Genomic DNA, 139,761 nt, shown 5'->3' with positions numbered 1-139,761 from the left:
ACAAACTGCCAAGAAACTAATAATAGCAATCTGGTTAAGGATGCTACAAACTACCTTTAGACAGACACGCTCCTAAGTCCAGACAGACTTTTATATTATTGTTCTTTTTTTAAAAAAAAAAAAATCTCAATTTTTTGGCCTTTTCGAAAATGTACCAGTACAAAATGTCCGTGCTGCCACTGAGGATTAAACTTCTTCTCCAAGGCCTTTAGAATTAAATCTCTATCAAATTAAATGCTCGTGAAGACCGTGACCGAGCTTGCCATTTCAACCGCAACCCCAGGCCTTGTGTGAAATGATACGAGATTGCGTGGCCATCTTAATCAGGTTGGGGTCTGGTAAGTACTGAGTGGGAAGCCTCCTGCCCACCGAGTGGCATTCAGTAAATGCTGCTTGGAGTTCCTATTATACACAGAAGATGGATTGTAGCTCTGAAGGATTAATGCACTTTTCCTTTTGAAGTGTATTTCTGAACTGCTCCTAGCCTAAAGCCAATTAACGTTGTGTTGTTTTATCTTTAACCAAATGAGAACCTTAGTATTAGAATTGGAATTAGGGCTCTGGGTGCAGAGTGTTACTGCTTAGATGTGGTCTTCACGAGGCACATCACGTTACACGTATGACATTATTTTAAGGTAGGTACCGTATTTTTCGGAGTATAAGACGCACCTTAGTTTTTGGGGAGGAAAATAAGAAAAAAGCTGATTGGTGGGTGGATCGGCCTCCCGGAATACCCCCCAATCAGCTGTTTCCAGAGGTGAATTTCAGCAACAGGTTCCTTGGTTGTGAGCTCTGTGCCTTGCTTTTTTTTTCAGCCTCAGAAAGCCTCCAAAACAGAGCTTCAGAAAAAAGCCTCTGAAGCTCTGTTTGGGGGCTTTTTTTCTGAAGCTTTCAGCCTCTGAAACCTCCGTTTGAGAAGCTGGGCGGGGCTACATTTGGAGTATAAGATGCATTTGGAGTATAAGATCCAGATTTTCACCCTCTTTTTTGGGGGGGAAAAGGTGCGTCTTATACTCTGAAAAATACGGTATTTGTAGTTCCAAACAGTGTCGACTGGCGGCCCCCAGGGGGAGAGCCTTTTCTGTGAGGGCACCCACCATCTGGAACGAGCTCCCCCCAGAGATACAGAAGATTCCGGATCTGCGCACTTTCCGCCGTGCCCTCAAAACATTCCTGTTTCAGCAGGCCGGCCTGGCCTAACTTTCCCTTTATATTGCTTTTTGATTTTATTTTAAACTGGGATGTCTTGAATTATCTAGGACCAGAGTGTTTAGTATATTTTAATTGGGTTTTTTTTAACCTTTGTATTACATGTATTTTTATCGTTCGCTGTTCACCGCCCTGAGTCCCTCAGGAATAGGGCGGTATATAAATTTAATAAATAAATAAATAAATAAAATAAATAAATAAAATAAATAAATAAATAAATAAATAAATAAATAAATAAATAAATAAATAAATAAATAAATAAATAAATAAATGTATATATGTCTGTGTCAGGGGTGGGTTCTACTTACCTTTACTACCGGTTCGCAACAGGATCGCGCATGCACAGATCGTCTATGACGACATCTGGGTGGGTGGGTGGAGCCTGCCCCCGGTTTTACTACTGGTTCGCAAGAACTTTTCCGAACCGGGGGCAACCCACCACAGGTCTGTATTTATTTAATTAATTTGTATCCCGTCGTTATTATTTTTACAAATAACAGAAGGCAGCAAATGTGTTCAACATACCTTCCTTCTTCTATTTTCCCCACAATAAGAACACTGTGAGGTGAGTCGAGCTCCCCAATCTCCTCACTGTCCGAATCTGCTGCCAGCTTTGCTGGCTGCTGGCGGGCCACAATATCCACCATTCAGTCAGAACTGAAGAAGCTTCCTGGATGAGAAGCGAAACGTCTCCAAGGAAAAAAAAAAAGAAAGGCCAGTTGCCTTAAAAAAAAAAAAAAAAACCACCATCTTTGGGACTCCAGCTGTTGTCGTTTACAAGCCCAAGGCTTACGATTTAGCAAGCCAGATAAATCCAGACAACTTGCGCTTTTGAATCCATGCTAAACAAGCCATGGCTTGCTGTGAATGAGGAACTAGTTGGCGCTACTGGTTAAAAAACGCTCCTTGTTCCCGCATAGGAAGTTGAGCTGCCATGTCTGCTCTTGATTTGTTTGCTGTTGAGGAATTGTGCCGGGGTGTTTTATTTATTTTTTTATTTATTTTCCTCCTCCAGCATAAACTTTAAGTGAAAGAGTACATATCCTAGTTGTAAAAACCGCAGCGCTGCCTCTTGAAGAATAAATAAATAAGAACAGATGGCGAAGAACTCCATCAGTGTATAATTAGAGGAGAAAATAGACGCCTCCAGCTATATGCCTGGGCATGAGAAGAGGCCTTATTCGCAGGTATGTTCCTATATTTATAAATTAAATGTCGGAAGATCTGCTATTTTCCTTCAGCTGCGCTTGGACTTGGTGCAGGATGTATTGACAGGGCTAGAGCAAGGTCATCCGGACTCTCTCGCTACTATTTGAGACTCTGCGGAACTTAATTTTCACCTGGTGAGTAGCCTTCTTTTATTCCCCCAGCTGTGGTCGGAAAGCTAGCTTTCCATTTAACTGGATTTGATTTTTATAGCTGGGGGGGGGGGTTCCTTCCAATCCAAATTGTTACTTTCTGAAGCTACCTGGGTTTTCCATTACAATCAATCAGAATAGAGCTGGAAGGGACCTTGGAGGTCTTCTAGTCCAACCCCCTGCTCAAACAACCGGGCAGAGAACCCCTTGATAAAATTTTTGAAGCCCACCCCTGAGTTACAGTATAGTCATCAGCTTACAACCATTTAGAGACATTAAAGCGACATTGAAAAAAGTGACTTATGATCATTATTCACACTTATGACCATTGCAGCATCCCCATGGTCACATGATTTACATTCGGATCAGGGGTGAAATGCTCCTGGTTCGGACCGGATCACCCGATCCGGTAGTGATGGCGGAGGGTGGTTCGGAGAACTGCTAGCAAAAATCCCTACGCCCCCCACCCACCATGCTCAGCTGAGCCGCACGATCATCAGAGGCTTTTTTTTTTTTTACTTTTCAAAGCATTTTTTCTAAACCTCTTCCGACGAAAAAATGCTTTAAAAAAAAAAAAGCCTCTGATGATCGCGCAGCTCAGCTGGGATCATCAGAGGCTTTTCAAAGCATTTTTTTCTGCAACCTCTTGGCCGAAGAGGTGGTTTAAAAAAAATGCTTTGAAAAGTCTCTGACGATCCTAGCTGAGTTGCCTGATCGGCAGAGGCTTTTCAAAGCATTAGAAAAAATGCTTTGAAAAGTTAAAAAAAAACAAAACTTGGCCATGCCCACCCACATTACTCCCCCCCACCAAGCCACGCCCACAGAACCGGTAGTAACAAATTTTACATTTCACCCCTGATTCGGATGCTTGACAACTGATTCATATTTATGATGGATGCAGTGTCCCCGGGTCATGACTTCCTCAAAGTCAGTAGGGATGCCAAATTTACTTAACAACTGCAATGGTTCACTTAACCACCGTGGCAAGAGAAGTCATAAAATGAGGGAAAATTCGCTTAACAACTCTCTTACTTAGCAACAGAAATTTTGGCTTTGATCGCGGTTGTAAATCGAGGATGACCTCCAAACCCAGGGTCTGGTTCGCTTCCTCTGTGGTCTGTAAGGAATACAGGAGACATAGTTAACAGACTTTCCTTTATCCAGGAATAAAGGATAAACATATACTAGAATAGAATAAGTGTTGGAAGGGACCCTGGAGGTCTTCTAGTCCAACCCTCTGCTTAGGCAGGAAACCCTACACCACTTCAGACAAATGGTTATCCAACATCTTCTTAAAAACTTCCAGTGTTGGAGGTTTTCACAACTTCTGGAGGCAAGTCGTTCCACTGGTTAATTGTTCTAACTGTCAGGAAATTTCTCCTTAGTTCTAAATTGCTTCTCTCCTTGATTAGTTTCCACCCGTTGCTTCTTGTTCTACCCTCAGGTGCTTTGGAGAACAGCTTGACTCCCTCTTCTTTGGGGCAGCCCCTGAGATATTGGAACACTATTATCATGTCTCCCCTCGTTCTTCTTTTCATTAAACTAGACATACCCAGTTCCTGCAACTGTTCTTCATATGTTTTAGCCTCCAGTCTCCTCATCATCTTTGTTGCTCTTCTCTGCACTCTTTCTATATATAAAGCTCTTTTTAGAAAAATATTCCGAAAGCTGGAATCAGCCACCGTTCTGATCCTTTTCCAAGGTCTGTCGTCAGCTTCTCGCCGGAGCCATTTCCAGCCATATGCACAGCACGCTGGGGACCCCATTTCCTGGCACACAAGCGGTGGCTTTCTCGATATGAAAGCCTATTTAGAAAGCCATTACGAGAGCAAAGTTTGTCCTCTGTATTGAGTATAGGTTCAATGCCTCTAATTGCAAATGAGAGTCTTAAATCTCCTGCAGGCCAGCGTAGAGCGCTGATGACACTCTGCACTCCAGACACACCGAAGGGCCAAGTGAGATCTCAGGGCTGGGGAAAGATCCCCCGGGGTTGCCAAGAGGACGGCCATTTTGTGAAATCAGCTTGCCAACCATCCTAATGGCCGTCCTTGGCAACCATGCTAGAGGTCACCCTGTCTTGGAGACCTGATAATTGTCAGGTGGTCAAAGGGACAAGAGAGAGGGAGAGAGGGAGGGGGAGAGAGAGGGGGGGAGAGGGAGGAAGAGAGGGAGAGAGAGAAAGAGGGATGGAGAGAGTGTGCATGAGAGAGAGGGAGAGGGAGAGTGGGAGAGGGAGAGGGAGAAAGGGGGAGAGGAAGAGAGGGAGGGGGAGGGAGAGAGGGTGTCAAGTTCCGAGGTTGTCTCGAATAGAATGCATTTCAAACAAAATCTTTGTGAAGAAAAAACTCCTATTTATTGAGCATGACATCCTAACCTGACTCCAAATGAAGCCAACACTGACTTCCAGCCCCAAAAGCCTCCCTTTCCATTCCCCACTCCCCTGCACTCATTGGCCATCTTCCAAGTCATTCTACCCCTAATCTACTCCAGCTCAAAGGAATTCCTCCCTCCCATTTCATCTCCTCGGAAACATTATCTCCAGGGAAAATAAGTAGGTGAAAAGTCAGCCGTCCCTTTCCAGACGCCTTCGCTTCTCCTTCTTATGTCAGCACTAGAGTAAATGCAGGTTGAAGTGCTGACATCCGGCCCCTCCCCCTTCAGTAGGAGGGAGAGAGAGGGAGAGAGAGAGGGAGGGAGGGAGAGAGGGAGAGAGAGAGGGAGGGAGGGAGAGGGTGGGAGGGGGAGAGGGGAGAGAGAGAGGGAGATATATATATATATATATGGGGATATATGGATATATGGGGATGCTGCTGCAAAGGTCGTAAGTGTGAAAAGCACTTTTGCAAACTGTTGTAAGTTGAGGACTGCCTGCATTTGAAGTTACAACAGGACTGAAAAAGAGTGACTTTGGACCGTTTTTCACACTTACGACCGTTGCAGCATCCCCATGGTCACATGATCAACATTCAGATGCTTGGCAACTGACTCATATTTATGACCGTTGCAGTGTCCCGGGGGTCAGGTGATTCCCCTTTTGCGACCTTCTGACAAGCAACATCAATGGGGAAGCCAGGTTCACTTAACAACCGTGGCAAGAGAGGTGGTAAAACAGAGACGACAACACTCCCTTGACCGCTGTCTTGGTTAGCCACGGAAAATTTGGGCTCAATTGTAAGTCGGTGAGTATCTGTATTTTGGTATTTACCTCATTTCGTACCTTTCAGTAGCTGCTCCAAGAAGAGACGACCACTCCGTCCTGTCTTCTCCTGAATATGGCGGCCAAGGGGCTGGGCAGGACAAGCCGCCTACACAGTTTAGGCTAGAACAGGGGTCTGCAACATTAAACGCTCAAAGAGCCATTTGGACCCGTTTCCCACAGAAAAGAAAACACCGGGAGCTACAAATCCTGCTTCTTCTGCTTTCTTCTGAAACTTTTCTTTTCTTGGATTTATCCATGGTTGGTCTTCCAGGGGTTGAAAACTCAATAAATTGTGTGTCGGGCGAGTGTCGCACATTGGCGGTTGTGACACATATTTTGAGTGACAGGGAGCCGCAGCAGAGGGGTGAAAGAGCCACATGCGGCTCCAGAGCCGCAGGTTGCTGACCCCTGGGCTAGAATAATTCAATTCCAAGGCATCTCGGAAGATTAGCGTGCAGATATAAGCGTAAATTCAGGAAGTGGGTGGGAAAGGTGGCATTTGTTTTAACACTCTTTAACCGCGCCGGTTGTACGAACTGAACAATCTGTGTGCTTACAAGATCATTAATCCACCCTGAGCAGCACGGAGAGTGCGCTCGTGCCAGCCAAACAAATAAAAACAGATGTAAACCAAGAGCGTGAAGATATTACTTCCTCTCTCGTTGTGTGTGCGGACAGTTCCTTGTATTATTATTTTTTTCCCTCCGTCGCATGCTCTTCCGTGAATTAAAATTCCCAATTTCCACCAATCCGCACATAGCTGGCAGGCAGAAGAACCAATCAGACCCCACAATGGGGTACAAAATGTAAACAACCCCAAACCTGTGTGTCTGCAAAAATGCAAAACTGAAAATACAAAATGCAAAAGTCAAGCCAGGGTGAGCCCCCCCCCAACCCTCACCCCAGAGAAGCCCATTCCTGTTTTTTCTGGACACTTGGTACCATGATGACAATTTTTCCAGAACCTTCCATCATTGCAAAGGCCTTCCCTGAGCCACTTTAAAGTCCAGTATCACAGCGTTTCTCAACCTGAACTTTAAGTTCATTAAGACTTTAAGATGTATGGACTTTAACTCCCAGAATTCTTTAAAACGCACCGAGCCTTTTATTGTCACAGAATATGGTGAGGACTAGTAGTTTATGTCAGTGTTTCTCAATCTCAGCTGCTTTAAGGTGAGTGGAGAGCAAGTCCCAGAATCCTGGCTGGCTGGGGAATTCTGGGAATTGAAGTCCACACATCTTAAAGGCTGCAGAGATTGAGAAAGCTTGGTTTAGATCAGGTTACTCCAAACTTGGCAACATTAAGACTTGTGCACTTCAACTCCCAGAATTCTGGGAATTCTGGGAGTTGGAAGTCCACAAGTCTTAAAGTTGCCAAGAGACCCGTGGTTTAACTACTAAGTTAACTACTAAATTAACTACTAAGACTGTATTACTATTCTTCTCATCCTTACTAGTACCTATCTCTAGCTATATCCATGTTGCTTGTATCTTTACAACTTATATTGTTTTTATTGTTCCCTAGTATGATTTGATTGCTCATTTAGTATCCTATGACTATCACTGTCGTATCTTATGATTCTTGACGAATATATTTTATTTTTTCTTTATGTACACTGAGAGCATATGCACCAAAGACAAATTCCTTGTGTGTCCAATCACACTTGGCCAATAAAGAATTCTATTTAGATGACGTGGAAAAAGGACAAGTTTATCAGTTACACACTAATGGCACTAACGAAACAGAACATCAATCTATAGGTGCATTGTCTCTTCATATATAGCTTCTTGCAAGTATTTGATCACAAAAGGAATCAGTGCTGGATTAGAATGATAGATTTGGACACAGAGAATGTTCTCCTTTCTGTTCAGGGTTAGTTAAGTTTTCTGTTGTGGTTCGCCAGCAGCCTGCGGAGCTGGCAGCAAAGTCGGACAATGAAGAGGCTGGGGAGGAACATGGGTCAGTCCTGAAGTCTGGGGAAGGCCCAGATGAGGGCTCTGCGTTGGAGGCAGAGATGGGGCCAGGGCCATCTGGGAGTGATGCGCGCACTCCGGAGCCCCCAGAGTCGGACAGTAGAGAGGCAGAGGAACAGGAGGAGCCTGTTCCTAGTGCACGCATGCGCCAGAAGGCAAGAACAGCTAAAACAAAAGGGATGACTTGGGAGTAAGGTCAGGAGATGATTGGCCCCTCCCATAAGGCTTTAAAAGAGAAACAAAGGCACTTGGGCCTTTTTGCAACATTGCTAACTCTGCTTCTAGTCGGCATCTGTTGTTTGTTTCTGAACTTTGTGGGGCTTTGCCAAGTAAGGCCTTTGGCAGGGTGTCAAAGGAGATAAAGGTTGGTGATTATCCCGAAGGATTTCTTCCGAAGGACTTTGCGTCCTTCAGATTACCTTTGTGTGGCCTTTATAAATTATGTGCATCTTTAAAATTACACTCAGCAGCCAACATGAAGAAACATCTTCTCTCAAAACCCAAGCCTTTCCCCAAGTTATCGACATACGTTTTATAATATTCTATGACCGGGACTGCATTAAATGCACAATATTGAAGGGCTTAGAAGCATCTGAAAGTCTTAAGAAGTATCCAGTGTGTGTGTGTCTGTTTTTCCTCCCTTTCCTTTTAAAGATAAAACCATGACTATCACAGCTCTTACAAGGTCTAATTTCAGGGTTTTCAAATCTACCAAAGTACTTGTGAGAAGCGCCATTATCTCGCTTTTTCAGATTTAAAGACTATACATTCAAGATATCAGACTGTATAGTCATGGACAGGCGGCATGAATAGAAAAATGCTTTTTAAAAAATTAGGCTGACATGCTCTTCACTCCGCTGAGAAAAAATTTAGAGGAAAAATGTCACCATTATTAGCAAAGCTTTCTACAAGGAGAAATCGCTAAACAAAAGGAAAGAAAAAGGAACTGAAGTATCTTTCTCTCGGCAGCGTGACAGATGACACATTCAATACAAACGCCACCCGCTCGCAACAGAGAAGGGTATTTAGTTTTCAAAGTTGCAGAAGAATCCCCGTTAATCAGTGGTGGGTTTCAAATTTTTATACTACCGGTTCTGTGGGTGTGGCTTGGTGGGCGTGGCATGGCTTGGTGGGCGTGGCACGGGAAGGTTACTGTAAAATCTCCATTCCCACCCCACTCCAGGGGAAGGATACTGTAAAATCTCCATTTCCTCCTGATCAACTGGGACTTGATGGGGGAGGGGCCAGTCAGAATTTTTACTACCAGTTCTCCGAGCTACTCCAAATTTCCGCTACCGGTTCTCCAGAACTGGTCAGAACCTGCTGAAACCACCTCTGCCGTTAATAAATAATTCTTAAAATGTATATAACAAATGGAAGGGAAAATGCAACCCCCTCCAGAAAGGAGGAGAAACCAGCTCTCCAAAAATACCAACTAATAATATTATTATTTAATATTAAATGTATTAATTAATATTTATTAACTATGAATATCATTTTGGCTCCATCCTCCGGGGAATCCTCTAAGCGATCAATTGAAAACACAAAATTCATACAGCACTCTTTGAATAAATTATACATATTCAAAAATGAGGTCTAACTACCATAGCAAAAAAACTCTCAAGAATAATTAAACAAAGCATGCATATATTAATACAAATGAGTGTCTCTTACCATGGAGGAGATAATATTACAGATTTATCTCCTGGGGATATAGTAAAAATTACAATTAGTTCATGAAAGTGAGTGTCTGAATGAGCTGGCTGAAGAAATTTTGTGGACCAAGGACAAGGACAAGTTCCTTTGTCCATGCCAAATACAATAGCCAGGTGTACTAAAGCAACTAAATTTTATTTTATTTATACATTTTATTTCATTAATTTTATAGCGACCTACGACCAAAATGGAGCCCAAAATTACCTTTGCCAAGCAAGACAGTCGTTAAGGGAGTTTTGCCCCATTTTACAACCTTTCTTGCCACCGTTGTTAAATGAATCATCGCAGCTGTTAAGTTAGTCACATGGTTGTTAAGTGAATCTGGCTTCCCCATTGACTTTGCTTGTCAGAAGATCACAAAAGGGAGATCACGTGACCCTGGGATGCTGCAAGCATCATAAACAGTGGTGGGATTCAAATAATTTAACAACTGGTTCTCTGCCCTAATGACCAGCTGGGTAAGCGTGGCTCGGTGGTCATGTGACTGTGTGCGCGTGGTCAACTCAACGTTACTCATGTCGATGGGCGCTTCGCCTTAGCTGTTACAATGTAACAAGGGTTAACCAGAGAGGCAGTTTCCGTAAGCAGGGCAATAAAGATTAGGCTAGAAACAACACCAGAATGTTTCCTTCCTGTCTTCCTTACAGGATTAGTCCCGTAAAGTGGAAAAAAACAAAATAAGATTTCTTCCAACAACCGGTTCTCCAAACTGCTTAGAAAGTTAACAACTGGTTCTCCCGAATAGGTACGAACTGGCTGAATCCCACCACTGATCATAAATACGTGCCAGTTGCTAAACATCCAAATTTTGATCATGGGGAGCTACTACAGTCATAAGTATGAAAAACGGTAATAAATCACTTTTTTCAGTGCTGTTTTAACTTCAAATGGTCACTAAATGAATGTTCGTAAATTGAGGGCCGCCTGTAGTTATTGTTGGACATGAACAACTGATGCAAGACAGATTTGGGAGTCTCACAGCTGTGAACAACCATGCAGCTCCTGCCATGTGGAGTAGCTGCCATGTCCTACCTAATCATGAGCCGTGGTGACGCAGTGGTTAGAACGCATTATTGCAGGCTGACTCTGCCCACTGCCAGTAGTTCGATCCTGACCGGCTCAAGGTTGACTCAGCCTTCCATCCTTCTGAGGACAGTAAAATGAGGACCCAGATTGTTGGGAGCCATATGCTGACTCTGTAAGCCGCTTAGAGAGGGCTGTGAAGCAGTATATAAGTCTAAGTGCTGTTGCTATTGCTAATGTTAGGGCTGGCCCCAAACTCTTGAAAGCATTGCTATCTTTGGCTATCTTCTCTAAGACGCTGAGCTTATCGATCGAAAAGTCGGCAGTTCAGCGGTTCGAATCCCTAGTGCCGCGTAACGGGGTGAGCTCCTTTTCCTTGTCCCAGCTTCTACCAACCTAGCAGTTCAAAAGCACATTAAAAAAAATGCAAGTAGAAAAATAGGGACCACCTTTGGTGGGAAGGTAACAGCGTTCTGTGCGCCTTTGGCGTTTAGTCATGCTGGGCACATGACTACGGAGACGTCTTCAGACAGTGCTGGCTCTTCAGCTTTGAAACGGAGATGAACACCACCCCCTAGAGTCGGGAACGACTAGCACATATGTGCGAGGGGAACCTTTACCTTTACCTTTACTATGCCAAGATGAATTAATCTGCCTGAACATCCCTCAAGTCTCCATCATTCATGGCTGCGCACAGCCTCCAGTTTTTCCCTAGCTGAGTTCAACGCTACTAAATGTCTATTTTCAGAGTCTTTCTGCCCCCTTCTAAACTCAGCCTCAGGCGACGAAAATTCGAGGATCATTTTTACTCAGATGACTTCCAAGGAGCGACATCTTTCTAAAGCTTTGCTCTAGAAAGCAAATCTCCTTCTTGATGGAGGTTCTTTCTCATCGCTAGATACCAAGCAGCAGAAGTTGTGGAGACAGCTTTCTCTCGTGGTTGGTTGCAGGCTACTGAAAGACCCCACAGCCGGAAGAACTGCCCTAAACCCTAGGGGGTTAAAAATCTCCTTTTTGGGGGTAAGCAGACCTGAAAAGATTCACTCGAGTGCCACCTGGTGGATCACCTCAAGCCCCACAGTCTTCAATCTCTACGGAGGGAATTGTCTTGGAAAATCAACCATGCCTCCTTCACAAGCCAGCTTGTACCAACTCTACATATGTCATACTCACTCTTATTAAATGTCAGCTCCGTCGGAAAATCAGAAGCCTGTAGGTTCAAGCGGCACATATTTTGGGCCTTGAACATGACAATTTGAAAGTCAAATTAAAAAACCATGTCTTTCTGAGTGGAAGAAGGAACGTTCGTGCCTTAACGTCTTCTTTTGGCTGAGCAGTGAGTTCCTAATCACGAGGAACCAAACTTTTCAACCTGGTGATATTTTAAAACTGGGAAGGGAGCATTTCCCCAATCCAAATGCAGGAAGCATCCCCGATTTTTTTGCCCGAGCTCCGTTGGCAAGAAGATCTGCTCATTTGAAATCTCTCCTGCATCCTTCCCACCTTGGTATTTAAGCCAGACTAATCCCAATGAAACCGTAATGATGTTCAAAACATCATTGGAGCCATTTACTCAATCATGCCCTGTGTTGATGATGGCTACAACTACGGAATGAATCATGATCCTGCCTTGTTGATGAAGATTTATCCCTGTTTCCTTGTTCCTTCTTTCCAGCTCTAATTATTTAAATCGGGGGCAGGCAATTAATTTTCCCAAGGGGCCGCCACATCAAAAACTGGGACTGTTGTGGCAGGCCAAACCTGGAGGGCTGTGAAGGTTCCTGGAATGCATACATGCACATATGTGAACTGGAAAAAAAAAATAGCAGTCGCTTGCAAATTAAAAGCAATGCCGTTGTATTGCATACGTGGTGTACACTTAACAGTAATCCTCGACTTATGAGCACAATTCAACCCAAAATTTCTGTTGCTGAGGGACATTGGCTAAGTCAATTCTGCCCCGTTTTACGCCTTTTCTTTGCCAGAGTTGTAAAGTGAATTACTGCAGTTGTTAAGTTAGTAACATGGTCGTTAAATGAATCTGGGCTTCCCCATTGACTTTGCTTGTCAGATGGTCGCAAAAGGGGATCACACAACCAGAGAGACACTGCAGCCGTCATAAATAGGAGTCAGTTGCCAAATATCTGAATTTTGATCACCTGGGGGTGCTACAAGCGGTTGGAAGTGTGAAAAACGATCAAAAGTCACTTTTTTCAGTGCCGTTGTTGTAACTTCGGTCACTAAATGAACTGTTGTAAGTTGAGGACTACCTGTATTAACATATGATTTCTGGTTTCCAACTGACCTCATGTGATCTGGACAGAAAGAGCCAAAGGGCCAGAGGGCCATAAAATGCCACAGGTCTGATTTAAATGGAAGGCAAAGAGGCAGCCACCTTGTCAACTCAGGGCCCACCCCAGAGTTATAAAGATAAAGGTAAAGGTTCCCCTCGCACATATGTGCTAGTCATTCCCGACTCTAGGGGGCGGTGCTCATCTCCGTTTCCAAGCCGAAGAGCCAGCGCTGTCCGAAGACGTCTCCCTGGTCATACAGCTGGCACGACTCAACGCCAAAGGCGCACGGAACGCTGTTACCTTCCCACCAAAAGTGGTCCCTATTTTTTCTACTTGCATTTTTTACTTGCTTTCGAACTGCTAGGTTGGCAGAAGCTGGGACAAGTCACAGGAGCTCACCCCGTTCCGCGGCACTAGGGATTCGAACCGCTGAACTGCCGACCTTTCGATCGACAAGCTCAGCATCGTAGCCACTGAGCCACCGCTCAGAGTTATAGGGTATCATTAAAAGGCAGCACCCCGAAGGCCCCTGCAGAACTCTTTTGCCTCCCCACATAAATCTCGCCCGCAACAGTCGTGTCCGTCCCCCCTCCCACAAGCCATGCAGTGGTACACAACAGCTGCTGCGTACAGGCTGTTTCCAGATCCTCTGCCACTGTATTCGCAAGGCAACGACTTTGCTACCGTAGCTGGAGGAAGGCGCCATTTTAAAAAACATTTGCAATGCTCCTCCATGCTGAAGGCTGTAAATCTCTCCATTTTCATGCCTCTTTATGGGTTGCGAAGGAGCGACAGGTGCGGGGGGGAAAGGCCTATCGCCCCCCCCCTGCCAGGTATATTGAATTAACCATTCTTAGTAGCTCTAATTATTTCCAGAAGGGGCTCTCTCTCTCTCTCTCTCCAAAGGCGGCCGAGGAGAGGCTGCAGCATATTAAAAAAAAAATTGTTCCACACGATTTCCCCTCACTCCCGTGCGCAAGCATCTCCAGACTTGCTTGCCGAGAGATCCCGTTCGGCGTTTAGCAAGCAGGTCTTGTCCAGGCTTCTGAGAGCCAATTTTTCATGCAACCCAAAGTGCTTTTTACTGAGAACCCTTTTAGCCAGGAGGTAGCTAAACCTTGGCTTTGCCAGAGCTCTACTCATTAGCTATGTCAAGATCGGAAGTTTATCTTCGGCGGTCTTTGACGGAAACAAATGACAAACAAACACCTTCTAATAACAAGAAGCTCAGTTCCTTCCTCCTCTCCTCTTGACGCTTTGCTAAAGTCGGTTTAGCTGCAAAGCTGCAGAGCTGGGGCTCCTATACCTGCACATTTCCTCCCATTTCTGGTTCCTTCTGCCCCGCTTTTCAGCTGCGTTAGCCAGAAAAAGTTTTAGTGGCATCCTTGAAGACCAACGAGGGAATCCTTTTTAGCCAAACAAGAATCAGGAAAGGTTGCAGAAACCAACCATGTGGATTTTTTCCCACTCTTTAGTCATAGGTCTGCTCTAGCGGCATGGTGGCCTAGTGGTGGAGATGCTCCCCTCCCAACTCAGAAGGTTGAGAATTCAATCCTAGGTAGCAGCAGATGTTTGTCTCCTAGGGCGCCAAGAAAAAAATATTTGCTGCGGACTCTGTGTAGGTGTCAGGAAGGGCATCTGGTCAATAAATTTTCAGCTCCATCTAACTGCCCTGAATTTTCCCTATAAATTAAGATGTTTGTCTCCTAGGGCGTCAAGAAAAAATATTTGCTGCAGACTCTGTGTAGGTGTCAGGAACGGCATCCGGTCAACTCTTATCTCTCTATCTCCCTGACTCTACTCTGAATTAAGGGGCAGTGGTGGGTTTCAAATTTTTTTACTACCAGTTCTGTGGGTGTGGCTTGGTGGGCATGGCATGGTTTGGTGGGCATGGCTTGGTGGGCGTGGCAGCGGAAGGATACTGTAAGATCTCCATTCCCTCCCCAATCCAGGGGAAGGTTACTGCAAAATCCCCATTTCCTCCCGATCAGCTGGGACTTGGGAGGCAGAGAATAGATGGGGTAGGGCCAGTCAGAATTTTTACTACCGGTTCTCCGAACTACTCAAAATTTCTGCTACCAATTCTCCAGAACTGATCAGAACTTGCTGAAACCCATCTCTGGCCCAGCCTCAAAAACGTGCCTAAATAGGATGGCATAGAGCCGGGGTGGGGGCACGGGGGCCCCACCCGCGATTTCCACTACCGGTTCGGGTGAACCAGTCTGAACCGGCTGAATACCACCTCTGCTTCTCGCCACCCAAAACCAGACCAAGAGTTATTCCACTGAGACACAGTACAGAAATCTGAGCATCTTTGCATTCCCCCCCCCCCAAAAAAATTGTTTTGGCTTTGAAAGGATAAGAGATGTTAAGAGTAAGGCCATCAATACTAAAACATTTCTGCAGCCCGTGTTCCTATATCTGGAACCCAGATTTCTATTAATGTAGAATTATGCTCAGCTATTTTCTAATGTCATACATGTAATGCTTAGATGTGCACTTATTGGTAAATAACCCTACCCATTACCAACCTTATTTTTTTAAAAAATTCCCTTGGAAGCCACCTAATTGCTGTAGAATCACAATCCTATCCTATTGAACAAGGGTGCAAAAGCCAAAACCCAGGGTCACAAGAAATTCTATTGTAGTTTCACAGGATCTCCAGAGGTTATTCCTAAATTGCACTTTGTAAATGTTAAATGGGGAGTTAACCTACTAGCTGTGTGCAATTACTTAGTAGATACGGAACATTTCTCCTCCAATGTTTTCCCCAAATTCCGAGGAATGTTGGGCTGTTTTGCCCAGTTACTCTGTGACCCTCCATGACTGAAAACGGTGGCATTCATTACTAAACAGTTATAATGATGGTGACTCATGAGCTCTGCCATTAACTGAGATCCTCACGCCGTGCCTCATGTGCGCTCCTAAGCATGCCAACATTCCCTCTTCGATAAGCTAGGATACTTTAGACACAAAGTATATCCCAATCATCCGGAAGACGCTTAGTCATCTCTCTGATCCAGCATTTTACTACTGTAGCAACTTTAAGGAATGTGAAAGTATCTTAACCCCCAGAAATTCAATTATCTTCAAGTTGCTAAGGTTGAAAAACACTGCTCCGATCAATTAATTGGAGTTTTAAAAATGTAATTCCAAATGGCGAGCGGGGGGAGGTGAGGGTGGGAGAGAAACCCATGCAACTACAAGCCATGGCTGACCCTGCTTAGCTTTTTCAAAATCAGCAATGCTGAGAGAGAGGGGTTACCACCTGCTACTTTGTTTGAAGTTATGACCACCAACTTCTAGAGTGAAGTAAGCATGGATGTACACACTTTCTTCTCTGTAGACGTCAGAAGAATTCCAAGCGGGTATGAAGTATTGTCTCCTTTCCCATCGAGTTCAACAAACGGAGCATCCAATAGGCTCAGTCTGCCAACCATTAAGGGACGTGGTGGCTCAGTGGCTAAGATGCTGAGCTTGTCGATCGAAAGGTCGGCCAGTTCAGCGGTTCAAATCCCGAATGCCGCATAACAGGGTGAGCTCCCGTTACTTGTCTCAGCTTCTGCCAATCTATCAAGTAGAAAAATAGGGACCACCTTTGGTGGGAAGATAACAGTGTTCCGTGTGCCTTTGGCATTGAGTCATGCCGGCCACATGACCATGGAGACGTCTTCGGATAGCGCTGGCTCTTCGGCTTTGAAACGGAGATGAGCATCACCCCCTAGAGTCGGGAACAACCAGCACATATGTGCGAGGGGACCCCTTAACCAACCATTAAGATTAGGGTTGCTGCCAGAGGGCTAGAAACTTCTCCAAAATGGAAGGATGGTTCCAGTAGTGAAAATACCCCGTTCTGCAGAAGGAAACATTTAAATGAGAAAAATCTTATCTGTTTCTCCATGGGCTGTTTATCAAGCATCTAAAGGCTATAAAAAGAGGATATAGATAGCCCTTGACTTAGGACCACAATTGAGCCCAAAATTTCCATTGCAAAGGAAGACAATTAAGGGAGTTGTGTCCCATTTTACAAACTTTTTTCCAGTTGTTAAACAAATCACTGCAGTGAAGTGAATCATGCAGTTAAGCAAATTGGGCTTTCCTCTTTGACTTTGTCAGAAGCCAGCTGTGAGTTACAAATGGGGGGGGCACATGACCTCGGGACCCTGCAACCGTCATAAGTACATGCCAGTTGCCAAGCATCCTAATATTTGATCATTGACCATGGGGATGCTGCAACGGTTGTGAAAAAAACGGTCATAAGCCACTTTTTACAGCCCCATTGTGACTTTGAAGTCACTAAGCAAATGGTTTTAAGTCGAGGAGTAGATGTACACAAAGCCAGTGGTAAATCCGCTTGCCTTTTTTCTATTACAGGAAATTGTGGTTTTTGTTATCAGCAGACTCCAATCCCCTGGAGTTTTCCTTACAAACTGTTGTGTAACTTCCAATGGTCACTAAATGAATGGCTGTAAGTTTGAGCAAGCTTTGTGTACGACCCAATTTCTCCGTTGTGTCCTCATCTCGACTGCACAGCATCTTGAGATATCTCCGTTTTTCCCAGGAGTGGCACAAATTCTTAATTGAGTTTGTAAAATGCTGAGCTCTTGAGAGAGATTCTGAAAGAACGCATTAGCATCAAGCTATGGAGAACACTGGGGGGGGGAGAGGGGGGGGCTTCAGCCCCATCCTTAAAGCTACAGTTAAGGCTGAAAAGAGGCAGTTTTCATTCCAGAATCAGATCTCTTAAATCATTCATCAACTTGAAGGGGAAGAAAACCCCTGGGGTTAGCCCCCCCCCATGCAGTCTCCAAGGGAGGGTAATTTATGTTCTTTGAAAGAGCCAGTGCCGGAGCTGTTCTGTAAAGATGGGATACGAAAACAGATACTGAAAGCTGATATTTTTCTTTGGAAGGCCCACAGAGGAAAAATGAAACCGGGTTTTTTTTTTTAAAAAAATCCAAAACAGTCTCTTATCTGCCGTGTTCTCCAAGCCAGTGATGAGTTTATGTTAAGAATATACGGATGTGCTGCATTTAGAGGGGGTGAAATTAAGGAAGAGCACAAGGCACTCTCGTGCTCTTGACGTTTAGGGTCATTCTGTCCCCATTTTGAAAAAAAAACGAAAGCTGACAAACTAAAGATAGGTAAAAGCAGAAGACAGAAATGATAAAATTGGCAGTCAGAGAGGACTGTCACACTGGGTGATGTAAAAAGCTGTTGGCAAAATAATTTTTTCCCCTGCAGCAAAAAAAAAAAAAAAAAAAGATTATGCAAACAAAATGAGAACTGCATGGTGGAATAGAGATGCCATTTGATAATGATTTAATAAAGCTGTTAGGTATCAGTTTTCCAATATACAGACCAATATACAGAACCATCAGAAACAGTGTTTTTTAACATAGACAATATTAAGATGTGTGGACTTCAACTCCCAGAATTCCCCCCATTCCAGGAGAATTCTGGGTGCTGAAGTCAACACATCTTAAATATTGTCAAGGTTGAGAAACGATGCTCAGAAATAGGATTTTCAACTAAAAAGTTACAAGTCTTCTGATTCCTGATCGATGTTTAGAACTGCGAGATGGAAGAAAATATTGACCTGGCTTGTTTTGAGTGCAGAAAGACCAGCTTTATTTTCCAGGCCTTTTTAAAAGTAGCCCTTAAAAACAGAAATCTTTTAAACCAGAGTTTCAATTAGATTTTGCCCTCTCCAGTTAAGATTGACTGGCAAACAATTTATCTGTTAATCTACCAATTAAAGATTGCGGCACAGAAGTGTGCTCAGCTCACAGGTTACCAAGGAGGCAATTATTTTAAAACGAGCAATAAACACTCGCACAAAGCTACAATTGTTTGTGTAAATACAGAGGATTCATAGCTAACTATATATATATATATATATTCTGAATTCAAAGTTTTTTGTCCTTGTGGTGCCAAATAAATATGTGAACAGAGGAAGGCCATTTATAATTACACCTTAATTATATAAAAAATGATAGGGTTAGTAAGGGAGGAGGATAAATAGTCTTTCGCAAAAAAGAAAACATTCAGCTTCAGTATATAAAGAACTTTATTTTTAAACTGAACTCCATTTTAATGTTTCTTGCTCGCAGCTGCCACCTAGGAAAGAAGAAAAAAGCTATTCTAAATGTATTTACATATTCAAATGATTTACCTGTGCATAACTTCCCAGTATTCAAAGGACCATTTCCACCACTGCCTTAATTCAAATACCATCCATCTATAGCACGAATGCTTTAATTCCAATCTGGTTTTTATGTCCCCTTGCTTTTGATTAACATTTTGACAAAAAGGTCACAAACACCGCATTTCAGGCAATTTACTGCTGGGAAAATAGAAAAATGTGCTGTCCACAGGCTAACACCTTAACTCATGGCCATCACCCACCAGCTTCCAACACAATTTATCAAGATAGGTAAAAGAGTCTAACTATGCATACCGGTTACACCTTGTTCAAAGCAAGAATTTGAATCGTGCTTTGTTGAACAAGCCATGGTGAACCAATTATATTCTGGCTTTGTGTTGAAGGGTCCTCCTCTGAGCTTAGCTGTTTTCTTGCAAACATTTCATTGCCCAAACTAGGTAACACCCCTAGTAAGGAGTGGGGTTTGGTCTCAGTTTATATTCTAGTAGCTTGCCCTTTCAGTGTTGGTGGGGGTGATCTTAGAGGTTCTTTGGTTGGACTGTTTACTATTGGTTTGTTTGGCAATTCCTCGATTGGAGTATAATTTACTTGATGTCGGTCTGATGTCAACCTTGGAGTCACTTGTGAAATCTTGTGTTACTGGAGAGAAAGACAAGCTTTCTTAGGGCAGGTAAACATCCTTTCTTTCCTGCAAATGCTCATTTGCCTTGTCCACTAAAGGAACCCACAATAGATCTTTATATGGGCTGCTACAGGCATTTTCAGGAGTGATCAAGAAAGAGTCAAGATATTTGACTTGATTCACACTTCAGCTCGACAATCAGCAGTGAGAAAAACCTGTTAAGCGCGAGAGATGCACGATCTGTATTCTGGTGTTTGTTGGACATGCTCTGTGCAATCGTAAAGGGAATAATTTGTTAAGAAATAACTCGCCAACAGTACATTGTACAGCACACAGACCTAGTTAACGTGCAATCAACTCGGCACTTTATCGAACGGCGATGGGGCTGTTAAAAACAGTTTTATTGGGGGGGTAGATGATCAAGAACAAGTTTTAACAGCAAAACGGTGATGCAATATGCAGCTCTTTCTAATGAGATTCATAGAGTGGGGTCTTTAGGGGTACATTTAGGCCCTAGCAAAAAGGCTGCTCGGAAATACTCCTACAAGTTGCTGATTCCAACTCTCATTTATTATCTATTTTGCTTTTGCTTGCACAGCTTTAAAAGCAAGGCTGTCCGATTCTTTAGGAAGTGAAGATCATTGGGGGGTGGGGGGGAGAGAGCAATCTGCTGCCTTTCAAGTGTTATTGATTTTTAGTTCCTGTGAGTTCCAGACATCCTATCTGATGGGTTTTTTTTTAAAAAAAAAAAAACCCAACTCTATAGAATGTATATACCAAAAAATCCTGATGAATACTCAAGTAGCCAAAATCCCTGCTTTAAATCAAGGTAAATGAGAAAATATAACAGAATTAATTTCGAGAATTCTTCCTTCTTATCCTCATCTCCTACCTCATGTAAATCAAAAGTAGAGAGACCTATTTCACCCCATCCTGCAATATTCAACAAAGAGTGTAGCATTGCGGTAAGGGAAGAAGAAAACAGGCCAAGGGTTAAAAGCCGTTTTTTTTTTTTTTGTCATGATGCAAAACCTGCAACTTTATGTACCTGTATTAAATGCAGGTATGTAACGATCGCATTTACATTAGATCATCACAGTAACAGAGTAAGAACAGAGTTGGAAGGGACCTTGTAGGTCATCTAGTCCAACCCCCTGCTCAAACAGGAAACCCTATAGCATTTCAGACAAATGGTTGTCCAATCTCCTCTTAAAAACCTCCAGTGTTGGAGCATTCCATTAATTGTTCTCACGGTCATTAAATTTCTCCTTCATTCTAAGTTACTTCTCTCCTTGATTAGTTTCCATCCATTGCTTCTTGTCCTGCCCTCAGGTGCCTTGGAGAAGAGCTTGACCCCCCTCTTCTTTGAGACAGCCTCATAGATATCGGAACACCGCTATCATGTCTCCCCTAGTCCTTCTTTTCATTAAACTAGACTCATGGCCTGTTATTTAGTGGACTGGAGACCTCATGTTTCTTGCAACATATGAATGAGTTGCTTTAAGACAACAGATTTATGTATGGATGATTACAATGAAACATGGTCATCCTCTACTAACACTGCAGTGTAACAATTTACATAGATGGGAACATGGATAAGAAGCCTTCGTGCAATTCCAGTTGTGTTGTTTTTGTGCTGTTCCCTTTTGCTGTTTTTTCTTTTGTGTCCCTTTTTTTCCTCACTTTTTAAAAACAATCTCCCAACACCTGTGCCTAAATACAGGATTTTCTATGTTAAAATTTACCGCATCAAATGCAACTGATTTAACTTAACAGTACTTCCAATATAAGTGAAAACTCATTTTAAAAGATTAACGGGAGGCATGCTTATTAATGAATGCCCCTTAAATTGGAGAGTATTCACCCATGCCAATTCACATTATTTACATAATGAAGTCATTTGTAGAATACGATCAATGCATAATTGTCATTAATGAGAATGCGCCATCAGTCCATTCTCTGCAAAGAATAGATATCTTTTATTCAGTCTGCCCATGAATGATTAGGCTATTTGTGATTTTAAGGAGGGAGAAGGGAAACATGGCTACTTTAAGTTTCCGGATTGCCATTTTAAATGCCACAAGAAAGCTGTAACTTCTAAATCTGCATTAAGGGGCAAGATTAATGGTCTGATGCAGTAACACCCCCTTATTCAAATTTCTCCTTATGCAATTGTAGATTTTACCTGTCCAGCAATCCTGTCCAGGTCTCTCTGTCCCTGAGGAGTAAGCTTGCGACCTCTGAAAGAAACCAGTGTCAAAGATCAGCCTCTTCTAAAATTAAACTACTAACACACACTGATCATTCCCAGTTTTGGTTACAAGCAATATAGCAGTGCAAAGATCACAATTCAAAAGAGAAGATGTGATTCAAAACACGCGGTCCTGCATCCAACACCCCTAAGAACATCTTAAAGCTGATGTACTATTACATGAAAGTTTTTTTTTTGCAAAACATGTCTTCACATTGCCATTTCCCTATAATCCTAAATTAAAATCATTCTTCAAGGACTACTGTTTTTTCACACCACCTGTATGAATTTTTGAAGTTTCCCAAGGCTTTAACACTACTTGGGGATAAATATAGGCCATGGAGATGTTGCTTAATTGTAACCTTCAGTAATTCTAGCCAGTGAAGAATACAGGAAGCTACAGTTCAACAATATAGAAGCACCATAGAATCCCATAACAATCTTGCCCCTCTTCATTAAGATGGAACATATTTGAATGAAAGATCATTGTCCAAAGATACCCACCGAGGCAATGCAACCAACAGTATCAGTATTCAAGAAGACATTCTACCACACATACTCATGTCATAGGGAAGACTTGGCCATAAGGTAAAGGTAAAGGCTCCCCTCGCACATATGTGCCAGACGTTCCTGACTCTAGGGGGTGATGCTCATCTCCATTTCAAAGCCAAAGAGCCAGTGCTGTCCGAAGACATCTCTGTGGTCATGTGGCTGGCATGACTAAACGCCAAAGGCGCACGGAACGCTGTTACCTTCCCACCAAAGGTGATCCCTATTTTTCTACTTGTATTTTTTATGTGCTTTCGAATTGCTAGGTTGGCAGAAGCTGAGACAAGTAACGGGAGCTCACCCCATTATGCGGTACTAGGGATTTAAACTGCTGAACTGCCGACCTTTCGATTGACAAGCTCAGCGTCTTAGCCACTCAGCCACCGCATCCCTCCTTTATTATGACTTGGCCATAATATTGTTTGCACAATCTTTGGAAACCCTCATGTAGGCCACGAAGGCAAAAGACTTCTATAACTGTCCAGCAATATATATTCAAAGTCACACTGCCTCTGAACGCAGAGCTTCCAGTATGGTCTTTATAAACAGGTTCCCACAGACGGTATCCAATGCGTTGTGCCCAACTGTGCTTTTGTGAGCCTGCCACAATACACATGTATTTACTTAGGCTTCCACGTTCTCTGCACCTGGTAGGAACTCACCCATCCTGGTCCTTCTCCACCATTTTGAGCCCTTCCAAAGCCTGGAGCACCCTCCTGGCAACACTTTTGGAACCCCGGCTGAAGTGACTGGGCATCACACCATTGCGCTGGCGCCCTCCATAGATCTTGGTCATGGAGCCAACTCCAGCACCACCCCGAAGATAAAGGTGGCGGGCTGTGGATGCTGCAAACAAAAAGAAACCATCACTTTTTGACCTTCTAACTGGTCATTTCAACCACAGCCTTCTGGCACGAGAAAGACGGAGCCGTTTCCAAAGTTTCACAGGACTTGAATGTATCTTACCACTTCCTTAAAGAACCAAGCTTGACTGCTCACAAGTACAGTTTTCTTGGTAACAATTCACAAGTGGTTTGCCAGTGCCTTTTTTTTTTTTTTGGGTTCCCACCCCGCCCCCCAAAAAATGACCACCCTGGGCAAATCTATAAACGTGAACCACATCAAGCCAAAACGACATCTTCAAAACAGCCACACCTATCTTCTCCTACTGAAGGTTGCTAAAGACAAGAACTTTCCATTTATGCCAAGATGTTGCATGCCCAAGTAAATTATCCTCCTTCAATGAAAGGCCCCAATGAAAGTAATTAAAATTAACGAGCACAGTACCCTCAACTGCTTTCAGTCCAATGCCGTCTCCAACTGAAGAAGTGTCAGCACGGCATCGCTTGGAGACAAACAGGCAAACGGCATGAAAACCCTCAATTTTCACCTGGAACGGAGTTCTGCAGAAGCAGAGTAGCTGTGCTATTTCACCAGCAGGCAGCTTTTCTACGCACTGCCTGCCTTCTCCTTTGAGGCTACTCCACAGGCCCAGACAAAAGGAGAAACCCTGAGGCTATATTCCTGCAAGTCAGAAACCTACTTCCCTCCCTTACATTTCAGTTCAGCAGTGACAAGAGCAAGTTAACCAGGCTGAACAGCCATCCTGACAGCAACAACGGAAGGGGGAAGCAGGGTTCGGACTTCAGGGCATCTACAAAACTCTTGCCACAGCAGAGGCCCATTTGAAAAAGCAAGAATATTGGTTAGCTGTCATTTACTGTGAATACAAACAGATGCGAGAAGGGCATTTTGGTTCCCTGTGAAATAATAGATCAAGATCTCCATGAAGAGCATCTCCAGGGCTCTCCAACCATCTGAAGTCACGAATAAAGCCATCTTGCGTAGGGGTGAGATGGAGGCAGCCAAAAGACTATTGGTAGACAGCCAAACGGTTGCTTGCATCCGCTGTTTTATAGGCAGGCAAATCAAATGCAAAGGGTTTGAGGCCTGTTGGAAAAAATGATTTCCATACTGGCCAGGAGCGCTGCCCACTCGACCGCGGATGGTGATTGTCCAAAGTATCTAGCAGCGATTTGTAATAGATTAGAGGGCTGACAGAAAAACAAGCCACAAAAGATATTTTAGAATTAACTGAGGCTTTTAATGAGACGTCATATTAAAGAGCTGGGCAACAAAGCATCTGTGCTTCTGATTGGTCCCCAAGATATAAATGCTTTATAATTATGGGCAGAGAAGTCAATTATCTTCTTGATTGATAACATTACCAAAGTCTCCAATTGCTAGCCAACCATAGAGTTTATAGCAAAGCTACAGACATTACTTCATGTGTATCTTGGTGCTGGTGGCTATTTCCTGGGAAAATGAGAAAGGATTCTGTTCTTTTCATTGAACGTCACGTCCCTCCCAGGACATGCACAGACCAGAGTCTAAACAGGACAGTTGTGACATAAGAGGACTATTCGTTGTCCCAAAAGACACACTCTTCTTTAAAAGTAATTGTTTTAAACCGTGCAGTATCATCAGAACGCAGAGGCAAAAAAAGACACTTCCAAGGATGTCAGGGATTGGATTAGAAAAGTAGAAATTGCAGCATTCTGTCCAGCAAAGTGTCTTCAAAACCCATTATTTATAGACTTACTCTAGCAACAGTACGTAAATCACTGTTGTTCCTTAACACAAATAAAAGCTAACGCTATAAAGCCAGTTTGGTATAATGACTAAGGCACCAGGCTAGAAGTCAGGAGATCTCGAGTTCTAATCCTGTTTTAGGCACAAAGTCTGCTGAGTGACCTTGGCCAGTCACACTGTCTCTCAGGCCTAGAGAGAAGGCAAGGGCAAATGACTTCTGAAAATGCTGCCAAGAGAATTGCAGAGATTCATCCAGGCAACTACCAGAAGTCAAGATTGGAACACACAAAACAAGCATCACCCCTCAAACAGCCTCAGCAACTCTCCCCAGCAATGTTGCAAGTAGCACTAATTCATTTTAATAGGACAATTGATGTATTAAATTGCAGTAAGCCATGATTTTGACCACAATCATGGTTTATTTTGATTTTATTTATAGCCACCCACATAGACACTGAGCATTTCACATATACAAAACAAGAAAGGCATTATTTATCAAATTTGGAAAAACCCCGTCTCCCTCACAGAGTTTTGAACAAGACTCTCTACCACAGATCCATGCAAAATGCTAAGGAACCAAACCTTATTTTAAAATCTGCAATGGCTAATATGCATACCACCCTTAGTCAAAACCAAACAAATTACAGTATGGCCTGTTATTGCATGTTAACCAGATATTGAAACTAAGCCATGAATGTTTACTACATTTCCCTATTTTCATCTCTTCTTCTACTGCCCTTCCCCTTCCCATTGTAAGCTTCTTAGGAGGATGAACTTATTTTCATCCATAGGTACTAATGCAGGGTGTGCAACTTTATAACCTGTGGACTTCAACTCCCAGAATTCCTGAGCCAACATTGCCCAAGAAGAAGCACATTACAATATCTACCTACAGGTAATTTCAATAAAACAATATTCATTTTGGCCCCTCTTACCCAAAGAACACGTTGTAGAAAAAGTACAATTAGCATAGCCCTGAAATTATTTCATTCCTTACCAGCTCTGGTATAAAACCAGTTTTCATCATATGGAGCCAATTCTTTGTGCTTGGCTAGTTTGACTGTGTCCACCCATTCAGGTACCTTTAGTTTACCTGACCTGCAAAACAATTCAAGTATCAGTTATGAGGACTGTGAATTGCTTCCTAGTCCTTTCCAAAAAGGTAGTTCAAAGCAAATGGGATACAAACACAACACTGTAACTCTTTCAAGCAGCTGGCATTTTTCTGGGATCACACAGTGACTTCAGAGGGCTGCTTTAAAGGATTGCAGAGAGATACAATAAGCGTCTTAAAATTTAGGCAGCCGATTAATCCAAATATATTCATGAAATAATTCAAAGGGAAAACAACTGAAGCACAGATCTACTAAAGCTACAAAGCACTACTTGGAAGAAAAAACAGTCCTGTTCTAAGGTAGGATTTTTTAAAATTTGAATTACTCAACTTGTATGGCACCTGCCACACTCATCAATCAAACCCCAGATAAGAGAGAACGTTTTGTGATCTGAAATATCAATGGTAGTACACACTAGGTACCCCGGATTTTTAAAAAATAAAAGATGCTTTGGTTTAAATACCTGTTTAGCTATACATCTTATTGCATCACTATTTATTGAACCTCAAATAATTAATTCACATACATATATGCGATTTGTACCCCATGTTATTATCCAGGAAGTACTTAAGGCAGTTATCAGTATATTAGAGAAGTGCAAAACAGTTTGTGCATGAACTATTCTATACATGAAATGTGAATTATTCCAAACATGAAACAGCTACTTCTGGTGGTTCCTCTCCAAAATGAAGCATGTGTGGTTTGGTCCAGAAACCAAAATGAAACAGGACTCAAGTCTAACTTCTAGCCTGAAACATGAACTGTTCTGGGAAGAAGCACTGATGGGAGAGGAAGGGGAAGAAAATGCCAGGAACATCAGCAATAGCAGTTAAGGAGAAGCAAGGAAGAGAGGCACCAGGAAGATTGGGTGGGAAGGTAGATTAATAGAATATGCTGTGCTGAGAACGGACAGTAGCCGCTGAGCAGAGGGAAGGAACTGAATAGATTTTTGACTGATCAGACATATCATTTTAGGGTATCAGCAATGTGGTTGAGAAGCAAGAAAGGGAAGGATGTAAGGATATGTCGTGTTGGGAGTTATGAAGAATTTCCATTTTGGACACATTCCTACACAATCCCTTAATGATGTTTTTGTTTAGAAAATCAAATTTATAAAAACTAATTTATTTGGTAATAATAGGTGCAGACCCCACAGCATCTTAATGGGACACAAATTCGCATTTGCACACCAATTCCATTCTGGCATGATTAGTTGCATGGAAGTATACTTCTAAACATTCATAAAGCTGATTCCAGTGAGAAGGAATATACTTTAAACTATTTATCTTATTATTAAGCAACCAAAATAATATGGTGCTTTTAACTCCCTATTCATTTCCTGCCTGGATTTACAGGAATCATAGTTTTTAACACCCACCTTTATTTCTTGAAATATTACTACTGCAAAGGGAATTTCTGTCTTTTATTTATGTGTTATTTTCTGCCAAAATCATTAAAATATACTAATCTAAAAATACTATACTAAAAATGCTTTATAGATTAGCATAGACTCAGAAAAGAGTGCTACCTTTTGGGAAAATACAACTCACTACATCAAAAGTCCAATTTGTATGTGCTAATTAATTTTTCACATAACTTACTTTTTGAGAAAGGCTGCAAGGGCCCGTACAAACTCCTGCTGGTTGACGTCTTTTACAGTTACTCCAGGCATCTGCAGAGGGGGGAAAATATGTAATCTCACCAATTTAGAAAAATTAATCATAGTTTCATACTTCTGGGAACTGAACCAGCACTGCCAAGGAGAGGCCAGGAGAGCACCCCCCTCTTCACAATATTTATTCATTTGTTTATTACCTGTTTATTAATATTATCATTATAATTCCTAAGGACCTCCAGCAGCAGGAATAAAGCACACCCAATAAACAATATAATATACAAGTAATAACTATTGGAGCAGTCAAGCAAAAATAGACAGCTCTATTGCCAGCAGATTCCACAGCAGGAGAAAATCCATATTGTCCCATCTAATGACGCCTCACACCCTGGACATAAACTGTTTCAACTCCTACCCTCAAAACGATGCTATAGAGCACAGCACACCAGAACTAGACAGAAGAACAATTTTTTCCCGAACGCCATCACTCTGCTAAACAAATAATTTCCTCAACACTGTCAAACTATTTACTAAGTCTTGCACTACTATTAATCTTCTCATCGTTCCCACCACCCATCTCTTTCCACTTACGACTGTATGACTGTAACTTTATTGCTTGTATCCTTAAGATTTATATTGATAGTTTCCTGATTGCTTATTTTGTACCTTATGACTATCCTTAAGTGTTGTACTTTATGATTCTTGTTGAACGTATCTTTTCTTTTATGTACACTGAGAGCATATGCACCAAGACAAATTCCTTGTGTGTCCAATCACACTTGGCCAATAAAAAATTCTATTCTATTCTATATTCTATTCTATTCTAAGGTCCAGAAAAGGAATATGAGTTTGCTTTTCCCAGAAACCCCACTCTGAGGCAATTGCCTTCAGAGAAAAATGGGGAAATATTTTGCACAGGTGACCAAGGATTGCAATACTCAATGTTTGTAATCCTGAATCCTACAATTGCAGTTACTGGAATTAATAAGTAGAACAATTATTACACTATGAGTTTACAGGCAAGGATCATTGTATGTTTTAGTATCTGTAATAATGGTGAATATTTTAGTATTAGTGTTTTCTATTAGTATTTAATACCTGTAGAATTTCTAAGGAACAGGATCTTTTTTCTTTACTCTATAGCAGATCATATTGTCGCCACTATCAAAAATCCTATCTATTCCTGTTCCTTCTCAATGAAAACCAAGTACTGCATCATAAAATATGATGTTGGTGATTGTTAAAGAGATCCTCCAGGTCCCTCCATTTCTGGTTTCAATTTCTGTTAAGTATCTCTTGTACAACTTTTTAATCAGAAATATAAACTTCACAGATCCCTAAGGGGTGTTTTATAAGATACTGCAAACATCGGATTTTAATAATCATTTGTCTTTCAAATTATTGTCTTTTAATAATAATTAGCTTCTGCCTACCAGCTGCGTTTCATTGAGAAGGCCCTTGGTTTTGCTAGCTTTTTAAGGATCCACAAAGGATCCAGGCATCGAATACTACTATAAATGGATATAAATGTATTTTTCTTCTAAGCAAAGGCTTCAAAGCAAATAACCAACACACTGTTTATATAGACAGTGAAACTGTTGCTTTCTTTATATAGTAAAAATATTTTTTTAAAAAAAAATAGAAATAACCAATAGGAACAATGGTGATATTTAAGATGTTTAAGCTTCGCAATTTTTTTTTAAAAAATGAGTATCAATAATATTAAATATTATTAATATGAATATATTTCCTAATATATAAAAATAGGAATATGCATCTTTCCTTGCAGTTACGCTGAAACGTAATAAACTATAACTGAGGTAAAATAAATCCAGTCAAACCATGGTTTTTATTCTTGTCTTCCCCACATATATTTTCTTCCTTTCCACCCGCTTCTTCCACCAGAGCCGCTTCCCTCCCACGCCGCCACATGGCCTGGCCTTGCCCGGCAAGCCAGACCCAAGGGAGGCTAGGCCAGAGCACCGAGAAAAATTAGGAAAGCCGGAGTCGGCCCCGCCGGGGGTCAGCCGGACTCCCGGCCTGCCTCCCCACGAGCCGCCACCTCGCTCACCGTGTTGCCGCCTCAGCGCTACCGGGCAGGAAAAAGAACGCACGGGGCTCCCCACCCGCTCCTCGCAGGGCTCCAAGCGTCGCGAGGTTTGTCTCGACCAATGGTCATTCGCGAGATCCTTACCTCGCCCAATCGTTACCCGGAGGGTGGGAGGGAGGGAAGAGGCAGGCATCGCGCGACTTCCCGCCAAACGACGAGAACGGGTTTGCCAAGACGGAAGTTGAGGAGGCAATTTGCCCATCGAAGGGCGGAAGTCGGTTCACTTTTTTTTTTTTATTCTTGTTTTCCTAACCATGATAATAGGTTTGTAGTTTGTAGAGATGCTCAGTCATCCAGGGCAGGGTTGTCCCAAAGATGCTTTTTCAGGAGGCAACTGGACTTTTTTGTTTTTTTCTTGACATTTCTTCTTTTGATATCTATATATCTATATCTATATCTAGATAGATAGATAGATAGATAGATAGATAGATAGATAGATAGATAGATAGATAGATAGATAGATAGATAGATACACACACAGAGAGAGAGAGAGAGAGAGAGAGAGAGAGATCTAGGGTTTCCTGCCTAAGCATGGGGTGGGACTAGAAGACCTCCAAGGTCCCTTCCAACTCTGTTATACTATTCTATAATAAGTTTCTTGATTCTGTTTGTTAACTGCGTTCGCATTTCCTTGGTCTTCCTTTTCTAAGCCGTGGTATCTATTGTTGCTGAAGTTCTGTAATAAATATTAAAGGTCTCCCCAAGTTCCTGAAGTATGATTGCTTAATTGCAATTAATTGCTTAATTTTTTAAAAACAAATAATTCCCTCAAAACTGTCAAACTATTCACTAAGTCTGCATTACTATTAATCTTCTCATCGTTCCTATCACCCATCTCCTCCCACTTATGACTGTAACCTGTTGCTGTATCCTTACGATTTATATTGATTGTTTCCTAGTATAATTTGATTGCTTATTTGTACCCTGTGACTGTCATTAAGTGTTCTACCTTATGATTCTTAACGAATATATCTTTTCTTTTTATGTACACTGAGAGCATAGGCACCAAAGACAAATTCCTTGCGTGTCCAATCACACTTGGCCAATAAAGAATTCTAATTCTAACTGGGACACAGCAACGGTCATAAGTATGAACCAGTTGCCAAGAATTTTGATCACAGGATCATGGGGGTGCTGCAAAGGTCGAAACTGTGAAAAAAGGGTCATAAGACAATTTTTTCAGAGCCGTTGTAACTTTGGTCACCAAACGAACTGTTGTAAATCGAGGACTATCTATACCCACAAAGGCAGGCATGAAGGTGTCTGAATAGTGCAGTGGATATTAACTTTAATAGGGGTAGATAGAGGATGAGAGACACATTTGGACTGTTTTACAAAGCAGAGGATCTTGGAGTAAGCTGCCAGGTCATATGTAAACACCCCGTTCCAAGATTGGAAAGCTAGAAATTGGAGTGGTTGAGTTATCTGAAAGGCCCATGAATTACCTGCAGCCAGAAGTATCCAATGCTATTGAGGCTGAAATGGAAGTACTGAGGATTGATGGCTTTTCCTAGCAACTGCCTGGAGCCAGCTTTATTAAGGACGGCTGCAACAGATGGAAATCAATAGGCAAATCTTGCCAGCTAAAGTTCCATTATTGATTTACGTCTGCTAGTTAGCCCTGGGGGGCACACAGCCTCTGTTGGTAGAAAGTTAATAGGGAGAACAACATCACAAGGCAAGAACCCTGGAGGTAAATTATCTGAGGAATGAAAGTTGTTGGGTATCCCAAGCATTATAAGAACCAGAGATCAATAACTCAAACCCACATTTTCTGGCACTAATTTCTCCCTTCCTTCCTTCCTTCCTTCCTTCCTTCCTTCCTTCCTTCCTTCCTTCCTTCCTTCCTTCCTTCCTCCCTCCCTCCCTCCCTCCCCAAGATAACAATAAGATTTATTGCACTGAATTTTAAACCAAATCAATTTCATCTCTTTATTTAAGGGTTTAAAAATAGGGGCCAACCTACCACCTTTGTTTAAATAATGGGCTTATCGACATTCACTGATGTCCATTATGTGCCTTAATGTCGCAATATTCAATAGCTTTGTGCAGTTCAACTCCCTCATTTTCAATAATTGCTTGTGGGTGGAAGCGATTTTCCTGTTGCTGTCTTAAGTGGGCCTCGGTCTATTGCATTCAGCTGACGACACCCAGAAGCAGACAAAGCACACAGATAGAAACGAATAAAGGAGGGGTAGCCAAATTATCCATTCCGCACCATTAGAAAAGTGGGGCTATTTTGTCCTCGTTGGCTTATTCAGAGCTAGCATCAACAGGCATCAGCATCAGGACTATTCAGAATAACCGAATAACAGAAGGGACCTTGGAGGTCTTCTAGTCCAACCCGCTGGTTGAGCAGGAAACTCTATCATTACAAAGAAACGGCTGCCCAATCTCTTCATCAAAACGTCCAGTGTTGGAGCGCCCACAACTTCTGAAGGCAAGCTGTCCCACTGGTTAATTGTGGTCACTGTCAGGAAATTTCAAGCAATGTACATTCTCTTCCTCTTTTTTTGCTGTTGCTCTATTTACAAGTTTTCCTCGAATTACGACAGTAATTAAGCCCGCAGTTATGGTCCTAAATCGTGACAATCATTAAGTGAGTGAGTCATCATGTTCTTGTGCCCAATTTTACACTTTTTGTCACTGTCGTTAAGTCAACACATTGATGAGAATGCCTTGATCATTAAGCGAAGGCCACAGTCGTTAAGCAAACCCATTGGTCACTATGGGGAGCTTTTTCCCGGAAGTAAACTCCAGTTTCCGGGAAAAAATATTATAAATCGCAGTCAAATGTCAATGGGACACTGCAAATGGCCATACATGCAGGCTGCACCCCAAATACAGTCATATGACCGTGGGTGGGGGGAAGGAAACCAGCTGTTCAAACTGCAATAGTGGGTTGTAAGTAACTTTTTGGGGGTTTGTCATAACTTCGATCAGTCATTAAGTAATCGGTCATAAGTGGAGGACTACCTAAACTTGCTTCCCTAAGAATTAGGAGAAGAACCAATCACTTACCGTGTCCTCATTTGCTGGGCAAGGCCATCTTAGGGTCAAGAGGCAGAGAACAAGCCTTTCCCCCAAAATTTAATCAGCACAAGATTGATCTATTGCTTATAAATCTTGCTTTTTTTCAACAGACAAACAGGCAATATTTCTATTAGTCCAGTGGGTCTATCTGCTAGCTACACAGCGACCACATATTTAACGTAATTTATAGCTTGACCCCCCAAAGAAATAAGGTCAGAATTCATCTGGCTAGCGACAGTTAAGAGATATTATATCCCATAAGCAAAAATGATTTGGATCTGATGTACCTTATTGTTATTTGTTTTCATTTAGTTAATTGGTCAATGTAATTGTTTCTAATGAATGAAACAAATAAATATTTTTCAGGCTTAATTGGGCTTTCAAGGGATTGCTGATCTGCCTCTTTTTTCAATTATCGTTGAACGCTGCAAATATTTTAGGCTGTTCTATGCCTCGTCCTTATTTCTGCTCAGCAATACATTGCAAAACAAATTGGAGTTGAGTATTACGCTCTTGAGTTTCTCCGTTCCCATCAGATGCTGCCAATGAGTGAGAACAGGGATGGGGAAAACCAGAATGAATTTAATTCTTTGATCCTCCCGCTATTTCACATTTCACAGTAAAACCTCAGGTCATCATCATGCAGATACAGATAAAGATTAACAGAGTTGGAAGGGACTTGGAGGTCATCTAGTCCAACCTCCCACCCAAGCAGGAGACCCTACACCATTTCTGACAGATGGCAGTCCAGTCTCTTCTTGAAAGCCTCCAGTGATGAAGGTCCCACAACTTCTGAAGGCAACTTCTGTTCCATTGATTGATTGCTGTCACATGTCAGAAAATTTATCCTTATTTCTAGGTTGAATCTCACCTTGTTTAGTCTCCATCCATTGTTCCTTGTCTGGCCTTCAGGTGCTTTGGAAAATAGCCTAACGTTCAAATAAAGAAGACAGGGAATAGCCATTTGGAGATACTTGACGCTTCTGCAGAATAGAGTACAGGTAGTCCTCAATTTACAATGATTCATTTAGTGACCATAGTTACAATGGCAGTCAAAGAGAACCGGTTCGGTGACATCACATCGTCATCACTACCAGTTCGGCCGAACCGGGCTGAACCGGGAGAATCCCATCACTGGTCTGGACTTCTCCGGGGTCTTCCAGTAGCTCTTTTCTTGTTTCACTGTAGAACCAATGCATGGAATTCAACCAAGTTGTCTGTGCATCCATGAAGAGTCATTTAAGAATGATGCTTTATAACTTCAGGCTGAGGATGGATTTTGGGGCTAGGACCACAGCAGGTCTTCATGGAAGGCCAGTGCAAGACTCGATAGAGGAACACAGACCGGAGGGCCAGTCCTAAATTTTTCTTCCTCAAAGCATAGACCAGTGGGTTGGCCAAAGAGTTCAGATGAGAGAGCAACACCGCCAGATGTTCCAAAGACTCATACTGTTCACAGCTGGGACACAGCAGCTGGATGCAGTAGATCATATGCAGAGGCATCCAGCAGATGAAGAAGACGCCCACCAGGAGAAGAAGGGTGCAAGCCATCTGCATTTCCTTCCTCTTGGTTGGCCAAAGCGGCTGTGAGCGGAAATGATCATGGACGACTCGGAAGATGTCGCCGTAGATACCCAGCATGGCTGCCAAGGGCAGCAAAGTGCAGATTAAGAAAATGAAATAAACCAGAAACTCAGGACTAAAGATAGAGGTGAACGAACAGCGGCCTAGATGTTCGACTGGGCCGTGACTGTAGTTCAGAATCTCTGGATCTTGATAGGCTTGAGAGAGGAGGTCTCTGGGAGGTTTATCCCGGATTACGAAAACGAAGACGGCTCTCTGGAAGTTGATCACCTTCGACTTGTTTCGGGTCTCTCCGTATTGCTGGAATCGGTTCCACCCCATCATAGGGGAGAGGCCGATCAAGAGGGACAGCAACCAGCAGAAAGCCACGATGAACATCACCCAGCGTTTTTTCACACGCAGGGGGTAGCTGCCCAATGAAAGACATTCATTAGTATCTTTGGACGGAGAGAAAGCAGAAGAACAGAAGAAAGCCCTACTAAGTTAAAGACCTTACTATTTCACCAGGTGGGCCTGGCCTAATTTTCTCCCTCTTTTATAAAAGATTTTTAATTTTTAAATATCTTTTAGTATTTTATACATTCAATTTTAAATTGGTTTTAAAAGTTTGGGGTTTTAAATTTGTCGGGGCCAAAATTATTTAATTTGATTTTATCCAACTTTTAAATTTTGTATGTATGTGTTTTATTGTTTGGCTGTGCACCGCCCTGAGTCCTTCTGGAGTAGGGCGGTATAGAAATAAAATAAAATAAAATAAAATAAAATAAAATAAATAAATAAATAAATAAATAAGTAGGTATATACAAAAGTATGAAGGCTATTGCTTAATGCATTGTAAGCCGCCCTGAATCTCCGGAGAAAGGGCGGCATATAAATCGAATCAATCAATCAATCAATCAATCAATCAATCAATAAAGTTGGAAGGGACCTTGGAGGTCTTCTACTCCAGGTGCCCCCAACCCTCAGGCCGCGGCCTAGTACAAGGCTGTGTGAGTGATGGGCACAAGAGTGCAGGTGCGTGAACCTCCATTCATGCGAGTGGAGAGTGTGTGTGTCTGTGTGTGTCTCAGAGGTGGGTTTCAGCAGGTTCTGACCAGTTCTGGAGAACTGGTAGCGGAAATTTTGAGTAGTTCGGAGAACCGGTAGTAAAAATTCTGACTGACCCCGCCCCCATCTATTCTCTGCCTCCCAAGTCCCAGCCTGATCAGGAGGAAATGGAGATTTTACAGTATCCTTCCCGTGCCACGCCCAAGCCACACCCACCAAGCCATACCCACAGAACTGGTAGTAAAATTTTTTTGAACCCCACTACTGGTGCGTGCGTGTGTGTGTGTGTGTGCCTGCCACTCACAAGCCCCACACCCAGGGGTGAAATGTAAAATCTGTTACTACTGGTTCTCTGGGCGTGGCTTGGTGGGAGGGGTAATGTGACTGGATGGGCGTGGCCAACTTTAAAAAAAAAAAACTTTTCAAAGCATTTTTTCTAATGCTTTGAAAAGCCTCTCTGCCGATCAGGCAACTCAGCTGGGATCGTCAGAGACTTTTCAAAGCATTTTTTTAACCACCTCTTCGGCCAAGAGGTTGCAGAAAAAAATGCTTTGCAAAGCCTCTGAGGATCCCAGCTGAGCAGGGTGATCATCAGAGGCTTTTTTTTTTTTTTACTTTTAAAAGCATTTTTTCATCGGAAGAGGTTGTAGAAAAAATGCTTGTAAAAGAAAAAAAAAAAGCCTCTGATGATCGTGCGGCTCAGCTGGGCATGGGGGTGGGGGGGCGCAGGGATTTTTGCTACCGGTTCTCCAAACCACCCGCTCCCGGTTCGGGCGATCCGGTCTGAATCCGTAGCATTTCACCCCCGCCCATGCCCCCCATGCTGGACAGGGCCTCCAAGGTGGAATGGTTGGGGACCGCTATTCTAATCCAACCCTCTGCTCAATTCTGAAGTCTTTGGTTAGAAGTTGAATGATTCAAGTACCACGAGCATGGCTGGCTGGGGAATTCTGGAAGTTGAGGTCCAGAAGGGACTTCAACTTCCAACCACTGATCCTCCAGCCACTTGTGATATCGTTAATAAACCATGGTTAGATGACGTAATGTCTGAATTTGTCTTAATTGCAATGGGCCAAATTATTTAATTCCTTTTAAACTGTTTTAAATTTTATATGTGTTCGTTTTTTATTTTTGGCTGTGCACTGCCCTGAGTCCTTCGGGAGAAAGGCGGTATAAAAATTAAATAAATAAATAAATCGCTGCTGAGAAATCAGTTCAGTTCTTGCCTTCTCTTAAATTAAAACAAGAACCCGGTTGTCTGAAGCTTCGAAGACGAAACCTGGTTTTGTAGGTTTTTATCACCGTTGTACACCATTAGCTTTTCTCCACAATTACAAACCAGGCAGGTACCTGATAAAATAGCTAAGCGAGCAATTTAACCGGCTGAAAAACAGATGATGTTTTCTGGGTGGATAAGAGCTTTTCCCAACCTCATGACAGTTCATCCTGAAAAAAAGGCAATCTTGTTATTGCCCCCGAAATACAAGATGATAAAACATAGAAGCGGCACTGTTAAAGAGAGAACTGATTTGAGACCAGATATTCTTTGTGTACACCCATCCTTCTTTCATCGCACAATATTATCTCAGGTGTGAAACAACCAAACAAAGATGAATTATCCACCAGCACTGCAGACTGCCCTTAATTCTCTAAACAGAAAGAGAGAGGTGATTCATTATCATTGTGAAATACCGCATTTCCCTGAAAATAAGCCCTCCGCCAAAAATAAAACCTCTCCCAAGAATAAGCCTTCCCCCCCAAAATAAGCCCTCCCTGAAAATATGTAAACACATGCACAGCCAGTCCCCGCCATTTCCTCTGGTTAGGGTTAGGGAGACAGAGCTGGAAATCAGGTAAGACGGCAAGAGGAGCCCCGTCTTGCTCCACGCGCCCCAAAATAATAAGACCTCCCTGAAAATAAGGCCGAGTGCTTATTTCGGGGTTCAAAAAAATATAAGACAGGGTCTTATTTTCGGGGAAACACGGTATATATATATATGTGTGTGTGTGTGTGTGTGTGTGTGTATGTATGTATGTATATCCACAACTTATGACCACAATTAAGCCCAAAATTTCCATTGCTAAGCGAGACACTTGTTAAGTGAATTTTGTCACATTTTACAACTTTTCTTGCCACAGTCGCTAAGCGAATCACTGCAATTGCTAAGTTAGTAACAGGGTCGTTAAGGGATTCTGGCTTTCCCATTGACTTTGCTGGGCAAAAGATTGGCCCCGAGACACTGCAACCGTCATAAATACAGGCCAGTTGCCATTTTGATCCCGTGACCATGGGGGACGCTGCAATGATCATAAGTGTGAAAAATGGTCGTAAGTCATTTTGTTCAGTAACTATGGTCACTAAATGAATCATTGTAAATTGAGGACAACCTGTACTCTATTCTGAAGAAGTGTCAAGTATCTCAAAATGGCTATTCCCCGTCTTCTTTATTTGAACATTAGTTGAAGTAAAAACATAGGAAGAACATACGTTCTTGAAAACATATGAAGAACGGTTGCAGGAACTGGGTATGATTAGTCTAGAGAAAAGAAGGACAAGGACAAGGACATGATAGCAGTATTCCAGGATTTGAGGGGCTGCCACAAAGAGAAAGGGGTCAATTTATTTTCCAAAGCACCAGAAGGCAGGACAAGAAACAATGGATGGAAACTGATCAGGGAGAGAAGCAATCTAGAACTAAAGAGAAATGTCCTACAAGTGAGAACAATTAACCAGTGGAACAGCTTGCCTCCAGAAGTTGTGAGTGCTTCATCACTGGAGGTTTTTTTAAAAAAGAGCCTGGATAGCCACGTGTCTGGAATGCTATGGGATCTCCTACTTGAGACCCCATAGCGTGTTGGACTAGAAGACCTCCATGGTCCCTTCCAACTCTATTTTGACTGATTGATTGAAACATGTCCCACTGGCATTTGCAGAACCTCTGAGTACCACCCAGATGGCTGTGACTATGAATAATCTCTCTCTTTCTCTCTCTCACACACACACATTCAAACTTCACACTCTGGATTCCGATCCAAGAACATGACTTGCCTGTTGGGTAGCTTGATCTTCAGGTGGGTATGGATGGCTATCACCAACAAGAGGAGGATGGAGAACTGGGTGGTGACCAGTGGGAAGCAAGTGAGGAAGAGACAGGTGTAGAAATACAAGGTGTACTCCATGCTGAGCACCATGGAGAAGGGGATCGCTAGAGCGCCCACGCCAAAGTCAGCCACCGCCAAGGAGACAATCAGGTAGTTGGTGATACATCTCAGTTCCTTGTGCAGATAGATGGTGACACACACCAGCAGGTTGATTGTGATGATGGCCATGGCTAGGATGCTCTCAAGGACCACAAAACCAAAATCCATGGTGGCTCTTGTTCTCGGGGATCATCTGATAGCAAAGTCACTTCTTCTTCCAGAGAAAAATCTCCCTGAACTTGATCTCTTCCAGCCAAATATCTTAAATCCAAAAGGCACCTCAACATCCAGATATTTCTCTGACTTCGGCAGCTCGAAATCTCAGCTCCTGGCTTTCCATGACCAATAACAGGGAGCTATCTCTGTTTGCTTAGCGCATTGCCAACACATAGATCAGACATGTCATGGACACGAGATAACTTTTTATGTCAGGTAGTGCATTAACGTCCATGTATTAGAAGATGTATTTCCAGAGTAAACCAATCAATGTAAGAGCTTAAGTGAATTGGGATAGGCAGAGCTATAGATAATAAAACAAGCGAACTGAAGGATATAATTCGCAGGGGGAGGTTATCATGCCAATTCTCAGATTAAAATATCCCTTGTATTAAATGTCTACCTTTCAAATATAGCCAAAGAGAAAAATAGAGTAAAATTACAATTAAATTGTGAGTGTGAGTGTGTAAATAAGCACAAAATAGTTTGGTAGCTGCCTTGTTCAGTGGCCCAGATATCAAGATTGGAAAAACCATATAGGAATTAATTAATCCTGACATTATCTGACTTACTACCACCTTCAAATGGCATATTATTTCCACACAGTGATAGGTGTCCTCCAATCAAGGGATATCTGGAAGATGGGGTCCAAAAAGTCAAGATGGCAGCCATCATGATGTGATCTAAGCCAGGGGTGAAATCCAGCAGGTTCTGGCAGGTTCTGGAGAACCAGCAGCGGAAATTTTGAGTAGTTTTGGAGAACCGGCAAATACCACCTCTGACCGTCCCCAGAGTGGGATGGGAATGGAGATTTTGCAATATCCTTCTCCCGAGTGGGGAGGGAATGGGGATTTTGCAGTATTCTTCCCCTGCCACGCCCACCAAGCCATGCCCACCAAGCCACACCACACCCACAGAACCGATAATAAAAAAAAATGATTTTCACCACTGATCTAAGCTCCTCCCATTTATATACAACACATAAAAATAGGAGGAGCATTTTGGCTTGGTAGACCTTTCCTTTTGGTCCCTATTGTTCCATGCCATTATCTCTTTTTCCTAACTTTACCACCATCAATTTTGTCCATTTATTTCTAAGAGGCAGCTTGGTCTTAGAGCAGGGGTATCAAACTCAAGCTACGGGATGCTTAGATCCGGCCTGCGGGGCCGGCCTGGAAATATCAAAGGACTGGCTTGTGCTGCCTCTGCCACCCAAAACGGGCATCGGGGCGGGGGGACTCATGAGGCCCCTGCATGTCCCATTTTCAGCCTGCAGAGTGCTGCAGGAGGCTGTCCAGGCTGAAAACAGTCCGTGGGGGAGGGGGGGTGCGAGAGGCTCTCCTGCCACCTGCTTTGGCCAGCAAAGTGCTGCAGGAGGCCATCCAGGCCAAAAATGGGGCGCCTAAGCCCCCTCCCCATGCCCCATTTTGACCAGCAGGTTGCTGCAGGAGGCATCCATCCTATCTCCCTCCCACTCTCCACACCCTACACCCCCAGCCGGCCCTGGAGGAGAACTACAATGTTGATCTGGCCCTCAAAGAAATCCAGTTTGAGACCCCTGGTCTAGAGGTTATGAGATCAGGCTAGAAGCTGGGAGTTCTAGTCCAAATCCATCTGGGTGATTTTGGGCCAATTGCTAGGAGATGGTGAGTTCTAGTCCCACCTTAAGGCATGAAAACTGGTTGGGTGACTTTGACCCAGTCCCCCCCCCTCTCTCTCTCTCAGTCCATCCCACCTCACAGGGTTGTTGTTGTTGTGGGGAAAATAGGAGAAGGAAGGAGTGTTAGGCATGTTTGCCACCTTGAGTTGTTTACAAAATTGATAAAGGCAGGATTAAAAAAGAATAAATCTAATCTCCCTTTCATCTACCTCCCTTCCTCCTCCCCCCTTTTTAACTCTTCATTCCTTTACCAGCTTTGGATTCTCTTCTGAGAGAATATATGCATACATACATACAAAATCAAAGTTTCAGTTTGTCTTTTGTAAAGAGCTGAGGTGGCGCAGTGGTTTGAGTGCTGTACTGCAGCTACTTCAGCTGACTGCTAGTTCAGCAGATCAGTGGATCAAATCTCACCGGCTCAAGGTTGACTCAGCCTTCCGAGGTGGGTAAAATGAGGACTCAGATTATTTGGGGCAATATGCTATTTAGTATACTGTCGATTGTTGTAAGCTGCCCAGAGTCCTCGGAGAGTGGGCGGCATAGAAATATGATTAATAAAATAATAAAATAAAATAAATAAATAAATGAAGAGTGAAAACTACTCGAAATAACACCCACTGAGGGAGGGCATCCAGAAGGTGTCCAGGATATCAATTAGCTTAACATCTATTTTTATGAAACTGAATAACAGAGTAACCAAATTGGAAGGGACCTTGGAGATCTTCTAGTCCAACCCTCTTCTCAAGCAGGAAACCCTATACTATTTCAGACAAGTGGCTATCCAGTCTCTTCTTAAAAACTTCCAGTGTTGGAGCATCCACAACTTCTGGAGGCAAGTCGTTCTATTGATTAATTGTTCTGACTGTCAGGAAATTTCTCCTTAGTTCTAAGTTGCTTCTCTCCTTGATTAGTTTCCATCCATTGCTTCTTGTCCTGCCCTCAGGTGCTTTGGAGAACAGTTTGACTCCCTCTTCTTTGGGGCAGCCCCTGAGATATTGGAAGACTGCTATCATATCAACCCTAGTCCTTTTCCTTCTTTCCATTAAACTAGAAATACCTCATTCCTGCCGAATAAAAATCAATTTCTGCAAAAGAAAGATGTGGAAATCAAAAATCAACAACCGGCTGTGGTTTCACCAGAAGCAACTTGCTGGTCTTGTGGGAGCAAAGGCCGGTCTAGAGGCTCCTTGTCTGATGAAGCTGTTCATTTCCCCGCTCCCCACCTTTCCTTTGTACCGTAGCATGTTGTTTAATGGCAGTCTCCAGGTGTAATGAGTTTCTATTTTTTCTCTCATCAGAGTCAGGTTAGTTGCTTAATTTTTAGTACGTAGACACAGACTGCGGAAATGGACAATCTGAATTGGCAAGCCTTCCATTCCACGAATACATTCCATACGTCCCCTAATGGCTGTTCCCCGCATCAGGTGCCTACCTAAATTGGAAACCCCATGCATTCTGGCTCTTTTCCTAATTATGGAAGGGAAAATACAGCTCATCGGGGAAAATGCGCGCTCAAATCTAAGGCAAGCTCGTTAGGAAGATTCTGGATGCGGACAGGTCTGCGCAGATTGCTAACTGCCCTTCTGAGAAACAGGAGTCCGATTAGAATCAGCCGAATAATCCCATGGCCAAAATTGGCAGTGAAAAGAATGGGGGGGGGAATTTCTCCATAATCCCCTATTGCTTCATCGTTAATATGTTAGGATTTAATGTGGCAAAGACCTTCTTGCATGCTCTACAAATAATAGCAGCAGTTCTCCGGAGATTTTCCTTGCAAGCTGTGTGGATAAGGGAAATATATATATATATATGTATAATCTCCATGTCACTGGTGGCTTACTGTAGATGATAAATTATAATAGACTGGAGCAGGAAAAAGCAACCAGTTTGCTTTTTCCTGCGGTAGAGAAGGGCTGGGACTTTAAAAGGCTGGGCTATCTTTCTCAGTTGTGAGCTGTGCAGACAGCACTAAAATGACAAGGAATTATGGACTGTACGATATCTATGCATTTAAAGATAAAGGATTGCCCTGTCCAGTCGTGTCCGGTTCTAGGGGCCAGCACTCATCTCTATTTCTTAGCCAAGGGAGTCAACGTTGTCTGACGACGTTTCCATGGTCATGTGGTCAACATGGCTATAGCCAAAGTGCATGGAATGCTGTTATTTTCCCACCAAAGGGGTACCTATTTATCTACTTGCATTTGCATGCTTTCAAACTGTTAGAACAGCAGCTGAGGCAAGTAATGGGAGTTTACCCCATCTTGTGGCGCTCGGGTCTCGAACCCCTGGCCTGTCAACTTTCTATGCATTTAAAGGGCAGGAAAACTTAAAATCAGCAGGAAAGGGGAAAATCAGAGATAACCATCTTCTCTTCAGCATGATTGTATTTGGGATATAGAGGGCTGCAATGGAACAGAACTGACCCACAACTGGTGACCTACAACACTGGGAGTTTGTTAGCCTTACTAGGTACAGCAGACAGGAAACATAACCAGATGTCCTAATTCTGCTTTATTGCAAAGCTTGCAAGTCCGAAAGGACAATTGTCCTGTCTCCTCCTTTAGAGTCTAAGAAATTAGGGAGGGTCCCTTCTAAGCAACTTGCAGAGGCTCAGGGAGGGTGAAAAACAGGCCTACCAGAAGTTCGACAGGGCCTCTGGAGCCTGGGGACGCCGTTTTCACCCTTCCAGAGGCTCAAAGAAAGCCTCCGGAGCCCGGGAAGGGCAAAAACGCCTCCCCCACCATGGTGCAGGAGGCCGACTAGGCCACACCCACCATGGCCACACCCACCCAGCAACTGGTCAGAGAACTCCTTGCTGAAAATTTTGAAGCCCATCCCTGCCCCCAGGGGAAATGTCATGTGATAGATTGTCCCATCCAATATGATATTCCTTGCAGGCAACCTTCTGCCCTGGAGAGATTTTGGATTACAATTTTTACTGCCATTGAAATCCAGCCCATGCAGAGAGTATCAATAGGGAGGAAGCTGCCTTAAAGTGATAATAACAATCTGTGAAACAACTCTACAGTAGTTTATGTCTAGGTCAGGGGTCAGCAACCTGCGGCTCTGGAGCCACATGTGGCTCTTTCACCCTTCTGCTGCAGCTCCCTGTCTCTCAAAATATGCATCACAACTGCCAATGTGCGACACCCACCGGGACGCAATTTATTGAGCTTTTCAACCCCTGGTAGGCCAACCATGGATAAATCCAAGAAAAGTTTCAGAAGAAAATAGAACATTTAATTCAACTACATATGCTAGTTTTGTGGCCGCTCAAGAAATAGTCAAGCACGGGAAGGGTTTTGTGGCTCCCGGTGTTTTCTTTTCTGTGGGAAACGGCTCCAAATGGCTCTTTGAGTGTTTAAGGTTGTAGACCCCCTGATCTAGGTATATAATAGTCACCATTACCAACTGATCTGCAGCCAGCAGAGGGCAGTGCAGGACAGGAATTGTGGAGTCTGTTTTACTTTTCAATTTCATATTTATTTTTTTGTCCCATGCCTGGTGAACACACTCCTCCTTTCTTCGGCCAGGTGTGAGAAAGACCTTGGTTCACAAGAGAAAGTATTTTACTATGGCTACAAAACTTCAGCTATCTCCAATCCCCCCTCCCTAACCCTCCGCTCCAGGGTGGCAAGGCTAAAGCTCCAAGAGGGCTTCAGCCAGGCCAGCTTCAGGGTTGACACACCCCCAGTTCCAGCAACTGTTCTTTGTATGTTTTAAGCCTCCAGCCCCCTAATCCTCTGTGTTGCTCTTCTCTGCACTCTTTCTAGAGTCTCAACACCTTTTTTACATCATGGCGACCAAAACTGGATGCAGTATTCCAAGTGTGGCCTTACCAGGGCGTTATAAAGTGGAATTAACACTTCACATGATCTTGATTCGATCAAGATCGTAGGAGGAGCTTAACATGAAGCCTGAATTTAACTTACCACAACTCAGGAAGCCTTTCATGAAGCTTTGAAATCAAATCTTAAGCTTCTTAAAAGAAATCCCTAAGGTCCGAGAAAAGAAAACCAACAACTTAGTTGACAAGGAGGGGAAAATAATCTTGGATGAGGATGAAAACTAAAAAGATAGAAGGAATATATTGAAGAACTTTTTGAAGACACCAGGGGTGATATTGATATGGGAAGTATAACAACTGGACCAAACATCACTATGGAGGAGGTTGAACGCGCAATAAAAATAGCAAAAATAAGGAAAGCCACAGGACCTGAGCATATCCCAGAAGAATTTTAAAGTTGCTGGAAGAAAAATGGGAAGAAATTTTTACTGCAGGTCTTCAATCGAATATATGAAACAGGAAAGATACCAAATGATTGGGTAAAGTCAACCTTTGTGACAATCCCCCAAAAAATAATTGCAAAGAAGTGTACCAGGGGTGGGTTCTACTTACCTTTACTACCAGTTTGCAACGGGGCTGCGTGCACACATGAGCAAAGTGTATGCACAGAAGCGTTCTGATGACGTCGGGGTTGGTGTGCGGAGCCTCCCGCCGGTTTTACTACCGGTTCTATAGAACCGGTGTGAACCGGGGGCAACCCACCACTGAAGTGTACTGAATACAGAACAATAAGCTTAATGAGTCATGCCCTGAAAATATTCCTGAGAATAATTCACACAAAAATATACAACAAAAATGAGGAGTGTCTAAGTAACACACAATTTGGTTTCAGAAACTATCTTGGTACACGAGATGCCCTATTCGGCATTCAAGTTCCTGTACAGCGCTGTAGAGATGTCAGTCACAGTGTTTACATGTGCTTCATCGATTTTGAAAAAGCATTTGATAAAATAAGACACAGCAAACTATTCCAAATCCTGAAACAATTGGGACTAGATACGAAGACATCCGAATCATAAAGATGATTCATAATCATCTTTAAGAATCATATTGGCATCAGGTAGCAAATGTGAGACTAGGCCAAAAATACTCAGATGACACAGAAATACGAAGAGGGGTCAGACAGGGCTGTATTCTCTCTCCGATGTTATTTAATATCTACTCTGAGTCAATTTTCAACAAAGCAGTGGAAAACATTGATGCTGGCCTCAAAGTAAATGGTGTTCAGATCAACAATTTAAGATATGCTGATGATACAGTTCTGCTTGCCAGTAAGCATGAAGACCTTCAGCTCCTCGTCAATAGAGTCTCAGAAATTTCTGAAAAATATGGCTTGAAGCTTAACCTCAAAAACCAAGATTATGGTCGTCAGCAAAGAACCCATTAATTTACCACTGATAAATTCGGAAGGAATACCATTAGAAAAAGTTGAAAGGATCATGTACTTTGGTTTTAATTGACATGAAAGCTGGGACATGATCAGGGAAGTAAATACAAGGATAGAGAAAGCTCGTACAGCATTCTTCAAAATAAAAAAGATCTTCTGCAGTCACAACATAAGCCTAAGACTGAAAATCAGGCTTGTCAGATGTTACATCTTTTCTATCCTGCTCTACGGAGTACAGAGTTGGTCTCTGACAGAAAACCACTTGAAGAAACTAGAAGCATTTGAGATGTGGATTTACAGACAACTGTTACATATAAACTGGGTTAACAAAATCACAAATGAGGAGGTGATAAGCCGTCTAGGAAAGCAAAGGGAAATAATCAAAGCCATAAAAAAAACAAAAGTTAAAATATTTTGGACATGTGATGCGACACCCAGAAAAATACGGCATCCTTCACTTAATCCTCCAGGGAAAGATTGAAAGCAAACGAGGTCCAGGTACTAATTATTGTCCTAATTATCTTGTTTTTCTCTTCTAGACCACTTTGAGTTTCTTACTTCTTTTTTTTTAAAAAAAAAAAACCCTGACTCCTGTAAGGTTATACAACTCTTAAAGTGGGGACATCTTTTTTAAAAAATCCATGCAGAAGTTCTGGATTAGAAAAGCTTAAACGATTTAAAAAGTACCAATATAAGGGTGCTTATAATTTGGGGCATTACGCAGATGACTGCTTTTTCCAGAGTTGCAAAAATTGAGATGATCCAACTTGGGTTTTCCATGGCTTCCTTTTTCTTTGTGAGCTTCTGGATCTCCTCCTTCAGTTGGCTCGCTTCCTTCCAGAAACCCATTGCAACTAAAGCCTTCTGTTCCTGCAGACAGAGCAAACATCAACATTATTAGACTGAAAACAAACCCGCCACAAGCTTTGCAGATCAGGTTAGGATGGTGGGGTTGGGTGGGAGGTGATTTTGTTATATTATATTAATTTATTTGATTCTTTTTAAATTAGTTTTATTGTTTTAAATAATGTTATTTATTTATTTATTTATTTATTTATTTATTTATTTATTTATTTATTTATTTATTTATTTATTCATTCATTCATTCATTCATTCATTCATTCTCCGGAGACTCAGGGCGGCTTACAATGCTTTTAAGCAATAGCCTTCATACTTTTGTATATACCTGCTTAGTAGGGTTTTCGGCACCCCCCAAGCGGTGTTCTTTTTTATACAAAGTCAGCTTATTGCCCCCACAAACCGGGTCCTCATTTTACCTACCTCGGAAGGATGGAAGGCTGAGTCAACCTTGAGCCTGGTGAGAATTGAACTCTCAGTAATTGCAGGCAGCTGGCAGCTAAGTGCTACTTTAACAGCACTTTAGTCCGCTACGCCACCAAGGCTCATGCCACCAAGGCTCATGTATATTCTGTAAGCCGCCTTGAATCGCCATGTGCGAATAGGCGGCAATATAAATTCAATAAATAAATAAATACTATGTCAGAGGAACAGTGACAATGACATCCCCTAAACTCTACTGAAGAGGTTACTTAGCCTAGTAACAAAATGTTCAGAATCCGACCCACAATCTCAGAGGACGAACCTCCACCCTTAGGATTTTAAGTGTGAAAAAAGGTCGAAAGTCACTTTTTGCAGTGTCGTCGTCATTTAAATGGTGACTAAAAGAACTGTTGTAAGCCAAATTGCTACACCTATTTTCATTAGATTGGCCCTTTCTATATTTAATCACAGTTCCGTATTTTCACCCTGTTCCTTAACTTTCTTTACTACTTGTGTAACTCTGTAAGTGATATAATTGTGGTGACTAGTTTTTTTCTTCCTTGCTGTTTCACAGCACCTCCTTCTGAGCACTAGAAAGCTTTCGGATGCTCCCTTTTCCACCGATTGTACAATTCGCTTTTCTTATATGGTCCCACTGACTTTAAATTTTACCCACGCAAATAAATGTATTGCAATGTTATCAACATGACATTAAATGGAGAGGATGTGACAAAAATAAAGAAAGAAGCATTTGTGGTATACGTACCTGTTCTAAATCCATTGCTTTTCAGTTTTGAAAGTCTGCATATTTATTAATACCTGACTGCTTAATTACAACAAACCATTGCCAAGAAAATAGTGCTACCTTGAATTTGCTTTTGCTCATCTTCTCAATCTCTGCCTTCATCTGTTTCCTTTCTTTCTCCATCTTCTCCTTTAGCTTCTGAAAGTTCATCTCAAGCCTCTGCTTCTGGTCCTCCAACTTCTGTTGGGACATTTCCGTTCCCTGCTTCTGGAGCTCTTGCTCTATGTCTTTGGCTTTGGCCTTCATTTTTTCATCTAAACCAGGGGGGAAAAAAGAACAAACTCCTGCAACTGGTGTGCAAGATGGCAAGATTTGGTAGCTTGCAAATAATGTGATAAGTAAATAGGCAGCCCTTGCTCAACTCTAGTAACTGGGACCGGAATAAGTCACAACATCACATGACTGGGATGCTTAATGATGGCAGTTACAGTGTCACATCATTAAATGTGATGTCACAGTCCCAGCATCATCTGGCAACTTCTTAACACCTTTACCTGCTTTTTCCTTGTCCTTCTCTTGAAGGCTCACATCACTTTGAAGGATGGTTTTGCTGATGTTTTCCTTGCTCTGGAGGAATTCTTTCAGGATCTTCCCTGCCTGATTGAAGGGGGAAAAAGGAGAATAATCTGGAGCGATATAGTGTTGCCAGCAATGAAAAGGAAGCTTTGCCAAAGTAAACCACCGAATAATCTCCCTGGAGGATGGCACAGCTCTCAAGTGGGTGACAAAATGAGTATTAATTTAGCAACCCTCATCATTTTGTACCATTATTCCTTTCTTAGGTGTCTCCAAGAATTGTTTCTCCACTTTTTGGAGGTCATTTAGAAATTCCTGGTGGCCACCAGGTCGGGAGTAGCTTCCGTTCTTGATGTTCTGCTCCAGGTTCTCAGAGAGTGAGCTCAATAAAGCTGAACAGATTTCAGAAGATTTCAGCTCATTTTTGCTGCAGTACTCTTCCTGTTTGTTCTCCATAGTTTTCTGTTAGGAATAAAACATAACATTTATTCTATGTACCCATTCTTATACAGAAGATACTGGAGGTCAGGATATCAGATCCCAAGAAGCCATAAGCCTTAAATACTATCTATGAATGGAGGACCTATGGAAAACTATAAAGAACCAACACTGAATGGTTGGATCTGGCACCTGGGTCTGGACAAAGTTGAGCAGGATGGAAATCTATATATATAAAAGCGAAACCATTCAAGCCGTAATCACGAAATCTCCAGAACCATAAAGTCTACAATCTTGAAATTTGCTACATATGTTTCTTTTGGCTTTTAGGTGCTCACTAAGAAAGGATTTTTTAAAATGACCATCAGAGCATTAGTATTTCCTATATTATTATTAACATGCTCTGATGCTAAGGAGTTCTACTCCCCCTCCCCACCTGAAAAGAAATCTGTTCCAAATGCAAAACACAAGCAGAGGAGAGGAGTTTCACTTTCAGTTTTACTTTCACAGCAGGAAGCAGCTTTAATACAGAACAGTTGAGCTAAGCCATGCCCAGCCTCCTTCCTGTCTCCTTCTTGCTCATACAACAAATACTGTTTGAGTTTCCAAACACCCCTCAACTCTTTCACTGATAGGATGCTAGCCAGATGAATACCAATGGATGCTGCGGGCTGGGACATTCTATCCCCCTCTCCCTCTGTTCCAACTGCCAGTTCCATTATATTAATACACTCTGATGCTACGGAGTTACAGATTCTACCTTAAGTTTCAGGCTGTGTCAATTTATCAAGCCCGAGCACATAGTTTCGTAGTGAAGCACGGGCGTCCAGCTAGTCTTGAATAAACTGCAAACGGATACAATAAGATCCAGAGACACTCTGAACAAATGGGGCTATCCATGGGCCTCTGCCCTTTGCGATTGTGGTGACATGCAGACAACACCACATATGTACATCTGCCCTTTGTGTCCGAATCTGTGCACACTTCAGAATCTCATGGCAGCGTGACAGACCACAATGTTCCTAGTTTCTGGGAAAAGATCTATTTAACTTGTACATATTTAAATCTTGTATCTTATATTTTAAATTTTATGTGGCATTATATGCCTTATTTTAATTGTGATGCTTCTGACACGAATAAGCAAACATCGTCTATGAAGGTTGGCAGCTTATGATTACCGTATTTTTTGGAGTATAAGACGCACTTTCCCCCCCCAAAAGAGGGTGAAAATTTGGGTGCATCTTATACACCGAAGGTAGCCCCGCCCACATGCCGGCCCCTCGGAAAATGGGGCATGCGGAGGCGGCAATAGGCTATGGCAATCCTTGCAGCCTGAAATGGCTGATCTTCGGGAGGCCAATCCAACTGACAATCACTCGCTTGTGCTAATCAGGCTCAAGCTGAAACGGGTTGTTTGCTGCAAGGAGGCAAATTGCTGGGAGGCAGAGGCAATTTTTTTTTCTTATTTTCCTCCCCAAGAAAGGTAGGTGCATCATATAGTCCGAAGCATCTTATACTCTGAAAAATACAGTACCTACCATGAATTCAGCCTGGAACTGACGTGTATCATCCTTAAAGGAACGAGCCATGAACTTCTCAAGGGCTTGTTCCTCACATTTTTTGTGTACGTCCAGAAGTTCCTGGAGAGTCTCAGTGGGTAGCTGCAAGCTTTGCTCCATCAGTTGTGCATAGTGAGCAACTGCTTCCTGCAAGGCTGCCCTGTTCTCAATCTCCGCCAAGGCCAAGACTGCGTTCTCCAGGCAGGGAACGTTCCCACTGGAGATAGTATCCACATAGGACTTTACTAACTTTGCCAACACTGCATAGACAAACATAATAGATTGTTGGAGCATCAGCTGCATATATGGGTGTAGTCTAGACTTACAACCACAACTGAGCGCAACATCTCTGTTCCTAAGCAAGACGCTGGTTAAGTGAGTTTTGCCCCATTTTATGGTCTGTCTTGCCATAATTGCTAAGTGAATTGCTGGAGTGGTTAAGTTAATAACATAGTTAATAAGTGAATGGCTTCCCCACTGACTTTCTCATGACCCTGGGACACTGCAACCGTCATAAATATGAGCCAGTTGCCAAGCTTCTGAATTTTGACCACAAGAGATGGGGATACCGCAATGATTGTTAAGTGTGAAAAATGGTCATAGGTTATTTTTTTCAGTGCATTGTAACTCCAAACAGTCACTAAATGAATAGTAGAAATTGAGAACTACTTTTATTATTATTATCAGTCAGGGACAGCTGGAAGATTTGAACTCCTTATCGCTCATTCTCTTGAATGAAGCCTCCTCCAGAAAGCTACCCAGGCTGGGAAAATAGGGCAGTCGGCATCCATCCAGATTGGAAAGCAACTTGTGGCATAATGCCTTAGATCAGGGGTGTCAAACTGGCGGCCCGCGGCCCAGATGTATCACACGCAGGCCACGCCCAGCCCAGCTCCACGAATGGAAAAAAGGTCGCGAAATGTCACATGACAGCAACATGATGCAGCGAGTGGTCCATAGTCAACAAAGGCTGTGGTCACATGATCAAAATTCAGGTGCCTGGCAACTGACATGTATTTATGATGGTTGCAGTGTCCCGCGCAGGGATGGAATTGAAAAATTTCAGCAACGGATTCGCTGCCTGGTTGCTGGGTGGACAAGGCCACGCAGGCGTGGCCTACTCGGCTTCCTGCATCATGGTAGCGGGGCGTTTTCGCCCTCCCCAGGCTCCGGAGGCTTTCCTCGAGCCTCCAGGAGGGTGAAAACGGCCTCCGCTGGGGTCCAGAGACTTCCGATAGGTCCGTTTTTCGCCCTCCCAGAGCCTCTGCGCACGCCCTGCACTTACCTGGCATCCAAAACAGGTCGCGTGGAGACTTCTGGGTGGGGAGGACGGGGTCAGCCAGTCCCTGGAACATCCGGTTCAGCGAACCAGATAAAAATTAACAGCCCACATCCGTCCGAACAGGCTGAATCCCACCACTGGTCCTGGGGTGATGTAATCAATTTTTGCAATATTCTGACAAAGCGAAGTTAATGGGGAAACCAGATTCACTTAACACTTAACTGTGACTAGAAAGATTGTAACATCAGGCAAACCTCACTTAACAACTGTCTTGCTTAGCAATAGAAATTCTCGGCTCAGTTATGGTTGTAAGTCAAGAAGTACCTGTAGTAATAGTAGAACTAGAGGCACTTACAGTTGCCAGTGACAATGTGCCCGCCTGGAAGAGTCTTCTCTCGAGAAGCCCAATGGATGAAACTACAGAACATCTTCACTTGTTCCACAAATTCAGGCTCCAGATCTCTGTCCTCCATCTCTTCCAGGTAAGGTAACTTCTTCCTTTTAGTAGGGCAATCAAAGATAAAACACTTCCGGGTGGGGAAGAACAGCCGGATGCATTTGCGTGGCAGATTGAACATCTGATCCTTTTCGGTGTTCCCTAGAAAGCAACATGTCCATCTTGAAGGTAAGTCTGAATTGCATCTGCTAGTGGACATTTCATTGGAGAAGGCAGGACTACAACTCATAGTCTCCTAGCGATTGGCCCAAGCCACCCAACCAACTTTCAAGGCTAAGATGGGACTAGAACTCACCATCTCCTGATGATTGGCCCAAAGTCACCCAGCTAAGATTTCATGGCTAAGGTGGGACTTGAACTCACCATCTCCTGGTTTCTAGCCTGGTGACTTCAAAGAGGGAGATCAAAGAGAAAAATTCAACTGGCTCAAGAGACTCTTTTCACTAATAACTGAGGTCTGTTTTGCTTCTCCCTGAAGAAGGAAAAGTTAGGCCCAACAGCTCCTATTCCTTATCCGAACAACCACATAGATCTTCACACTGCATCTGCCATCAGTACCTTTTTTTAATTCCAGAGCATGTTCAAGATAATCATTCTCCGTGATGGGTTGCCCATCCTCTTCCAGCTGCAGTGTGAAATCTCGCACCGCCCAGACAAAGGTTGGGAAGAAGCCAACAAATTCAGAAGAGTCATCTGTATCTCCAGGGCTGGAGGAAGCCTTTGCCTTGATATGTTCAGACACCTCTGTCACAAAACTATTGGCCCAGTTTAGGAATCAATACATGTACATGAGCAGTGAGTAAAGAGGGTGGCCTGGAAGTGTAGAGAGAAAATCTGCTACCACGGCAATTGTCAAATAAATGACACAACATTATAGCTCTCAAAATGAAAGTGAAATTACCCCTGATGAAGAGCAAAGTGGTTCTAATAACAGGCTTCACCTATTTGTTGCCTCAACCCATTTTCTGCTTCTGCACAATATCCCAAATGTAACCAGTCAATATTCAATCAATCAAGTTTAGCATGCTGGGAAAAAGCAGTGGATGAACTTGGAAATTACATAGGCAAGGATGTTTCTGAAAGATGCCTCACTCCAAATCTGATTACATAGAACAGGGATGGGGAACTTCAGAGCTGTATTTTTTAAAAGACACACACACACACACACACACATATATATATAATTGCTTAAGCAACTCTTAAAGTAGGCAAGAGTTATTGAAAATGTATTTGAGAGTGTCTGTATTAAGAGAAAGTAAAAAAAAAAGATAAATCAGTTTAAAGAAAAACTTAGTTTTTAATAAACATCCTTTATAAAAGGATATTTATAAAATAAATAAATAATTATTCTATAAAGGTTGGAGGGAGGGAGCTAAAGAGAATATTGAAGTTTAAAGCTTGTATGTTAAAGAATAAGATGTAATAGAAGGTTTTGACTTACAAGAAAAAAAGTGTCATTTTTATTTAAAAAATGTTTAGTACCTTTAAAGGGAAAAAAGGAGGGAGAAGGGAGGGGAAGATTCTCCCCCTTTTTTTTTTAGCCAAAGAATTTGAAAGAATATAATAAACTTTGTAAATAAAAACGGTGAGAGTTTATAAAGATTACTAGGTGCAATTAGAAATATATGTTATTTCCATAGCAAGGAAGATAAAGCAGGAATAGTTAACTTGATTACTTTATTTAAAGAGGAAAGTATGTTCTTATTTGGATATCACTTCTGGGATTTGTGCCTGTGAAGGAAAAAAAAATGAAACTTTGATCTTGGTTTTGTTAATTAGAAAGATTTGGTGTTATAGAAATGGCTAGTTATATATTAATGTGTAAAAGCAAGAAGTTGAGGCTGGAATGTGTTTATCTTGTCCTGAGCTAGGAAGAGCTGGGAGTTAATTCCCCTTTTTTCTTTTTCTTTCTCTTTCTCTTCCCCCTTGTATTCCACCCCCCTTTTCCTGTTCCCTTTCCTGCCCTTAATTTCTTATTTTTTTTCTTTTTTTGTATTTTATATAATAATAATTTTAAAAAAACGGTGGGGAACTATGGCCCTTTTATGACCTGTGGACTTCAACTCCCAGAATTCCTCAGCCAGCTATACTTCCCCACCTCTGACATAGATCTACAGAGCTATCCTTGAGAAGGATACTGAAGCTTGTCCAGGGCAGTCTGATCAATGGTCCCCACACTGTTGTAGACCAGGGTGCTGCTCAGCAACACAGCCAAAGCGAAGATCCAGGCATCATTTTGAAAATTGCCCTAAGAAAGAAGAAGTAGTAGTTATGATCTCCTTCTGACTTCTTCAAGGCCCCACTCACATAGGGGGACACACTCTGGACCTGATTTTTATCTCTGGTCAGTGGTTGAATGATCTTGGTAGAGGGGACCTAGATATTAAACCCTTGTCATGGACAGATCATTCACTCCTTCAACTAGACTTTCCTACCGCCTGCCCCCACCGCAGGGAGACGGAACCGACCAGATGGTTCCGTCCCAGGCGCCTGATGGATCCCAAAAGGTTCCTGACGGAGCTTGGGCCGTTTCCTGAGACTCTAACACACGACTCGACTGAAGAGCTGGTGGCCGCCTGGGAAAGGGCGGCCGCTGGAGCTTTGGACCGCGTCGTGCCTTTGCGGCCTCTGACCCGATGCCGATCTCAATTAGCTCCTTGGTTCTCTGAGGAGCTGAGAGAGATGAAGCATCGGAAAAGACGCCTAGAGAGCATTTGGAGGACTAGTCAATCCGATTCCGACCGGACACAGGTGAGGTCTTATATCAAGACCTACCTAGTGGCGATAAAAGCGGCAAAATCTAACCATTTTTCCGCTCTTATCGCATCTGCAGAGAACCGCCCAGCCGCCCTGTTTAGGGTGACCCACTCCCTTCTTCGGGGGGGGAGTGCGGGAAGATCCCTTGCAGGGTCGTGCTGAGGATTTTGTGCAATTCCTGCACGATAAAGTCGCTCGGATTCGGGATGGCTTGGACTCCGATTGGATGAGTCCACGGGAGGAGACCGGGGCAGGTCTTGAGAATGTTATCTGGGAGGAGTTTGATCCTGTGACTCCCGAGGATGTGGACAGGGTTCTGGGTAAGATTAGTGCCGCCACGTGTTTATTGGACCCGTGTCCCTCCTGGTTGGTACTGGCCTCCCGGGAGGTTACACGAGGCTGGCTCCAGGGGATTATAGGTGCTTCTTTGGGTGAGGGTGCCTTTCCTGCTGCCTTGAAAGAGGCAGTAGTGAGGCCCCTCCTCAAGAAGCCTTCCCTGGACCCGGCTGAATTAGCCAACTATCGTCCAGTCTCCAACCTTCGTTTTGTGGCGAAGGTTGTTGAGAGCGTGGTGGCACGACAACTTCCCCGGCACCTGGATGAAGCTATCTATCTAGACCCGTACCAGTCGGGCTTCAGGCAGGGGTACAGCACAGAAACGGCATTGGTCGCGTTGGTGGATGATCTCTGGAGGGCTCGGGACAGGGGTTGTTCCTCTGTCCTAGTCCTATTAGATCTCTCAGCGGCTTTTGATACCATCGACCATGGTATCATGCTGCAGCGGTTGAGGGGGTTAGGAATAGGGGGCACCGTTTTGCGGTGGTTCTCCTCCTTCCTCTCCGACTGCTCGCAGTTCGTGTTGGCAGGGGGGCAGAGGTCGACCTCGAGGCGTCTCGCATGGGGAGTGCCGCAAGGGTCGGTCCTCTCGCCCCTCCTGTTCAACATTTATGTGAAGCCGCTGGGTGAGATCATCCGTGGTTTTGGGGTGAAGTGCCATCTGTACGCTGATGATACTCAGCTGTACATCTCCACCCCAGACCACCCCAATGATGCCCTTGATGTGATGTCCCGCTGCCTGGAGGCCGTGCGGGTCTGGATGGGGAGGAACAGGCTCAGACTCAACCCCTCCAAGACCGAGTGGCTGTGGCTTCCGGCGCCCCGATATAGTCAGCAGGTGCCATCGCTGACTATTGGGGGTGAATCTTTGCCCCCCACGGAGAGGGCTCGCAATCTGGGTGTCCTCCTGGACGCGCGGCTGTCTTTAGAAGAGCACATGACGGCCGTGGCCAGGGGGGCCTTTTATCAGGTTCGCCTGATTCGCCAGTTGCAGCCCTTTCTGGATCGGGACGCCCTGCGCACGGTCACTCATGCCCTTGTTACTTCCCGGTTGGACTATTGTAATGCTCTCTACATGGGGCTCCCCTTGAAGAGCACTCGGAGGCTCCAACTGGTCCAGAATGCGGCCGCGCGGGTGGTTATGGGCGTAACCCGTTATGCCCATGTGACACCCCTCCTGCGCGAGCTGCACTGGCTCCCGGTGGTCTTCCGGGTGCGATTCAAGGTGTTGGTTACCACCTTTAAAGCGCTCCATGGCATAGGACCTGGGTACCTCCGAGACCGTCTTCTGCCACCAATAGCCTCCCACTGACCAGTTCGTTCCCACAGAGAGGGTCTCCTCAGGGTGCCATCAGCCAAGTTATGTCGGCTGGCGGCGCCCAGGGGGAGGGCCTTCTCTGTGGGAGCCCCAGCCCTGTGGAACGAACTGCCCCCGGAAATTCGTACGATCTCCGACTCCGGGTGTTTCGCTGCGCATTGAAGACCATGTTGTTCCGCCAGGCCGGACTATCAACACAATAGTTTTAATTGGGGTATTTAAATTTATTGGGGTTTTAAATTTGAGCCACTTATTTAATTATTTTAAATTTTATATCATTGTTTTTTCTGTGTTTTTAAATAGGCTGTACACCGCCCTGAGTCCTTCGGGAGAAGGGCGGTATAGAAATAAAATTATTATTATTATTATTATTATTATTATTATTATTATTATTATTATTATTATTATTATTCTGAATATATAGCAAAATAACAGAGTTGGAAGGGACCTTGTAGGTCTTCTAGTCCAACCCTCTGCTCAAGCAGGAAACCCATTTCAGACACATGGTTGTCCAAGGTCTTCTTTAAAATCTCTAGTGTTGGAACAGCCACACGTTCGCTAGAAGGTAACTTTTTAGGAGAATGAGATAGCATTCATTCACCAGTCCATAAATTCATTCACTAAATCATTCATCTATACAGGGTGCTGGGAGTTGTAGTTCAGGGACAATTAAAAGCCTTTCGATTTTTATCTTTGGATTTGATAGGGATATATTACAGTGGTGGAATTCAAAAAAATTACTAACGGTACTGTGAGTGTGGCTTGGTGGGCGTGGCTTGGTGGCTGTGGCAGGAATCTCCATTTCCTCCTGATCAACTGGGACTCAGGAGGCAGAGAATAGTTGGGGGCGGGGCCAGTCAGAGTTATTGGTTCTCTGAACTATTCAAAATTTCTGCTATCGGTTCTCCAGAACTGGTCAGAACCTGCTGAAACCCATCTCTGGTATATCAGGCCTGACCCTTGATATTAATATTGAAATCTTCTTTCTGGAAAGTCATATTTAGTGAGATAGTCCTCAACTTATGATCAGAATTGGGACCAGAACTTCCATTGTCAAGCAAGGTGGTTTTTAAGCGAGTCTTACCTACTTTTACAACTTTTTTTTTTTGCCATAGTTTTTTTTTTTTTTTTGCCATAGTTGTTAAGTGAATGACTGCAGTTGTTACATGAATCACACGGTCATTGAAATAATCCAAAGTTTACCCCGTTGACTTTGCTTGTTGGAAGCCAGCTGGGAAGGATCACAAATGGCAATCACACATGATCCAGGGACATTCCAACCATCCTAAATACATGCCGGTTCCCAGTTTTGATCATGTGACTGTTGTAAGTTGAGGACTATGTGTAATGGCATTCTTTTGTAAAAAGAAATATACAAATACAAACTCACCTTTCCTATGTCACCTAATCCTTCAGTATCCAGAAGGACAAGGGTTTGGTTAGGCCTGTCCGGATAGGGAACGCACCACATCCAGATTCCTTTCGTTTTAGCTTGCACTGTGGAGCCCAAACAGAAACCTACAAATGGAAAAAATGCGATAAACTTTAGATCCCAAACAGTCATCTTGTAATATGTAAGCCACAGTTAATAATAAGACAGAGGTTTTCACCACCCGTTTTTCTAGTTGTTTACTGTTTTTGTTAACCCTTTGAAATAGGAAGTTATGCAAGGGTGCCATTTCCCAGATGAAAATGCTTATCAAACATACATCATGTTGAACAGAAGAATCCTCAAAGAAAAGGGGAAGGGGCTACATTTCTCAGAAGCCAAACAGAAACTCAGGAGCAGAAGCATAAATATGCATTGATTAAATCAGCGACTTAAACGGTATGTGGGAAAGGCCTTGGGCGTCTAGCCAAGGAGACACTGCCTAAAAAATGGTCGGACAAGAGGCAGCTCAAGCTGCAGATGGATAATGGGAGGAGCAAGAGGCTCCGAAGAGACCTTCCCTAGTTTCTCCGGTGGTAAAGGAGATGAGTGGAGAATTGTACTTTCATACTTGCAAGATTCTGTCAAGACAGCTTTACAATACAGTAGATTTGTAGATTTGGTTTCCTGTCTGGTTTGCCCAATGAAGCTAATAATAATCGTAAAAACTATGATAAAATTCTGCAAGCTAACATTGGTCCAAAGGGTTCCTTGTCACCAGATGATGATCATTCATAGTGAGCATTTGGGAAAATTGCATCCACACCTGTCCATCGGAGCAGAAAACCCTGGAATTGGGGATGTTCATTTTCCCACCCAGGTTTTAACCTTGTGGATATAACCCTGGTTCATCTCAGACGTTCTCACCGGTAGTTTTGCCAGCCAGCCTGTTCATCAGGTAGGACTTGCCCGTGCGATACAGTCCCACGATGGACACCACCACCACCGGCTTCCGGATTTCAGAGAGCAACTGAAGGGCCTCCGGGCAAGCCCGGAGGCCATTTGGCCCGGTCTCAATCAGGCACACGGGAGCCTCCATCAGCATTGTGGAGAAGATGCAGCTGCAGAGAAGATGTGGCAGGTGCAGGAACTTTCTTCCCAAAGAAGAACTATAAAAGACCCTTCCCCCAAGTTCATGGCCTCACGGTGACATTAAGCCCATCCCAGGTCAGGGAGCACATGGGCTTTGTCATCCCAGATCCCTTCTCAAGCCATCTTCCCCCCAGACTTCCAGAAGCCACTCAGCTGAAGGGCAGTGGGTCTCCAGAGCCAACCCAGCCCCCGATGGCAGACCCATCAAAAGGCAGTGATGGGCCAAAGGGGACTACTCACCCTGCAGCTTCCCCAGAAGCATTTCTGCCCAGGAGCCCCCCAACCTCCCACCCGCCCCTCTCCGAAGACAAGAAACCCTCCTGGCCCCCAACGGACCCTCCTGCCAGCCCTTCACGCCCCCCACCCCGGTTTCTGGGGGCGTCTCTGCCTCCCGCATCCTCCGCAAGTGCTCGGCTAGAGCCGGCAAGGGGGACCCGGGACACCCACCCACCCAGCCTGGCCGGAGGACCCCCAAGTCCAGAAAGCCCCTGCCGCTACGGCGAAGGGCCGGGGGGGGAGAAGCGTCGCCCCCACCCGTTCCCGGGTTCTCCGCCCCACTTTACCGTCTTTGCAAAGGAAATCAGTGGATCGGCCGCCCGGTCTCTTTGCCGTCTGCAGCGATCTCTCTCCCCTCCTGCGCTCATCTCGCTCGGAGGTTTTATAAAGCAGCAGCCGAAAGCGAAAGAGAAGGCTGGAGGGGGCCGGTCCCTTCGCTTCCCCGAAATCGCCTGATTTTGTTTGAAGGATAGAGTCTGTGCCAGGATGGGCCACCGGAAGGCTATAGGGTGGGGACAGATCAACAGATTAACAGAGTTGGAGGGGATCTTATAGGTCATCTGGTCCAACACACACACACACACACACACACACACAGGCTCAAGGAAGAGACCCTGCACCATTTCTGACAGATGGCAGTCCAGTCTCTTCTTGAAAGCCTCCAGGGATGAAGCTCCCACAATTTCTGAAGGCAACTTCTGTTCCATGGGTTGATTGCTCTCCCTGTCAGAAAATTTCTCCTTATTTCTAGATTGAATCTCTCCTGGATCAGTTTCCATCCATTATTCCTTGTCTGGCTTTCAGGTGGCTTGTAAAATAGCTTGACCCCCTCCTCTCTGGGGACTGCGACCATGTCTCCCCTGGTCCTTCTCTTCACTAAACTAGCCATGCCCGGTTCCTTCTTTATATGTTTTAGCCTCCAGAGAAGCGACTGACTTCTCACCAGGGCAGTTAAGATATCTCTCTTTTTACACACACACACACACACACACAGAGGCTCAAGGAAGAGACCCTGCACCATTTCTGACAGATGGCAGTCCAATCTCCTCTTGAAAGCCTCCAGTGATGAAGCTCCCACAACTTCCGAAGGCAACTTCTGTTCCGTGGGTTGATGGGTCTCACTGTCAGAAAATTTCTCCTTATTTCTAGGTTGAATCTCTCCTTGGTCAGTTTGGCAATCATTGGCAATCAATTTATGATGGTTACAATATCCTGGGGTCATGTGATCCCCTTTTGCGATCTTTTGATAAGCAAAGTCATTGGGGAAGCCAGATTCACTTAACAATCGTGTTAGTAATTTAACAACTGCAGTGATTCACTTAACAACGGTGGCAGGACAAGTCATAAAACGAGGCAAAGTTCACTTAACAGGTGTCTCGCTTAGCCACAGAAATTTTGGGCTCCATTGTGTGGTTGTAAGTTAAGAACTATCTGTGTAAAACACAAGTAGTACGTTATATTATTTGAGTTCAGGGGCATTTATAGAATATTGATTAAGATGATTACTGCTCTCCTATTTAAACTTTTTAAAGATAAAAAGAAGCTGATACAATATTCATTAGGGTTTCTGAAATATTAATGGTGACAAAGAGAGATCAACAAATTCCACTGAAGGGATAAATATCTACCTTTTTTTTATTATTTTATTTCATATCAAATTTATATACTGCCCTTCTCCCTGAGGACTCAGGGCGGTGTACAGCCAAATAAAAACATAAACTACAAACATTAAAATACTATTAAAAAGATATATATAAATTTGACCCCATAATTAAAAAAAACAATGACAACCAGTTAAAAACATTTAAAAGTGTTAACGTTAATCTGCATAGCTCCATCCTCGATTAGTTCTAACTTGGATTAGTTAATTGAATGTATCTAAATAACCCAGAGTTTAGAATTCAGTGCTTTTCTGTGTTTTTGTGTGTGTTTTTGTGTGTGTGAGAGAGAGAGAGAGAGAGAGAGAGAATTATCGTCCCTCAAAAAAACTTTTTTTATTTGCTTTATATTAAAGAGGTGACACCCACCCCTTTTACACTGTCTTTGACTGTTTCCCCCCCCCAATGACGTTGCGATGGTTCGGCCCAACTGTTGCTCGTTCCCTCCTTCCCAAATGTTTGAGAGGCCGTCGCCCTTCACCCCGTCGGCGCGAGCTCCAGTCCTTTGGCCTTTTGTATTTCCCCAGCCTGGAAAAGCGACAGTTTATAAATCCCGATCAAAAGCAGGCAAATCAGGAGGATCCTGATTGGCCGCTGGGGTTGAGGGAAAATAACAGGCCGCCGTTGATTGGCCCGCCTTGCCAAGGGAGGATGTTAGGAAAGCTGCGACTGGCTGCTTGGCGGGGAGCTGTTGCAGGGACCGTTTTATGGGGTGGCGGTGGGTGTAGAGAGGTTTCAGAAATGCAGATTTAATTCTTGCGTAAAGTTTCTCTCTCTACCTCGGCGCTCCACGCACAAATAACCTTTTATTATGCAGTATTTTAATGGCACCTCACTGCCTAGTCCCCCAGGAGTGACCTTATCAGAGAGATCCAAGATCCCCCTTGTTGCCTCACAACTATTCTGGTTGAGGTCGACCCGTCTAAATCTTTTCCTCCTCCTGATTGAAAAGCATATATAAAAAAAGTTTTTGAAAAAGGCCTGGTTGCCTTAAAACCCCTGCAAATCCCTTTTTTCCTAGCCAAAATTTTGGGGCACCTCGGGGTGCAGCTGCATCCCTGCTTGTTGGGGGATCCTGATTCCCCCATGGGGCTCTTTCCCAATGTGTGAGATTGTCTGAAGCTTTTGGGTCCTTGGTTTTGGTCTCCTGTGAGACCTGCAGCCTTTGCAAACCATGGTTTATTATGCTTCAGGACAGGGGAAGCCAGCCAGTTGGGTCTTGAGCCAGCAATCCAGGATTAAGCAAACTCTGGCTTAGGTCAAGCCATGATTGCAGTCAGAGCGACCTGAGATCCTTTTAGAAGATGCCACACGCGAGGCGGCCCTCTTAAGACTGCCAACCCGGGTCCAGGCTGCGCCCTTTGTCAAACCTTTGTTGTCCTGGGAGTTCATTTATTTCATTTCATTTCATTTATTACAGCTGCCCAATTTTGATGGACTCCGTCTAATTCCAGCATGATCATTTCAGTCATATATCAAAACAACTCACGGGGTGTCCCCTGAATCTTGCAAACAGGAAATATCCCCAAACAATTTATGGTGGCAATTAATAGACCAGGCTTTTCCCATAAAGGCCCTCGTTTCACAGAAAGAGATTCTAGTATTATTCCTGACCTCTCATTGTTATCTTTATGTGGCCTCAAGCCAACATTTCGCTTATTTAGAAATGACTTTTCTGGACGCAGATTTGGCTCACTTAAAAAAAATAACTTTCATTTAGTTTCCTGTATATGCTAATCCCTCTCTGGCAGTGCTGTTCTAAAGTCAGAAAGCAACTTCAAAATATAGAGGGGAAATGCATGTTTCAAATAAGGAAAAAGATAGAAGATGCATGGCAGGGTTAAATCTCTGGGGAATGTTTCTGATGTGTATAAAACATGGGATGAATTGGAAAAAAATTCAATTTCCTAAACAGTAGCCAACTAACTGTTGTTGGATGTACTCTGACTGAGGAAGGGCTTTTATGTTTTCTTCAAAAGATATTTCCTCCCTCTCTTTCAGGTTCACACGTTATGGGGGACAATGAGGATCTTGATGCTGCAGGTGCCTCAAATGTTCAGAGCAGCCTTTCAGACTCCTCTGTGGAGAACAGTGCCACGCAAGATGACTACCCACTTTCCACCACGGCACGCTCTCCAACCTGCGCCCGCTGCCGTAATCATGGCATCAGGGTGCCATTGAAAGGCCACAAGAACTGTTGCCAATTCATGGACTGCCAGTGTGACAAATGCATCCTTATTCTGTAAGCTGGGAGGGGGAAACATGGTGAAAATGAAATGGCGGGCTTTGCTGTTCTTGTTAGGTGTGCTGCAGCTGACGGCATCATCGGATGGGCCTCAGTGGGAAGCGTAAATAAGAACTGAATTGCTCTTTGCAGGGATTTGGTAGCTTGGAAACATGTTCAGGAGGATAGTGCCTGCTTTTGTTTCCGAATAACAGCCGCTTCTGGTTGAACTAATAGCTTCTTGGCCAGTAACTTGCTCTGAAAATGAAAAGCAATCTTGAAAGTGTTCAGTTTTAATGGGAGGAACATGACTGTATGCTAGCATCTTAAAGGCGTTTTTTAAAGCAGGGATAGACACAATATGGCCCTCTAGATTGTGCTAAATTACAAATGCCATTTGCTTTTGCCAAGGGAAGATAGCAATAGCACTTAGATTTATATACCGCTTCACAGTGTTTTAAAAGCACTCTCTGAGCGGTTTACAGAGTCAGCCTCTTTCCCCCAACAATCTGGGTCTTCGTTTTACCGACCTGGGAAGAATGGAAAGCTGAGTCACAATCTTGACAAGATCGAACTGCTGGCAGTGGGCAGAATTCGCCTTCAATACTGCATTCTAACGACTGTGCCATCATTTGAACAACATGAGGGGGCATTGCAGGTAGTCCTCGACTTGCGACCACAATTGAGCCCAGCATTTCAGTTGCTAAGTGAGTTTGCATTTTACAACTTTTCTTGCCACAGTTGTTAAGTGAATCACGGCATGGTTGTTAAGGGAATTGGGCTTCTCTGTCGACTTTACTCGTCAGAAGGTTGCAAAAGGCGATCATGTGACCCCGGGAGGCTGCAACCATCATAAATACGAGCCAGTTGCCAAGGATCTAAATTTTGATCATGTGACCGTGGGGATGCTGCAACGGTCATGTCAGTCATAAGCCACTTTTTTTTAGGACCATTATAACTTCAAATGGGCTCTAAATGAATGGCTGTAGGTCGAGAACTACCTGTATTAATTACGCATCCCTTATAGAGCCCAAAGCAGATCCAGGAAGCTATTCCTGACTTACAAGCCTCTTTATCTCCATTGGGTTAATTGACAGGTGAACATCAGAGGGAAGTGAAATTGAAGAAGTACAGAAATGTATTTAGTTCCTGATTTATATCCTGTTCTCTAAGCAGTGAAGTGGCTCAGTGGCTAAGACACTGAGCTTGTCAATCAGAAAGGTCGGCAGTTTGGCGGTTCGAATCCCTAGTACAGGTCTCCTGCGTGAGCAGGGGATTGGACTAGATGACCTCCAAGGTCCCTTCCAACTCTGCTACTGTTAAGTTAATTAAAACTCAAGGCAATAAAGTCTCTTTGCTTCTCTTGACCAATTGAACTGCTTCATTTAGCTTTGGAGACAACCAGGCCATTGTCGTGCAGTCAGTGGGAAGGATTATTAGAATAATAGTGCAAACAATGTTTTGTCTTTACTTCTTCTATTATTTGATTGTAAAGATATATATATATTGGGTCTTCTAGGCAAAGACGCCGGGTCATGGCCGCCCAAGTGGCTCTTCGTAGACAACAGGAACTGGAACTGAAACGACACTTTCCCAGTGGTTTGCTACAGCTTCAAGACAGTGGGCCACCAAACTTCCTCCCCTTGGCGAAACCGCTGAAAGCGATTAAACCATGCAGGGGAGGGACAGGTAAAACCATTTCTAGCATCTGATGGAATACAAAAATTTTAAAAAAAAGGCTACAGTGGCTTAGTAATGAGTAGATGTTCTAGATCAGGGGTGTCAAACTCAAGCAGCCCGTGGGGTGCTTAGAGCTGGCCCAAGGGCCGCCCTGGAAACAATGAAGGACCAGCCTACGGTGCTTCTGCCAGCAAAAATGGAGCTCGGGAGAGCCCCCCGCAGCCCTCCCAAGCTCCGTTTTCACTGGCAGAGGGTTGCAGGAAGCCGTCACAGCCGAAAACAGAGCTCGGGAACCTCTTTTCACCGGCAGAATGCATGGGCCATCAAAGGTGCCCCCCACATGAGTGATGTCGAACTAGCCACACCTACCCTGACCACGCCCCGCCCCCCCAAGGTCAAACACAACCCTGATGCGGCCCTCAATGAAATCGAGTTTGACACCCCTGAGCTAGATTCTAGAACAAGTGTTTCTCAGTCTCAGCCACTTTTAAGATGTATGGACTTCAACTGTGTGGATCCCAGGGGAATTCTGGGAGTTGAAGTCCACACATCTTAAAAGTGGCTGAGACCGAGAAACACTTGTTCTAGAAGACGTGACACATCACGACTGAGGAAACTGTTGTGGTTCAGCCTGGGAATCTTGACCATTGGCCAAACAATGATTCATATTGAACCCATTCTCCCCTTTGATTGGATAGACAAGAAGGAAAATGAAGAACCTATGAACGAGTCAGAAGATGGACTCCGAGGAACTTCAGGACTCCTGCGAAGACAAAGGCGGAGAACTGCAAGGAAGGTGAGAAAAGAAGTTCTTATTGACAAAGTCATTGTAAGAGCAGATTCCATGTAGCGCCTCACCTATCATACTTCCCTAAAAACAAGATTCCTTTAAAAAGTTTAACAGAATCCATGGCAAAGGAAACAAAAATAAGGAACGCTATTTATCTCATTCTATGAACTATACAGTACAGGTAGTCCTCGAGTTACAACAGTTCATTTAGCAACCGTTCACAGTTACGACGTCACTGAAAAAAGTGAGTTATGGCCATTTTTCACACTTATGACCGTTGCAGCATCCCCGTAGTGACATGATCAAAATTCAGACACTTGGCAACCGGCTCATATTTATGATGGTTGCAGTGCCTCGGGGGTCACGTGATCCCCTTTTGTGACCATCTGACAAGCAAAATCAATGAGGAAGCCAGATTCACTTAACAACCGCATTACTAACTTAACAACTGCAGTGATTCTCTTAACAATTATGGTAAGAAAAGTCATAAAATGAGACAAAATTCACTTGACAAATGACTCGCTTAATAACAGAAATGTTGGGCTCAATTGCGGTCGTAAATCGAGGATTTTTATGTGGAAAATCTTAATATTTTGTAGAGAAAACATTTACCTCTCAGTATTTTATCAGCAATCACCATGTGGCCATTAATTCTGACAAACTGAAACAGGATTTCCCAATTGGCAATGCTTTCTTCCGGCGTTCCTAAGAGCCTAAGACAAATGTGTTAATACCTATGTAATGAATAGTCTACATACAACAGTGATTTTCTAAGGATAACTAGCTAACATATTTTGTGGCTCAAGTAAGCTTTCCTAAAAATTCCAAAAAACCCCATAAAAGTTATCTTTTAAAATTACAGTACATTATTTTCTGCAAATAAATTTCAGTAAGATGAATGCTGGGGGGTGAGGGGGAAGGAATTCATTGATGTCACAGAATAACGTGTAAGATTACACAGTATAGTATTTACAATATGTTTCTTATACTAATTTATGCTATATGTTGTCCTTTAGGAAAATTCCTGGTTACCTCTGTCTCCTTGTTCAAAAGTGACTGAGCTGCCCTGGGCTCTCGGAGGACATCATGCTCCTCCTCCTTGGTTCCCGCCTCCTCTTGCAATGCCCCCAAGCTCTTTCTCCCCTTTCCTGCCTCAGGAGCATTCCTTTAATCTTCCGTGTATGGAAGGTAGGTAACCTATTATTTTAGTCATTGAAGCTAGCATGAGTGTCCAACCTTTTGGCTTGCCTGGGCTGCATGGAGTGAAGAGGAATTGTTTTGGGCTGCATATACAATATATAAAAGTAAAGGTTCCCCTTGCACATATGTGCTAGTCGTTCCCGACTCCAGGGGGCGGTGCTCATCTCCGTTTCAAAGCCGAAGAGCCAGTGCTGTCCGAAGACATCTCCGTGGTCATGTGGCCGGCATGACTCAACGCCAAAGGCGCACGGAACGCTGTTCCCTTCCCACCAAAGGTGGTCCCTATTTTTCTACTTGCATTTTTTACGTGCTTTCGAACTGCTAGGTTGGCAGAAGCTGTGACAAGGAACGGGAGCTCACCCTGTTAAGCGGCACTAGGGATTCGAACCACTGAACTGCTGACCTTTCGATCGCTCAGCGTCTTAGCCACTGAGCCAACACATCCGTTTTATACACTATATAATAATGTATATAAATCACATAATAAAACTTTACAATCTTTTTATACTGTAAGCCTCTTATTGGCCTTCCTGCTCAGGCTTGACAACAGCCACTTACAACTTTCTTTTTTTCTGCAGGTTGCCATGGAAATGAAGCTTTATACACACCAGAGAGTTATATGCCTGCTCCAGGGCAGATGTTTCATCCGGTGCCTGGTGTCCCCTGGTGTCTACCTCCACCTACTGATCTATCGAGGTACACTGGGCTTGTGAAGGAAGGCAGAATATACCTGTCCCAGGAGAAATGTCTATGGAGATTCAGTCATCCAGGTCATGGTTGTCCGAAAGATGCTTTTCCAAGAGGCAACTGGACTATCTATTTTTTCTTTGAAGATGTTTCGCTTCTCATCCAAGAATATTCTTTGATGAGAAGCAAAATGTCTTCAAAGAAAAAACCTTTGGGTTATTTCACCTTTGGGACTGTGCCAGTTGCAGGATCCAGTTTGAATCAGTCACCGGGACCAGAAGTTTATTCTTCCAAGTTTTTAGACTCGCCCTTGTGGCCCATTGGCTGCCGGCCCCTCCAGCAGCCAAATCAGAGGAGGAGGAGGAGGTGTGGGAGTCAGGGTCAGCATCAAGGCAACCTGAGAGCTCCGAGGGGGAAGAGGGAATGGAGCTGTCAGAGAGAGAGACAGAGGCGGATCCTGGGCTGTCCGTCAGCCCTCAGATGGAGAGTCAACAGCCCCCAGGTCTGGAGGTGGCTGATGATGAAGAGGAGGAACAGCTGGGTCCAGTGCCTGACGCACAGATGCGCAAAAGGCAGAGGAGAGGAGAGCAGTGGAAATCCATGGGCTGATCCTGGGGAAGGAAGAGCCACTGCTGCTAGTGAAGCCCCATCCTAGCTCTGGGGATAAAAGGCAGGGGCAGAGATGAATAGGTGTGGTAGACAACTACCGTATTTCTCAGATTATAAAACGCACCTTTTTCCCACAAAAAAGGGTGAAAACCTGGGTGCGTCTTATACTCCGAATGTAGCCCCGCCCAGCTTTTCAAACGGAGGTTTCAGAGGCTGAAAAAAGCATCAGAAAAGAAGCTTCAGAAAAGAAGCCCCCAGATAGAGCTTCAGAGGCTTTTTTTCTGAAGCTCTGTTTTAGAGGCTTTCAGAGGCAGGAAAAAGTTTTTTCTGAAACAGTTTCAGAAGTTTCAGAGGCAGAAAAAAAAGCAAGGCACAGAGCTCACAACCAAGGAACCTGTTGCTAAAATTCACCTCTGGGAACAGCTGATTGGGGGTATTCCGGGAGGCCCCACCTGCCAATCAGCTTTTTTCTTATTTTCCTCCCCCAAAACTAAGGTGCATCTTATACTCCAGTGCGTCTTATACTCTGTAAAATAACGGTATTCATCTCCCCTGCCGGATAGGCTTGTTAGCTTGAGGTGAAAGAGAAACTTTTTGCCAGGGCTGCCGGCACTCCTAATGAATCTTTTGAGTTCATTTCAGAGGGTTTGTCATGTTTGGGGAGCTGAATCAGAACACCCATCCTCAGGGAACTTCTCTTTCTCCAAAAAGTGACACATTTTGTAGAGAGAGAAGTTTAACGCATTATAAGCCGCCCTGAGTCTCCTGAAAAGGGCGGCATATAAATCAAACTAATAAATAAATAAATAAATAAAGTTCCTTGAGGATGGGCTCCAGCACGAGTCCAAAAGCTCAGAAGAATAAACCTATGGTCCTGATGACCAACTCAGATTGAATCCTGCTACAGTGGGCATCTTTATCATTTCTGCACAGAGAAAGGTTGTGCAGAGACTTCAGAGTGAGCAGCACCTAGCTGATCCTGGGTGATTTTAGAAATGCCAAGCAGAGTCCAATCTGGTTATTACTTGGATGGGAGGAAATCCATCAGGAAATCCCAAGGCTGTGAACAAGATTGGAAAGCTGAAAAGTACCGTCGCAAAAATCAAGCTGGATTGACCCCCTAAATAAATGGGATAAGAGAGTGACCCTGATCTTGCAGGTTTCTAGAGAGGCATTTAAGGCCTCTTTTGCTAGTACTTGGGTCAAGATGAGTAGAGCTCCCAGTTAGAGCTATTTAATTCTGATTGCGATTTAATAGTGGTGTTTTATTTATTAGTCGATTGTTTAGTCCTGATTGCCATTTAATTGTTTTCGTTTGCTTTAATGGTGTGTGTTATTTTTCTTCTGTGTTTTAGTTTAATGATTTTTTGCATGCCACCCAGAGTCGCGTTTGAGTTGGGCAGCCATGAAAACGTTCCAAATAAATTAACAATAAAACTCAACAGGAGTCAAGATTATCTTGAGGGAGAAATGAAGTGAACCGAAATGGGTTTATAGAAATATATTTACAAGAAGCAATTTAAGCTGTGCCAGTTGGATGAACTATGGGAAGTTTTAAATACTCGATTCCTGCAGTTTTGAGAAGGAAGGTTTTTAATGAAAAGAATGAAAACCTGTCGGATTTATAAAAAGAAATTCTGGCAGAATTATTTAAAAAGATAACCAACCCTGATTCTTCATTCCATCTGAACCAGATGAGATAATATAAGGGCTACGCTAGAGCCTAGATACAGATTGCTTAACGCCTTGTAAGCCACCCTGAGTCTCCGGAGAAGGGCAGCATAAAATAAAAAATAAAATAAAATAAACACACACACACACAAAAGCTAGGTTTTATTATAGAAATGTGTGAAATAATGCAGAGAAAATTAACACTTTTTAAAATACCAAGTTATATTGGTAAAGAAAATGCTCAAACTAGTTAGTTGGAACTACTAACTTAGTTCTAGTTGGGTGGTACTCTTCCACCAGAAGAATATAGTGGGAGCATGCAGTCAAAAACATGAACCAAATGTAACAGAAAGAATGAATTAATTGGATAAACAGAAAACAAAACTGCTGGAATAACGATTTTGCAAGCAGTCTTTCTGTCTAAGGCGAAGCCTTACATCCTGGGAGGAAAAAATACTTCAGTGAATGGAATAGCCAACTTAAATTCTGTGTCTTGTATTTTCTGATTCGGCATCTTGTATTTTCTGATCCGAGTACAGGGGCAGATGTCTATACTGACAAACATTTACTCCAAACAGCAAGTTGTGGGTGTATATGTAAGGAGAACTTGGAAGAATGACAGCAGTAGTAGTCTCTTCCCCCTCAACAGTTTGTGTTTTAGCAAGGACAGAAGGCAAGTGGGAGACAAGCTGCCACTTAAGAATGTTACAAACAGACCTCTCTCTTTTTCTTTCTCTCTCTCTCTCCCTCTCTCTCTCTCTCTCTCTCTTTCTCTCTGTCTCTCTCTCACAGCCGCATGGCCCTGAACCCCATCAGTGGCAACATGGATTTGAGCCGACGTTCCAAGGCCCCGTCTCTGGGAGGTCAGGTATTTTGTTTTACCTGTGTTCAGCCCATGAACAGGAGTCATTCTGTTTCCTCTCCTCAGGAGGAACCAACCTGAGGGAAGTTGCGATGAAACGGTGAAAGAGAATTATTTCATCTGTGGGTCTGATATGGGGACAGACTCAAAAAGAGATTCATTTGATTGTGTCTCTCTTGATATCTCCATTTCCAGTTAGTGGCTGATAGGAGTGGGATAGAAGTAAATCCTCGACTTACAACTGCTGGGGAAAAAAGGGACTTATAACTGGTCCCTCACAGTTATGGCCATCTCAGCGTCCCATGGTCACAGGCACAGGCATGTATTTATGACAGTTGCAGCATCCCTGGGATTGCATGATCATCATTGGCGACATTCCCAGAGGGGCTTTTGACAAGCAACGTCAATGGGGAAGCTAGATTTATTTAACGACTGCAGCAAAAAAAAAAAAAAAAGTTTGTAACATTGGCTGCGACTCACTTAACAATTGCATTGCTTAACCAGGGAAGTTCAGGTCCCAAATGTGGTTGCGAGTCGAGGACTACCTGTATTGTCATAAAGAAGTGCAAGGCTTCCCATTTCAGTGCTACTTTTGAATAGATAAAACATATTCCTTCCAAATAACCCACTGGCTGAATTCAACCAGCATGCAAGGTTAAGCTAAAATACCCAGGCCCTTTGTGGCATAGGCATTTGCAGGAGGGGCAAATGGCAAAATGCACATCGCAACATGTGACGCACCTTGAAATCATTGTGGCTAGCCACAGGCATCTCTGGTTTGTGATTGTTGTGCCATGTTGTGGGAAGCTAGTCCCGTTTTAACAGATCTTGGGAACTGGGCCAATCCATTAAGCCATTCATATGGAATATTTGTTTTGGCCTTTTATATAGGCACAGCAATTAAGTTGTTAATGTGGCTGTAGTGTATGTACATTGCATGAAGCCAGGCATTCTCTGTGGGGTTGCTTCCTATTTAGCACAGATCTCTTCCTTGCAAGGATCTTATGCCTGCAGACGATGCAATAACGTGCAATAACTTACAGAATGCACGAATTGAGCAAAATGAATAAAAGAGAATGCCTAACCGGGGGATAAGGCAGCCTAAAACGTATCGATAAAATGATTAATTAAAGCAAATAGTTTTGCTCTTTGTCACTGGCAGGTGGTCAAATGAGTAATTTCTGGGACAGTGTTTCGCACAGGGTACTTACATAAGCGACCAGCGCGTCATCTTTATTCCGCTCGAATTGAAAGTTCTATAAAAGAAGAGCCCAGGTCACGTGCCACCTCCTAAGCCAGCCTTGGGCTCGATTGAAACTAAAGCTAGAAAAAGCCTAGGCTCTGGTATAATTTTGCTCTGTTCTCTTAGGATGAGGTAGTAGGAGAGGATAGGTTTCCCCTGCCTTCACAGTGTTTCCTCACTTGCTGGAAAAAACAGATGGGACAGCCACTTGTCTGGAATGATATTTGGGAGTGGGGGGGGGTGTCTCCTGCTTGAGCAGCGGGTTGGACCGAAGACCTCCGAGGCCCCTTCCAACTCCGTTGTCCTGAATTGAAAAAATATAACTTTGGTCCTGTTGACGTCTCTTTGTTGATCCTGAGGTTAATTGTGTGTCCTGCTCTCTTTCAGCCCAATTCTTCCGCTCACCTTTCAGTCTGGCCCACCCGAGGGTTTTTCTTCTCGCCCCTTTCTGAGCAACAGCTCCAGAAAGAGGCCGCCGAAGCCTTGATGGTGTTAAGGAATGCCCCCCAATCTAGCCCCATGCTTTCCCCTTCGGGCCTCCTGCCCCCTGCCAACACCATCTCTGCCCTCATGGGCCCCCCGAGTTTCTCCCACCCTATAGAAGCCATTCCCAACCCTGCCCTTCCCAGTCCTTTCCAGCCACATCCCTCGTACTTCCTGCCTCCCTACGTTCCACAGGGTATCAAGGCCTCGAGGGACATAGCCTTGAAGCGAGCCCACGTACCCCCAGAGTCGGTCAATGCTCACCCCGAACAAGTTCCAGGGCCCTTCTTCTTTCCACTGTTCCACGGTAGCCCTCATCCCCAGCAATACAAAAACGTCCGCCTGTTCTCGGTCGCTCCGTCTCGAGGGGCTCAGGTAGCGACCTCTCTCATGGTTTCCAGCATCCAGCCGGTCAAACCGAGCCTTGGGACGGCTTCCGGTTACAGCCACCACTACCATTTTGCCCCAAACTTGAGAACTTACCACAGCACCTCAGGCTCCATGCAAAAGACTGTCTGCTTGCCCCAAAGCATGGAGGCCGGCTGGATTTCTGAGACCAGCGTTGAAGTCCTTGCGCCCTCTAGCTCCGCTCCTGGCCATCCGCCGCTGATGCCTTTCTGCGTCTCGCCCATGGACGTCTCGGTCACCGTGCCCTTCCAAGCAGGATCCCCCGTTGGGATGGATCTGCACATGCTCCCTCCCAGTTTGTCTCTGCTGAACCCCGGCCCCTGCCTTCTAGCTCAGCCCTCTTTCCCAGACCCCTTACTTCTCCCAGGGCAGCTGTCTCAGCAGTGCCAGCCCCAGCAGTTCCAAGAAGGAAGGTGTTCCGGCAAAAAGCTCAAAGAAGAAGAGCACGACAAGTGCCGTAAGGGGCCTGACAGCAAGGATGAAAAAGGTCAGATTTCTGCCAGCTGCTCAGAAGTTCATTATTTTACGTTACATTAATGCCGCCCCTGCGTGCATTAAGCACGTAAAGCAACTCCCATCACCTCACCAGTATGGCAGAGGTTGCGATGATGAGAAATGTGGTCCATAATACCCAGTGGATGTTTTATGTATGGATCTTTGCAGTTGTTCAGAAGGCCTGTGGAGCGAGTAGAGAGATCAATAGCAATAGCGCTTAGACTACTATACCGCTTCGTAGTGCTTTATAGCCCTCTTTAAGCAGTTTACAGAGTCAGCTTCCTGCCCCCAACGATTTTACCAACCTCAGAGTGATGGAAGGCTGAGTCAACCTTGAGCCTGTCAGGGCTCTTAAATTTAAAAACAACCAAGCAACTTATGACACTGGTAACCCAATCAAGGCGAAACAATAATTATCTACACCCAACCCATCCTTGATATGGAACTGCCATCTCAAACCAAAGTGCAAATGGTTCCTGTAGTCTGCAGTTTTTCTGGAAATCCGTTCATACTCCTACACCATTCGAAGGGTGTTCCTAACAGCTAGCGTTTTGCCAAAATCCGTGTCTGAATGGCTGTTGTAAGTTCAGTGGAATTGTGATATAGGAGGTGTTGGAAGAAATGTCCATCTGGGCTCAGTCCCAAGTGGGGAAAAAGACACTGGAAACATGGTGGCTGTTTGGAAAAAGATGGTTTAATAGTGGACAGGACCACATGGTTTCCAGGTCCTGGGCAAAAAGGGCACATGGAGTGGAGAGAGAGAGAAATTTATACCCTCTGTTGGGATTTGAATTTGAGCTTGTATTCTGATTGGTTGTCAGGCTCCCATGGGGCCATGCAGGGGTAACTTTGTAGGTTGTCTTTTGAGTCCCAAGCTTGGTTGACTCTTGCTGGGTGATGATATAATAAAAGGCCTTTGGGCAATTTCTACTATGGCTCTGCCTGAAGGAGGTAGATCTTTGTTATGTAGAACAGACTGGCCCAGGCCTTAATGGCCCATTGACAAAAGTGGGGGGAGGGGGGGCTGAGTTTCTGCCTCCCTTTTAGAGGAAATAGTCTGCTCTTTTAATATTTCCTAAAATATTTTCCTAGGAGAGGGGAGGGTGCTAACTTCCTATAGAGCAATAGCTCAGTGACATGTAGTGTCAATGATCTAACAGGCTTCCTCTGTTCCGTTTAGATTCAGCCGCAACAGGCGAGTGCCTGACATCCAAACAAGCGCCTAGCCAGTCTGCTCAGCAGGTCTCAGAAAACCCCCAGCAGCCAAGCCACCTCCACCAGGCCAACGGCTCCCCTTCGGTGTCTTTGAGCATCGGCCAAATGGGCTCCATATCCCTTCCCAGTTAAGTCTTCTGGTTGGGAAAGGACAAGGCTGGCATACACCCAACTGCATCTGCGGAAATCTTTGAGCGGAAGAGGGAGGCTTCCGTTGATTAAGGCCCCACTCCAAGCCAGGAATCTTTGAAAAGGAGAGGGGGCTTCTACACCAGGTTGCAGCCTTGGCATGTTTTTCATTCTACCTGCAACTGAATTATTGCAATTGCCGGTCCCTTTTATTGGCGTAATGCACCAAGTCCAGATCATTTAACACGGTCAATTCATTTTTAACTAGTTCTGTGCCCGATGGAAGGCCGAGTTTGTTTTGACTTGAACCATTGTTATATTTTAGACAACAGGAAGTTTACTTTTAGACACCAAGTTGGTTTGCATTCCTTTTTTGAAAAGGGTATTTTCCCATCGTTTTCTCAAATCAGAGGGATATGATTGATAAGCAAAAACAGGTTTAAGGCGCACTGAGAATTTGATCCACTTACGGGATCTTGCATATTATTGATTCAGGAGAAGAAACGAATGTTGAATTCATGATCCGAAAGTTTGCTGCTAATAAAAATGTTGAGAAGTACTACTGAAGTTTCTACTGTTTTTTATCAAAAGGTTGCAGTTTTCAAAGACTTTTAGAATTTGGTCATGTTTTACAAAGTTAATCAGGGCTCTTTAGATTTTAAACCCAATATCCTTACAGTGTGCACTCCAAGTATTTTGTTAGGTTTATGTGAAAACTTTCAGCTCCATGTTGAAGGTAGCAGAATTCTGGGAACTGAGAAATTAAGCATATTGCTTTGATAAATCTCTAGAAATACCTTTGAGGGTAGGAATGATAGCTATGAATGTATGATTTAAATAATACATGGCAGTCATAAAACCATTTTACATTCAACCATGTATAACCCTCTTCTGTGCACGACTTTATTTAACCTTTCTATGAATTTCTGGTTTTATTTCCATAATCAGATTTCTCTTACCATGTCTACTTCTGCAACACCCTGTGCAGCTAACCCGTGATAGATTTCCCCCCTTAGCTAGCAAATGTCACCTTCTCATAGGGCTGTGATCCCAATTTAAGTGAGCTGTTATTCCCCCCAAATTGCCTTCAGTGCTGACCTTAGGAACCATCCCTTTCGCTTGAAGATTTGTAGAAAACTGGCGCCCTCATGTGGCTGATGGAGAGACTGCAATGATTACTATCGTATTAGTTCCTATTTAACTACAACGGATGGCGCATCTATCTGTGGAACAAGGCAAAACAGTCTTCATTAAACGACTTGAAAGAAATGCAGAGCCTCAAATGCATGTTATAAGATAAGATAACCTTTATTGACATTGACAACCCTAATCCTAACCTGTATACTGCACAAGTGAAAAAGAGGGCTGTGAAAATATTTAGACCCGTCACATCCTGGACATAAACTCTTTCAATTCCTACCCTCAAAACGACGCTATATAGGGCACTGCACACCAGAACAACTAGACACAAGGACAGTTTTTTTCACTCTGCTAAACAAATAATTCCCTCAACACTGTCAAACTATTTACTAAGTCTGCATTGCTATTAATTTTCTCATTGTTCCTTATGATTGTACCTTCTCATTGTTCCTCATTGTACCTTATGATTCTTGACGAATGTATCTTTTCTTTTATGTACACTGAGCGTATGCACCAAAAACAAATTCCTTGTGTGTCCAATCACACTTGGCCAATAAAGAATTCTGTTCTGTTCTGTTCTGTTCTGTTCTGTTCTGTTCTGTTCTATTCTATTCTATTCTATTCTATTCTATTCTATTCTATTCTATTCTATTCTATTCTATTCTCTGTACCTACCTACCTACCTACACACATATATACATATAAATCACAGATAAGAGTCTTATCAAACAGGAAAACAAACTATCCAGCTATCAGCTCTTATCTACTTTATTATGCACACAGAAACTCCGGTTAACCCCGAAAAGGAGGATGCTGGGACATGTAGTTTAATAACAAACGGGAAGGCACCAGGTTGGAGAAAGCAAGTAGATAGATGTAGGCCAGGGGTGGGCAAATATGGCCCTTTTACAACCTGTGGACTTCAACTCCCAGAATTCCTGAGACAGCCAAGCTGTCTCGGGAATTCTGGGAGTTGAAGTCCACAGGTTGTAAAAGGGCCACATTTGCCCACCCCTGATGTAGGCCAACTCAGCCGTAAATCTGACTGAACCAGATGGCTAGAAACGGAAAACAGGACTGCAGAGCACATGATTTTCCCAGGCCGCAGTTCCACCGGGGATGCTCTCAAGCAGCCACGTCGTCGACGGAGCCAAGAAGCGAAAGATGAATGGGACTAGAGCGGGCGATACCATTTGCTTCACCAGGAGGGCGCTGGGAGAGACAAAACGAGCCTCCTCTTCCTCCTCCTCCCCCCCGCTTCCAAGGTCAGGTGGTTCCGCCCAGGTGGCAGGCAGGAAACCGCTTCCAAAGCGGACCTGAAACCGGGCGATCCCAGCAGTTTCTCCGGCAGCTTGAAAGGTCGGGGGGGGACCAGTTTATGACTATTATTTTTCCCCGATTAACACCGTGAGTAGTTCCCCACCCCTTTTTTTCCGAATGGTATCGGCTGTTTGCAAGCAGTCAGCGCTTGCAGGGGGAATGAACCATTGTGCCCCGGGGAGGAGGAAACGGATTAAAAACCCCGCTTTTATTTCCTCTCCGAAAACGGAAAGATTATTAATCCGTTAGAAGGCTTTTTAAAAAAAGGAGACTGGAACATGGGACACATATCAAGAACTATATGTGATGGGGGGGGTGTAATCCTCCTCCGCGTCTGTTCCCCCCCCCTTTCTATGCATTGATGCATTGATCCACTACTATACGGGTTTGATGGAATTGGTGCAAAGGATGGCTGTAATATCAAAATGCTGCAGAGAAATGTCGTCTTTTGCCGGGGTGGAAATGGCAATGGCTGCACAGCTTCGCCGTTACTTCTAGCGCTATTAGCGCCGCATTAAAAAACAAACAAACAAAAAACCAGACAGCCCTACAGGGATTGCAACAGAATAGGTTTACGTTTCCCCCTTCTTTGAGGAATGGGACCGCCCAAGCTTTGTGCGGTGGAAGGGGGGAATGAATGGACGAAACCATTGGCGAGGGAGGAACGGTGACTGGCGCCGCCTGTATTGTTCCTGGGCGAAGTAGTCCTTTCCGGCAGGTCCAGCTGTTCCTTGGCTTTGCCCTCTGGATGTGGGAGCAAGCGGGGTCCATGGTGGGATGTGCTGTGGAGGTGCGGGGAGGGCAAGCTGTTAAACCAGGGATTGAGTCCCTTTCTTCTCTGCTTTGTCTCCGTAGGATCTGCCAGGGACCATGAGTGATGGTGACAAGAACCCCGCCAGCACCCCAACCCCGGTCATCGATGTCCAAGGGGATGGACGATGGATGTCGTTGGTGAGCTGCTTGCTGGGCCGCAGGGATCTAGAGAGAGTCTTGGGGTGGAGGGGAGGCACCCCCCTCTCTGGAACTGCATGGCTTCTCCGATCCCCGTATATTCTGTTAAATAACGGAGTTGGAAGGGACCGTAAGCCACGATGTAAAAAAGATGTTGAGACTCTGGAAAGAGTGCAGAGAAGAACAACGAAGATGATTAGGGGACTGGAGGCTAAAACATATGAAGAACGGTTGCAGGAACTGGGGATGTCTAGTTTAATGAAAAGAAGGACTAGGGGAGACATTATAGCAATGTTCCAATATCTCAGGTGCTGCCACAAAGAAGAGGGAGTCAAGCTATTCTCCAAAGCACCTGAGGGCAGGACAAGAAGCAACGGGTGGAAACTCATCAAGGAGAGAAGCAACATAGAACAAAGGAGAAATTTCCCAACAGCGAGAACAATTAATCAGTGGAACAACTTGCCTCCAGAAGTTGTAAATGCTCCAACACTGGAAGTTTTTAAGAGGAGATTGGATAACCATTTGTCTGAAATGGTAAAGGGTTTCCTGCCTAAGCAAGAGGTTGGACTAGAAGACCTCCAAGGTCCCTTCCAACTCTGTTGTTCTATTCTATTCTTTGGAGGCTGTCTAGTCCAATCCACTGCTCAAGGAAGAAACTCTATACCATTTCAGACAAACTGCCATCCAATTTCTTCATAAAAAACGTTTCAATGATGGAGCACCCTTCTGGGAGGCAAATCGTTCCACTGATTTGTTTAACTTGGGGTTTAACTCTCCCATGCTGGCTGGGGAATTCTGAGAGTTGGAAGTCCACAAGTCTTAAAGTTGCCAGTTTTGGAGACCCCTGACTTAAAGGAAAGACCCAAAATGTTGGTGGCAATTTTGAGCTGACTCGGCTATAGTCTACTCTTGGAGGCACAACTCACTAATTTCCATGAACAGCCAAATGGGAATATATCAATATATATGTCAGAAATCTTGGAGTTAGCACCCATAAATCCCCTGTCTCAATCCACTGAATTTGGCTTTGGATCCCAATTCCTGTGCTATTCCTCAGCTGTTTTCCCCGCTTCCAGAAATTTAGTCTCTCCTCAGCTTCCCCTCTTAAAAACTCTCCAATTTTCTCCACTTTCTGCAGCACCACCGTTTCATTGCCGACAGCAAAGACAAGGAACCTGAAGTCGTCTTTATTGGGGACTCCCTAGTGCAGCTGCTGCACCAGTTTGAGGTAAAGTGTCTCGGAAAAACTCTCCGGGGAAAATCATCAAATGGATCCATCGTTTTTATCATCTGCTCATTGGCCTTTCTCTCTCTTCCCCTCCAGATTTGGAGGGAGCTTTTCTCCCCACTGCATGCCCTCAACTTTGGCATTGGGGGTGATGCCACGCAGCATGTGCTGTGGCGCCTGCAGAACGGAGAACTGCAGCACATCCGTCCAAAGGTAACAAGATGGCGGCTGATGAAATAGGCCTCAAGCCCAGGATCATCTCCCTACAGTTCTGAAAAATGTTACTCAGGCCTGCTCCCTGTATATTTATTTATATCCCACCTTTATTATTTTTATAACTTAACTCGAGGCAGTGAACATATCCAACACACCTTCCTCTTCTTGTTTTCCCCACAACAATCCTGCGAGGTGGGTTGGACCGAGAGTGACTGGCCTAAAGTCCTCTTGTGGGCTTTCATGTCTAAGGCAGAACTAGAACTCACCGTCTCCTGGTGATTGGCCCAAATTCACCCAGCCAGCTTTCATGGCGAAGGCGGAACTAGAACTCACTGTCTCCTGGTGATTAGCCCAAAAAAGAGCCTTGATAGTACAGTGGTCTACGCACCCTGTTATTAACACAGCTGCCTGAAATTTACTGCTGGTTCGAATCTCTCCAAGGTTCAAGGTTGACTCAGCCTTCCATCCTTTCTAAGGTAGTAAAATGAGGACCCAGTTTGTGGGGGCAATAAGCTGACTTTGTATAAATATACAGAAGTATGAAGGCTATTGCTTAACGCATTGTAAGCCGCCCTGAGTCTCCGGAGAAGGGCAGCATATAAATCAAATTAAAAAAAAAAAAAAATCACCCAGCCAGCTTTCATGGCGAAGGCAGAACCAGAACTCACTGTCTCCTGGTGATTAGCCCAAAATCACCCAGCCAGCTTTCATGGCGAAGGCGAAACTAGAACTCATTGTCTCTTACTTTCTAGCCTGGTGCGTTAACTGCTAGATCAAACTGGCTCTCATATATAGGATGGATGGATGGATGGATGGATGGGTAGGTAGGTAGGTAGGTAGGTAGGTAGGTAGGTAGGTAGGTAGGTAGGTAGATAGATAGATAGATAGATAGATAGATAGATAGATGATTGATAGATAGATAGATAGATAGATGTAGATGTAGATAGATAGATAGATAGATAGATAGATAGATAGATAGATAGATAGATAGATAATTAGGGGGTGCTGCAAGGCGTGAGATGCCAGAAATGCGAAGAATGTATTCCATCAGAAAGGACTATTTTCTTAATGGAAGCATCAAATGGGAATCAAAGAGAAGGGCAAGCTAAGGAACCTATGTGCGGATGCAATCTGAAAGATATACCCATTTAGGTTTCTCCAACTCCACCCCTTTAATTTTTCTGCTTAATAATTAGGGAGAACAAACAGACTGAGATTATCTGGGATTCATTGCACGTTTAAAGACTTGAAACTTTTACTTAAAAACATTCTGTTGTAAAATGCTATACGGTACCTCTATGGCAGTGTTTCTCTATGGCTGGGTGTGGAATTCTGGGAGTTGAAGTTCATACATCAAGTTGCCATGGTTGGGAAACACTGCTCTATCGGTTGCGCAGAGATTCCTCAAACTAGACAAACTCCAGAGCAGCATTCAACTTAAGGGTTGCTGAGGGCTACAAGATAAGTTTGTCTTTACTTTTCAGACTCTGTAGTCTTGTCCATCTAAAGATCCAGAATGTACACTTTTTATAGCAACAGGCTTTCCCTGCGCACGAGAGGGTGTTGGGTTGCCATAGCCAGATTTCCTGTCGTGGTGCTAGATGGGTAGCTGTGCGTAAGCACCAGCGTCATTCATTACTTCCTTTCACCCAAGCAATCAAGAGAATGATTTAATTCTTTCCCTCCTCTCCCCTTCCATTGGTTCTAGATTGTGGTACTCTGGGTAGGCACCAATAACCACGGACACACTGCGGAACAGGTGACTGCTGGCATAGAATCCATTGTGCGCGTCATCAATCAGCAACAACCCCAGGCCCGTGTGGTTGTATTGGTGAGTTCCAAGCCCGACTCCGTCTGATAAAAAAATGCCTTTAAAAAATGCCATCCTCTAAGCCAGCCAGAATCATATTGGCCAAAGAAACTAGAATGGTGTGGTTATATAGGGTTATTTTCATATTTATGAAGCTTATAGCTGTGGTCCTCGACTTACGGCTGTCATTGAGCCTGGTATTACGGTTCTAAGCCATGGCCGTCATTAAGTGGGTCACCGTGCCAGGGGTTACGACTTTTGCAGCGGTTATAAAGCAAACAACACAGTCCTTAAAATAAGCTTTTATTTTCTTCAATGGGTGCTTTTTTATTTTATTTTTTGGATGGGAACTGGAATTAAATGCTAGAAAACTGGCAAAAAAAAAAAAAAAAAGAGGCAAAAATCATAGTCACATGACCACGGGCGCTGCAAATGGAAGCCAGTTGCCAAAGCAACCAAATTGTGATCACGTGACTGTAGGTCGGTGGTGCTCCATCGGAACTCCAAAATCAGTTGCTTTTTTTTAAATAGTCCTGGGGAGATGTGTCGGAACGTCGAACGGTCATTAAGTGAGGGCTATCTCTACTAAAGGAAGACTGCTTTCCCAGGTCATTGAGCTGGCTCGCATCAGCCTAGAAACAAATCCCTTTGTGACTTTTAAGATCGTGGGGTTTTTTTTTTTCTGTATCCTGCCCAGGGCTTGCTGCCACGGGGCAAAACCCCCAACCCGTTACGAGAGAAGAACAGGAGGGTGAACGAGTTGCTGGAGAGTAAGGTGCCGCTGCTACCCAATGCCTCCTTCCTCAATGTTGACCCGGGTTTTGTGCATTCAGACGGGACTATAAGTCACCATGACATGTACGACTACCTCCACCTGACCCGCAACGGGTATGCCAGACTCTGCCCTGGACTGCACCGCTTGCTGCTCTACCTACTGGGAGAATGCCATGCTCAAACACCTTGATGGATGCCCTCAATCACACCTAAGATGCTTGTCGTTGGTTTGAGTGACTGCCGGAGGCTTTAGAAGCTAGATTGCTGTTGATTCCAGATAAGCTGTTTTCAACCGACTGTAAGGTAAGTGGACTTCAACTCCCGGAATTCCCCAGCCAGCTGTGCTGGCTGGGGAATTCTGGGAATTGAAGTCCACCCGTCTTAAAACTTGCCAAGGTTGAAGAAACCTGCTCCAGAGTGCCAATAGTGTTTCCCACCCGTCTTCTGCCTGGCATTTGAAACTGGGCACTCCTTTACTAACTCCATAAGCCTCCGTGTGGGTTGTTTTCTTGCAAGGGGTGGGGATGATTGGCACCGTGACCTGCAGCTGCCAAAAAAAAAAAAAAAAAAAAAATGGCACAAGACAAGTTAACGGGAATCTGTCTGTTTTTATGTAATAAAAGTAACTTGGAAGTTTCTCGGCAGACATTTTTGTGTTTCTTTACCTATTAAGTGAGTTTCAGACAGGTAACTAATGGCCTAACGGAGCGAGTCATTCGTCACGTTTGGCTAGTCACCTGACTTTAAAGGGGGGGAAAAAATAAGGTTTTCCCCAGAAGCAATTAGCAACAATTTGCATGCGAAGTCTTTACATTTTGGAGAAATCTTGTTCCTGCTCTCTGCAAACGAGTTTTCCTGGTTGGTCCGTTTCTGAATTCCTTAAGTTTTATCTTCTTGTAGCTAAAAAAAGAGAGGCTGCTTCTGGGTTTTTTTTTAGCCAGCTTTTATACACAATATGAAGCTTATAGCTGTGCTGCTATATAGAACCTTGTAACATTTGCTTTCTCCTTCTCGATGGAACTTTGTGGGAATACAGGTAGTCCTCGGCTTACGACCACAATTGAGCCCAACATTTCTGTTGTTAAGTGAGACATTTGTGAGAGTTTTGCCCTGTTTTATGACCTGCAGTTGTTAAAGTTAGGAACACGGATGTTAAGTGAATCTGGCTTCTCCATTGACTTGTTAGTAAGGTCGCAAAAGGAGATCACGCGACCCAAGGACATCGCATAAATGTGACACTAGTTGCCAAATGTCAGAATTTTGATCACCTGACCACAGGGAAGCTGCAGCAGTCGAAAGTGTGAACAGTTGTCGCTTTTCCATGTCCTTGTCACTCTGAACGGTCACTAAACGAACGGCTGCAAGTTTGAGGATTACCTGAAGATGCAATTCCAGAAATCTGCACTGTGGTGCTGTAGGGAACGCTTTGTTTCAAAGCCCGGAGACAAGATTTGTGTTCTCACTGCCGTTGCAAATCCACAAGGGGAGCCAAGATACTGCTCCCCCCCACAAAAAAAAGCTTTAAAATCTGCCCCAAGGAAGGTCTTTAGTCCCCTTCTCTCCCAACAGACCTTAACCAAAACATTTCAAGTATTATCCTGGCCCCTGCAAGGATGAGAAAAGCGGAGCTGGCCAAAACGGCTGCAGGAACACCCCGTAAAAACGTCATTGCGAAGGAAAAGGAATGCAGAATGCAGAAGGAACCGAATTCTCTGCAGGAACCGAAATTCTACAACCAAGACCAGATTGTTAAAGAGCTTTAATAGTATGTGAGGTGGGGCCACCCCAATACAGAAGGGGTTACACATGGTCAACATGTGGCTGTGGCCACCAGGGCACTCGTACTTGGGAGGGGAGCTCGCCAGGCCAGCTCCCTCTCTCCCAAGACCCCTCTTTTAAACTCCCGTCCAGATTTAGGCTGCGCCACACACAAAAGTCCTCGTTCCCCTCTTTGCAAGGCTCTCTTGGCGAGACTCCACGGAGCCCAGCTTTGCCCTGGATCGACTTCTCTCTCCTCCTCCTCCTTTCTTCCTTCTGGCTTCTCCAAGTGACCCAGCTTGCCAAATGACCAAAGCAATCACCTGTCCGGGAGGCCCAAGCCTCCCACTCTTCCCACTGCAAGGATGGATGGAAAAGGCTCCCTTTCCCCACCCCACCCCCTCCCCCTGCCCCGATGACTTGACACAGAAGCAACAAGTTGGTGGGATCTCCAAATACTTATAACATTATTCGAAGGAGATAAGTGTTTGTGTGTGCGGGGGAGTGGGGGTATGTGGGGAAGAAATTAACACGAGGTCTTATTTTACAGGGGTTTGGTTGGTTGGTGCACCTGGGAGGGCCTTCTGGCAGCCCCCCCTCCTTCCCCAGAGGTCTCCTGGCCTGTGTCCTGGAATGGTCGATAGGTCAGCACCAACTTGAGTTCTTTTGGGAGGAGGGAAGGTGCGGAAGGACCTGTTGGAAGGCCATGGCCCATCCATGTCGGATCAGAATGGCTGAAGAGGCCTGCAAGGAGCCCAGGCAGTGTCTACAGGTTGCGGAAGCTTCTCCCGTACAGTCACAGAAGAGAGCAGGTGAGGTTAGCAAAGGGAGGGGCGCCGGTGAGGAGCAGGGCAAGGGTGTGGGGGAGGGGGTAAAGGTCTGGGGCTCCCCCACCCTCCACGCGGCTGCTTTTCTTGCTTGCTGTTGGGGGCGGCTCTTCATCTGGTGGTGGTGGCAGTGGAGGTGCTACTACCGGCCGTCCCTGGAGAAGACTGCTGGCTACAGTCCCAGCCAGCGGCTGTGGTGGAAGGGCTGGCTGCTGGCGGGGCAGCCTCTGTGCTCTGGGCGGAGTCTTGCGGGAGGCTCAACTCCGCCAGCTGTCCCTCTGCACCGCTGACCCCCATAACGCTGCCTGGGGCGCCTCCGGGCTCTGGCGTGCTGGGGGCTTGCTCCGTAGGAGTGGCTGCCTGCATAATCTTCTGCCTCACTTCCCGGATCTTGAGTTGTAAGCAGACCTTGGTGGGGAAGATGTCCGAGTAGCGGGCTTGGAAAGCTGCAGTGGCTTGGGCTGTGGAAAGCGGAGGGGAAAAAAAAGAACTCAGCGAGGCTCACACAAAATTGAGAACAGATGGGTAAGGGAGCAGCTCCCTGTTAGCAAGTAGTCCTCGACTTATAACCACTCCAACCCAATAAGCAAGACAGTGGTTACGTGGGTTTTGCTCCATTTTACAACCTTTCTCGGCAGAGTTGTGAAGCGAATCCCTGCCGCTGAATAAGTGAGTAACCCGGTTGTTAAGTGAATCTGGCCTCCCCCTCGGCTTTGTCAGAAGGTCACAAAAGGGGATCCCACGACACCCCCAAGGACAATGCAACTGTCATAAATACGAGTCAGTTGTCAAGTATTTGAAGTTTGATTTTTTTTCAGTGCCTTTGTTACTTTGAATGGTGATTAAATGAATGGCTGCATAAGTCCAGGACTACCTGTACAGGAAAATCTTTTCCCTAGAGCAGGGGTCTTCAATCTTGGCAACTTTAAGCCTGGAGGACTTCAACTCCCAGAATTCCCCAGCCAGCTTTGTTTTGGTGGCTGGGGAATTCTGGGAGTTGAAGTCCTCCAGGCTTAAAGTTGCCAAGATTGAAGACCCCTGCCGTAGAGTTTCTCAATGTTGGCCACTTTAAGATGCGTGGACTTCGACTCCCAGAATTCTCCAGCCAGCATTGCCGTGAGTTTTAAAGTGGCCAAAGCTTGGGAAACGCTGCCCTTATTCCTTAAGGAGTTATTCCTTAAAGCCCTTTTTCCCAAATCAAACAATCCAGAAACATGCAGAAATGAGCACGCTCTGGCCGGCAGCTTTCAAGACAGCCGTTCCCTCCCTGGCGAAGTCCAAAAGCTGTCAAAAAGCATCTACTGCAGCATTTAAAAAAAAAAAGAGAGAAGCAAGCTGCCATTTTCTTTAGCACAGTCAAGACTCTGCTGGAGTTACTCTAGGACAGGGGTGTCAAACACGAGGCCCGTAGAATGGATGTGGCCCGTGGGGTGCTTAGATCTGGCCTGTGGGGCAAACCCCGGAAACAATAAAGGACTGGGCCATGGGGCCCTGGCCCGGCCCAGGCCAAGCGGGCGCTGATCTACAATCTAGTGGCAGCTGGCAGCATGCTGTAGGAGGCCATGGCAGCCGAAAGCGGATCCCCCCCAGCCCACAGGCACCAACATGAGTGACATCCAGTTGGCCACGCCCACCCCAGCCATGCCCACCAGGCCCCCTGAGGTCAAACACAACCCTGATGTGGCCCTCAATGAAATTGAGTTTGACATTCCTGCTCTAGGAAATCCAGAGCCCATTGATACTCAAGATGGCCCTTCAGCTGAAAGTCAGGCAGGGCCAAAGCAGTGAATCGGGATTCTAAAGTTGGTCACTCCAAGGCGGCAAAAATTTACTCCTACCTGAAGGGAAGAAGCCATGATCCTGGAAGAGCTGCATGACTAAAGCTCTCCTCTGATCCAGGGTACGTCGGAGTGAAGAGTAGGGCACCTTCTCATACTCCAGTTCTCCAAGTACGTCATCCGTGTCTGTGCCTACAAGAGAGATGGACACGGCTAGAAGAGGGAGTCTGTAAAGACCGTACACTTGCCAATCCCTAAGGAGGTCCATCTAGCAGGACCGAGAAGAAGGGCCTTCTCCGTGATGGCACCCTCCCCTGTGGAACATCATCCCTGTGGAAACAACACTGGCCCCCACTTCGACACGCTTTCCAAAAGCCCTGAAAACGTGGTTCTGCCAATCGGGGTCTGGGGTCCCCAAGAGTGGGATGGAGCCCATCAAATGGTTCGTTTGATTATTGCAGCCAGGGGATGGGGGCTGTTTTATTGTTCTTAAGCAGTGACCAAAATTGTGGAAACCTTTTGGGATCAGTGTTATTTTCTAAAACTAGCTAATAACACCACTTTTTTTTTTTTTGAGAATAGTACCTTAAAATTATATATCAATGGAAAGATAATTTAATCAAGAATGTCATGCAATAACTTTGATGAAGGATTTGCTATTGGAATAGCAGTTATAGTACAAAGAAGAAAAGTGAAACATGTAGAAAAAATGACGTATACAAAAATTATCACCACGTCAGTTAATTCTTAGTTGGGTAATCTTTAGCATGAATGATGGTCTTACAACGTCTTCCCATGGAGTGAACCAAGTCTTTTAGTTCTTCAGCTGTTATAATGTGAAACCAAGATTGAATGATTGCTTCTATTAACTGGGTTTTATTGCTGGGTGGCTTCTGACTAACAAGTTTCTTTAGTCGGCTCCATAGATTTTCAATTGGGTGAAGGTCTGGGCTATTCCCAGGCCATTCCAGCAATGGAATATGATTATCTTGAAACTCCCCCAAAAAAGTGGTGTTATTAGCCATCAAACCTCAAAAATGCACTTTACTTTAAATACACAATATTTACACAATACTGTATATTGGGCTCTTATCCTTGTGAGTTGCTGGGATCACTTATACATTTTCTTAAATAAATTCCTTCAGTGAGCAGAGATGGCCCTCCCTTGGCAGCCTTCTTCCCCTTGTGGCCGGGATTCCCCCTCCAGCTTTCATCTACCTGTTTTGTCAAAAGTGAAGATGTCTCCTTCACACTTGGCGCTCTTGGGAGTGTTGGGCTCCGAACTGCAACTGGAGCGACGGCGCATCTTCCGTTTGGGGGAGATGGGGTCTTCCGTGGAGGAGTCGAGGTCTGAAAAAGGAACTCCAGGTTAGGAGGCAGACACACAAGAGATGCTCACACTCCGGCAACCTGCTCCACACAAAACTCAAATTAAATTTGTCACATTAGAAACATAGTTCGATGCTGCTTGTTTTGCACATTGCTCTACAAGAGGAAAGGGGAGGGGGCTAGCGTGGGAGTAAAGAAAGGAGAAGGATCCAGAAGCATGAGAGAGGCCCCAGAGTGTATTCCCAGGTCCCAAATGCTATGCCAAAAGCTGCCTAAGGCCCTCACCATTCTCAGTGGAGAGCCAGTTTGATGAAGTGGTTAGGATGCTGGCCTAGAAATTAGTACCATAGATAGTGAGTTCTAGTCCTGCCTTAGTGTGACTGGGTGACTTTGGACCAACCACCAGGAGGCAGTGAGTTCTAGACCAACCTTAAGCATGGAAACTAACTAGGTGACTTTGGGCCAATCATTCCCACTTCGCTCAACCAACCTCACAGGGTTGTTGTTGTGGGGGAAATAGGGAGTAGGAAGGCGTGTTGGAGATGCTCACTGCCTTAAGTTATTTGTAAAAATAATAAAGGCAAGATACAAATAAATACCGTATTTTTCAGACTATAAGACACATTGGAGTATAAGATGCACCAAGAATTTGAAAAGGAAAACAAGAAAAAAATTAAGCTTTTGCCCTCCCCAGCCCCCAGGAGCACTCTGCAGGCCTCCCAAACCCTCTGCGTGTCCTGTTTTTGCGAAAAACAGGCCCATTTTTCGCAAAAACGGAATGCGCAGAGGGTTTGGGAGGCCTGCAGAGTGCTCCTGGGGGCTGGGGAGGGCAAAAACGCGACGCGTGGGGGGTTTGGGGGACCAAAAATGGGCCTGGTTTTGGCAAAAATGGTATGGAAGGGGCGGGGTTTCAGGAGGTCAAAAATGGCTGTATTCGGTGTATAAGACGCACCAACATTTCCACCCTCTTTTCTTGGGGGGGGAGTGGGTCTTATACTCCAAAGAGTACGGTAAGTGAACAAATTCCTGCACTACCTCAATCATGTGAAGAAGAAACTTTGCAGTTTATTTCAGGTTAACTCAAATCAATCATTCCACTATGTTTTTTCTTTTTAAAAAAAACATTTTCAAATCACTTTCCAGTAAATCTAGGTCCTTGACTTGCAGAGTTGCCTAGAACCTAGAACCTTGTCAGCAGCAGGACTAAAGACGTCCGTCCTCTCTCCCAAGACTCAGCGACCTTCACGCGCTTCCCTGGCTGCCTCCTTCCCGCTTACCGGTGGAATTCTTGCGCTTCTTGCGGTAGCTACCCAGGATGGCCCGTGGAGAGGTGGCAAGGGACTGAAGCGTAGGTGAAGGCAAGACCTCTTCCGGCTTGAACTCAGGCAACTCGGCAAAGCGCTCCTCAAAATCCACTTCAGAGAGAACCCTGCTGGGGTGAGAGGAGGGCAGGGAGGAGGTATGGGTCAGGCAAGGCAAGGCAGACAAGCGGACGGCCTCCCCTCCCACAGACTCTCCCAACTGCTTCCAAGCCAGCCTCCTGGGCATCCCTCCATACGGCCGTGCTGCCCAATCACTCCAGGAATCCCTCTAGGAATATGGCCTTTTCTGGGGATACCAGGTGGCTTCAAATACAACTTATGAGCCTCAGTGGCGCAGTGGTGAGAGTGCAGTATTGCAGCTCCTCCTATTGACTGCTGGCTGCCTGCAATCTGGCAGTTCAAATCTCACCAGGCTCAAAGTTGACTCAGCCTTCCGTCCTTCCGAGGTAGGTAAAATGAGGACCCAGATTGTTGTTGGGGGCAAGAGGCTGACTCTGTAAACCGCTTAGAGAGGGCTGTGAAGCGGTATATAAGTCTTAAGTGCTATTGCTATTATACATATTATATTAAATATTATATAATATTATATTAAACGCCCTAGCGAGGACTGATGGGTTCTACTGTTTTAAATTGATTTTTAGTCTGTTTTAGTCTGTTTTAATTTGTATTTATTGGGATAGTTTCGTTTGATGTGAGCCGCCCTGAGTCCTTGGAGAGAGGGCGGCATATAAATCCAATAAATAATAATAATAAAATAATAATACGGGTAACAGCCTCTATCCTGCAAGGAAATACGGCCCTGCAACACAGCCATCATAGGACAGGAAAACAGAGGTGGGAAGTTCGTTTCAGCATGTTAAAAGGCGCTTCCAAATAAGCCTGTGGAGGTAGCCGAAATATGCACCAATGTAAAAACTGTCCATGTTAAGGACCTTTGGCTCCTCCCAGTACTGGGTTGTTCCCCAAGCAATAATAGTCTAGTGGTTAAGGCACCAGGCTAGAGAGCAGAAGATTGTGAGTTCTAGTCCTGCCTTAAACCATGAAAACTAGCTGGGTGGTTTGGAGGTAGTCACTTTCTCAGTCCAACCAACCTCATAGGGTTGTTTGTTGTGGGGAAAATAGGAGGCGGAAGAAGGAGTATTGTATTCGCCACCTTGAGTTATTTATAAAAATAATAAAGTTGGGATATAAATAATAAAACAAATAAAATAAAACAAATTAATAAAATAAAATAACGTAGGAATGACTCTCTAAGTTTTTATATATATCCCTCAGAATCTCTTCGTCTTTCCTCTTGAGCCCATCTGGGCCTGTTCCCTGATGAAAAGGAATCTTTTCATGGGTTCGTGTCTTGCAAATATTCTGTTAGTCCTGCACCACGGAAGCTCTAAGGCCAGTGAGGGAATGACTAACCGTCAATAGCGGATTCGGGGAAAGAGTTTTTAACATTCATTCACAGTTCATCCCCAAGTTCAATATCGTTTGCATTTTTAAATTTTTTTTAAATTTGATTTATATGCCGCCCTTCTCCGGAGACTCAGGGTGGCTTACAGTGCGCTAAGCAATAGCCTTCATCCTTTTTGTATATTTATGCAAAGTCAGCTTATTGCCCCCACAAACTGGGTCCTCAATTTACCTACCTTAGAAAGGATGGAAGGCTGAGTCAACCTTGAGCCTGGCGAGATTCGAACCTGCAGTAATTGCAGGCAGCTGGTCTTAATAACAGGGTGCTTTAGACCACTGTACTACCAAGGCTCTTTAAGGCATTTAAGCAGAAGGCCCTCTTAGAACACGACAAAGCCTGGCATGGCCGCCGAAGAGGAGAGACAGATACAGCTGGATGAGCTGCAACTTTTCTATAACTGTAAATCACCACCAGGATCAAGTCACAAAGAAGTCTTGTTGTCGTCCCTGTCCCCCCTCCCCACCACCACCAAAAAAAGAATACAATCCACGTAGTGGGAATCTTGAGGGCTTTGGCCACAGACACTGTCCGCGCTCACCTCCCCGACACTCACTTGTCAACAGAATCGAAGGTTTTCTTCAGCGGGGGAGGCCGGACCTTCACTTTCTTCCCACCTGGACTCTCCTTTGGGTCAAGGCCGTCGGCCGTAGGGGCGGCTGTTGCTGGGGGGAGAGTTGAAGCGCTGCTTCTGGAGCCCTCTCCGGCATTTGACGGGATCGGACTGAGCGAAGAGGAGGAATTGGGAGCCGCAGATGAGGCCGAAGTCTCAGGACGAGCCTCTGGACCGGCTGTTCTCCAGTCAGGGGAGCTGGGGAATTTCGGGGCCTGGACCAGGAGAGAAAGCTAGTGAGCAGGTTGGACGAGAGGACTCCAACTACGGTGAGGAACACAGCAGCAGGTTGCCAAGACACCAACAGGAAGCAGATCCTCTTTGTTTCTTTTAAGAACCAGGGTAAAATAGGATCCAATCTAGCTCGTCACCGGGATCCAGACTGGATCCTACAACATTATCCTGGGACACATATATTCGTCTTCATTCGTCAGGGTAAGACAGAGGTGTCAAACACAAGGCCCGCGGGCCGGATGGAGCCCACAATGTGGTTGGATAATGCCCGTAGCAATGTACTGACTTGCTTAACAACCGTGTGTTCACTTTACAACAGTCACATTTGTTTAGGTCATAAAATGGGGCCTTGTCATGCGGATGCCTCAACTTGTGACCATCCTGAGTTAGGATGAAAATTCCGGGCTCCTTTATGGGTGTAAGTCAAGGACTACCTGTGCTCTGTTAATAGGCTCACCCCCTAAACCTTTCTAAAACAGGAGAAGGCTAACAAAGGAGAATATTTGTAGCTCAGGGTTGACGTGAGGGGTCCTTCGTGCTTGTTTTCTTGCAGACGTTTCATGACCCAACTAGGTAACATCATCAGTGCTAGAAGGGAGTGGGGTTTGCTGTCAGTTTATATTCTGGTGTCTGTCTAGTTTACATTCAACACCCTGTAGGTGTTGGTGGAGGTGATCTGAGAGATTCTACGGTTGGGCTATTTACTGATGGCTCTTTGGCAGTTTCTCGACTGGGGTATTGCTTACTTGATTGTAGGTCTGCAGTTAACCTTGGAGTTGATCTATGCTGACCTGGGTGTTGATTGCTGGTGGAGAGGTGCTGGGGTCTTTCTGTTCTCTTTTGGGCTGGTTGATGGTCTCTTTTGCACTGTGTGTAGATGTTGTTTATGTCTATGTGTCTGTTGATGGCTGATTTGTCAGTGTGCCAGGCTTCTAAAAAATCCCCTGGCGTTTTTGGACTTGGCCTGGTTTAGGATTGTCACATTTTCCCAATTGAAACGAGGGTTAAATCTGTCTATATGTTGTGAAATTAAAAAAAAGGCTGCTTAGTGCACTGCAAGCTGCAGGACATGGTTATGGCGGCCAGAAGTCACCAAGATGGCTTATGGGGAGAGGGAGAGAGGCCGGGGTAAGCCGCCCACCTTTCTTACCATTTCTGTCCCTTTGCTGCCTAACAGAGAGGATGGTGGAGGTTCACGGACAGCACCCTCTTCGCTGGGCGCCGCTGCCATCTCCCGCTGGCTCCAGACGACTTCTGCGGCCGGGGTCTCCGTTACTTGCGATGGCTGGGACGCCGGGGGTGATATTGGCTCCCAGCAATCTCGCTTCAACTCCTGAGCTTTGGCAGGACTCTTTTCGGCGGCGCCATGGCAGGCGGGGGAAGAGGGGGTGTCTTGGGGCCCTGCCTCCCGCGAAGGCCGTTCTAAGGTTTCAGTCTCCCGGTGGTATCGCGCCGCTCCAGAGTCGTGCTGCTGCCCCGCAGGAGGGGGAACGGGGCCTGGTGAATAGACGGCTTCGTAAGAACCAACTGGGATGTTCGCAATGGTGGCTTTGACTTTCTGGGGAGGCTTGAGGGGTGGGCGCTGAGGCCGAGTGGGCGTCGAAGGAATCACTTGTGCGGCTGGCAGGGAAGAACAGAAAAAGGTGATCGTGAGCGATACAGGTTCAGCACAGCCATCCTACTTACAATACAGATAGTCCTCGACTTACAACCACAAATGAGCCCACGAAATTTCTGTCGCTAAGCAAGACAGGTGTTTGGGTGAGTTTTGCCCCCCATTTTAGGACCTTTCTTGCCACGGATGTTAAGTGAATCACTGCAGTTGCTAGGTGAGTAACAACAGTTAAGTGAATCTGACTTCCCCATTGACTGCTTGGCAGAGGATCGCAAAAGAGGATCACGTGACCCCCCCAGGAGACGTCAACCGCCAAACATACCTGGCAGTTGCCAAGCATCTGAATTTGGATCACGTGGCCATGGGAATGCTGCCATGGTCATGTGAAAGACGGTCATAGGTTTCTTCGGTGCCATTGTTAACTTTGAACGGCCACTAAACAAAATGATGATAAGTCGAGGACTAACCTGTAATGGAGACGCCCGCCTCTCCTTTCCCATTATTCCCCCTCCCATTCATTTTCCCCTTCTCAACTCCACTTGTGGATCTGCGTTCAATCCCATATTAAGAAAATGCAAAGAAAACCCTACTATTGCTGGACTAGGCTAGGTGAAATTAAAATGAGGTCGGATGCTTTACGGTCCAGGTGCGTTGCGGGGAACCTGCTCTCCAAACCAGGCCACCGTAATGATCATCATACGATTCATCTGCTTCGGCATCCCGTATTTGGGCAACGAAGATTTTGGCTAGCCTAGTTTTAGGGTTTGATGTCAGCACGTCAAGATGCATTTATCCCAGTGCTGACATAAGAAGGAGAACGCAGGCGTCTGCAACGGGACAGTTGCCTTTCACCTACTTATTTCCTCTGGAGATAATGTCCCCTAGGAGATGGATGGGAGGGGGGAAATTCTTTGAATTGGAGCAGTAGATTAGGGATGAATGATTGGGAAGATGGCCAATGAATGCAGAGGAGTGGGGGAAGAAAGAGGAGGGGTTTTGGGGCAGCACGTCAGTGCCGGCTGCAACGAGTCAATGTAAAAAGTGCTGCGCTTAATAAAATGAAAGTTTGTTTTATAAGAGACTTTGCTTGCGATGCAATTTATTTGAAGACAGCCTGAAAACCTGACATTTAGCTCAGCATTGAGCACCACTTGGGAAGCCAGCCGAATCACACCTGCTGAACCCGAACCAACATGGCGTCAAGAATATTGACAACAGCTGGGAGAGAATGTCCTTGTTTCTCCTTTCCTTCATGACCACCAAAAGCTCAATGAGGACAGGGGTGGGCTTCAAAAATTTTAGCAAGGGGTTCTCTGTCCGGTTGCTGGGTAGGCGTGGCCATGATAGGCGTGGCCTAGTCAGACTCCTGCACCACGACAGGGTGGGGTGTTTTTGCCCTCCCCGGGCTCCAGAGGCTTTCCTTGAGCCTCCAGGAGGGCAAAAACAGCCTCCCCAGGCTCCAGAGGCCGGAAACGAGCCTGTTTCTGCCTTCCTGTAGGCCCATTTTTCACCTTCCCCGAGCCTCCGGGCGCACCCTGCACTTACCTGCGTCCAAAACAGGCTGCGTGGGGACTCCTGGGAGGGGAGGGGGTGGGTGGGGCCAGCCAGGAGTGGGATTTGGGGGTTCTCCGAACTGCACAGAATCTTAAGAGGTTCTCCTGAACCCCTGCGAACCCCCCAGCAACCCACCCCCTGAATGAGGAACATCCTTTTGAGGGAAAGCTCAGAAGAGGTTCTTTTGAGTCCCTGCCTTCGTTCCCCCTTCCTTTTCTCTCTGGGACACGACTCCCACCGCTACTTTCTTTCCCCTTGAGACTCCGAACCCCGTCGCCCACCCCCTACCTGTGGAAATCAGGCTGTGGTTAGAAGTCCCAGCACTCTGACTGGCGCTGCCTCCCTTGGGCAGGATGGCTGTGGGAGAGGAGACCGTGGTAGTGCCCGTGGCGGCCACCGAATAGACCACGCTGTGACTGGCGGACTGAACAGGACTGGTCCCTGTGGGAGTGGGATAGACGGCAGTGATGACCTGTCCTTGTCCGGCACCGGAAACTGGGAGTTGAGGGCTCTGAAGTGGGGACACCCCCACTTGTCCCGAAGCCAGCACAGGATTCTGACCTGAAGGAAACAGAATGCAGGTTTCAAATCAATATTCTTTGGGGTTGATTTTCTCCATGTTGTGTTCTCAGGCCCAGGGCAGCCAAGCAGTCTGTTAGCTTGGCATTCTGGCTGCTTGCGCCCCCCCCCTCCCCCTGGTCCCACAGCTGCCTCCCTGGCCTTACCCGAGAGCAGTGGCCCAATAGCTGTGAAACCCAGGGCCATGGGAGCAGGCCCCACTGGGGACTGGACGTAGGTGGTGGTAGGAGCAGCTGGAGGGATGCTGGGTTGAGAATGAGAAGTTGAGGTGCCCAGGGAGAGAGCATGTCCAGCTGCCGACTGCACATAGGTGATCCTAGAGGCAGAGAGACAGAGAGAGAGAGAGACAAAGAGACAGAGCAAGAGAGACAGAGAGAGAGACAGAGAGAGAGAGTGTGTTTATTTTATGGCAATTGCTACAGGCACATATGTTCTCCATGCCTCGAAGACTCAGTGCAAAGTCCTACCTGGTTGAGGAGGAGGGCAACAGGACTTTCTGGGCCTGGCTCGGGGAACCAATGACAGCGGTGGCCATGGTGCCTTGGAGCGCAGCAGGGCTAAGTGGGGGCACCAAGGTGGCACTGCTCTGGGAAGAGGACTGAGGCTGGACAACTGGCACTGGAGTGAGCTGGATAATCTGAAAGGGCAGAAAGAAGACTCAATTGGCACAGGCAGCCAAGAGGAGCACCAGTGGAGGCTTAGGCTGGAGGTGAGCCCCAAGAGCAAAAAAAAAAAAAAAAAGAAGAAGAATGGATCAAAACCAGACTCAGCCTCAATGTCATTTACCAAATCTGTACTGTTGCGGTAAAGAAATTTAGCAAGTGATAGTATTCAAATACAATTGGAGACAGATGACTAAGTTCTGCATGAGACACAACATAGGGTTTCAGTCTTTACTACAACTGGGAAGAAGAGAGAGGAAGTACAAGCTGGGCAGGAAATGGTGATCACCAGCAAAGAGAGACTGTGGTTCTCTTTAGCAATAGCAATAGCACTTAAGACTTATATACCGCTTCACAGTGCTTTTACAGCCCTCTCTTAGCGGTTTACAGAGTCAGCCTCTTGCCCCCAACAATCTGGGTCCTCATTTTACCCACCTCGGAAGGATGGAAGGCTGAGTTAACCTGAAGCCTGGTGAGATTCGAACTGGTGGCAGCCGGCAATCAGCAGAAGTAGCCTGCAATACTGCATTCTAACCACTGCGTCACCAAGGCTCACTAGGCTCTTTTAGGCATATGAAGCTCTTTTCAGACCTTCTAATACAGGGGTGTCTAACTCAAGGCCCGGGGGTTGGATTCGGGAGGGGCAGTTTCTAGTGTTTATTTCTGGTTTCTACCAAAAAACATCCACTGAGGAAAATGCACTTGTTTAATAACTGTGATGTTCACTTAGCGACTGTCGCCAAAAAAAAAAATTGTAAATGGGTGCAGTTGTGTGGTGAATCACTTAATGACCATGACCTACGACTCTAATTTTAGGCTCAATTATGATCGTAAATCGAGGACTACCTATATATTTCTGAGGCTGCAGTTCTCTGTGTTTATCATTGATAATTTCTCAGTCCCTGGATGTCGTGCCAAACCCTCACTGCCCCTATGCTTGTCTATCACCCTCATGAACCTGACACTCACCTACTTATTAGCACAGGGAATGTGCTTCAGATTCTACATGTCTAAATTGCAGCACAACGAACAATTTGTGACCGTCCTGCACTTCCTGCCAATCACAAAATCTATACTTTGCAGTATACAAATCTGTTTGTGTTAGAAATTCTATTTATATAAAGCACCATAGAGCAAACACAGAGTACAGTCACCATGTGTTTTACTGCTCAACTGTTTTACTGAACAAGGAAACTCTTCTTAGAACAAAAGAGCTTAGAGTATATATCACAGATCCAAACCTGTAAACATTGCCATCTACTGGCTGAATACTACTGTATTTGTTGTAAAGAAATACATTCCAACACTGAATTCCAACAGTACATCACTCTCCCTTTCTTCCACGCGGTCTCTTCTCCCTCCTTACCTCATCCTGTTCTGCAGATACTGACCTTGCTGGCTGGCTGACTCCCATTTTGCACCGGGACAGTGAAAGGCGGAGTAACCAGAGGCAGCTGGGCGGCTGAGGTGGTCCTTACTGTCACTTGGGAGGCTGCCATAGGCACCAAGACTTTGCCTTGTACTTGTAGCCCTGCGGGAGGCATCACCTGCCCAGTCACGAGGTGGGCTGAATTGCTGGGAGACGGCGCCTGGACAGGGGACACGGACTGAACTGTGGGGAGGAGGGAGAAGGAGAGGGAAGAGGGGAGAAGCGCATTTATTTCACTGGTTTTTGTTTTTTCTTTTAACGCACTCCAATTTGCACTCTGGGCAGGATACCACAGTGTAAAGACGTGAAACAATTTTAACAATAAGACAGTTAAAAACAATACACCACACACACACACACACACAAAACTTACTCCCAAGATGGACACCACAAAGCAAAAGAACTAAAAGATCTGGCTGACCAAAGTTATTTCACAGCCTTCCAAAGTTCAAAGCATTCAAATATTTTGCTTGGAAGTAACTCCGCGAGAAATCTTCGGTGGAGGCTGCCCATCGGGGTCAAAGAAATCTCACTGGACTACATCTGGCTCATCAACCGCCAGTTATGTAATTGCAGCTGAAATTACGATGAGGCTACAGTTGTGCAGGCAGTCCTCAACTTATAATTTCAAGTGAACCCCTTCTAAAAGTACAGGTAGTCCCTGACTTACCACCACAACTGAGCTCAACATTCCTGTGGCTAAGCAAGGCATTTAAGTGAATTCTGCCCCATTTCACAACCTTTCTTGCCACATTTGTTAACTGAATCACTGCAGTTAAGTTAGTAACACAGTTGTTCAAAATGAATTGGGCTTCCCCAATTGACTTTGCCAGAAAGTCGCAAAAGGGGATCGAACACATCACCCCGGGACACTGCAACCGTCGCAAACGTGACTCAGTTTGCCAATGGTCTGAATTCTGATCAAGTGTCCATAGGGATGCTGCAATGCTAGTGTAACAAAGTCATAAGCCAATTTTTTTCAGTGCCGTTGTAACTTCAAACGTTCACTAAACAAACGGTTGTAAGTCCAGGACTACCTGTTATCTCCAGATTTGCTGCTTTATCCATATGAGGGGTACCTCATATGAGCTTACATAACGTGTCCGTGGAATTGAAATTTAGCAGACCTGTATTCACTTTGGAGGTGCCACCTCGACATATAATAGACCGGACCTGCCCAAGTTCTCCGGAGGCTGGGTAGACCAACCTGTTGTGGCCCACCAGGGGAGCTGGCGGCCGACTCAGACAGTGAGGAAATTGGGGAGGAACATGGGCCAGTCCTGGAGTCTGGGAAAGCCTCTGATGAGTGCTCTGAGTCGGAGGCAGAGATGGGGCTAGGGCTGTCCGACAGTTATCAGCTGCCTTCAGAGTTGGATATCAGTGGGGCAGAAGAACAGCTGGAGCCTGTTCCCAATGTGCGCATGCGCAGAGCTGCCAGGAGAAGGGAACAGCTAAGGAACAAGGGTCGACTCAGGAGTAAAGCAACAGGTGGATGGTGACTGGCCCCTCCCATAGGGAATAAAGAGGAGCAAAAGGGTGGGGGGAGTTTGCAGGAGACAATTAATTCAATTCATTAGGGTGAAGATCTGTTCCTGACTTCTTGCCAAGTATTGTCTGTTACAGAATGGCGTTTGGAAGATATTGGCCTGGCAGCTCTCCAAGCCTGATAAAGGACCGTAGTTATGAAATCTCTTGAAAGACTGTTGGCCGGGACTTTGCTGGAAAAGAATTCCCTTTAAACTAAATAAAAGGGGTTTTATCGGGACAAGGAGTCAGTTTCGTGCTTTTGGGAAGCCTAGGTCAGAACACAACCCTTCCTTCGCCTAGTACCTGTTCACTCTCAAGCTCCTTTATCCACTATATCTTATCTTATCATCTGCCAGAGATCAGTAGACCAGTCCTGCCCTAACCTTCCGGAGACCAGGTAGACCGGTCCCTCCATTGGCTGCCAAAGTGGGGGGTCAGCAGCAGTCAAGTTTACATAAAGTTGGAAGTTGCTCTGGCTTTCCTTGCCGTTTTGCCCTTGGTCATTCTGTTTCTCTGTGTAGGTAGGGAAATCTCCCTTGAAATAATAATAATAATAATAATAATAATAATAATAATAATAATAATAATAATAATAATAATAATAATAATAATAATAATAATAATTGTTATTATTATTATTATTATTATTATTATTATTTCAATTTATATCAATTTATATTGGGAAATGATGTCCCAAAAGGATTGTCTAGTCCCTAAGAAAAGTTGCCCAAGCTTCAGTTCCATGAAAAGATCCAGAATACTGAGGGGTATCCAACCTTGGCAATTTTAACACCTGTGGACTTGAACTCCCAGAATTCCCCCCAGCCAGCTATGCTGGGGGAATTCTGGGAATTGAAGTCCACAAGACTTAAAAGTTACAGAGATTGGACAAGCTCTGCTCTAAAGCTTACCTTTGGGTGCCGAGGACATGACTGTCACGCTGTTGCTGTTGCTTCCCGGGGCAGGCTGGATGATGGGGATGCCTTGGGGGGCAGTGATGACTTTTCCGTTGGGGGGAGGCAGAGTGAAGTGAATGCTGGCGGCTGCAGGTGTGCCTGCTGCTGCTGGAATCTTCCCGCCGGCTACCTGTAGCTGCTGAGGCAATGTAGGTAGGATGTACTGAACCTGAGTGATGCTCCCAGCCTTTCCTGCTGTGCCTGAAAAAATACCTTGGGGCTGCAGGATGCTAAGTGGCACCGGCCCATTCTGTCCGGAGGGATTCTGGGTAATGAACTGGACAGAAGGCTGTTGGGCAATGGCGCCAGGTGGCAAAACAGTCACGGGAACGCCAGCTCCTCCGGCACCGCTGGCTTGGCTGTAACCTTGAGTTCCTACCAGGAGATTGGTCACGACACTTCCTTGGGTCGGGGGGCACTTCCCCACGGCAGCCAAGCCTTGGCCAAGAAGCGGTCCAGCTACTAAGTGAGGAGAGGTGGCTTGGATTCCAGCCATGGCAGAGGTCTGTGGAACCTTTTTATCGGCGTAGAGCAAGCCGAGTCGACTGACGGAAATCCCTTCGGGCTTCGCATTGCCATCGGAAGGTGGGGGGCTGACCAATGGCAGTGCGTCCCCCGTTCCACGCAGGAAAGGTTTGCTGGCAATAGGTACAGGAGTGCTGCTAACTGGCTTGACCACGTTGGTGACCACGGTGGATGCAGTCCGGACAAAGCTGGGCGATCCGCTGTAGCCGATCACCCCCATGTTTGGGGTGCTGAGAGATGGGGCTGTCACCAGCACGGTGCCAGTGGACAAGCGGGTCGAATCCGGAAGCACCAGAGTCTGCACCGCCCCGCTGGGCGGAGAGATGACGGAGTGGGCGGGGACAGAGAGGGGAGCCGTCCCGGCCTCAGAAGGCCCCTGGGAACCGCCTGCGCTGTCCGCTCTCTTTCGCCTGTAGGGGGCAGCCGCTGGGTCAAAGCGGGCCTCCAACCGCTTGGTTGGGGTGTTGTGGGGACGGAGAGCTGCATGCGAGTCTTGGGACTTGAAGGTGCTGGGGGACATCTGGAAGGAACTGTAAGGTTTGGATGGGGGCTGCTCCTGGTGACTGTGAGGTGGCGGTAGGGGTGGGGGCGGTGGAGGCGGCTCCAAGTCCAGAGGAGGTGGTGGACGACATGGGGCAAAGGCGGCAGAAGAAGGAGGCAGGGCTGCTGACCGGATCACCGGGGCGAAGAGCTTCCGTCCAAAGTCCTACAAGCAAAGGGGAACGCTCTTAAAAAAACAGCCCCAGGAAAATCCTTCTCATGATGTTCTGCCTAACGAAGACCAGCCTTGAAATGGATCGGGTCCCAGCTTGAGTCTCATCAAGAGACATGGTGGCGCAGTGGTTAGAATGGAGTATTGCAAGCTAATTCTGCTTGACTGCCGGCTACCGGCAGTTCGATTCTGACTGGCTCAAGGTTGACTCAGCCTTCCATCCTTCCAAGGTCGGTAAAATGAGGACCTAGATTGCTGTGGGGGCCATATGCTGACTTGGTAAACTACTTAGAGAGGACTGTAAAGCATTGTGAAGCGGTATGTAAATCTAAGTGCTAGTGCTATCACGATGAATTGAGACAAGATTTTCTCCAGCTTCAATCTATCAGATGCACGAGAACGGCACACGGGTTAATGTAAGGTGAATGTTTCCAAACATGATACATAGGTGCTCACACAGAACTCCCTAGTCAGAATGGCCTTTTCATGCCACTGAGTTGTGACCCCTGCCCCCCATTTCTGTTTTACTATTATTACTACTACTGCTGCAGCTGCTGCTACTACCGTACTACTACTACTACATTCATCTCCCAATGCGCTTCCGGGTTGAAAGCATTAGCCAGCGACATCATCATTGCCCCAGGAACATCCAAGGGGGGCTCCTTTCACGTCCCTGTTATTTTCCCACCAAAGTGGTACCTATTGATCTACTTGCATTTGCATGCTTTCAAACTGCCAGGTGGGGTAGGAACTGGGACAGATTTCTGTACTGATCAGTGCACTTAAAAGCTTTTGTGCTTAACCAGCCTCTTGCTACTCACACACCTTGCTGTCAGATTCATCCCCTAACGATCCTTCGCTATCGCTGTCCGTCACTCGTTCTTTGCACTTCAAGTCGACGTCAGCTGGATTGAACCCGTCTTCAGCTGCAGGAGGAAAGCAATGAGTCAGCAAGATCCTGTCTCCCCATCTCACTTCCCCTATGAAAACTCTCCAGGATGTGAGGCAGAGAGGGTGGCTGCCAGGAGATAGTGTTACTGCAGATCTGCAGATCTGCTGACTGCAAAGGCAAGCTCAACGGAACAGGGATTCGGAAGGGAAGCGTGTGTGTTCAGTGCACATACCATGTTTTCCCGAAAATAAGACCCTGTCTTATATATATTTTTGCCACCAAAAAAGGCACCAGGTCTTATTTTCGGGGGTGGGGGCAAGAATGTCATCCACTGACTTACCTCACTTGTGCACGTCAGCCCCCCCCCCTGCGGCCTCCTTTTCGCTATCAGAGGCTTTCAGGAACTTCTTTGGCCAGCAAGACTTTCCTGAAGGCCTCTGCAGCCGATAACAGAGCTCCAGATCGATCCGGAGATCTGTTATCAGCTACAGAGGCCTTCAGGAACAGTCTTGCCGGCTGCAGAAGAAATGATGAAGTTGAGATGTGCAAGGCCTGGTTGCAACTGTCCGAAGATAAATAGTAGGGCAGCTCCACCACCACCCCATTCTCACCCTAGCTTAATTTTTACCCATGCACCCTGGAGTGGGTGGGGTCTTAATTAGGGCTTATTTTGAGGGTAGGGCTTATATTGGGTGCACGTGTAAAAATCAAGCTAGGACTTGCTTTTGGGGTAGATCGGATTTTCGGGGAAACACGGTATTAGAAATCTGAGAAAAGTTTTTTAAAGAAGGAATTCCAAGTCCAGGATACCCAGCTGAACTGAGTACTCAAAGAACTGAGTAAATGCAGGCAATGAAGGTGACAGTCGGCAAATAACTACGGCACAAAAAACCCACTGTAAAGGCAGAGGGGAAGATGGTAGGCCGAAATGCCTGGTTCCTAACCGGCCACCACCTAGCTCTGAAACAGTGCATTCAGACATCTGTGGAGATTCTCAGTCATCCAGGTCATGGTTGTCCCTAAAGTGTTTATTTCAAAAGACAAACTGGACTTTGTTGTTGTTGTTGTTTTTCCTTCAACGACTAGATGACTGCAAGGAATATACATTTTTCCATTCTCAGCATCTTGGATGAGAAACAAAACATCTTCAAGGAAAACAAGAACAACATCACTGGAGGCTTTTAAGAAGAGACGGGACAGCCACTTGCAGTCTGAAATGGAACAGGGATTCCTGCCTGAGGAGGGGGTGGGACTAGATGGTCCCTTCCCCAAGGTCCCTTCCGATTCTATCACTCCATATTCTAGTCTAAGAAAGTCCAGTTGCCTTTTGAAGGGAAAAAAAAAACACTTTTGGGACAGGACATTCAGACCCATTATTATCAAGATTACTAAGAATACAATCAGATCTTCTTTTAAGCAGGAATTGTGGGTTCTCCCAGTCTTATTGCTTTCACACAACCTGAGCTCTGGTGCACAGCTCATTGTTTTCGGCACCGGCAAGCAAGGATTCTTCAGGATTTCTTGGCATACAGTGACTGAACTTTGGGATTTTCTCCACAAAAAATATTTTCACTGCTGCCGAACCACTTATTTTTTGTTCATAATGAAAATAGGCTCTACCTTATATCCAATTTCTATTTCCTAAAACGGATTCCACCTAAGGGAATCTGGTTATTATATTTTATTCTGGCAGCTGTTAAAAGTATTATTATTATTATTCTCTTCCTTACTAGTGTCTATCTCTTCCCACTTATTACTATAACCATGTTGCTTGTATCTTTCAATTTATATTGGTTTTACTTGCTTCCTAGTACAATTTGATAGCTTATTAGTAACCTTGATTATCACTAAGTGTTGTATCTTTTTATTCTTGATGAATGTAATTTATTCTCCTTATGTACACTGAGAGCTTATGCACGGGAGACAAATTCCTTGTGTGTCCAATCACACTTGGCCAATAAAGAATTCTATTCTGTTCTGTTCTGTTCTGTCTGTCTATTCCTATCCTATTCCTATTCCTATTCCTATTCCTAATTCTATTCTAACATGTTTCCCCAAAAATAAGAACCTGTCTTATATTTTTTTGAACACTGAAATAAATGCTTGGCCTTATTGCCATGTGCTCAAAAGCCCAATTGGGCTTATTATCAGGGGATGTCTTATTTTGAGGGAAACAGGGTAATTCTATTCTAAATCCCAATTTAAAAGGAAAGTGGCTCATGCATTACAGTCCTGGAATTAAGTTTGGGTCAGTATTAACAAGTTAAAAATGTTTCTCAGAGATGATCTTGCTGCTAAAAAAAGAAGCGCCTTTTAATTTCTAGCTATCGTTGGTAAATGTCAAACTATGTAGTCAAGGCAATCCAAGGTGCGCTAACATCTTCTATCCACAAGTATTTATTTCACATCTCTCCCTTATCTCATCCTATGTACGTCTCTACTTGGCAGAGTTAATTTTTTAGCTTCTGGAGAGCAATTTTTTCAGAAATCAGCTATTCATAATATAAAGCAGGCCAATTGATTGGGGCCCTCAGAATCCCTTTAATTGACCACCCCTTTAATTGCCCTCAGAGCCTCATCAGAAAGGGTAAAAAGTAAAGGGGACAGTTAAATCTTTGGATGAAAATAGTCCTTCATTTACGACCGTAATAAATCGCAAATCACGTCGGTTGTTAAGTGGATTCATCACACGATCGACCCAATTTGATGACATTTTTTGCAGTGGTTATTAAATGAATCAACACGGTGGTTAAGTGAATTCATGGTTGCTAAGCAAACCCATCATTCACAATGGCGTTTTGTGGGGGGGTGTTTGCCAAAACCCAGAAATAAGCGCTAATTTCTGGTAAAAATAAAACATTATAAATTGTAGCTACCTAATTCTTTGAATCTGGGTGGTAGCCTTTTTGGGGATCTTTCGTAACTTCAGTTGCTAACTGAGCAGTCATAAGTTGTAGACTACCTGTATTGCGTATGGGGAATTTAAGGGGCATTTAAGAAATATTTAAGGCGTGTTTCTTAAAACGACTGAAAACCTCTCTCAAAATGTTGCTGGCTTCTGTTTGTTTCTGGAAGACTCTCCTTGAGCTGCATGAGAAAACCACCTGACTTCTGATTTAAGGTCAAAAGTCTATGCCAGCGATGGTGAACCTGTGGCACACATGCCAGAAGTGGCACACAGAGCCATTTCTCTGGGCACACCAGCCATCACCCGTTGCTCTTCTGGGTTCCGGCCAGCTGGTCTTTGCGTGTCCGGGAGCAATGGAAACAGGAAGAGCAGTTCCCTGGTGCGCTGGGAAGCTGAGCTTGCATGCCAGCAGAAACTGGAAGACCAGGTGACCGGCGCACATGCGCACACAGGAAACCGGAAGCTCAGCTTCCCAGCGTGCGCATGCACGCCAGGGAGCTGCTCTTCCGGTTTCCAGCGCTCCTGCACACACCCCCCCCCGGCAAGCGCTCCCGTTTCGGCATTCAGTGCCAAAAAGTGGTCTATGCTGTAAAAAGCCCAGGAGCAGTTCGGGTATGGGGTCCTCACCAATGACGTCATCGTCCCCTTCCTCCTCACAGATCACCATGCGCTCCTCGTCGCTGGTCATGTCCTCACTGGTTGTGCGTTGAGAACGAGAGGCACGGGAGGAATGTGGGTGCAGGGAATGACGGGGACCCTCGCCTGGGGTTGCAAAGGGGGACCCTGAGGGGCCCAGCCCCCCATACTGACCCTTCCCGCTGGCATACGGAGACTGTCCCGAGCAAATCTGAAAGACCAAGAGAGTCAGCGGTTAAAAGACATGGAGAGGCAACTTCTAATGGTTGTTGAAGGCAAAATCTTGGGGGGGGGGGTTTGCAGTGGGCACACAGAACACCGATATGCCAAGCTCTGTAAAGGGCTGCTAATTCGTTTCCAGGTACAATTCAAGTTCCTGGTTGTGGCTTAGGAAGGCCTTCATGGCTTGGCACCTGTGAGGCCCTCCGAGACCAGCTGCTCCGACAACTGGCTGAAGGAAACGAAAAAGTGCAGTTGATCAGATGACGTTAACAGAAGTTAGAAGCTCCACCTTTCTTGTGTTGTTTAGCGTACCAACTCTGTGCTGCATTTCTGCCATTTCATATTATGTGTATGAGAATGAGAGAGAGAGAGAGAGAGAGAGAGAGAGAGAGAGAGAGAGAGAGAGAGAGAGAGAGAGAGAGAGAGAGGGATGCAGGAGAGAGGATGCAATCGAAGGACATAATGGGCGACCCGCAGATGGACATAAATCTTAAATTGTGATGGACAACCTGACATTCCAAGATAGCCTGCATCCTTCAAACTCTTTTGCTGAGCCTCCACAAAACCCTCCAATCACATTAGGTTTAATCAATGAGGTTAAAAGAGCCTTGGTGGCGCAGTGGACTAAGTGCTGTTAAAGTAGTACTTAGCTGCCAGCTGCCTGCAATTACTGCAAGTTCAAATCTCACCAGGCTCAAGGTTGACTCAGCCTTCCATCCTTTTGAGGTAGGTAAAATGAGGACCTGGATTGTGGGGGCAATAAGCTGACTTTGTATAAAAAAGAACACCGCTTAGGGGGGGCCGAAAGCCGTACTAAGCAGGTATATACAAAAGTATGAAGGCTATTGCTTAACGCATTGTAAGCCGCCCTTAGTCTCCGGAAAAGGGCGGCATATAAATCAAACTAATAAATAAATAAATAAATAATAAATAAAAGAGAAGAGTAGGCCAGTCTAGAATATCTAGGAAATAAATCTCAACCATATGTGTGTATTGTGTAGCTCCACTTTCTTTATGTCATTGTTCCACCCACTGTAGATCTCACAATTTCCAAAAACTTAAGGACGCTCTGCTCTGGCCACCAAATACTTTTCCAACTGAGACAGAAGTCACAGTATTTGCAAACAGCAACATTACCCTCCATGTTGACCCAAAGCCTCCTGAATTCTAAGGACAAGCACAGCCCAACCATCCCATAATAAGCTTCTTCGATTCCCGTTGCCCTGTGGTTCCTTGTGCTGACTTACCTGGGTAAGCTCTTGCAACACCTGATTATCCCGGTCACTGTCCATGCCATGCACACCGCTGTGGGAAAAGGCCCGTGGACGCTGAGCATCAGAGGCTGAGGGCAGGATTCGCTCCCCATGGCAATGCCCGGATCCCATGACACCTGCTTTGACGTCTGGGCCCAACAGCATTTCAGAAGCAACTGATGAAAGGAAAGAAAGGGAAAAAAAAAAAAGGAAGAGGAAAAAAGTAAGAAAAATCTAGAGGAGCCCCACCAGGGGCAGCTGGTGACATGAAAGGAGCTCACCTCCATGTAAAGCAGACGTCTTCAAACTTGGCAGTTTTAAGACTTGTGGACTTCAACTCCCAGAATTCTGGGAGTTGAAGTCCACAAGTCTTCAAGCTGCCAAGTTTGAAGACCTCTGATGTAAAGTAAAAGTACCTGTCTCTGACATGCTACGTTCACGCATCTCTTTGGGGCAACCGCCTGGCCCGGCAGATTTTATATCCGAACTAGACTTCTTCCGATCTTTGTTACACCACTTCCAGTCGGGGTGTGCTTTAAAATGGGCTTCTTTCACCTTTTGGGGGTGGGTGGGGGGAGAAGATGAGGGAAGAAAACAGTGAGGACTGAGAGGAAGATGGGGGAGAATGAGAGAGACTGCAAGCAGAGAGGATCCAGATGTTGAGGGCTCAGCTGGAACCAGTCATTGCTCCCGCTGCAAAGATTCCACACTGTGGAAGATTCTCAACTGCTGTGAAACCACAGCCCCTGTATATCTGCGTAATTCCCATCAATCTGCACAGCTTCACCGAGTTTGAAGCCAGTTTCCTATCTAAATCTGTCTTAAGACAATGACGGCCTGCTGGCCAGCGTTGGAGATCTTTTCTCTGGCCAATTCTGAGATTTCACTTAAGCTTCGTCTACACTCTCATCGTGGTTGCCACCGGAGATAAAGCTCATCTTTTAAAATTGCACAAAAGCCAGGATTTTCTGGGAACTGAAAAGTTCTGCTGAAATGCCCATATTGGATGATTCATTTCAATCCGAGCTGTCATCATATTTCCTCCCTTACTTGGAAATGGGCTGCAGTCACTTCTCAAGAGGCGGAACACCGGACAACGCTGATCCTGAATTACGCCAGCTGTGCCAGCTGAGCTAATAAGACAGTGGCACGCCTGAGCAGAGCTCGGACCCTTGACCTCACTTTCTGACCAAGGCGCTGTACGAGGCTTTACCTGGAAGGCCAAGTCGTGATACTTCTGCTTCTCCTTGGGCCCCAAAGCGTACCACCACTCGCCCAGGATCTTGCTGACGGTACGGTTGTCTTGGTTGGGGTGCCGTTGGTGCACCAGGGCCCGGTGTCGCTTACTGAATATCATGAAAGCGTTCATGGGCCGCCGAATGTGATCCTTTTCTCTCTACCAAAAAAGAAGAGAAGAGACGGAATGTAAGAGAAAAAGAGCCACAGTTACGTTACCCCAAGGCAGAACAAAATGAATTTGGGTAGAACGTTTTCGCAAGTAAAAGCAACGGGGTGGCCGAAGAGTCTTTTTTTAAAAAATTTTCCCTCCTGGAATAGTTCCTACAAAAGTGGGTTAAGGAGATGGAAAGGAGAAGGGGGGGAGGGGAAAAAAGAAAAAAGCCCCCCCACCTTGTTTGGACTGCGACCATCCTTCTCGGAAGAGGAATCGCGCTCTTTCGGCAGTGCGCTCAGGGATTGGGTGCGCCGCTTGCCTGGCAGTAGTGGGATTGAGATCTCAGAAGATGAAATGGATAGGAACCTAGGTATGAAAACATCAGGTGAAGGCCCAAAGGAAGCATCCCCATTTCTTGCCACCTATCCCAGAGACCTCCCAGCAGTTTCAACACTTCTGGGCACCACACCCCTTCCTTCCTTCCTTCCTTCCCTCCGTCCCTCCTGTCCTTCCTTCCTTCCTTCCTTCCCTTCCCCGCTTCCTTCCTTCCTTCCCTCCATCCCTCCTTCCCTTCTGTCCTTCCTTCCGTCTTCCCTTCCTTCCCACATACGAAAAAGAGGTGGGGAAGGTGTCAATCTCTCTGCCACAACTAGCATCTGGGCTTTTTTTGGCCACACCCTCCATTCACTCCTGCTTCTATTTCCCTGTGAGTTCCTTCCCAAGATGTTCTCTCCTAGGCGTGGCTCAATTTCATTCCCTCAAGGGGTTGCCTCCAGCTGCACGTCCAATTCCCACTATGCTTCAAATCACAACCAGCAACCCTCCCGGAATCCAGCAGCAAAGGATCGCTGTGCAAAACGCGAACTGTGCGAAAGGCTGCCACATCATCAAACAGGAGGAAGCGCCGCTACGAAGGGTATGGTGGGTTGTCCGAGCAGCCTAATGAGAGATATAACCACCCAAAACAGGGGTATATACTCACGCGTCGTCATGGTCGCTCTCCGTCTCGCTGTCTAGGCGCGGGTGTCCTGGGAGGTCATCATCATGCTGAGATGGAACTCCGCTTCCTCCTGGGATCACCGTAGAAGGTTGGGCAACTGGAGTGGGACTGTCGGGGTGCGAGGGGGTTGGCCTCCCTGCACTATCGGCCTCTGAAGACAACCCGGGGAGTTCGTGGGCCACAGCAGCCGATTCGGGAGGTTCTGAAAACATAAACGCCAAGGTTGGAATCAGGGGGCTGTTTCTACAGGGATGAGTTATCACAAAGTTTGCCTTACTTATTTGTGCAAGCAAAGGCATCACTTCACTCCCAGAGTGTCTCTTCAGCAGCAGTTCTCCTACCCAAAGACTTTAGGGCAGGGCTCTCCAAACTTGGCAACTTGTGGACTTCAGCTCCCAGAATTCCTCAGCAGCAATGGCTGGCTGAGGAATTCTGGGAGTTGAAGTCTGCAAGTCTTCCGAGTTGCCAGGTTTGGAGACCCCTGCTTTAGAAGGAAATCGGTGCATACGCTCTCTTTTTTCCCCTTGGCCCACCTTACCTTTGTTCTGATTGGATGTGGACGGATGACTGACGGGCTGCTGGCCTTCACTGGGCTGCACGGAGGAATCTGGCTGGCTTGGCGCCAGGAAGGGCACTAGTGAGTGCCATGGGAACACGGCCACAGATCGAGGCTCCACATTTGTCCACACTGGAAGGAGGTGGGGAGAAAAAAAAAACACACACACACAAAATGTTTCATCAGCCAACTCAGTCCGGTAATTCGAAAAAAAAAGAAAAGAAAAGAATAAAAACAGAGTGAGGTTCAATTGCATGGCAAAGAACAGGAGCCCAGAATTGATGAGAGTTGGGTTACTAGGGAACTCGGACTACGCTGCTTTCCCTTCCCTTTAAAAGTTCCCTCCCTTTCTCTGGCAGAGATGCCTTGTTTTTCCCTCTACAATTTTCGGTCCTGCTAGTCACCGTTTGTGCCATGCCTTATCACTGGTTAGTCACTCGAGTCCCCCCGAGGAAGGGGCCCGGGGGGGGGGAGAGATTTTCTTCTCCGCCTGCCAGGAAGCAACCATGGCTGTCCTCCGCCCTTCCCAGCTGGAAGCCAGGCAAAGGAATTTTACAGCTGCAGGAGGGGAAGGGGAGGGAGAGGCTGAGGGGCCCCGCTTGCTCAGACTCCCACGCTCACTTGGGGCAGCCAAGCCGTTTGGCTTCCACCCAACTAGAAAGCTTGGGAGCATCCTCAAGAGCTCAAGCGGTGCAGGGCACAGATAGCCAAACACAACCCAGGCTGTATACAGGGGTTTCGGGGATTGGGGAGGGGGCTCCTTTTGTGTAGACAGAGGTGGTCAGGTCCTACTTGCAGGCAATTTAGAGCCGAAATGAAGAACTTTGTGGTGCACTTGCAAATTCTCCTGCCCTCCCATCGCTTCCTGCTACCCCCATATCAAGCTGAGCAATACTTCCTTCTTGGGGTCTCCAGGAAAAGGCCAAGACAAAGGGACAAATAAGACAGGCCTGAATACACACACACACACACAAAGTTACAACATCCTCAAAACCACATTTCACAACGAACTCTAATTGCCAATAAGCGACATTCCCTTGTCAATACAGACTTACAATTCATTTAAGTGACCGTTCAAAGTTACAACGGAACTTGTGACCCTTTTTTCACAGTTACGGCCTCTGCTGCATCCCCCCGTGGTCAAGTGATCAAAAACTCAGATGCTTGGCCACTTGGTTCATATCTTATGACCGTTGCTGTGTCCAAAAGGGGTGATGGGATCCCCTTTTGCGACTTTCTGACTGCAAGCAAAGTCAATGGGGAAGCCAGATTCACTCAACCAACGTGTTTCTAAGTTAGCGACGGCAGTGGTTCACTTAGCAACTGTGGCTAGAAAGGTCGTAAAATGGGACAAAACTCACTTAACAAATATCTCATGTTAACAACTGAAACTTTGGGCTCCGTTGTGGTCATTAAGTCGAGGACTACCTGTACTATAACTGTGAAATCATAGCTTAACACAGCAACAGGTGTGAACGGACCAGAGTTTTGCATCCAGCCAACAGACCATGACTGTCATGTTTACCAAAAAAAAAAACCCCCAACTCTTAACCCAACACTGATTGTAGTGTAGCCTGTGCAGATCAGCCATATGGACTTTCAATCATCAAAAGCAATAAGAGCGTTCAGTAGGATGGGCAGGAGCCACAACTGGTATCAATCATCCCACCGCAGGATAACACAGTGTTGCAAGGAACATCCAGAGCTGGATAAAGGAAGATTCAGCAACCCTGAAACAATCACGTTTTAGCTACACTCTAGGGCAGTGTTTCTCAACCTTGGAAGCTTGAAGATGGGTGGACTTCAACTCCCAGAAACCCCCAGCCAGCGCTGCTGGCTGGGGGATTCTGGGAGTTGAAGTCCACCCATCTTCAAGCTACCAAGGTTGAGAAACAGTGCTCTAGGGAGTGAAGGGTGTCCAATTCCCAGAGACTGCCAATCGGACACAAATGACTGAATCAACAACAAGAGTGTTGGAGGGTTAGGGATTACAGGGTTGTAAAAGGGAGCGTTGGAAGGGTTAAAGGCCTCCCCAGCACAAGAACACCTCTGTCCTTAGCATTTCAGTTAACGGGGAAGGTTAGGAAACAAACGCAAACCGGGTTTGCATGCGTAAAGAAGGCCCATGTCTTGGCATCCCCATTCAAAAGATCCCGAAAGAGATAATGGGGCAGATGATTCCTTAATTTGCTGCTGCCAGGGATTGAGATATACTAGTAAGCAGCTTGACGGCTGAAGGGACTTAGATCACCTTTGCTACAGATTTGCATCTGCAATTTGTTTCCTGGGGGGGGGGGTTAAAACCCCTTTGAAGTACTTGCTGAAAACTAAAACTTTGCCATTAGTGATTAAATATTGGGGGGGGGGAGAGAATGAAGCAGACCTGCTCCAACAGGGGACGCATTACCTGTCGAACAAAATACCTCTTTCCCCATCCTTCCTCTTCCCTTCCTTGTAGTCCTTAATGGATCAGCTACATTGCTTCCCCTCTCCTCCTCCCCCCCCCTGCACTTGCGTGTAAAGTTAACTCAATTATTAAAAGCACTGAGTGCATCGTGGTCGGACTCTGCCGGGAAGCGCTGGCTCAGTCGCTTCCTGTCCTCCGCTGGTGACCACATCCCTATGCAGGAGGAGGAGGAAGGATTAAAGGGGGAAGGAAGGAGGAGAGTAGAAACAAGGACCAGAAACATTAAAAACACCCACCCACCGCAAAACAAGAAACAAGGATCTTAAATATAACAACCAGAGGCTATCAGGAGTCCTAGCATTAGCCCCACCCCAAGCAAAGAAGTAAAAGATTCAGCTTCCAAGATTGAAGCCACATCAAGTGAAGAAAAAACTACCAAAAACACGTGACCAAAAAAAAGAGAAATAACTGCACACAGGAGTAGTAGTTTGAAGCTATACAAGTTGAATACAAGATTTAAGAGTCCTGGTGTACCGTAAACGCCATCTTCCACATCTGGTCACCTGGAACAACTGCCTTAAGTTTACAAATGCTGTCTTCACACAAAGCAATGGTCTAAAAAATGTGGATTCAAATCCCACTCGTGTCACAAATTATATAATCGTTAACTATATCGTGCAGTCTACGGACACGTCTGCTTCTATAGAGAGAGAAACAATATCTAATACCGCACGTAAACGAACTGCCCTGCCACTTCTCATCACATCCATGAGGCCAGACTATGAATGGCCATGTGCACAAACAGAGCTGTCACTTTAGTTCCCCCACTGCGCTTTTAACAGCATTCCCCCCCCCACCCCACCCACTGGAATTTAATAACTTCTGTTAAATCACATCTCCACTCCAAACAAAAAAAAAATTTAAACTGGGAAATTTCTGGGTAACAGGATCCCAAGATCCATCATGGGACAGCAAAAATAAGCCCAAACCTTACATCCAAGGCTCGCATCTTGTACTGAACGGATGAATTAGAAAAGATGGGAATCTCACTGTATGTTTATTAAGACTAGGATATTTTGAGGCTAATTCCCACTTCTTCTACTGCACGGAACTCAAACCCCAATGAGCACGAGATTAAACAGCAGGCAAGCCAGGACCTGATACAACCAAGGTTAAAGGTTATCCCTTTTGGGGCAAGGGGGCTCTTATCACCTTCACATCACACCACTGAGCATTTCAATGGGATGCATCTCAACCCAGGGATCGCCCTGCCCCTCTCGCTCTCTCCATGCACACACACACACACACAGACAGACATATATATATACCCCACAAGGCACTAACCGAACATGCCTAACCCCCTGGATGGCAAAGGGGGCAACGTTGCCGGGGGTCTTTCTGTGGAGAACATCGCCAAGGCGCAAGACGACTGAGGTCTCTCAGCGAACCTGTCTGGAGACCATTCTCCCCACTCTCCCTCCCCAGAAATGAGGAGGAGGAGGTGTGGCCCAGGCAAATCCGCTTCGGATGTAGGTTTGAAAGGTGTGTGGCGAGGTCAGCAGGCCGGTACTCCTCCTCCTCGGGACCAGGGGCACGCTTTATCTGGATCCATGCGGAAAGCAGGCCGGTTGGAGGTCCAGTCCACCTTTCTAAAGATCAACCACCACCACCATCATCATCACCATGCAATAAAACAGCAAGAGGGGCAACTGTCTTCTTCTTCTTCTCCTCCTACGGCCTGTTCAGATCCTCCTGGCAGGTGGAGCACCTCTGGGTCTCAGCCTGGCGGGCAGCAGGGGCCAAGTCAGAAGGCATATTGTGGGGGGGGGGTGAGGGAGGGAGGGAGGGGAGGAAAGGAGATGAAGAAAGAGGCCAGGTGGGTGGGTTGTGCGAGGGGTGTGGGTGTGCAGGACGAGGAAGGTGTGTGCGTGCACAGGCAACCCCCAAGTTTTCCAAAGGTCAGAAAGGGGGGCGGGGGGGGGCGGGAGGACACACCGAGCTGTGCAAAAGGACCGTCCAGCGGGTGGGGGGTGTGGGGGAAGAAACCCCTTTCCCTCTTCGTCCACCGCGAAAAGGGTCCGCCCCCCCTTCCTCCTCCTCCTCCTCCTCCCCAGGAAAGAAAAGAAGAAAGTGGGGGAAAGGGACGGGGGGGGGTAGTAGAAAAGCAACGGCAGAGGGAAGAGCCGCCGGTCCGCCTGTTCCGTCCCCCGCCAACAGCAGCAGCAGCAGCAGCAGCGACCGTAGCCGGGCAGGATTAAAGGGCGCGCGCAGGGGAAAGGGAGGAAAGCGCGCGCGGGGGGGCGGGGGGCGAGAGAGAGCGAGGGGAGGGGGGCGGAGGGCGAGGGTTCCAAGTTGTCCGGCTGTTCCGTCCCGCCGCCGCCGCCCCTCCGCTTCCTCTTCTCGCTTGGGCTGTCGGCGACAGGCGGGCGGTTGCTGGTCGCGGAGGGAGGGGGGGGTAGAAGAGAGAAGGGAGAAGGGAGGAGGAGGAGGAGGAGAGGAGGCTGTCGCTGCCGCTCCGCCTGTCGCGCCGTCCCCTCCGGTTGTAACCAAACACCATTCACTGCCTTCTCCCGCCTTCCTTCTTCCTCCTCCTCCTCCTCCTCTTTTCCCCGCCGCTCTGGGTTACGAACAAGGGCGGCCTCCCCCCCCCCGCCCGAACCCTCACCCCTCCCTCTCACACACACACACACACAGATACACACTAGGGCGCGCGCACCGCCAGCCCCGTCACGCATGCCCAATTAGCCCTCGGCAGGCTATTGGCTGCCTCCAACGCCGGGTCATTCACATGCAAATGAAGCTTTCCCTCCACCCCACCCAACCCCTCCACGGTCTTTCTCTCTCTTTTTTTTTTTTTCCCCCCCTCCCTCCCTCTCCGCCACACGCGCGCAACCAGGCGGCCTCCCATTGGCCGCCGCTGGAATGTCAGTCATATGCAAAAACAAGAGCGGGTCACGGGGACAAAGAGAAGCCTATTGGCTTGCGGTTTACTCCAAGCTCTTTCTCCCTTTCTTCCAACACCCCCCCCTACTTTCGTCTTTTCTACTCTACCGCCTCAGGCTCGCTCGCTCTCTCGTCAGAACTCCTGGGAGAGGGAGAGACCACGCCCGGGAAAAGGGGGGGGGAGAGAAAAGGAGGAGGAGAAGGAATGGGCGAGGGAAAGATGACGCCTGAAAGAAGGGGGGGGGAAGAGGAGAGAGAGAGAGAGAGAGGGAGGTGGCTAAGGTGAAAGGGGGGGCCGGTGGGGGGAGGAGGGCGCGTGACAGCAAAAATAAAAAGGTGTGTGGGGGGGGCAACGTGGGAAGGAAGGAGGGGGCTGCAGGAGGAGAGCAACTCCGGGGTGGTGAAGAAAAAGGGGGGGCGAGGGCAAGGCTGGGGGGGGCACAAGAGGACACACACACACACACACGCGAGGGGGAGAGGTGAAAAACAGAACAAGCTGCAGAAAAGCAGAACTGGGGGGAGATGAATAGAATAACAAGAGTTGGAAGGGACCTTGGAGGTCTTCTAGTCCAACCCCCTGCTTTACACAGGAAGCCCTACACTAGGGGTGGGCAAATGTGGCCCTTTTACAACCTGTGGACTTCAACTCCCAGAATTCCTGAGCCAGCTTGGCTGGCTCAGGAATTCTGGGAGTTGAAGTCCACAGGTTGTAAAAGGGCCACATTTGCCCACTCCTGTGCCTACACCGCTTCAGACAAACTGTGATCTAACCTCTTCTTAAAAACTTCCAGAGTTGAGTTGGAGCCAGGTTCACACGAACAGGTGACTCGAAACAATACTTTTTCTGGGCCGCCCAGCCCGCTTGGACATGAAAGAATCCGGGCAACCTGGAGTTGCGCGACGTACAAAGCCCGTCTGAAGATCCAATCGCGGTTTATGCGAACCACCACCGAGACCACCGCCCCAACTTCCAAAACTTAACAGGTCGACCGTAAGGAGCACGATGAGCGCAGCGTTTCCTGTTGCTAAGCGAGACGGCCTACGTTTTTGCCCCCGTTTTACGACTTTTGTTGCCACAGCTTGGTTAAGCGAATCGCTGCGGTTTTAAGTTAAGCGAATCCGGCTTCCCCGTTGACTTTGCTCGTTGGAAGGTCGCCCAAGACCCCCGTCTTGCAACAACCTCCATAGACGTACGCCAGTTGTCTGAATTTTAATCATGTGACCATAGAGATGTTGCAACGGCCGTCAGTGTGTGGAAAACAGTTTGTCGCTTTCTTCGGTGCCGTTGTAACTTCATAAAACAGTCACTAGACGAAAGGGTTGTAAGTCGAGGACTGCCTGTATCTGACCTGAAAAAAAGTATGCTTCCTGGGCCCAGCCAGCTGAGGAAAATGCTGAGGGGAGGGGGGGGGAAGAGATTCAATGATGTGGACAATATACAAGCCCACCACACATTCCTTCCCTTTCTCTATGTGGGTTTCTGCATGTTAAAAGAATTTTATGCCTCTCTTATCAGCTCATAAGATTCTGAATAAAGGCTTGTTGAAGTTTACACGCCTATGTTGAAGGTTGAGACTAGGGTCATCAGATCGGCTGACACCCAAAACTGTCTGTACATGCTAAGGTGAGCGCCAGGCTGTCTGTGCACGCACAGGCACACACACAACACACACACACCCCTGCAGGCCAGCATCCTTATTTTACACCTGGCTTCAGCACAGATGTGTTCAGCCAGGCGTGCAAAGGAAGGGTAGAGACCCTGAAATGGGAACCCCATTGTGCAATGCACACTTGTAATGTGCCACTGAATTGAGAGTCACTCCTGTTTGTTTCTTGCTGGCTGGTAGATATCGAAGCGGTTAGTGGCTGGCAGGCAGCCCAGCTGGGGATTAAAAGCTTGCAGCACTGATGCATTCCTGGGATAATCGGCCTACCCTGGGGCAGGGTGGCGAGGAAAGAGAAGCGTATGCATGGGGGGAACGGGTGAATGTCTGAATGCCAGTGTCTGGACCGTTGTGTGATACATGCCCCTCCCCGCCTCCTTTTCCAGAGAAGCGGCCTCCACTTTGTGCTGCTCTCCTTATGACTCACACTCAGCCTCCTCCCTTAGCATCACAATCTCGTCCTGCACGAGGCCTGACTCAAAATACCGCTTCTGCTCATGTCAGGGTGGGTGGGTAGGTGGGATACAGCCAGTCGCCGTCGCCCCCCCCCCACCCAGCGCCCAGCAGGCAGCCAATAGACAATGAGGTGAAGCGAGGAGACGCAAAGGAACACCCCCACATGCACACACTACATCTGGGCCCCAGGCCAGATCAGGCTGGGCCTGGGCGAGAATCCCATTGTTAAAGGAGTGTTTGGAGCGGGGGTGGGGGTGGGGGTAAAGAGACACACAAACATACCACTCCCAGCACGCACTGTACTATCCCCGGACACAATGAGGTAGAGTGGACACGATTCGGTGGGCGAGGACGACAACTATGTATACAGAATAACACCCACACCCTCGCTCACGCTCCACAAGGTACATCCGCCCGCATGGAGGCAACTCATGGAAACCTGAACTTCCTTCTCTTTCTTTCTTGCAAGATGGTCACACAATCAATCAGAATACAGCTGGGAGGGACCTGGGAGGTCTTCTAGTCCAACCCCCTGCTCAAGCACCATTTCAGACAAGTGGTTGTCCAGTCTTTTCTTAAAAACCTCCAGTGATGAAGCACCCACAACTTCTGGAGGCAAATTGTTCCACTGGCTAATTGTTCCAACTGTTAGGGAATTTCTCTCCTTGATTAAGTTTCCATCCATTGCTTCTCATCCTGCCTTCAGGTGCTTTGGAGAAGAGGTTGACCCAGCGGTGAAATCCTCCGCGGATTGCCACCGGTTTACTGCCCGTGCATGGGCGGTGCACACCAAACACATGCTCCTTTTTCCGTGCAAAGTGCGCAGTTGGTGCACAATGTGTATGCACTGTGCGCACCAAACGCACACGTGCATGCACAATGCACACCAAATACACACTTCACGCAGAAAACGGAGGCTTAACAAGGTAAGTAGAACAGTGAGGGGAGGAACAGCTGTGCTGCGCGATTTAGATTCGCTAGAAAGCAGGATTTCCTGCTTACTAGCGAATTTAAATCGCGCGGCACAGCTGATCGTCGGAAATACCGGTTCGGAACTGGTAGCTTTTTTTTTTTACTACCAATTCGTACGAACCGGTGCGAACCGGTAGCATTTCACCACTGGGTTGACCCCATCTTCTTTGGGGCAGCCCCTCAAATATTGGAATACTGCTATCATGTCACCCCTAGTCCTTCTTTTCAAATCCCATCCACACAACAGAGAAGCCTACAGGTTAACCTATCTGTGTTTGGCAAGATACCATATATACAGGTATACCTCAACTTATATCCATTCAGTGTTACAACAACACTGAAAAGGTGACTTATGATCAGCCTTCACATTTACAACTGTCGCAATATCGCCATGGTTGCATGATTAAAATTCAGACTTTTGGCAACTGGCATGTATTTATAACGCTTCTAGCACACAAGTTCATGCGATCGCCATTTGCAACCTTCCCAAACGACTTCCAACAAGCAGTGTCGATGGGGCGGGGGGAGCCAGATTCGCTTAACAACTGTATGATTCACTTAATGACTGCCGTGAATTGCTTAGCAACCATGTCAAAAAGATCACACATTCGAGCATGACTGACTTGGCAACCAAAGTGTCAGAAATTCTAGTTGCAATTGTTGTTGTAAGTCGAGGACTACCCGTAGACAGGACAAAAATTCCACAGGGAATTTACAAGGGTCACCCACAAAATAAAACATGGCAGACCTCCGTGCTGCACACACAAACTCTTGAATGTGCCTCCCAGGGAAGCTTAATTTTGTTAGCCAAGTGGCATTTTCTAAATGGTTTCTGCCCCTCTCAGAGAAAAGCACTGCCCGAGGATAAGGAAGGGCCCTCCGTTGAGTTGTGTCCAGAGATGATCGATGGCAGATGGCGAAAAGAGTTAGGTGTGAATCAGCCAAAGCGAAGGAGGGAGGAACCAGTTTGGTCTTCTGGATGAGCTCTGCTGTGGAGCTCTGTGCGAAGGCTGCCAAATTGCAGCGGGAGAAGTGTCACAGCCCGTTGGCAAGCTGACACGACCTCATCCTTCAGTCTCACCAGTGTGACCAAAAGCGGCTGGCTACGGTGTCTTCCTTCATTCATTATTTTAGTCTCAGGCCTGTTATTTATGTAACCTATCCTCCCTCCAGAGAAGTTCCAGGCCATAGAACTGGAATTATTCCAAGCTCTTCTGAATCTTAATCACATGAATACCATCTCTCTCTCTCTGTGTCTCTCTCTCCCTCTCTCTCTCCCTCTCCTGGTGTCTCTCTCTCCCTCTCTGTCTCTCTCTCTCTGTCTCTCTCCCTCCTCCCTCCCTCCCGTCTCTATCCCTCTCTCCCTCCCTCCCGTCTCTCTCCCTCTCTCCCTCCCTCCGTCTCTCTCTGTCTCTCTCTCCCTCCCTCTCCCTCTCTCCCTGTCTCTTCCTTTCTTTCTCTCCCTCCCCGTCACTCTCCCTCTCTCCCCCCCTCTCTCTCTCCCTCTCCTGGTGTCTCTCTCTCCCTCTCTGTCTCTCTCTCTCTGTCTCTCTCCCTCCTCCCTCCCTCCCGTCTCTATCCCTCTCTCCCTCCCTCCCGTCTCTATCCCTCTCTCCCTCCCTCCCTCGTCTCTCTCTGTCTCTCTCTCCCTCCCTCTCCCTCTCTCCCTGTCTCTTCCTTTCTTTCTCTCCCTCCCCGTCACTCTCCCTCTCTCCCTGTCTCTCTTTCCCTGTCTCTCCCTCCCCCTCTTTCTCTCTCCCTCTCTCTCTCTCCCTCTCTCTCTGTCTCTCTCCCTCCTCCCTCCCTCCCGTCTCTATCCCTCTCCCTCCCTCCCTCGTCTCTCTGTCTCTCTCTCCCTCCCTTTCTCTCCCTCCCTCTCCCTCTCTCCCTGTCTCTCCCTTTCTTTCTCTCCCTCCCCGTCACTCTCCCTCTCTCCCTGTCTCTCTTTCCCTGTCTCTCTCTCCCCCTCTTTCTCTCTCCCTCTCTCTCTCTCCCTCTCTCTCTCTCTGTCTCTATCTCTGTCTCTCTTCCCTCACGCACACACATTTTCACTTTCTGAAGATGCAGGTAGACCTCGACTTACGACAACAACTGAGCCCAACATTTGATGTTGTTAAGCGACACCTCTGTTAAAGTAGAATTTTACCCGAGTTTACAACCTTTCTTGCACCAGTTGTTCAGCGAATCAGTGCAATCGTTAAGTTAAGTGACAAGGTTGTTAAGTGAATCTGGCTTTGCTCATCAGAAGGTTGCAAAAGCGATCGCGTGACCCCCGGGTCAGTGCAACGGTTGCAAATATGAGTCAGTTGCCAAGCTTTTGAATTCTGATCACGTGACTATGGGGACGATGCAGCGGTCGTTAAGTGTGAAAAATGTCACTTTTTTTCAGTGCCTTCGTAACTTCGAGCAGTCACTATAAGCGAACTGTTTTAAGTCGAAAACTGCCTGTATTGTGATCAGGGACAGTAGAACATTACTAAATACATAGAGAATAATCAAACTATTTAATTAACTGAATTTAATTACTGGTAAAAAGTAATTAAATCCTCTGTTTTTTGGAGGATGACCCCCTGGGGCACGCCATTTAAAGATCAAGTGTGGCTACTGACCTTAGAAATGTTGCCAAGCCTTGGTTTACAGTTACGACCGAACTGGGACCGATAGCTTATTGCTCTCTTAACAAGCCAGTGGCATAAAGCAGGATTTATTCTTGGCTTGTGATTTTTGACTTGCCAGGAAAGAACAAAACCATTGATATATCAACCCATTTAAGACCAAGTCAGAGGCTTCCAGCTGTCAGCAAGGGCCAAACTGCTTGTATTAATGGTCCTGAGAAGCCAGAATTCTAAAGAATTTTGATTTAACATCATGGCCAAAATATTTGTTACTTTGCTCTTCGCTTTCTCTCTTCAGCCCGTCTGAAGAGAGAACGCTGGCCCTGTTTTATAGTCTTACATATTAATTAAATAGGGAAGCTCGATCCGCAAGTTTCTTCCAAAACCATAAGAGTCCCGCTCACTTTCCTATTTTGAGGCCGGAGGGAAAATGTTAATAGGATGCCTAAAAACAAAATAAGGCACTGGAAGGAACAGGATGACATAATTTTGGGTATCTTTAATATTTTAAAAACTCAAATATTGCAAAACGGGGTCGCTTGGCTACAGCTTTCTATAGTAGTCCTTGACTTGCGACCGCAATGGGGACCAAAGTTTCCATTGCTAAACAAGGGGATTACCAAGTGAGTCCCACACAATTTACAACTCATTTTTGACAGGGTTGTTAAGTGAATCATGCGGTTGTTACGCGAATCTGGCTTCCCCCATTGACTGGGAAAGTCATGAACCGTTGCCAAGTGTCCAAATTTTGATCATGTGACCGCGGGGCTGTTGTGACACTTTTAAGTGTGTGGACCAGCTGTAAGTCACATTTTCCAGTGTTATTGTAACTTCAAATGGCCATTAAATGAATCATGGTAAGCCGAGGACTACCTGTAACTGGGGGTTCACAAGTCTGTCCGGCCGGGAGATGAATAGTTGTCTGCCACATCTATTCATCTCCGCCCCCTGCCTTTTATCCCCAGAGATAGGGTGGGGCTTCACTAGCAGCGGTGGCTCTTCCGTCCCAAGGGCCGGCCCATAGATTTCCACTGCTCTCCTCTCCTCTGCTTTCTGCACATCCGCACATCAGGCACTGGACCCAGCTGTTCCTCCTCTTCCTCATCAGCCACCTCCAGACCTGGGGGCTGTTGACTCTCCATCTGAGGGCTGACGGACAGCCCAGGCTCCATCTCTTTCTCTCTCTCTGCCAGCTCCATTCCCTCTTCCCCCTCGGAGCTCTCATGCTAACCCTGACTCCCACGCCTCCTCCTCCTCCTCTGATTCGGCTGCTGGAGGGGCCGGCCGCCACAACACTGGGTTAGTCATACATAGCATGGAACTCCATCTGGGGACATTGAATCAGGTGCACAAGAGCCCCTAAATTTACTCCCAATTGCTTCACAAAAGGATCATATGTGAGAAATACACACAGGCGAAAACATGTGTAAGTTCCCGGCAAGGCAGCGCGCGCAGGAAACACATCTTTGTTATGGACACCAAGGGGAAATAATATATACAAGCAAGTCCACTCCACGTGAGGATGTGGTAAAGTCAGCTGGTACCTTTGCGGCGAGTTTCCCAAAACCAAGCCCGCTTCCCTTGCGTTAAAGCCACAGGCGACCATATAGAATGCCACACACACACACACACACCCCACACAAAATCTGGATAAGATCCCTCCCATCGATGATAAAAATAGAGACGGGGCTCTGAGCAGCCGGGAGACGGTAGTCTTGGTTACCAGTTGCCGGGAGACGGCAACTTGCATATGTGATGCTGAAGGGGGGACCGGAGCCCAACCGTAGGAATCAGAAAAGCACACGCCGTACAATTCCTTAGCTTTTAAGCTTCTCCCCAACTATGCACCCCTTTCCTCAGCACATCAGAGACGCTCTCCGCACGTACACACAACAGTGTGTAAAGCCTGGATGTCCTTGAAGCAGTGTTTCTCAACCTTGGCCACTGGACGATGTGTGGACTTCAACTCCCAGAATTCCCCAGCCAGCAGAATTCTGGGAGTTGAAGTCCACACATCGTCCAGCGGCCAAGGTTGAGAAACACTGCGCTTGGTGCATAAATTTCATAGAATCTTCTCACTCCCGGAACCCAAATAACCCTCTGATTAAAGATCTGAATTCAGAGTTCCTGAAGAACACGCCTGCACGATTGAAGGAAGCCAGATAAATGGCAAACATGCTATATCATATCCCATTCAAATATCTATCATCTATCTATCTATCTATCTATCTATCTATCTATCTATCTATCTATCTATCTATCTTTCTATCTATCTTTCTATTTATCTATCTATCTCCAGATCTGGTGCTTTACATGTGAACCTTGTTAAGAGGAATAGCTTTCAATAAGATTGGGAACATGATGTATTGGGGGAGAGGGGTTTCTCAGAAGCAGAGGGCCGGATCTAAGGACCCCCCCAACTCTTGGGGATTGCCAGATGACTATTTGGAGAACGATCGGTGGTCAACCCCATAGCATCGAATACCTGGAGAACATCAGCAGCTCGGCGAGCTTAAGACAACGATGGATACATCATCAACTCACTCCCGAATTCTTGCCTTTTTGGAGCATTTTATACACGCGGGGAGGCGAGCCACATACGTTAATAGAAAGGCTCCACTTTGTGTTAATGGTTTTTCCTTCGGTGGCTTATCTTTTTCCGCAAGCAAAGGCAGGCTTTCCGTGCATTAGCAAATTCCGTTTTACAGGTCGTCCTCAACTTAGGATCGCAGTGGAGCCCCAAAATTTCTGTTGCTAAGTGAGACGCTTGTTAAGTGAGTTTTGCAAAAAACAAAACAAAAAAAAACCCTTTTACGACCTTTCTTGCCAAAGATCGCTAAAGGGGAATCATGTGATCCTGGGACATCGCAACGGTCGTTAAACACGAACCCAGCGGCCAAGCATCAGGATTTTGATCACACGGGGGATGCTACGAAGGCCGTTTAAGTGTGAAAAATGGTTGCCAAGTCACTTTTTTTTCAGTACCGTTGTAACTTCGAACGGTCAGTAAACGGACTGTTGTAAATCGAGGACGACCTGTGCAGCTAAAATGTAGAACTGTGTGTGCACACAAACACACACAGCTGGCAAACAGCTTTGGCTTTGTTTTCACTATGAAGCCGGAAGAAGGAAGCGGTTGTAAGTCTTGGAGCTGCACCAAGTGAAGGGGAGAAAAGATAGGTGAGCTCTCATCCTCCAGAAACACTTAAGCCACATAAACACTTCCTCATGACTTCATTGCACCACTCTTGGCACAATCACGTGTCCTGTATGATGCTCCAGCTGGCTTACACTCAGTTGCAGCAGCCCACGTACACCGAGTATTAAAAAAAAAGAAAGAAAAGAGGCAATACCAGAAAGGTAGCTTTAATATCCAGCCCTGACAGAAAACCGTACTATCGTGCTGCTGCCAGTCATGTCATTCCTCGCAGAGGATTGGATAAATGTACTGCAATGAACCCCTATGCCCCCCCCATCATGCATGCACCCCCCCAATGCAGAGAGATAGAAATGTCCCCTCCTTTTCTAATAAAAAGGACAATCTATCTATCTATCTATCTATCTATCTATCTATCTATCTATCTATCATCTATCTGTCTGTCTGTCTGTCTGTCTGTCTGTCTGTCTATCTATCTATCTATCTATCTATCTATCTATCTATCAGTTCTGGTCTTTTTAACAGATTACTGTATTTCCTTCATACTTCCCTCCCACCCACCCACCCCAAAAAAATAAATAAAAAACACGAGGGGCCAATGCAGAAGACGGCAACCTTTTGATCTCCACAAACCACATGAAACGTTTGAAAACTGAAAGGCTGCAACAGATGTGGCTGTCTAACACATGTTGGCAGGGATGAGGCTTTTCTTTTCTTTTTCTTTCTTTTTTTGCTTTCTTCTTTCGGTCCCCCCCCCCCCGGGCTTTTAAACTTTTAAACTTTAAGGCCTGTCGTTGGAATGCTTACATTATTTATTTCTGGCCTCAAAAAAAAGTGGGGGGGAATTATACCACTTTTTTTTTTTTTTTTACAGCAGTGGTCAGAAAGGGTTCCAGATGCTCCAAAAAAAGGGGGGGAGGGAGGGAGGGGCGGAGGGAATTGGGAAACCCACCAGCAAACGATACAATAGCTTTTCCTTGCTGGTAGGAGGAGGCAGATCAAAGCCCTGGCCATTCTAAATCGGGACTTTTATACTGCTACTTCTCTCTCATCTGGTTTCCTTCAACATAGTGGATCACAGCTTTATATAAGTTCTAATAAGCATTAAAGAGTTGCAGTACTTCTCATCTCATCTCTGGGGTATGTTCTCTCTCTCTCTCTCTCCCTCCCTCCCTCCCTTTCTTCCTTCCTCTCCCTCCCTCCCTTTCTGTCTTCCTTCCTTCCTTTCTCTCTCTCTCCCTCCCTCCCACTGTCTTGCTTCCTTCCTTTCTCTCTCTCTCTCCCTCTCTCTCTTCCTTCTTTCCTTCCTCTCTCCCTCCCTGTCTTCCTTCCTTCCTTCCTTTCTCTCTCTTTCCTTCCTTCCTTTTCTCTCCCTCCCTCCCTCTCTTCCTTCTTTCCTTCCTTTCTCTCCCTCTCTTCCTTCTTTCCTTCCTTTCTCTCCCTCTCCCTCCCTGTCTTCCTCCTTCTTTCCTTCCTTCCTTTCTCTCTCTTTCCTTCCTTCCTTTCTCTCCCTCTCCCCCCTCTCTCTCTCTTCCTTCTTTCCTTCCTTTCTCTCCCTCTCTCTCTCTCGTCCTTCTTTCCTTCCTTTCTCTCTCTCCCTCCATCTTCCTTCCTTCCTTTCTCTCTCTCTTTCCTTCCTTCCTTTCTCTCCCTCCCTCCCTCCCTCTCTCTCTTCCTTCTTTCCTTCCTTTCTCTCCCTCTCTCCCTCCGTCTTCCTCCTTCCTTCCTACCTTCCTTCCTTTCTCTCTCTCTTTCCTTCCTTCCTTTCTCTCCCTCTCCCCCCCTCTCTCTCTTCCTTCTTTCCTTCCTTTCTCTCCCTCTCTTGTCCTTCTTTCCTTCCTTTCTCTCCCTCTCTCCCTCCCTCCGTCTTCCTTCCTTCCTTCCTCTCTCCCTCTCTCTCTTTCTCTCTCTTTTCCTTCCTTCCTTCCTTTCCCTCCCTCCCTCCCTCCCTCCCTCCCTCTCTGTGTAAATGCGTTGGCTTTCCAGTCTCTGTTGACTTTTGGCAATTGCCTGGACTACTTTCATTTCAAAAGCGCCACTGACTCCTTCCTAGACTGAGAAAAGATCATTGGCAGGAGGTCACCCAGCTACCTTTCGTGCCTAAGGCGGGACTAAGAACTCACGGTCTCCCGGCGATTGGTCCAAAGTCGCCCTGCTGGTTGTATGTTTAAGGTGGGACTAGAACTCGTGGTTTCCCAGTTTCTAGTCTGGCACCTCAACCAAACTGGCAAAACTGTTATCAGTCAGCGCCATATTGATTTCTGTGCTGGATGAGACACAGTAAGGTATTGGCTAGCCAGCCTGTGAATGGCCTGGAAGAAATCATTCTACAAGACCCAATTGCCTTTCACTGTATAAATACTTTCCCAGCCAGAGAGAATTCCTCTTCACCCCTGACCAATGGCTATTTACAGGTCTTCAATATTAACCTATGGCAAATAATACAAATACCAGCATGGATACTCTCTTCATTGTGTTGCCTAACTGGAACTACGCACCCAGCATGTTCATTGCCATGTGTCTGATCTCCCTTCAAGCGTAAATAGAGAAGCAAGTAACTCAATCTGGAAAGCTAAAAAAAAAAAAACAAACATCCCAAGACATTAGTTTCCCGTATCGTATATACTGTATTTTCAAAATCTTCGGCATGGAAAATGTTTGCCTCTGTCATCACTGGAAGGCAGAAGGGGCCTGTTTGGTCCTGCTTTTAATCCTAACTTAAGGAGCCAAAGATAAAATTCCAACTTCAGCTCTGCAAACGGCCGATACTACACCGATCAAATAGGTTTACGGTATTACGGAAGTTGGATAGGAGCCAGCTCGAGTCAAGAGTCACCCCGACAGAAGAATTAAAACTCAACGTTTTAAACCTCTCTCGCTAAAAAAGCAACATTAACCAAAGTCTGTCATGTTAAAAGCAAGCCAACTTAGGGACTGGGCGCTATTAAACCATGAACGAGAGGGTCATGAAAGACACGCCTATCAAAAGACTGTTCTGCACAAAACATAGAGCTGGAATCTCCAGTGGGTAGAGCAAGAGAGCGATGACTTCACACCCAGCTTCCCGGAACCATCTGGAAGCTATTCTCAGAAGCAGATGGATGATGGATTGCAGAGACGTTTCATCGGGATCATCTCAAGAGAATGGAATTTGGCCCCATAAAAATCCGTCTACCTTTCACAGATGTATCAATGTTCTCTCCTCTACCTCCTCTTCTTCCCCTTTTTCCCTTAGACAGAGGAGGACAAAGCCGAAAAAAAATCCATCTTCCAACAAATAATCCTAATATCACAACTTCTGTTGGCGTAGAGACCCAGGTTTTTTGACGAGACATATCCTGTTTTCCCTTCCCCATCTTTTACTCTTGTGGATATGTGCTTATTCTCACAACCACCTTTGTGGAGGGTGCTAAGTGTTAGCGATAGTTGACAAGAGAAGAGAAACGAAAGCGTTGCCCAAAGCTGTGTATGGAGATTTTTCTTTTTTTTTTTTAAAGAAAAGAGAGCCTTTCACAAACAGCTCTCCAAAATCAAATCCGCTAAGGAAAAGCAGAGTTGTTTTTTTTTTTTTTAAAGGTTAATAACCTGCCGAGGCCAATACAGAAGGAATGCAGAACTGCAAATTCTATTTTAGTTAACAGAAAAAGAGGCTTCCCTCCCTTGAACAGAAATTGCTTGTTTTGGGCTTGTGGGAAGAAAATCAGCGCAGCTTCTCCTACCGCTGCCACCAGCCCACTCGTTTGCCAAGCATGGGTTCCTGGTCACCGAGGACTACCCAAGCAAGATTCAGTTTTGTACGAGCTCTCTGGAGAAGCCTCATGCCAAGGGGAAAAAGGAGCCGTTGTCAGAACCGCTTGGAATTCCGGAACTAGAATATGGAAACTCAAGAAACAGGCATTTGGCACTGGGACTCCTCCAAGTTTCCCCCCCACCCACCCCACCTGGTCCTGCCTCATCCCGCCCTTCGGAATGGGACAACTTGCCCCGGCCAACTCGCTGCAGCCAACATGCCATGGGACCATTTAACAATTCAATTTAATTATTTAAAATCAATTAAAGAAAAACGTTTTAAACGTTTTCATGGTTGTCATTCCCATTTCACGTTGTTCTTCCTTTTTGCATCCTTTCTTTAACCATCTGTATTCCACCGTTTCTTTGATATTTAGTGCAACTCTTGTCCTGCAGTGAGTTGGCCTGCGGTGAGTTGGGCATGGCAAACTGTCTGCAGCGAATTGTCGTAGAGCCCCCCCCCACCCCCCACCCCTTGCCCCAGAGCTACTAAGGCTAAGCAGTTTGGGTTTAACACTGTTTAATTTTGGGCCCCGGAGGGATGGGAAAAGTGAAATAAACACAGAGAGGGAAAAGCGACGACATCCGAACACAAAAGAGAATCGAGTAGTAAGCCCCAAAGCTTACCTGTGCCAGGTCTTCCCATGATGATCTCCTTCTTGGGAGTAGGGTGGCCGGTGTATTCTCCGGGCACAAGGAGAGGCAGGAGGGCAGCTGGGGAGGGGTGGAAGGCCACAGGCTGAAAGGGGGAGGACACGCTGAAGACGGGCGGGGCTTGTTCAGGGACAGTTACCACGCTAGGCTGGCTGGAAGGCAGAGTTCGGCCCACATTAATGGGCACCGGCATTTGCAACTGCCCTTTGCCCGACAGGTGTTCCTTGGAGCCGGCTTTCCCCATCCTTGGGCTTCCCCCTCGGCTCTCCAGCGGCTTCTCTGTGAACTTGGAAGGCAACGGGACATCGGGGTTGCGCACAATCACCGGGGAATCTCTCTGCACGGCAGGCACCCTCCTCACCGTGGGGCTCGGGTCGGAGGTCAGTCCAGCTGGCGGGGGCACCAGCAAGAGCGGGGATGCCTGCTGGGAGCGCGAGGAAAAGGGCCCAGCGCCCGCAGGCGACACGGCCCGGAAGCCAGCAGGGGTGGAAGGGGTAGGGGTGTGGGAAATGGATTCCACCCCCGAGTCGAGACTGTCGTTCTTGTGGAAGTCAGCTGCCGAGCTGGTGCTGCTGTGGTGCGACTCGGCTTTCCGCTTACTGGGACTCATTGGCACGGTGAAGGTAAGGTTGGTCTGAAAGCTGATGCCCGAATGATGGCGCTCCCGGGAGGTGGCGTGGTGCAACATCTCAGGGCTCAGCACGGCACCCCCAACTCCCTTTGGGGTGCTGGCACTCACATGGCGGCTGCGAGCGGCGGCCCGCTGGATTACGGGCGAGGCATTAATGGGGCTGAAATTGGCTGGACGGAAGCCAAAGAGAGGGGACGGGGAAGGGGAGGGGGCAGGGGAGAAGGGGGACTGATTGGAGACTGGCGAGAAAGATGGGGTGCCAGAACGTGAGCTGCCCAGGGACACCAGCATGACAGCAGCTTCGCACTCGTCAAACTCAAAGCGTGACAAATCCGCAGGAGCCACCAGCCGAGGCCGTGAGTCCCCCCGGGCACTGCTGGCCTCACTGTCCCGCGACGTCTCGTCCCAGTCAAACTCGGCGCTGCCCTCCCGCAGACCACTGGCTCGGCCTTCCGAGAGGCTTTCCATTTCCTTGGTGCGCATGGAGAGATGACGCGAGCAGTAACCCCGCCGTTGAGACTCCTTCATGCAGCCGTCCCGTGAACAGAGTCGCCGCCACTGCTTCCCATTGAACTTCTTGCGGATGCCATTGGGGGTACACACTACGTCTCCTTTCTTGTACTTCTGCTGGGCGGCAGTGAGGGGCGTACGGGAGCGAGAGGACCCTGGTGTGCTGCACTTATCCACGGACATCACGCTGCTGCTGCGGCTTCCGCTCGCTTCCGGACTCAGCAAAGGCGATCGCTGCTCAGGAAGGCGAGGGAAGGCTGGCGACTTTGGGGGGGACAGGATCTGGGGTGGCACCGCCACGGACTTCTCCTCTGCCCGCACTCCAGCACTGATCTTGGATACTTCGGCGTCTTCGGGCTGCTTGGACTCGGGGCACGAGAGGGCCAGAGCAACTTCCTCTGGCTCTGGCAACGGAGGCATTGCTTCGGGTGGCTTGTTGTCTTCTGAAGGATTGTCACAGTGCCATGGGGAGCGCAGAAGGCGCAGGGCCAAGCGGGGCACCCAGGCGGAGTCTTTGCGGCTGGCACTGGCAGTTCCAGGGAGAACCACCGGATGGGTGAATCGCACTTTGTAGGAAGCAGGTTTAACGCTGACTTCCACCACCATGCCTTCCTGGTAAGCGGTCTCCTCGGGGTCCATACAAGCACAGACTGCGGCACCCACAGCCAAAGCTCCAGGGGGAGGGGTAGCGTCCAGCACAATATCCACAGCAGCAGATCCCAGGGCCCCTTCGTAATATGCTGTAACCCGGTCCCCCACAAATTGTACCCCCAAGTCCTGCCCTCGTCTGACCTGCTTCACGATGGCCGGCTGGAAGAGTCCGTCCCGCCGAGCCAGCACCCGCTGGGAACGCAGCTGGCGCAGGTCGTACGCACTGGGGGGCGTTGCCCACATGTTCCCCACCCCCTTGTCGTTCTCGTCTGCGGAGTGCTCGCTGGCTGTGTCCGTGCTGGAAGAAGGGCAGCGCCGAGGCTCATCCGCCAAGGTGGCGGCTACGTTCTCGCTGCCGTTTGATTCTTCACCCCCAGGGTACTTCCGGCATGGCGCCCGCGACTTAAAAGTAGCCGTCTTGCGGTTCAAGGAGGCTTCTGTCCCGCAGGCCTCGGCCCCCGCCTGTGTTTCACCTTCGGACAGTTTGTAGGGGTCATCGTGAGCTCCGGCCAAGTCCCGCAAGCTGGGGTCCATCTGTACTTGCATGCGCCGGGCACCCACAAATGCTGGGGGTTGATCGGGCGCCTCCTCTTCTGCTCCTTCTTCAAGCGCGGGGTTCTCGTCAATGGCGGTCTTGCGCTTCTGAGTTTTGGCCCGGGTGGAGGGTGGAGAGCGGCTGCAGCTGCTGCTACCGGAAGAGGAGGAAGAGGAGGAACTGGCAGCCTTTCTCACTGGTTTCATCTTCCTCCCAGGCTGGGCATAGATTCAGGGAGCTAAGAGGAAACAGACAAGAAGGAGGTTACCGGGCCATCCTCCGTTCTACCACTCCCCTGTAATCGGATTTCTCCAACCATCAACTTAATCCTCCAAACTCAAGAAGTCTGAAATTTTGGTTTTGAAGCAGACTGTCACATGTTTTGAAATGTGAACAAAATAACTTTCCTGCTTGAGCCATAAACTACTCATTAATCAACACGGACTTTCTCGGCTGTTCCTCACTTCTGAGGACTCAATGCCTCTTGGCTGTTGGGCTGTGCTTCCCTTCCCCGTTATTCTCATCCAATTCCTTATCCTGAATTCTCTAACTCCAAACTGTAAGCAGGCCTCTCAATTCCAGCCTGGGAGCTGGAAATAAATAAGCATGGACGTTTTTAACAAGCTGCACATTATATGTATGTACAAAACGACATTATGCAACAATATCTATATGCAGGCATATAGTGATTTTTTTTCTACATTTAAATGTGAACCCATCCTAAAGGGGGAGGGTGGTACTCTAGGCACTTACTCCTGCTGGAACAAGCAAAGAATTAATTTAAAATAAATCTTGGATTTGTATATATAAATAAATATATACGCACACACCACACACACACACACACACACACTACAGTTCTATTTTGTTCAACATCAGGAGTTCCAGCACTTTTAACATTAGATCCCAATTCAGAGTCAATGTGATTATAGGAGAGATTACAACTTCCATTGTTAGGTTCAAAATATCCCCATAATGTGGATTTTGTGTCTACCTGAATCAAGCCTTTCTGGTGACAAACCATGACTTATAGGTGAGCATAACATATATGAACCCATCGACTGTAGCTTATTGCATCATGAGTAAAGCAAACCATGGCTTGGTATGAGATATGAAGCCAATCTTTACCTGCATTTTGATTCATGCAAAAAGACCTGAAATATATATATATATATATTATGTTTGTGTATGTGTGTGTGCATGCATCTAGTTAGGAACAAATGTGATCCTTAACACTGGTGATTCTGCTGAAGGGCATCCCTGGGCTTCAATGAAGTCCGAAAGAATAAATTGCTTTTTCCAATATTAATTATATTATAATATACATAAATATTACAGAGTCTGTTTGGTCTAGTGCAGTGATGGCTAACCTTTTTGCCATCACGTGCCAAAAGCAGGGGGAGCATGGGGGTGTCACGCATGTGCATGCCCACACCCATAATTCAATGCCCCCGCACCCTGCCCCCCCACGCATGCATGCACAACTCCCCCCCACGTGCTCCCCCCACTTCTTACATACGACGGCAAAAAGGCTACTGGTGGGCCCAGAAGGCCCATTTTTTGCCCTCCCCAGGCTCCAAAGGCTTTCTTGGAGCCCAGGGAGGATGAAAACGGCCTTCCCCACTCCCCCGGAGGCTGGAAATAGCCCGTTTCCCAACTTCCGGTGGGCCCAGAAGGTCCGAAAATCAGCTGGCTGACGCACGTATGCGCCCTAGAGCTGAGCTAGGGCAGCGCTTGCGTTCCCACAGATATGGCTCCATGTGCCACCTGTGGCACGCATGCCATAGGTTCGCCATCACGGGTCGAGTGGGTAAGGCACCAGGCTAGAAAGTAGAAGGTGAGTTCCAGTCTGACCTTAGGCATGGAAGCTGGCTGGCTGACTTTCAGCTAGTCCCTCTCTCTCACCTCACAGGGTTGTTGTTGCGGGGAAAACAGGAGGAGGAATATGTGTTGGATGTGTTCGTCGCCTCAGATTTGTTAAGTCAAGATAATCAAGGCAAGATGCCAATAAACAAACAGGTCAAAACAAGACATTTTCTTAATAAAGCTCATCGACTCGATGCTCTCTTTCATTCCCTACCAACCTTGGCCCAACTGAGAAGATTCTAAATTTTATAGGCAGTATCGGAGGAACTTAATTCATTTCTGATAGTAAATTATGGCAGGGAAGTAAAAACAGAATTGTTTTGGAGGGCTCCCAAATAGTCTTCCTGAATTCCTATCTCTCTTGCTGGCCAGAGAGAGGAGGAGGATGCAAAGGAATGCAGAATGGTTGCAACCCATCCGCTAACTTAGTCAAGTAGAGACGGAGGCCAAATTTCTGTCTTTCCCCCCCCCTCCACCCTACCAAAAGAAAGAACCAAGGTGGGGGGGGAGTGGGGGAAAGACAGAGTCTTCCTGGAGAAAAAGCAGTCTAAGGATCGTCTGTACAATATCCATAACGTTATCGTTTTAAAACCCCCTCCTCCTTTCAGCTGTTTGAGAAGAGAAAAGGACCACTAATGTGGGGCCAATGGCTCTGCTAAGCTTCAAATCAGTTCTATGTGTTAATAGTCTTCTTGCACCCCCCACTCCCCACTCTTCCTTGGGTACTGGGCCTGAGCCTTGCCTTTTTGTTAATGCACAGAATTCTGAGTATGCTTAGAGGCATTCTTTCTCCATTACATCACATCTTCTTGGCATCTACTTCAGATTCACTTGCAACTCATCCCCCCGGGAGGAGGTTTGCAAACAATCCAGTCCCGGCGTTCCTCGTCACAGGACTCCCCCAGCCCCAAATCCCCATTCCACCACCACCACCACCACCCCGGGTGAGAAACCTCCGGAAGGGATTTTTCCACAGAGTCCCCCTCTTATCCTTCCTCCCCCAAGTTAGCTTGTGCCATCTTTCCTCCTCCTTCCCCCCCCCACCACTTCTCTTTGAAAAGCCAACCCTCAACCCCCCCCTCCTCCTCCTCCTCCTCCTGCAGGTGACCTTGCTCACTTCCCCCACTCCCCCCCCCACCCTTAATGCTTTCCAAAAGCTGCGATCCTTCTCTTGGATCTTATGGATCCCTCCTCTCTCCCACCCACCCCCCCTCCTCATTCTGCACTTCGGGAAGACCCTCCCATATTATGCAACTCTTGTACTTACCAGCCTCTCGGTCTCACTCCCTGCTACAGGCAGGCAGGCAGGCACCGGCCAAGCTTTCCTGTCAATCCCTCTCTCTCTCTCTCTCTCTCTCTATCCCATAATAACTGGTATTGGGTCTCAAGCTTGGAACCTTGCCTTCCTCGGTGCCATCCCATAATAAACCTGCCTGCGCTCGCTCGCTTCCCCCCCACCCCCCTCTCTCTCTCACGCACACACATACAAACAGACATGCAAGCCAGCCCCTGCATTCTGATGGGGGGAAGAGGCAAAGTTGGGGCGCTCCTGGATTCTTCCCCCCCCCTTTTTTTTTTTTGCAAAGTCCCAGGTTTGCAGGTTCTCTCCGGGGCGAACCATTAAAACTTGGGGGGGGCAAGAAGTGGGGGAATGCCCCGGGGGTCCCAGAGTTGGTACCTCCCCAAACCTAATTGGGAGGAGGGAGGGGGAGGACAAATCAATAAAGTTGGCTCTTCCTACTTTGAAGGTTTCCGGGGTGCAGATGTTTCCCTTCTGCAGAGCTTCCCCTTCTCCCCTCCCTTGATGTGCGGGGGGGGTGCTAAACTTGGCACCTCCCAGCCCCCTTACCTGAACGATCCCCCTTTTCCAGAGTGCCAAAAGTCTCTCTCCAGGAAATCTTGGAACAGTTGGATTTCTTCCCTCTTCCCCCCCCCTTTTCTCCCCCCCCCCCGATGGTCCAGCCCGAGCCCCTCTCGGCCCCTCCGAGCCCCTTTTACTCCAACAGACAAAATGGTGAATGAATCTGGACCAGCTGGAAGAGCCGTCCAATCAGCGCCCACAACTCCCTGACAGATTTTCGGCGTAGCCAACGGCTCCTCGGGGCAGGTTTCGCCTGCCCCGCCTCCCGCGACAGGCAGCAAGCGCCGCCTATCAGCGCTCCGGAGGGAGGGCCGCACCGCTCAAAGGGCTCCTGCCCCTCCCTTGAGAGGAACACTTACAGTAACCTGTGAAAAGGCGACTTGGGGAAGGAGGGGAAGGCACTTAACATACAGTAGCCAATAGGAATGAAGAGGTGGAGCCAGAAGGCAAGACTTGTTTACCTGGCGCAGGGCGAACAGGAAGGCACCCTACTCTAAGCCTCATGGGACATGTAGTCCCTTCCAAGGGCTCTCCTCTTTACCTGACTAACTGCTCTCCCAGAAAAACTTTAATTCCCAAAAAGTGCCGCGAAACAAGGCTGGGCGAAGGGGAAAGAGACTCTGTAGGGCTTGTAAATTTTGCGCCTTATCCTTCCCTTATCGGGACTGAGGAAAAGAAAAGACACCAACTCCCATGTTGCACCGGGACACGAAGCCGCCCCCGTCTTCGAAACGCTGGGCACGCAAAGCCTGACGGCCCTAGTAGTCCCGGACCCCCCATCAAGTGTTCAGAGAAGAAACCAGGAAGCTCTCCTAGACGGGCGAACAACTCCCAAGATGCAGCGCGCACCGCTGCTCTTCCAAAGGTGGCGATGCCGGATTAGTTCAGGCGAGCGAAAACCTCCGGGAGCGGCGCTTGACAACAAGGAAAAGTGGAAGAGCGCGAGAGCGAAAAGACTAGCGCACCCGTCATGCTTTGAGGAAACAAGAGCGCCTGGCGAACGAGCCCAAGACGCCGGCGCGCGGCCTCCATGGGAGTTGTAGTCCGCAGCGGCGACCCCTTCCTTCCGATATCCTGCGGAGTCCCCTATGGAAAAACTACCGCTCCCGTCAGGCTGTGCAGGTTAATTCGAGTGCGTCCCCTCCCCCCTGCTGGACTGCAAAGTACAACTCCTGAGGTGAAGGAAAGGTAGACTTGGTTCCCCTCAGAGATCCCCTCACTGGAGGGCTCGTTTGAATCCGATTTGCATGTCATTAGCATATTCATCAACTTACCGGGGGGGAGGGGGTCCGCTCTTTGGCCTGTCTTATCCCGGCCGGGCCTCTCGCGCTTCCTCTCAGCAACAGAGGAGCCACCGCCGACAACGCCAGCGACCAATCAGCGGCCGGACCGGGATTTCTCCCCCCCCCACCCACATTCCCACGTGGGGATAGGAGAGGCGGGACCTGACAAGCAGCCAATCCTGACCTGGGGCGGCCGAAGCATGAAGTCATCACGCTGTCGTTTGATTGGTCGCCCTTCGCGAAGGCTTGCCACCAATCCGAAGGCTGGCTTCCAAACAGGACAAGAACGGGCGAGGATTCGGGAGTTGAGTGTATTTTGGCAACGTGGAAACGCGGCCAGTTAGGAGTTCGGAGTTAGGGGGTTTCTCGCCTGCGCGAACGTGTGCATTGCAGGCGTTGCATTTTCTCCACCTCTTTTTATTTTTCCTTTCTTTTTCTTATTGCCTAAAGCAGAGGTTTTCAAACTTTTGCAGCTTTAAGACTTGTGGACTTCAACTCCCAGAATTCTCCAGCCAGCATAGCTATGCATAGCTATGCTATGCTGGCTCGAGAATTCTGGGAGTTGAAGTCCACAAGTCTTAAAGCTGCCAAGTTTGGGGGCCCCTGGCCTAAAGATACCGGGTGCAGCAGGGCTCTTTCAGTCCGGGGTTGTGCGCATAGGGCAGGGGTGGGCAACTGTGGCCCTTTTACAACCTGTGGACTTCAACTCCCAGAATTCCTGAGACAGCTTGGCTGTCTCAGGAATTCTGGGAGTTGAAGTCCACAGGTTGTAAAAGGGCCACAGTTGCCCACCCCTGGCATTGGGTGATTGTGGCAAAAAGGTTGCCCAAAAGGGTGTGTGTCCGGGCCCTGCCCTGCCCTGCCCTGCCCTAACAGGAGTGGCCCATGCAGAGAAAGTTGCACGCGGAACTTTGAAAGACAAACGCAATTCTCACGAAGTTCTGGGACTAGCAGGAAGAGAGAGGGAAAGCTCCAGCCCTTGTGATCTCTATTCACGTTTGAGCTGCGTTCAGATAGAGCAGGGGTGTCCGACCACGGCAACTTTTAAAGACTTGTGGATTTCAACTCCCAGAATTCTCCTTGCTAGCTGGTCTAAAAAAAAAAAAAAAAGTCTTAAAGTCGCCAAGGATGGATGCCCTGGTATAGAGGAATGGATGAATGTTCCCCAGCCAGCAACCATAAGTAAAAGTATTTATATTGGTTGCATTTATATCCCACCTTCAACTTTCAGAATTCTCTATGCTTGCTGGGGAATTCTGGGAGTTGAAGTCTACAAGTCTTAAAGTCACCAAGGAGAAATGGAGGGATATATCCCAGCAATCTTAAGTAAATATATTTATATTGGTTGCATTTATACCCCACCTTCAACTCTCAGAATTCTCTATGCTTGCTGGGGAATTCTTGAAGTCTACAAGTCTTAAAGTCGCCAAGGTTGGGCACCCCTAGTCTACTCTAGAGAAATGGAGGAATATGCCCCAGCAACCATAAGTAAAATACTTTTATAGGTTGCGTTTATACCCCCCTTTCCGCTGTCCTTTCCTCAGTCTTCCACCTATTTACAAGTATGCACCCATTTCCTCCGAGATCTGAGCACATTGCATTGATCCTTTCACTTCCATCCTCACAATAACTCTAGGAGATCTGTTAGGGGAGCAAGTGGGGACTATTTGCAGAGCTACCCTTTGGGGGAATATGTGGTTTTCCTTCCATTGCTGATCATCTTAAAATTCTAGCCATAAGTATGGAAGGCACAGGTTTTTGCTAGAAATGTTGCAAGTGTGTGTGTAATGCAGTGTAACATGGAAAAGGAAGTGATAGGTGTGTTCGATCAAGGCATGGAATTAAGGTGTCGTACAGAGGTGCACAGAAGCCTGATCTGGGATTTTTCCCAAATGTTGGGGGTGTGAGTTGTTGGTGCAACCCTACAACTAGGATATGAGGCTGCTTGTTTCAGACATCGTAGCGCAGTGCCTCTGAGCGTATAGAGTGGCCTATTCCCACCACCACCTCCTTGCCTTAAGGGATCCTATGTAAAGCTTTTGCCAAATGACTTGAGGGCAAAGTGCTGCTTAGTATTTGCAGGGAATCTTCTCTGTTGCAAAGAAAGTGCTTTGAAGTTGGGTACAAAGTTCTCAAGTACTGTGATGTGGAGCTGTGCTTTCCGCAGGTTGTTTTCTGCCCTGTGAAGCAACAGTGAAGGGACGCAGCTCCACAACACAGTCCTTTCGGCACCACGTCCATCTACACTACTCAGGTGACCCTGAGGACACAGACAAACCTCCAAGCGGCCTCAGCGACTCTCTAAAAGGATGCAAATGACCAGCTGTCTGCAAGGAGAATAAATCCTTCCATTCCCTATCATCCAGTCAGAGTTGATGAAGCTTCTTGGATGAGAAGCGAAACGTCTTCAGAGGAAAAAATGCAAAGAAAGCCCAGTTGCCTCTTGAAAAAGCACCTTTGGGACAACCATGACCTGGATGACTGAGAATCTCCATAGACCACGATCCCAGTAGTCAGCAAGGCAGGGAAACATACTCACTGCAGTACATTTTTGGGTGGATTAAGGTGCGGTGAACGTAGAACAAGTATGGAAACAGCTAGACATGGCCAGTCTTTACTAGCTGGAGGCTACATTTTTTGGAAGGGAAGACACTATAATGAGGTAAGTACTGTACATGTAGTAACCACAACTGGGACGGGAACATTTAAGCAAGGTAGTCATTAAGTAAGATATGAGATGATCTTGATTTGCAACTTTTCCTGTTGGCTTCCCCACTGCCTTTGTTTTGTCAGAAGGCAGCTGAGGAGGTTGCAGATGGAGAACACATAACCCTGGGATGCTGAACCATCATAATTGCAAGTCAAGTACCCAGATTGTGAGGAATGCTGCAATGGACGTAAGTGTGAGGACCAGTCAAATGGGGAAGCCAGATTCACTTAGCAACCGTGTTACTACCTTAACAACTGCAGTGATTCACTTAACAACCATGGCAAGGAAGGTCATAAAATTCACTTAACTACTGCCTCACTTAGCAACAGAAACATTGGACTCAGTTGTGATTGTAAATCAAGGACTACCTGTTCACTTTTAAATAAAACCGGTTAGTTAGAAACAAGCCCCAATGCTCGTTTTGAGGCAGTGATGGCGAACCTATTCGGCACTGAGTGGCCAAACTGGAACGTACTTGTATGTGTGTGCATGTGCCGGAGTCCCAAAAGACCAGCTGCCTATTTTTGGGCCATTTTTGACTGTTTTTGGGGCCATTTTCAGGCTGTTTTTCAGGCTGTTTTTGGCCTGAAAAACTGCCCCAAAACACCCCGAAAGCTGCCTGTTTTTTGGGCATTTTTCGGGCTGTTTTCAGGCCATTTTCTGGCGCTCTGGCACCCACAAAAACCAGCTGACCGGTGCACATGTGCACGCCGGAAACCAGAAGAGCAGCTGGCAACAGCATGCGTGCCCACAGAGAGGGTGCTGTGTGCCACCTCTGGCATACATGCCATAGCTTTGCCATCACATCTCTAGGGCCTCGCAGTTTCAACCCCAAGCTGAATTCAAACTCGGGTTTTATTTGCTGGTTATCCGTTCTGTTTCTTAAGCGTAGGTATTTTGGAAACTTTCCTTGCAAACTGAATTACAGCTGTATGTGCACACCCAAAACTCCTTTGTTCACAAGCCTCTCAGGTGACCAAGAGTCTAGACATGTACAGACTGATCCTGCCCTGTATGCCTTTTGGTTCGGCTTGGCTGCAAACAACTGGGGGAAAAAAATAACATGAAAGATTTGAAAGTATGCGGCGTTTTAAAAACACTGTTGATGCAGTCAGAGCCGATACAGGCAAAAGAAAACATAAGGATTACTGTGTCCCCGGCTCTGTTAAAAGTTGCTGTTTCGGCTTGCAACAGCGAGTAGCTTTAAG

At 46.2% G+C, this 139,761-nt stretch overlaps 6 protein-coding genes and 1 pseudogene across 18 annotated transcripts; 2 read left to right on the top strand and 5 right to left on the bottom strand.

Annotated features, from left to right (window-relative positions):
• Positions 1 to 18,825: 18,825 nt before the first annotated feature.
• On the bottom strand, positions 18,826 to 29,850 carry RPS19 (ribosomal protein S19). 2 transcript variants are annotated; one of them, XM_034437976.2, is made up of 6 exons: positions 29,755 to 29,850; positions 27,670 to 27,740; positions 25,951 to 26,051; positions 23,024 to 23,207; positions 21,747 to 21,801; positions 18,826 to 18,893 (listed from the first exon to the last, which is right to left on the bottom strand). In XM_034437976.2, the coding sequence occupies exons 2-6, from the start codon at positions 27,738 to 27,740 to the stop codon at positions 18,867 to 18,869; spliced, it is 438 nt and encodes a 145-aa protein (XP_034293867.1). In that variant the 5' UTR covers positions 29,755 to 29,850; the 3' UTR covers positions 18,826 to 18,866. The 2 variants fall into 2 exon arrangements, with proteins under 2 accessions (XP_034293867.1, XP_087732196.1); XM_087876070.1 differs by lacking the exon at positions 29,755 to 29,850 and adding an exon at positions 29,525 to 29,754.
• Positions 29,851 to 34,065: 4,215 nt separating this feature from the next.
• LOC148112354 (adenosine receptor A2a-like) lies at positions 34,066 to 34,788 on the bottom strand. The gene has a single exon (XM_087876436.1). The coding sequence runs from the start codon at positions 34,786 to 34,788 to the stop codon at positions 34,066 to 34,068; it is 723 nt and encodes a 240-aa protein (XP_087732562.1).
• Positions 34,789 to 38,463: 3,675 nt separating this feature from the next.
• Positions 38,464 to 38,826, bottom strand: LOC117677580 (adenosine receptor A2b pseudogene; annotated as a pseudogene).
• A 6,983-nt stretch (positions 38,827 to 45,809) lies between these two features.
• On the bottom strand, positions 45,810 to 60,259 carry LOC117677652 (guanylate-binding protein 1-like). Its single transcript, XM_034437980.3, has 11 exons — positions 59,602 to 60,259; positions 58,814 to 59,007; positions 57,908 to 58,035; positions 54,245 to 54,354; positions 52,665 to 52,861; positions 52,005 to 52,247; positions 50,347 to 50,627; positions 48,620 to 48,832; positions 48,349 to 48,451; positions 47,915 to 48,108; positions 45,810 to 46,638 (listed from the first exon to the last, which is right to left on the bottom strand). The coding sequence occupies exons 2-11, from the start codon at positions 58,989 to 58,991 to the stop codon at positions 46,426 to 46,428; spliced, it is 1,860 nt and encodes a 619-aa protein (XP_034293871.2). The 5' UTR covers positions 58,992 to 59,007; positions 59,602 to 60,259; the 3' UTR covers positions 45,810 to 46,425.
• LOC117677651 (uncharacterized) lies at positions 59,603 to 75,227 on the top strand. 4 transcript variants are annotated; one of them, XM_087876069.1, is made up of 9 exons: positions 59,603 to 59,823; positions 62,974 to 63,214; positions 64,716 to 64,885; positions 65,575 to 65,672; positions 66,683 to 66,854; positions 67,445 to 67,562; positions 70,626 to 70,701; positions 72,326 to 73,316; positions 74,505 to 75,227. In XM_087876069.1, exons 2-9 carry the CDS (start codon positions 62,985 to 62,987, stop codon positions 74,669 to 74,671), a joined length of 2,022 nt encoding a protein of 673 aa, XP_087732195.1. In that variant the 5' UTR covers positions 59,603 to 59,823; positions 62,974 to 62,984; the 3' UTR covers positions 74,672 to 75,227. The 4 variants fall into 4 exon arrangements, with proteins under 4 accessions (XP_087732195.1, XP_060549848.2, XP_034293868.3 ...); XM_060693865.2 differs by lacking the exon at positions 59,603 to 59,823 and adding an exon at positions 60,301 to 60,479; XM_034437977.3 differs by lacking the exon at positions 59,603 to 59,823 and adding an exon at positions 61,431 to 61,690.
• Positions 75,228 to 76,640: 1,413 nt separating this feature from the next.
• Positions 76,641 to 82,744, top strand: PAFAH1B3 (platelet activating factor acetylhydrolase 1b catalytic subunit 3). 6 transcript variants are annotated; one of them, XM_087876875.1, is made up of 6 exons: positions 76,641 to 77,073; positions 77,984 to 78,079; positions 79,218 to 79,307; positions 79,404 to 79,520; positions 81,232 to 81,354; positions 82,031 to 82,744. In XM_087876875.1, the coding sequence occupies exons 2-6, from the start codon at positions 77,999 to 78,001 to the stop codon at positions 82,295 to 82,297; spliced, it is 678 nt and encodes a 225-aa protein (XP_087733001.1). In that variant the 5' UTR covers positions 76,641 to 77,073; positions 77,984 to 77,998; the 3' UTR covers positions 82,298 to 82,744. The 6 variants fall into 6 exon arrangements, with proteins under 6 accessions (XP_087733001.1, XP_034293878.1, XP_034293879.1 ...); XM_034437987.3 differs by having other exon boundaries at positions 76,793 to 77,215; XM_034437988.3 differs by having other exon boundaries at positions 76,840 to 77,167.
• A 1,104-nt stretch (positions 82,745 to 83,848) lies between these two features.
• On the bottom strand, positions 83,849 to 135,982 carry CIC (capicua transcriptional repressor). 4 transcript variants are annotated; one of them, XM_087876862.1, is made up of 21 exons: positions 135,835 to 135,982; positions 128,480 to 131,071; positions 109,832 to 109,981; positions 109,276 to 109,495; positions 108,530 to 108,659; positions 108,114 to 108,296; positions 107,317 to 107,455; positions 106,895 to 107,076; positions 105,417 to 105,636; positions 101,815 to 101,915; positions 99,708 to 100,983; positions 97,232 to 97,452; positions 95,646 to 95,815; positions 95,325 to 95,494; positions 94,888 to 95,160; positions 92,581 to 93,050; positions 91,140 to 91,411; positions 89,077 to 89,231; positions 87,689 to 87,820; positions 86,531 to 86,662; positions 83,849 to 85,153 (listed from the first exon to the last, which is right to left on the bottom strand). In XM_087876862.1, the coding sequence occupies exons 2-21, from the start codon at positions 131,037 to 131,039 to the stop codon at positions 84,804 to 84,806; spliced, it is 7,506 nt and encodes a 2,501-aa protein (XP_087732988.1). In that variant the 5' UTR covers positions 131,040 to 131,071; positions 135,835 to 135,982; the 3' UTR covers positions 83,849 to 84,803. The 4 variants fall into 4 exon arrangements, with proteins under 4 accessions (XP_087732988.1, XP_087732989.1, XP_060549846.2 ...); XM_087876863.1 differs by having other exon boundaries at positions 89,077 to 89,228; XM_060693863.2 differs by lacking the exon at positions 135,835 to 135,982 and adding an exon at positions 134,549 to 134,725.
• Between the last annotated feature and the right edge of the window lie 3,779 nt (positions 135,983 to 139,761).

The sequence above is a fragment of the Pantherophis guttatus genome, chromosome 10, assembly GCF_059756535.1.
Source record: "Pantherophis guttatus breed Tessera chromosome 10, ASM5975653v1, whole genome shotgun sequence".
Taxonomy (NCBI): domain Eukaryota; kingdom Metazoa; phylum Chordata; class Lepidosauria; order Squamata; family Colubridae; genus Pantherophis; species Pantherophis guttatus.
The sequence above is the reverse complement of the archived record's forward strand: the minus strand, read 5'-3'. Positions and strand labels throughout refer to the sequence as shown.

Excerpts from the sequence above, each read along its gene's own strand:
- RPS19 (XM_087876070.1), bottom strand. Across the intron at positions 26,052-27,669 it reads CTTGCAGCCTTTCTCAAAAA|GTCAGGTAAACTAAAGGTAC; the intron begins GTAAGTTATGTG and ends ATTGTTTTGCAG. Across the intron at positions 21,802-23,023 it reads GTGGAGAAGGACCAGGATGG|AGGTCGCAAGCTTACTCCTC; the intron begins GTGAGTTCCTAC and ends GGTTTCTTTCAG.
- LOC148112354 (XM_087876436.1), bottom strand. The coding sequence starts at position 34,788 with ATGTTCATCGTGGCTTTCTGCTGGTTGCTGTCCCTCTTGATCGGCCTC.
- LOC117677652 (XM_034437980.3), bottom strand. The coding sequence starts at position 58,991 with ATGCTGATGGAGGCTCCCGTGTGCCTGATTGAGACCGGGCCAAATGGC. Across the intron at positions 52,862-54,244 it reads ACTGCCCTGGACAAGCTTCA|TTTTGTGACAGAGGTGTCTG; the intron begins GTATCCTTCTCA and ends CTGGGCCAATAG. Across the intron at positions 48,452-48,619 it reads CACCTAAGAAAGGAATAATG|GCAGGGAAGATCCTGAAAGA; the intron begins GTACAAAATGAT and ends CCCTTCAATCAG.
- LOC117677651 (XM_034437977.3), top strand. The coding sequence starts at position 61,624 with ATGTTAGGAAAGCTGCGACTGGCTGCTTGGCGGGGAGCTGTTGCAGGG. Across the intron at positions 63,215-64,715 it reads GACAAATGCATCCTTATTCT|GCAAAGACGCCGGGTCATGG; the intron begins GTAAGCTGGGAG and ends TGGGTCTTCTAG. Across the intron at positions 67,563-70,625 it reads CCACCTACTGATCTATCGAG|CCGCATGGCCCTGAACCCCA; the intron begins GTACACTGGGCT and ends TCTCTCTCACAG.
- PAFAH1B3 (XM_034437984.3), top strand. The coding sequence starts at position 77,766 with ATGGACGAAACCATTGGCGAGGGAGGAACGGTGACTGGCGCCGCCTGT. Across the intron at positions 77,847-77,983 it reads GAAGTAGTCCTTTCCGGCAG|GATCTGCCAGGGACCATGAG; the intron begins GTCCAGCTGTTC and ends TTGTCTCCGTAG. Across the intron at positions 79,521-81,231 it reads TGCAGCACATCCGTCCAAAG|ATTGTGGTACTCTGGGTAGG; the intron begins GTAACAAGATGG and ends CATTGGTTCTAG.
- CIC (XM_087876862.1), bottom strand. The coding sequence starts at position 131,039 with ATGAAACCAGTGAGAAAGGCTGCCAGTTCCTCCTCTTCCTCCTCTTCC. Across the intron at positions 108,660-109,275 it reads GAGAGCGACCATGACGACGC|GTTCCTATCCATTTCATCTT; the intron begins GTGAGTATATAC and ends TTTCATACCTAG. Across the intron at positions 85,154-86,530 it reads TCATGGCTTCTTCCCTTCAG|CCCAAGCCACTGCAGCTTTC; the intron begins GTAGGAGTAAAT and ends CGCTTTCCACAG.